At 48.6% G+C, this 133,465-nt stretch overlaps 5 protein-coding genes across 5 annotated transcripts; 1 reads left to right on the top strand and 4 right to left on the bottom strand.

Moving 5' to 3' along the window:
- Positions 1–32,336: 32,336 nt before the first annotated feature.
- Positions 32,337–32,879, bottom strand: LOC113987806 (neurogenin-3). The gene has a single exon (XM_027720900.2). It carries the CDS (start codon positions 32,877–32,879, stop codon positions 32,337–32,339), a length of 543 nt encoding a protein of 180 aa, XP_027576701.2.
- An 11,670-nt stretch (positions 32,880–44,549) lies between these two features.
- On the bottom strand, positions 44,550–61,069 carry TSPAN15 (tetraspanin 15). The gene is made up of 8 exons (XM_027720968.2): positions 60,962–61,069; positions 56,165–56,350; positions 54,176–54,250; positions 52,111–52,206; positions 50,401–50,517; positions 47,068–47,115; positions 45,562–45,678; positions 44,550–45,111 (listed from the first exon to the last, which is right to left on the bottom strand). Exons 1-8 carry the CDS (start codon positions 61,055–61,057, stop codon positions 44,959–44,961), a joined length of 888 nt encoding a protein of 295 aa, XP_027576769.1. The 5' UTR covers positions 61,058–61,069; the 3' UTR covers positions 44,550–44,958.
- Positions 61,070–65,727: 4,658 nt separating this feature from the next.
- TACR2 (tachykinin receptor 2) lies at positions 65,728–75,402 on the top strand. The gene is made up of 5 exons (XM_027720946.2): positions 65,728–66,125; positions 69,738–69,932; positions 72,974–73,130; positions 73,746–73,942; positions 75,114–75,402. The coding sequence occupies exons 1-5, from the start codon at positions 65,728–65,730 to the stop codon at positions 75,307–75,309; spliced, it is 1,143 nt and encodes a 380-aa protein (XP_027576747.2). The 3' UTR covers positions 75,310–75,402.
- Positions 75,403–79,092: 3,690 nt separating this feature from the next.
- LOC113987812 (hexokinase-1) lies at positions 79,093–114,263 on the bottom strand. Its single transcript, XM_027720912.2, has 18 exons — positions 114,092–114,263; positions 107,297–107,459; positions 102,524–102,672; positions 97,686–97,805; positions 94,965–95,060; positions 93,697–93,796; positions 93,405–93,588; positions 93,034–93,189; positions 91,282–91,515; positions 89,565–89,869; positions 88,817–88,965; positions 88,597–88,716; positions 87,717–87,812; positions 86,812–86,911; positions 84,708–84,891; positions 82,555–82,710; positions 81,644–81,877; positions 79,093–80,921 (listed from the first exon to the last, which is right to left on the bottom strand). Exons 1-18 carry the CDS (start codon positions 114,152–114,154, stop codon positions 80,777–80,779), a joined length of 2,754 nt encoding a protein of 917 aa, XP_027576713.1. The 5' UTR covers positions 114,155–114,263; the 3' UTR covers positions 79,093–80,776.
- A 13,185-nt stretch (positions 114,264–127,448) lies between these two features.
- Positions 127,449–133,434, bottom strand: LOC113987813 (hexokinase HKDC1-like). Its single transcript, XM_027720913.2, has 6 exons — positions 132,982–133,434; positions 132,791–132,890; positions 131,774–131,957; positions 130,927–131,082; positions 130,074–130,307; positions 127,449–129,753 (listed from the first exon to the last, which is right to left on the bottom strand). The coding sequence occupies exons 1-6, from the start codon at positions 133,009–133,011 to the stop codon at positions 129,609–129,611; spliced, it is 849 nt and encodes a 282-aa protein (XP_027576714.1). The 5' UTR covers positions 133,012–133,434; the 3' UTR covers positions 127,449–129,608.
- Between the last annotated feature and the right edge of the window lie 31 nt (positions 133,435–133,465).

The following is a 133,465-nucleotide window of genomic DNA, read 5'->3' as shown; positions in this document are numbered from 1 at the left end:
TTTTTCTGCTGAGTGATTATGCCAAAACTTCTGCTCAAAGGATTTTGGCCAAATTTTGCCCTCAGATATGCACATTCAACTGGCAGTGAAATTAGTGGCTTGTTTGCATGCAAGTTGGAGGAAGGAATTTGGCTCCATCGGCAGCATTTTCTGAGCAGCCACAGAGTGCATGCACACCAATTTTTTAGACCCCTGTTTCAGACACCATGGCCCAGAGGCAGCCGAATTCCCAGACCACTTCAAGTTGCATACCAAAATGTTTGCAGTGGTGAGTGTTGCAGGATGGTTACCACAGCCCCCAGTGCTGGAGGGGATGTAATGCATCCCCATGACATGCCAGCATGGGAGCTGGGTGCTGGCTTTGCTCTCCAGGACCTCACTACCTTCTTGGTCACGACTCAGCTCAGCTGCAGGTAGGGTCAGCAGGGGTGAAAGTTGGTGTTACACATAAAAAATGTGACTTATCCACACACTGAGGATCTCTCTAAGGTTCTGGTGGGCTCATGAGTGATTCATCTCATGCAGGAGCAGCTCCCTTGCTTGCTCCCTCTGCTTGATGGCAGAGGGAGATGGTTGTCTCCATACACTGCCTGGAGTTATGTCACCAGACACCCACAGGCTCAGATGTGACATCCCATCTGCCACCCCACACAAAGGCAGAGTGCTCCCTGCCAGCAGATACCAGTGGAACTCTGACATGGGTCTAACACCTATGGGACAGCAAGTGGGACACTCAGGACAGGCTGGATCCTCTGTAGCACTTCCAGGGAATTTAGCTGCTTTCTGGTGGAAGAAGGTTTGCTTTCATCCTTCCTGGCATCTGGAAATGTACAGCTACTCTTCCATGATCTGCTCTCATTCAGGCTGGTACCTCCAATGTGTGGTGGCAGGAGAGAGGACCCTCAGGGGTGGCTTCTCCAGTTGACTCTGGAAGGAAGGAGAAAAGGTCACAGGAAGGTCGTTTTCAGGACTGTAGGAGACTCTGGTTATAACTCAACTGACATTGTGCCCAGAAGTGGGACAAGGCCAAGCTCAAACCTTTCCCATAGACATATGTGCATTTAAATGTGTGCACACGCACACCTTTAAATACATACAGGCAAAGATAAAATTAACATCCCTCAGCCCTTATTGATTCTAGTAAAAAGGAATCAGGACGGATGCTAGCCTTGTGTTTTGGGATCCTGGCATGACCAAGCTGTTTTGGGGAAGTCTGACTCCTTCTTTCCCTTGCCCTTGCGTGCCTGGTGGTCTCCAAGGACAAGCCTGCCGCTGTGGGGAAATTGGGACACAGGAAGCTGCGCTGTGCACGGCTGGTCCCCATGTTATTTCGGTTAGTGGCAATGAATGGTAATGAATTCCAAAATGGGTGGAGGGTGGGAGAACGAACCAGCCCAACATTAATCCCTTTTGTTCGTTCAGCTAACAGCATAATCTCCAAATGTCCACAGACAGTTCTTAAAAAAAAAAAAAAAAGAGGATAAAGAGCAAACGATGTAACGTGTACGACTCATTTCCAGGCTGAAGGCCTTCCTGGTATTTCTGTCTGTGTTCCAAACTCATCAACCCCTCCTCCATGCTGAGACACAGGAGAAAACAGCATCCCTGACCCAGGACCCAGCCAACATCCTTTTCAAACCTGATTTTTCCCCACTCTTAGGTTTTGAGAAAAAACCTGAACATCCCCTGAACCAAGCTATTAGTAGAGACCCCCCAAGTTAGCTGCTGAACTATGAATGAGGCATTTCCAGTCTACAGAAGTTACTTTTTTGTCAACAGGGTTTCTTAACACCTCTGGACCAGCACGTTCTTCCAGAAATACTCAAACAACTCAGTAGTTAAAGACTGCTGAATCTTTCAGTCATTCAGTTGACTTTCTTGGTCCTTATCCTGCATCTCTTGTTCTGCAACCTCCATGAAGCTGATCATTGAACAAACATTCCATGCCATCAACTAGAGCACCAGAAGGTGACTTTGTAGGAACACACAGGACTTACAGACCTATTTTAATAGTGCAAGAGTTTCAGACCTTCTGCCCAGACAGCGCCCACAAGTGAACTTCAACAGCTTCACTTTTATTTTTGATCTGGAAATATTCCTGTCCTTCAGAAGTCTCTGTACCTCAGTAAATGTGAGAGGGTTTTTTTGTACTGAACCTGTTCTCTGGCATCCAAGTAGTCCCAGTGGAGCTGAACCAAAAAAAACTCAATAAGCTGCTCAACTAAAAGAAACAAATAATTGCCCCCAAAAGCAAGAACCTCTCTAGTGTCATGGCTACACAACACAATGATAAAACTGAGTAACACTGGTCTCAGTCTCTGTTGACTCTTGAGACCTGGATGGATTTTTTTGCCATCACTTTGAACTGAAGGACAAAAAAGACCTCATTTATTCTTCCTTCTTCATTCTCTGCCATAAAAGCCAGGAAATGCAGTAATATGGCATTTCCAGTGCCATTTCATTCACTTTGTGCCTGAATTATTTTTATTTCCCAAGGCAAATGGAGAAGCGTGAGACAAGCGTCCGTTCTTAATTCCAAATTTCCTGCCATTGCCCAATTTAAACCATAGATTTAATGTTGTTAGGACAACATTTTCTTCTATATGTCTTACTGTTGATGTTAACCACTTGCTGTTTATTTCCTACACCAGCTGGGAACATGGAAGCGTGTATCAAAAAGGACTGAGTCACCTCCCTGTTGTCTAATGTTAGCCTTGAAACCTGGACATAGCTCAGTAAGGACATTCTTGCCTCCAAAACCAGAAGAAACGAGTAGCAAGGAGCCCTGCCAAATTGGGGAGGGCCAGACAAACAGGGGCGGACGGTCAGACCTTAATCCCACTAAATGGAAAGTGGATAGCCCTGGAGGGAGGGGGGCTCCTGCTACTCAGGATTTCAGCCCTTTGTGGAGAACAAGAGCTGGCAAGGATGGGGGAGAGCCACTGCCTTTATCTCCTCCCCAGTTTACACTGCCGGCTGGAGGCGAGCCCCCCTGCAGCAGCCCCTGGCACCAGCCTGGGGACCCCTCCATGGACTCAGCTTGGGTTAATAACATCCATCTTCCCTGGGAGCTAGAGATTTGTTGTGGAAATGCTGCCAAAAGAGCCTAACTTTGGCTTCTCTTCCCAAACATTTGTGGAAAGTCTGCAAAGCATCTGCTAGGACCTGAAGCTGAAGAGAAGCCCAAGGCAAGCAGAGAGAGGTGTCCTGTTAGGACTGTGGTTCCTGTCAGAGATGTGGTGCAGCATCAGACCCTGGGATGGGTAGAAGGTCCTCTCTTTCGTTCCCTCCTTTTTTCCCCCCAAAATCTTCCTCCAGAAAAAAAAAGGGTAAAGGCTAGATCTAAGGGGCCCGTAGGCATGAGAGGTGAGAGCTCTAGGATTCCTTGCTGCCCTCCACTTTTGCACCCCTCCCTTGGTAAGGAGAGATAAGCAAGGGTGCAAGAAAAAAAATAATTACCTTCCTATTTTTTTAGGGAAATAAAAGAAAACAAAGATGGAGGATATGAGGCTGCCAGCAGGAAACCAGGTCTTGGCAAAGTGAGGTGTAATGAACAGAAAACACCAGTCCATAGGGCTCTCCACGGGGGATGGTCACAACCGTAATGGAGCCATCAAAAAATTATTGTTTTCCTTACAGTAACACCTCAAGCCCAATTTACTACAAAGAAGAGAGAGCTGTAAAAGACTGGGAAGTCTCTTCATCCACTGCTGCTTCCTAGGGACTGCATGAGGCCAGTTCAATTTGCACCTTTTATCACCCCCCGCCTGTGTTTCACTTGTTTGCAGGAATCCTCTCCCTGAGGCAATAAAACCAAAATTACTGCAGAAAGCAGAATGTGGAAACTGCTTGCCTGGAATCCAAAGGGGCTTTACTGAGGCAAGAGCTGCCAAAAAGCACTGTTGGACCCCTCTGCCCCAAGCACACAACAGCCCCTGATCCCACTAGCACCCTTCACACAGCTCTGGGTGTCCATTCTCTGCACTGGAGCAGTATAAGCTGAGCTCCCCCGTTTCCATAAGTGCCCTCCCACCCATACGTTTCTTTCTACCTCCACTTGAAAGCCCCTGCCCAACAGGAACCTGGAGGCTGAGCACACCGACACAGAGAACTTACCAGTTCTACTTGATTTTTCAGCTTGAAAGCTTTTTCCCAGCTTTGCTGCTTGCTCTTGTCCTGGAATTATAGACCAACCCACCAAATTACAGTCCATTTTAGGGCCCAGTTGCTAACCCAGAGAGCAGTAAGCCCCTCTATAAACTTTTCCCATCATTTTTCTTCTCCATTTCTGGGAAATAAGGGTCCACACACTCCCTGCCTCTCTCCCACCGCAGCACTGCCGAAGATGAGAACTGCCTCAAGGAGCTGGTGCAGTCATCAGCTAGGGCACATAGCACCTGCGTGGAAAGGCAGCAATAGGGAAAAAATCAAGATTTTCCCAGGTGGGTTGATCAGGGAGGATTTTTAGGTGTTTGTGTTTAGATCCACAGGCAGCCAGAAGTGACCCCCAGCTCACTCCAGCATGCCAAGGGCATCTTTGCCCATCACCTGCATGCTCCCGTATAGGCAAGAAATTAGACATACAGGCAGCCCTGCTTCTGTGGGCTGATAATTGCTGTGAGCTGATAAACTGCAGCTCTTCAGGCAGCTGTGACCTGCCAAGCACCCCCTCCCTGACCCAGCACTCCTCTCCCACTCAGCTTTGCTTTCAGGAAAAATTAGGCTGAGTTTCAAGCAGACCTGGGCTGAGCTTCAAGTGAGCCTGAGCCAACTCCTAATTTATGCCGTCAGCGTATTGTTTGGGGTCAAAGCCATAAGACACATGGAGGCCTTGCCTTGTTTCTGCTCCAACCTGCAAGCACACCTGAGACACCCTGGCTGTGGTTCTCTACCAGAAGGGGCCTGGATCACAGCACAGGGCAGGACTCAGCTGGGAGCAAGAGGCAGCAGGTCCCAGGGGCCAGGCTGGAGCAAAGCGTTAATGCACAGGATCCCAAGTCCGGCCCAGGCATTTATTTCAGGGTCACGCTCTGGAATGATGAATTCTCCAAAAAAACAAATCTCACTGCACGGAAAGATGCTGTTACTCTTAATTAGGCAGAGCTGCACCTTAGCAAGTAACCCTTTGCCTGCAAGGGCACTGCACAGGTTTAGTTTGCAAAATAGGTTTCTGGAAGCTGTAGAGGCAGCGAGGCTGGACATCACCCAGGGCATGAAAGGTAAAGCTCAGCTAAGAGAATACTTCTTCATTTAGGGACACTTCTGAGAATAATTGTATTTTACAGGTGCTGGAGGGTCATCGTACATGTCTGTCACTCCGCAGGTTTAAGACACTAATGATATTTAACTTTGCCCCTTTCTGTCTCCTCCCAGCTCCTTTTGAAACATGAAAAGTGACCCCTTTCTCCATGTCACTTTTTGCAAGGCATGACAGAGGAAGCTTGCACTGGGCACAAGGGCCAGAAAAGCCACTGACATGCTTCCACAGCAAGGAAAAGGGTGCACATGCAGAGTCCCCTCTGTTCCTCATGCCCTGACTGAGACTACTTGTACCACATCGCTGCTGCCAGAAAGGCAGTTCATAAGGCAGGAAAAGATGTCTCACCTCATAGCAGATCTCCTAGGTGAACTGAAGTGTAGGAAGACAGACTTTCTCCTCTGGAAACCTCTATTCCTCTCCTATAAAATTCACAGAGAAAGGATTTGGCAACACAAAACCCTGAAACAGTTTGAATTTAGCATGGGGAATGGTAAACTGAACAAGTATCAGGGCACTAAGATGGGAACTCCCCCCATTCTCATGAATTTTAGCAACAGCACAGGTGGGAAAATTGGCCAAGCTTCACCAAGAGCATCCATGCAAAAATTCGCATATATAGGTGGCATACTGGTGTGATAAACAAAGTGCATACAAGCCACAGCACCAACACAAGGGGCAAACCATTGTCTGCAGTGGCAAGCAAGGGGTCTGTATCTGCTCTTTCATGGCAAACACTGGCCTGAAAGTGGCCACCAAGAAGATGTCATGGAGGCTGCCACCTCAGTGGAGGAGGACAGAGGAGAACAGCTCTTCTCCTCTGAGAATTTTGCTCATTTCTGTGAGAAAGTTTAGTCTTGCTGGGAGGTTGCATTTATATTGTGGCTGAAGGACTTGCTCCAAACTGGAGACCAGTAAGTTAAACAATCTCCCCAGCTTGTCTTTGTGCTGCAAACATCTTCCACAGCGCTTCAGTAGTTTGGGCAACAGTGGGGGTGTGTGTCATGTATTATTTCTGTCCATCTGGAACACACATTAACCACAAATAAGCAAATTTGCTTGTTCTTTACTGCAAAGAAAGAAGAGCCTTGCCAGAACAATGCTCATTTCCACCGATGACAGATGTTTTGGGCATGCTTGGGTACAGACAGCTGCATGTAAACCAGGAGTCACCCTTCCTCCATCCTGAGGAACCTCCGAGGTTTATGGGCTGAGATTCTGAAAAATTAGAGAGGGGGGGAATATTTTTTAAAATTGACCTTTATGATGACTCAGACTTTCTGGGTTTCTGACCCAGTGTCCCTGTGGAGTGAAGCTTACCCAGTGGCTCTCTGTTCCTCCTTCCCCTGCCAGTTTTTGCAGCTCTGGGCAGCTTGCAGGCGAGGTGGAACGAGCTGCCCAGGACGGCTGTGTAGTTGAGGATGGAAGCACAGGCACATAGAGGCCAGGCCCCCTGTGGACCATCCGAACTGGTGCTTGGAAAAATCCCCAAATCTGGGGAATTGCAAACTTCCTCAGGTGCCAGCCCTACATTCTGTGTATCCATACACACTTTCTCCCCCTCCTTCTCACACACACACAGGCGGCTGCTCTCTCACTTCCAACCTCCCACATGAGCCAGGGGGACAAAATGAAATCAATAAATAATCACTGTTAGCTCCTGCATTTTCAAAGTGGCGCACGGGGATTTGAGTGCATGCAACTTTCATTAACCTCATTTAGAGTCAAAAACGTAACACCTTGGCCACCGCTCTGCAAACCCTGAGACTTTGCTGCAAGCCACTGGTGCTGGCAAGCCCTTGCTGTTTCTTTGCCCCAGACCAAGGCTGGGGATTTGGGACTTTTTCTGTTGTTTCAGGTTTTGTTTTTTCAAAAGAGGAGCTGTTGCCTTCCTGAATTTCTCATTCCCCCCATTATTGTTTTTGATGGCTGGCATTATTCTGAGGGGATCTGCAGTCCAGGACCATCACATCCCCATATGTCAAGGCTTCATCACCAGGCTGACAAAGTGCTCTGTGCTTTACTGCTAACCTGCGGCTGCTTGGAAGGGGCACCCAGGCAGCCCTGTTTTTCACAGAAGTTGCCTCAAAAACTCATGAGCCAGGAGCTCCTGGCTCAGTGTAGGAGAGGTTTTAGGTACAGACCCTGCTTCCTCTTCCCAGGCTTGTACATATGTGTATGTTTATTCCAGGATAGGGGCAGAAGTCTGTAAGAACATAAAACTGACAGGAGTTTGAGGCTTTGGAGCCTCTGAGACATTGCCCCTTTGGAGAGCACATCCTCTCTATCATTCCACAAATCCAGAGGATTCCCACGAAGAGCTGTAACACAGCAGAGTGCTGACATCAAGTGCTGCCACCAGAGCAGGAGAGCAGGGAGCTGTATCCCACCGGGGTCTGGCAATCCAAACACCACTGCATCCCAGCACTACAGGCATTTGTCACTCCTGTTATAAACAAACTGTTACACCAGGTAAAAACCAAAGCTTCACTTGCTGCAGCAATTACGGCAGTTTAAGAGCGGAGGATTTCCTATTTTTGTATTTTTCCAGCCTCAATAGGTGATGGATGCAATTAGCAAAATAAAGCAACCATAGTCTTCCTTGCTTTTGCTCCTGCTGACACCAAGCACCTCTTCAAGCCCCACCTCAATAGCATGTTGCTGGACATTTACACCCTGATCACCCCAGACCTTTGATTGTGTATTTTTAGAGAAGCTTTAGATGATATGGCAATTGTCTTCCTTTTTAGGAAATCTTTTTCAAGAATACTAAATTTCTAATCAGGGCTGGGTGTAGAAGAAAGGATCCTTCCACAGGAAAGGGCCTTCAAAAAGGCATCCAGAATGTCCAGCAACAAGCTTGGGAGGCAGGTGAATTGTTCATAGAATCCTGGAAGGGTTTGGGCTGGAAGGGACCTTAAAGCCCATCTCATTCCACTCCCCTGCCACAGGCAGGGACACTTTCCACTAGATCAGGTTGCTCCAAGCCCTGTCCAACATGGTTTGAACACTTCCAGAGACAGGGCAGCCACAGATTCTCTGGACAACCTGAGCCAGGGCCTCACAGTAAAGAATTTCTTCCGAATATCTAATCTAAACCTATACTCCTTCAGCTTAAAACCATTCCCCTCTCTCTGAGGGATTGTTGCAGGGTTTTCCTTTGTACTTATTTTCTCTTATTATCTACTAGAAAGAGGACCAAAAAAAACCCAAACCCAATCCAGAGAAAATATTTCTTTCTTTAAAATAACAAAACAAACGTAAACGTTTTTGTAAGAAAAATAACAAAGGAATGTGTACGTGTAAATTTCATGTAACTGAAAACGCCACTTCAGGTAAAGACACTTACATAAACGTTCACTTCCTATGGAAAAAAAAACACAACACAAAACATTTGTAACACTTTCGTCAAAATGTTTTTAAACAAATGCCTATTGTTTAGAGAAATTCAGCTGCACCTCGAGCAGTTTAGCACATGTGAAGAAAGTGTGCAGGTTGTTGGCAGAGAGGTTTCTCTGTCAGAGAACTTGCAAGGATTTAGTATTAAAAAAGAGCAGCTATGGGCTCTTTTCCCTCTCCCTCAGCATCACTAGTGTGGATGATGAATCCATGGGGCGAGCCGGTGGAAAAAACTTTGTTATGCTATATGTTAGATTAAAAAAAAGTTACACAGACTGGTTTTGCTCAATGAATGACTTGTCCTCAAGTGAAAGCAAAGCTTTCAGATCATGCCTGGAGATGAGTGAACACCCAAATCTGTATTTGTACACATGGATGCACTTCCATACACCTGGACATAAAAGAACAAGTCCATCTACGCAGAACAGAGCAACTGGCACAGGAAGATACATGGTGTTGTACACAGCTGTGGAGCAGTGGAGTTTATAAAACCCCATTTACTACATCCTCAGACACCTGGCTTGGCCTCTCTGGTGTCTGATACAAGTTGTACTCACACAGTGTTCCCCTCAAGCACAACATGGAAAGGTTACCTTTTTTTTTTAACCTTTTTCCGAGGTCACCCATTTTCCCCAAACCCTGAGAGAAAGTGAAAAGGCCCAGAGATTTCTCCGTCCCTGCCCTTAGCTTAGGCTGAAGCCAGCCAGTGGGGAAGACACATCAGACACCTGCACACAGAAGTGCTGCTGTCATATCCCACTTCATTTCTGCAAGTAGACCAAACCCATCACCAGACATGACTGTGTGTAAATACTGAGTCTCTGCTCAGTTATACACCTCCATCCAGACACAGAGTGGGATAAATGACAGTACAGGAGGACAGGTGAGGTCTGCCTAGAGGCACCAGCATCCCCACACACCTCTCTCACCATCAGCCTTCCCCTTGCATAGCACGGGATCTGCCATCCTAAAAATAGGCAGCCGTCCGACAGCTGATCCCCACACAAAGGACCCTCCGTATCCCAGGAATTTCACATGGCTGACAGACAGGGGAGCAGCCCTGCTTTGTGCCCCAAATTCCGCTGTCAGCCTGTCTGTCCCTGCCCAGCACTGCAGCGTCCCCACAGCTGAGCTCGCTGCAAGCCCCGGCAGCCCCACACGCCCCCACAGACGCCTCTGCCCATGCCCTGCTACCGAGAAAGCCGGCACGGATTTACACCGGCATACACAAACCTGGGCTCCTATGCTCACAGGCTGGGCTGGTTTTCCATCACACACGTCTTTCCATTCATTTTCCTTCTTCAGCCTAAATCTGCTCTTTTCACCAAGTCACTGTAGTCTTTATAGTGGTGCTTTGCAACTTTACATCCGTGCAAACTACTCGGGGCAGGACGTGCTTATCGTGGGAGCCAAAACCTGCCTGGTGCAACAGCAAGCTAGGAAACAAATCCAGACCCCAAAAGGCACAAAGCTGCCTAAAAGGCATCAAAGTGCCGCCACGGGCAATGCTGTGAAAATTATGGTGGTTTTGGAAGTAGTCAGCAAGCTTGGAAAGGACTTGCTGCCTGCTGGTGCACCATTCTTACTCTTTTAGTACTTAAGTATCCCTGTACTGCTGGTGCTGCTATGACAAAATATTGTTGCAACACCTCATCGTGGCCACAGTATCTTTACGCTGGTGGTTTTGTTCCTACGCTGAGAGAAGGTAGGAAACGGGGTAGAAACTGAGCATCTGGGCACAGCAGCACCTGAGGGGGAAGCACAGCCCAGCCAGGGAGGGAAATAGGGCACGAAAAGCCTAGGTGAGGCTGACCAGAGGGCACGGGGACAAGCCAGGACCTCACACAGAGCCCAATTCCCTTGCAGGAGCGGTGGTTAGGGCTGGATAAGCCTCGATCTCGGGCAGCACATGGCAAGTATCACCATAAATTACCAGGGATAGAGTTGGGACAAGCAGGACACCATTTTATGACAGCAACAGCCTTGTGTAAGAGCTGTCTGGGCAGGCAAGGCAGGAGCCAGCGGCTCCGGGCTCTGGCTGAGGGGTGAGCAGATACCAGGTCCATCCAAGTGCCACCTGCCATGACCAGTCAGCACTGCAGAGCAAGCCCACTGCAGATGGACAGAGGTCCACAACAGGCTGATAAATGCCTTATCTCATCATTACGTTATCCATATGCCCTTAAATCCCAGGGCAGATTTCGCCGGCTCCCCAGCTGCATTTCCCTGTTCACGCCTGCCAGGCTGGGCAGCAGAAAGGTGCGAGAGCTGCTCTGACACCAAATCTCTTTGTTGTCTATTTATACCCTGCCCTCTGGAAGCAGCTCACTAGCGGCTGTCACTTGGCGTCTTATCTCCCCTCGCTTTGCAAACTGTCTCCTGGCAGCCCCACCGCACCCCTGCTGCCGCCGGGGAGGCTGCTCCCTTCCCACTCACTGGGGTTTTGTTAAAAAAAAAAAAAAAGGCATCATAAGGCACACAGATTGCACTGTTTGGTTAAAAGGCAGGGCTTGACTCTTCTTTATCAAAGGCATAAGGATTTGCCAGTGATCTCAAGATCCAAGCCGTGGCCTTCATTTCGTTCCTGGCACGCAGAAGTTGATGCCTCCTGCTGCAAAAGTGGCAGGGCACTGAATAATACTCATCACAGGAAACTCTAGGAGTCCCTGCTTACATAGCCTTAGATCTCAAAGCCCTTTTAAAAGCATTTCCATATAATTATCCTCATTTTATAAAAGGGAAAACAAAGTGCACATGTACACTCAAAAGCCATGATCCTAAAGCCTTTGAGCTGGTAAGACCTCAAGAGCACCAGGGCAGCAGTGACTAACCCATGGATGCACATAGCACCTACGTCTCTTCATGTCCCTCTCTGTCAGCATTTGAGGCCTGTTGTATTCTGCAGGGACTTCCAACAAAACCAAACCACATTCACCAAGCATGAAACAGCACTTGACTCAGTCCAGAGAAATTTCCCATTAAACCATCTCACCAGCAGTGGCTGGTGATACAATGTGCCTCACACAGGAGTCCCACAGCGGTATTGGAGCCCAGCACCACATGGGGACGTGTCTCAGAGAAGGACTATGGTGCACTCTGCTGGGAACCAGCCCTCTGTTAACCCCATCTTTCCCCAGTTCAGGCAGCAGACAGGCACCGAGGCACCAGGACTGAGAGACAGGGGGTTTTATGAGCAGCCCATGTCTCTGCACCCCCACGAGCCTCCAGCTGTCTCTGGAGCCACTTGCAAAGCCACAAGGCCAGAAAGTGTCAGCTGGGGCTGGAGGAGCCCTCCCTCCACGGGTCTTGTTGCACAGTCAACTGGTGGGGACAGAGTAGGGTGAGGAGGGCAGCCATGGGAAGCAACAGGGCTGCTGGCAGCTGTTTGTCACAGAAAAGCAAAACGGCCAAGGCAAAGAGTGGGCAGGAGCAAAGCAAAACTGGGTGCTCTGGCCTAGGTGAAGGGAAGGCAATGGGGTGGTGGAAACAAATGACCCACCACAGCAGCAGGGATGAGTGTAGGAAGAGTGGCCACCCCCCAGGAGCAGAGAATCATCACAGAATGGTTTGAGTTGGCAGAGACCTTAAGTATCATCTGTTTCCACCCTCCTGCTGTGGGCAGGGACACCTTCTACTAGACCAGCTCACAGCCCCATCCAGCCTGGCCTTGAACACTTCCAGGGATGGGGTGGCCTGTGCCAGCGTCTCACCACCCTCACAGAGAACAATTTCTTCTTAACATTCAATCTATATCTCTCTGCTTTCAAACTGTTCCCCACTTGTTCTATCACTATTTGCCCATGTAAAAAGTCGCTCTTCCCTCTTTTTTTATAACCCCTTTAAGTACCAAGAGGCAGCACTGAGCATCACTGGCGACAGGCCATCAACCCAGGCACAACAGCCACTACTGCAACTCCCCCAGCATCCTCTTCCTCTCACCCAGCTGGGTCTTCTCTCCCCACTATTCATTCCTCCTGCCTCCCAGCTGCCTGTCCCCAGAAACAGACTGGAAATGTGGTCCCAGCTCCGAAAAGCTGCTGCCATCTCCTGGAAAGAGGCTCCTTCCCTAGAGAGTGGTGAGAGCACGCTGGGGCTACCGGGACATTTGACAGAGGGGGCCTGTGGCCACGGGCACCTGCTGCTCTGGGGATGGGCTGATCCTCCCACACCTCTCACCCCAATGACCGAGGATGATGGCAGAGAACAGGATTACAGGCTTGTGCTGCAGAGAGAGCAGGGGACAAGGGCAGGGGCCACCCTTCAGGAGTAGGAACACCCTCCTTCCCAATAACTTTTAACCAGCACAAATAACACCTGGGCACCAGGGTTTCCTTCTCCATCTCCGAACTGCAAAATCAGAGCCTTTGAGGGAAGGAAATAGTGCAGGATGGTTCTCCCACACCAGGCACCAGGACCCCATCATCATCAGGAGGCTGAGGGGGAAATCATTGCAACTCCCTGGGTCTAGTTTCCTCTGCAGTGCCCCTTGGGCTATGCACAGCTACCCACCAAAGTTCAACCTGCCACTTCCACAACTCCACACAGAGATAACTGGCAGTCCCAGAAGCCTTCCTCTGGCACTGATATACATTTTCATAAACACATCTGTCAAACATGGTTGGGATGGCTTTTCTTTTTCCCATTTCAAAAAAAAAAAACCACCAAACAAAATCTAAACCATCCCTTCCTGAAGCCACCAGTCCGAGGGGTTCAAATTGCCCTCCCCGAAGAGCGGCGCCTGCCACAGCACAGCTGAAGGCCCAGGAGCTCCAAGCTGGCCCCAGCCAGCGTCACCAAAGTATTTATATCCTTTTATTGTGCTTTAAACCAGTGGGGAGAAACAGGTGCAGAGTTGTCCGTGAAACAGTGGCCAGCAACACTCCCCCCAGGCCTCAAGCTGTTATATACACCAGCACAGACACACGCATGAGGGAGGACAGAGTCAGGCCTTTTAAATCCCTATCATGGATAAAATCAGGGAGGAGGACACAGACCAACATACAGTAAAGATCTGATGGGTAGATTAAACCCTCACAAGCAATACGTCTGACAAAGACACCCTGCTTCAGCCCATGCAGCCATTCAGAGGGGTCACAGCCAGCTGGGGACACCCCCACATGCCCAAGGGGGTCCTTCCTGGCTACTTCAGCAAATAAATCACTGCTGCCCTTCCACTGCCACCCCAGGAATGCAGCCTTAGTGGGACCTGCTCTCTCAGAGATGCTCAGGACAGGATGCAAAGGCCATTTGCGGTGTACATGGGGCTTGGACAGCAGCTCTTACCTCGTTTCTCAGCCTGCAGTCCCATGGGGGTTTGCTGGGGTGCATCTGTCATTCCTCTGCAGAGAGGTGGAGATGTCTCCTTCAGGATAAAACAACTCTTCTGGACACAGATCAGCACTGCCCACTTGAGATTCTCTGAAAACTCCCCATTTTTTTTTCCCCTTAGGAGGAGGTTGGTTGGCACCTATCCTTAGGGAATCCCCAAAGAAATCTCCTTTTAAAAAACAATTGTGGAGCTGCAGCATCCTCCAGGAAACTGGAAGAGAAGCATGGGTGGGTAGTTTATTGCCCTCATCCCAGGCAGGGTGTCACCATCTAACCCTATACAAACCTGACCCAGACTTTCCCAAGGCAAAATTAAGGGACAACTGGAAGACAACAGTAGCTTTTCAGCCTGAAGTTGACTTGAACAAGAGTCGAATGCCCTCACTGAGCAGACCAGTGGTGCCACTGCTCAGGTTGTGTTTGGGGACACCTCCTAGCCCTGTCCACCCAAAAACACATCAGGGGAAGAACCAGGTGACATCATCAGGTTCACAGCTGTCTGGCCACCCCTCACTTTTCTTTAGTACAGGTGGAGGGTGATATTAAGACTAGCAATGTAATAGCCCAGTGCCTCAAGCCTGCCTGGCCTGGGGCAGCAGAGTTCAATGGAAGCACAAGGATGCAGCTTGCCTGGTTTTCATGAGAAGCACACAGGAAGCCTTGGATTAATTGACCCAGCATTAATACTTCACTGCTAGAAATCAAAGCTGAGTTTAGCTTTGAAACCCACCTTTTATGGGCAGAGACATTACCCAGTGCTGCACTGTTCTGTATTACTCCAGAGCAGGATAAAGCCAGGTGCCACTGTGACAAATACTATTCAGCCTTTACTGAAAATGAGCCCTTTTCCTTCCCTTTCTTCTCGAGCAGGGGAGATCAGTGTCAGTGTCCCCTGCAGTCGAACACCTCATAAATCTCCCCTTTGGGAAGCAGGGCAGCCCCGCTCGGCTCCCAGGGAAGAAAGCAGGTATTGTTCAGGCCAGGCTCAGGTGCACCGCGGGGAGTGTCTGCGCCAAACCCAGCCGTGTGTGCCGCGGGACAGGCTGCTGTGACAGCCGGGGCTGACACAGGACTGCAGGTTTCCTCCCCAGAGAATAGCGCTTCCAGTTTTTACATCAATTCCAAGAATAACGATGCACTTTGTAATGTGTGAAATGGAAATACCGGGATCAGGTTCACCTCCACCGCTCCTCCTGCACACACGACAGGGATACATGTTGCTGGGCGAAGCCATTTCCCCCACTACCATCCCCAGCAGGACAGAGCAAAGCTTTCATAGCCCACTTGCCAGCATCCTTCTCCTAGACTTCAAGGCAGAGCTCCAGGCACCTTTCTTCCCCAGGTCCGCAGATCTATGTAACATCTGGTTCAGCAAGGGGAGACTCCAGTCCCCTGTGTCACTGCCATGGGGAAAATGCTTCCTCTCCCACCACACGCCTCCCCTGGGAAACAAAAGGTCGGGGGAGCCAGAGGGAAATTTATGGGCTTCCCCTCCTAAAAGACTTCTCCAGATGGGTCTCCGATGGTGGATTTTTTTCCCAGGTGAAGGGAAAGAGAAGGAGGGAAGGAGAGAAGGGGAGATGGATAAGGGCAAGACAGCAGGTCACATTTTTCTGCTCGCAGCAAGCCCATCAGGCAGTGGGGCCAGTGAGTGGCCAGGCTGCTACTCCCACTCAAACAGTGATGGCATTGGTTGTTGAGCTCTACAGGGTTCATGAAGCCTGCTCGGGCTCTGCACTCTCAGCTCATACCAAACCAACAGCAGAAATCCCCAACACAGCAGCCAGCAGCTAGAGTTGCCCCTTGGAAAAGCACCTTGTGCAAACAGCAATATTTTGGGGATTTGAAGCAATAACCCAACCGGGAATAAGCAGTGTCTTCAAGGGAAGAGGCACAGCACCACGGAACACTCCGTGTCGGCCAGACCCACAAGCATCAGCCTTGCCAAAGCCCAGCACCTTCCTGGGCAGCAGGGTCAGGGGTGACATTTCAGTGCCCCTGCTTTTCAAACCAGTCACCTGCAGGCAGCCGGCACAGCAGGACTTCAGGCATCGTCCAGCCTCCCCCGGATCGCCTGTCAGGAAGAGGAAATGCCATGCATTTTGCAGCTGCTTGTACCTGCGCCAAATCTAAATGCCACCCCTAAAAATACCCGCGGGAAGGAGAGACATGCCCCTGGCCGCTCACCCCTGCAGCCAGGCCACTGCAGCCACGCGGTTGCTTTCAAATGAGGCAGCAAATTGAAGCAGCTGAGTGAGACCCACCCTGGGCTTTCGCTCCTCCCCACGCGGGTCAGACGGCGACAGCCCAGCGTCACCCACCACAAGGCAGCAGCAGAGCCACGGTAACACACTCGCACTGGTCGTGGGCAGGAGTCAACATCCAGGAGCTGCTCTGCATCCACGGGACACGCCTGGGGCTTTGACTGGTGTTCCGAATGAAAATAAGCTCCTGCGATGCTTCTGTCTGATCAGTGGCCAGCCCTGTGTTGCTTTAGCCCAAACGACTTTGATCCCTCTGGCAAAATACCCCAGGCACCCTACTGGCTCCCCTGAAGTCCACAGCCTCCACTCCTCACTAGAGATAGGGCAGCAGCACCTCCCACGGGAGCACTTCTCTCATGCAAAGCAAAGCTGCTCAGTTTGCAGGTGACATCCAGGCACAAAAAGCATCCCTCAGCCCCAGACAAGTGCACTCAGCAAACCACAGCCTGGCTGGAGAAGCTCTCCTGATTAACATTTTTTTTTAACTGGACAGTGCCTTATTTCCAGTTCTGACTTATTCTGGATAAATCAGGATGAAACCATCCAGTCACTAAGAATTGCCTTCCCATTTCCAGCTGCTTTCCTGCCCCCTAAGAGGGGCAGGAAGAGGTGGTTGGGACAGTGTAGTGAAGCATTAGACACCCCAAAGCCCCATGACACTGGGGGGGACAAATGGAAGTGCTGAGCTGGGTGTCATCTCCCTGCAGCCTGAGCCATTCCTCAGGGGGATTTACACCTCTCAAAAACTGGCGCAGTCCAAGGGCTGTTGCGTTGCTGGCACTGGGCAGGGAGAGCTCAGCAGTGTCTCTCACCTTCCCTCCAAAACACATCCCTGCAGCTGGTGGTACCCACACAACTCTCCCTGACATCATGCTGAAACCAGGGGGAGTTTTGCCATTTGCTGTTGAAGCACTGCCACCTCCCACCCCAGCTCCTCACACATGTCAGGGTGCGACACTTCAAGAGCACCCACACTCAGAGTGATGGGCAAAACACCCTGGGAGTCTTGCCAGGGGCAAGAAAGGCAACAGCTTCAGCTCCGCAGCCCCTTTGAGGACATCATCTGCAAAGGCAGCAAAACCCACCTCTGCCTGCACCCAAGATACAGAATATGAACAACTTTCCTGCACAATTAGTATAGGGAATTTAAGAGTTTAAATGTCAGGCTGACTAAGCAGGATTCCACAGTGTTATTTAGAGCAAAATAATGTACTTTTTTCTGTGCAATGCAATCCTGTCACCTCCTTGAAGCCACCCCAAGCCCTGCTTGGACATCTGTACTGAGCAGGCCCACCGGATGCCTGTGAGCATCCCAGGACAAAAGGCTTCTGTGAGGAGGAAGCGGGTGTCCAGGGGTGGGAGTGCAGAGGCCTCCTGGAGCACATGTACAGCTGCCCCAGATCCAAAGGGATGCACCAGCACAACGGGGAAAATTGATGATGATGAGGGAAGTCCATCAGGCTGCGTGTTGGCCCCGCAGATTGATGGCCTCTGCAACGAGCCACACATAATGGCCAAGTTCAGGCTGCAGTGGCCGGGAGCTGAAAGGCAACAGCCATAAATAAGATGGGGAAAAGAGGGAAGACAGAAAGCTGGCAGGGATAAATAAATACTCATGCTGCAGCAGGGCTGGGGGTAGGTGTGAGGGGAAGGGCGAAGCACCGGGATTGGGATGCAGCCCACATTAGGATGGAGATGCTGCCACAGAAGTGACTTTGAGGTGAGATCTCCCCACACAATAACACTGAGTTATTTCCTCCCCAAACCATCTTTCCACCCAGAACCACAGCCAGCTGCCAAGGGGGCCATGTCACACATTCTCCCCCAAAATACAGTGGGGAAAGGACAAGAGTGACCAAAGTGTCTTTGGACAGGGGATTTGAGGGTTATAATCTCACCATTACCTAAGCTCCAACTCAGCCTGATGCTTCCCCCCAAGACCTTTACATCTCAGCAAGTTTCTCCATGACTGACTTGACCAGCCTGGCTTCCCTCATCGCCTTCCTCAGCCAAAAGTACCTCAGACTTTTCCCCCTTTCAGTTATAGCCCACTAATGAATAGGGGAGGAGGGGGGAGTGGAGGGAACAGAGATGTACTTCTCCCTCATTGTCTCCCATCTGCTTCGTTCAGGACAGTTACTCTTCTCCGGCATAAATAAGCCCTTTGCATTTTGTTGTGCTCTCTTCTCTCTTTCTCCCGTCTCCGCCGTTTTGTCAGGAAAAACCTTGCCCAAAGAGCGGCTGTGATTTACTGCTGCGTTAACAAATGTCAGAGCTCGGGAGCCTTGTAGGAACCGCTCGCTGGCAGCCTGCCTGGACAAACATACTAAAAGTCAACCCTGGCGTGGATACTTGAGGAATTAGTGTCCATACAAAGATGCATTAAATACAGGGAGAAAGATGGGGGATTTTTACAACGGAGGCTTGAAAGCTTCCTCTGGGCTGTTTAACATATGGTGCTTCTTCTCTGCACCTGCCCCTCACAAGAGCAGCTCCTGGATTCCCATCCTTGTCACCAGACCCCAATGCCACTCAAGTTACAGTTCCCAATGGGTGCTGCTGGTCTGGCAGGGGCTGAGCCCACCTGCAAGGTAGAGGTTTGTACAGTTTTGTGTTGACAGGTAAATTTGCCCCCAACCCTCTCTGCCAGATGGGCTTTGCTGGTGGTGGGCACATCACAGAGCAGCCCCTGCTGGGCCAGGAAAGGTTCCCCACTTGCTACCAAAGGTATATTTTTAAATGCAATACATAGAGGGACAATAATTTTAAAAAAAAATAGTCCATAAATCTAACATTTTGCTCATGAAATCCTTACATCCAGCACAACCATAGGGGAACATATCAGACGCGGGGTAACCAGGCAGAGAGAACCATTAGGAAAACAGACTCATTGGCAAAAATAATGATGTTTAAAAACTCTCAGCATTTCCTCCATGGCTGCCAGCAGCTCCTCAGCCCTGCCTGTGTTGGCTGGACCATTGCTGCCCTCAGGCCAGGCGGGCCGTGCATCCCACACAGCCCCACCACTGTTATTGTCATTTGCCCAAATCCCAGGTGCTGCATTAGGGAGGAATATTTTGCATGCATGCTGTGTGTGTGTTTTAAAAGTTAATTCCTCCTCTACCACCTTCTGCTCGACAGATTTGTCCAGCATTGCTGTAGCAAGCAGCCCCATGCCAGGAGAGACACACACAGCCTTGCAAAGCGTGGCCGGGCAATGTTCCTTGGTCGATGCCAAATTTGAAAAAAAAAAAAACAAAAACAAAAACAAAAAAACAAACCACCAAAGACAGAATATAGAAAAATATCATGTCCTAAAATTAAAAACTGAAGTAAAATAAATACCCCCTGGGGCTCTCAAGTGCACAGAACATTTTTTCCAAGCAAATCCATTCCCATATATGTACTGCCTGGGGTGTGGCAGTGCATATATGGGAATGGATTTGCTTGGGAAGGAGAGGTAGATGGAGAAGGCTCTGGAAAGACAGTTATATGAACTGATGTGTTGTAAATCTCCTGCATTAAGTGAGATATCATAACCTGCAGTAATTTAGCAACTTCAGAATCATCACACTGACCCAGCTTATACAATGTTACCTTAGTTTACCTCTACGTCCTGCCTCCAGAGCACAGCTCCTCACCCACGAGGCAAGACCCAGAGGAGCACACCGGAAAGGGAAGGATAACTTGGAAACCACTCCTGGGTATTTATGCGGATGGCAGGGAATGGATAAAAGAGCTATTTCCCATCCTCCCTGCACTATATCCTCACAGAGCAGGGCCAGCAGAGGTGAGGCCACTCTGCTTCAAGCCTGGACCTTGTGTCCTCACCACAGAGGTTTGCATGCACAGGCAGAGCTGGGAGTTGGAAAAGAAAGATCCAGCCAGTCCCACCTGCTCACACCCCCACACCGCTGGCCTCACATAGGGCACAGCTCACCATTCCCAAAAACACATTTGCTGGATGAAACCCTCTCCTTCCCACACCATGATGACTTTTCCCCACCCAGCCTCTTCCTACCAGAAAGCTGCTTCTCCATCAGGTGGATGCCAACAACTCAGGAAGGGGCTTTAATCTCCAAAACAGCTGGGATGTAGGAGGCAGAGGGAGTTGTGAAACAGCCCTTCAGCATAGCAGGTGACCCATCTCTATGGAGCAGGAGCTCAACACTCTCCCCAAACTTGCACCCTTCCACACCAAGCTGCAGGAAGGAATAATGCTCCCAGGCTGGGCTTAAATAGAGCCAGCCCATGGGTGTGGACAGGCTCCAGGTGAGGCTGCCAGGGTCATTAATGCCAATTAGTGCCCTCAAGACCTGACACAACTAATTACTATCCCAGGGGTCTTGTCCCTGCTGGGGCTCATCCTTGGGGGCCTCAGAGAGTTGCCTTCGCTGTGCTGCACATACCCCTTGCATTGTGTTTCACTGTGCCTTGGTTAATCCTGCACCCAGCCCCTCTGGGCAGTTGGATCCAGTGCAGGATTAGTGCACACAGACTTTGCCCATCCCCAAAGCCTTGGCCAAACTCATCTGAGCATTTGCTGGCAGGCTGAGCTGTAGCAGTAACTCTAGGGCAGGGACTCAGGGCAACAAGCCTCTTTATTTGCCCTGCCAGGCCAATAAAGCTTAACTCAGGTATGAGCCGAGTCCTGAAGCGCAGGGAAAGCAGCTGCTCTGGCTGCACTTCCTGCCGCAGGAAGCCCCGGCACCTCTGCGGGGCCGTCGGTCCCAGCCAGGCCGGCACATCCCGGCGTCACCAAAGCCACCTCTCCGCCCAGCCCGGGCTGCGGCACCTCCGACAAAGCCCAGCCTGTTCCTTGCCTTCCCACCATGCCATGTATATCACCAGGCTCCCCTCTCGGCTTTCCCAAAGGAGATGGCTCCTCCATGAATGGGACCCTGTTCCTCCCTCGCTGTGGGACAAGCGGGAGGGTTTCAGCCCCCGCCACACTTCGTAACTCGGGATTTTATTAGCCCCCAGCCTCTCTGATTCCGAGAAGCTCTAAAAAGAGACTTTGATTTCCATGGTCTGTTTTTTCTTTGGGAATTAAAATACCTTTCATCATTGCACGCAGCAGAGCAGAGTTACGGAAAAGGGGAGGGGATGGAAATTAAAGTAATTGGGGGGAATTACTGGAATGCACAAGGCCTCTCCAGGCGCATCCCTGCCACAGCAAAGGAGCTTCCATGCCATCTCACTGTGGCAGGAAAAGCTCTGTCTGGCCAATAAGCATTTCTCAGCCTTTTGGGGACACAGAGAAGCCCCTCCACACAGACCCAAGGCAGAAATGCAGCAGGGAGCCCTTGGCTTCTTGCCCCCAAAACCCAGCTCGCTGGTTCGTCAGAGCCTTTACAAGTCCCCAGGCTCCCACAGAGCAAGGAGCAGAGCCATTTAGTCCAGGTGAAAAAATTTTTCTGCTGAAAAATAAGGAAAAAACTACTTATGAATGCTGACTGGAGTTAATAAAATCATGAAAGCCATATAAAGAATAATAAGTGTTGAGAAAGGGCTTCTTAACTTCTATTTTAATACAAATACTAGAACAAAAGCGCATTACTGTGCATAAATGGCTGAAATACACCCATCTTACTGATTTCTTTTTTCCAAACCAGGAAGGCTTTAACCCTGCTCAGCTGGCCTGGGAGCTCTGCCATGGTAGGAACCCATCTCAGGTTGTTCTGACGGAGGCCATGTGGTTTGGCCCCAGAGAGAGCTGAACCCCATGGCCAAGACTTTTTTTAGCCTAAATTTTTAAAAAATCTTTTTATGTGTGTATAAAGACATAAAAAGAATTGGGAAAACAATCTGGCTTCTAGAAATATGAAAATACTGAGGCAGTCCCTGCCTGGCTGATGCCCCTCCAAGGTGTCCTAGAGGTGTCCTGGAGGTGTCCTGGAGGAGCACGGGGCTCTGAGGGTGAAAGCAAGGCTTTACTCCAAAATGCCCTATGGCAAAAACACTGCTTCCCAACCCCACCTCCAGCCTAGCCAAACTCTGTTTCCACTGGTGAGATTATCCTGGGAGGGGTTACACCAAGAGTAATCAAGAAGCCACAGGGTTCCCCCGTCTGTGTTTTACAGGGCTGACCTCTCCAAGGTGAAAAGTACAGCAGCCCCTTCCCCTCCCAGCTGCTCGGATTTTTAATTTGCTTTCTGCAAATCCCTCCCTCTGCAGCAAGGCCGGGTCACTGCCGTGGCCCTACCTGAGCCAGCGGTTTGGGTGCAACAGCAAGAGAGGAGTTGGCGAAGAGCAGCAAGCAGGAGCAGAGCTGGCAGCAGAGGGGACAAACACGCTGCCCTCCCATGGCAAAACCCACATCAAAGCCAGGACGGGTGGAAAGAGAGGTGGCAAACATCACAGGACAAGCTCAGGCCATGGGAGGCATATTTTGCCTGTGCTAGAAGCAATGTGTATTCTTCCCCCCTCAGACACCTCTCCCAGGTTTCCCCACACACCCAGGCTGCCTGCACCAGCCTGCTTGGGAATAGTGCAAATGCAAAAACTGAGCAACTTGCCGAAGTAATAAATAACTGGCTTAAAGTAAAGCTAAATAAGTAGCTTAAGGGAGCATGAAGGGAGCTGCAAACTGTCTCATTCAGTCCCTCCAGCGATGGGTCCTGACAGGACAGCCATAGCCATGCCATGGCATGGACCTTCAGGAAATGGTCTAAATCAGGCTTCTTCCCTGCAGTATCCTGGGCTGCTTCCTGAGATATTATTGTTTCCCTTCACCCTCTTGATGTATTGTCCTGTAGCAGATTCGGGGTTCCCCAGCGTGTGCCAAGAAACCGCTGGCCGTGACGCACCAGCCTGCGTTTAGGCGGCTCCTTCCTGCGGGAGTTGGGAAGCGCAGCCTCCGCCAGGGCTCCCCAGGGTTCCCCCGCCTTCTGGTCCAGGGAACCTGATGCATGCATTTCTCACACAAAGGGTGTGAAAAAAGACAATTTGAGGGAAAGGCGAGGATTAGCAGCATCTCCGTGGCCCTGTGAATGGTAGAGAGCCGTCTGCAGAGCAGAGCCCGTTGTGCTGTTCTGAAATGTAAGCCATCCCCTGCATTTTCCTGGATTTGGCCAAATAAAGATAGGGAAGGGGGGGGAAATAAAAACAAGCCACACCTTTCCTCACCCTGGTTCCCAGGCAATAAAAATATCTCAGAGCAGGAGGCCTGGTTTCTCAGCTCGGCCAGTGACGGAATCATGTGGTGAGCCAAGGCAGCAGGGAGCTCACCTGCATTGCTTGGCTTTTCTTTCCCACAGGGTGGATTTTGAGGATCCCAGTTCCAAGGCAGCACTGGCAAAAGCCATTTGAGTAAGGCTTCCCTTACTCAAATTTGAGTAGTCTTCCCTTCCCAATGCTCCCATGGACCCCTTCTCCTCCTCCCCCCCGTCCATCGCCTGCTTGCAGAGCTAATGAACCCCTGCAAACTCCCAAAGCCCTCTTGGGGATCCTACACCCAGGGGCACATTTTTCCAAGCATCTCTCCAAATATGTATGTCAGCAGCAGACAGGGGAGGAGAGCAAGGGAAAAAAACCATTTTGTGAGTATCCATCTGTTTGCAGATCATTAATTCTCCCTGGGGAGCCCCAGAGCTCTTTCATCTGCTTTTTGCTAAGTTTAGGTCAGGGAGGTTTTCGGGTGCAAGTGTAGTTCAGGGAAAGGCAAAGGCGCCCTGGGCTTTAGCAGATCACTGAGGAGGAATTTGGGTAGGCAACAGGAAAGCTCTTTCCCCGGCTGGGAGGCATCCAGTCAGGGCAGAAACAATCCCGGCTGCTGGAGGCTTTTATAAAAGTAAGAATAGATGTTTACTCACAGGAAAGCGAGGAACGGAAAAAAGTTATCAACACCATTGTTTGCTGCAAATAATTTCACCTTCTCCAGTCATATGGTGCATTCAAAAAAACCCTGCTCTTTCTTAGGTAACATCACATACAGGAGTCAACTATGTAGCACCTATGTAGCTGAGCTCACTCCTGGCCGGCCCCGAGGGCTCGGCTTGAGCCCACCCCACGGCAGAGCCCGTTTCCCATCACCTCTTCGGCTCTTTCTCGCTCCCGGCACCTTGTGGCCAAGACAACCTGACCTGAGATCCGCTTTTCCAGACGGGATATCCCTCTGCGGCTGCATTTAGGGGCTGACAGCTCTTTAATTGCCATTTATGAAACACCCTGCCACAGCCCGGAGTGCAAAAAACTTCTCAGTGCTCAGCTAAGAAACCGTTTCTAACGCTTGCTGGCTGCAGCATCGTTTGCCTGGGGTCCCTCCCCCGGACTATAGTGGGGTTTGGGGGTTCATGAGCAAGCTTAGGCAATCTCAGAGCAGCACGGGACCGAAAACCCCCACAAAATACTGCTGTCTAGACAGAAATTGTGGTATGTCCTTCTCTGCGACTTCTCTGGCATGTTGCTCCCGGGGAAGGGTCCTTCCCGGTCTGAACCATGCTATTCCACCGGAACGTTGTGGAGGGCTCCTTCCTCTCCACCTGTGACCCAGCATCGCCTCCCCTCTCCCCTTGCAGCCCCCTACAACCGATGGCTCCCTGGAAAAGGCAGCACGCCCAAAGCCCGGCGTTCTGGCCCGTGTCCGGCCAAGGCCAAGGGCGCAGGATCCCAGCACCACCTCCTGGTAACGCGCCGCCATGCACGGCCCGCAAATCCCCCAGCAAGCCACGGGGACCATCTGGGGAGAGAACCCGGGGCTGCCCAGACCCCAGACTTTCACGTGTCTGGCCAAGTACGGGCATCTTTCCCTTCCCCCGGCAGCACGGGGCGGCTGCGGGCGCAGGACCCCCCATTGCATCCCCCAGTGAGCGGCAGCTGCCTGCTGTGGGGTGAATAGCGGCGCGGCTCGGCCGAGAGGCGACCGAGTTTAATTGGAGATGAATGGGCACCTCCCTGCAACCCGTGACATTTTCATTGCAGGCTAACAAGGGGAGAAAAATCCAATTAGGTAACAAAGGGGGTCCCTAATCGGCCGCGCAGCCCGGCGCGGGGCAGCCAGGACAGCACAGCATCCCACAGGAGAGCAGGGACAGACCATGGGAAAACAAGAAAACCGTCCAAAAGATTCCTCTTCTGGTATTGCAGAGGCCATACTGCAGGATGCCAAGTGCACCCAAAAAATGTAGTTATAGAGTTGCTATTTGCACCCCCAGGGTCCCATCCATAAGTCTCCCAGGTCACTGAAATAAAGCTAAAATGCCCCAATGTGAGCTGAGCAGGGTAGGGCAGGGGCATTTCCCACATACAGAGTCTGAGAGCAGGGGTAAGTAACCTGCAGCCAGGAGCACGCTGCCCCTCAAAGAAAATAGTAATAAAATTTGGCAGACTCCTCCCGTGGCACCCACCCAACACCGAATTTTCAAGAAAACCAAGTTCCAGGAGCAGGTAAGGAATGAACCACATCAGAGTTCATTACCAGAACAGCTTTTTCAAACCACAAAAAGTTTTGGATAACTCTGGGTTGCAGTTTTTCCAGCAACAGGTGCCTTTTCACGGTTTTAATGTGTGCAGTCAGAAGTACCATTTATCTCCAAGCTCTGGTGCCTAAAGTGGGGGTGGGGGGAATTATGGTGGCACTCACACACATGCAAAACCCCCAAAATGCAGGGATATTGGGGCATCACGGGCTGTGGCAAGGGCATAGCAGCGCACTGGGAAAGGCAAGGGGGGCAGGCACATAAATAACAGCTGGGGTTTAAAGGAAGGGTGATAAATGGGAACGTCGCACTCCCTCGGGAATTATTAACGGTGGGGGAGGCTGGAACCTTGGCTTTGCCCCAGGAGCTGGGCTGTGTGGAGAAAGCCAATGGGTGGGAGCGGGCAGGGGGAACAGATGGCTGGGGGAGGCCGGGGGTCCGGCCGGGAGCAGGGGCTCTCCACCAGCACAGCACAAGGAGCTGTGGTGGAGTACAGCAGCTGCATCTCCCACAGGACACAGCTGGGCTGCGTGGAGGGAAGGACCCCTGTGCCCTCTCCTCCCTGGAGCCCCTCAGGTGCTCCAGCCACAGCTCCAGGTGGCCACCGTTGAGTATTGACCCAGCGCTATCTCAGCTCCCACCTTATCAGGGCAAGAGCCAGCTCTGGGCACCAGCACCTGCCCCATTAATCTTCCCCCTGTCCCGCAGGCATGAGGTCTCTGTGCCTGAAACAGCCTGCCCAGGGAGGGAGCGGGAGGGCTTGGGCCCTGGTGCCCAGCGTGTGGGGATGATGGATTGGTACCTGGGAGGTGACAGAGAGAGCACTTTTTCTTTTTCCCTTAAACTCCTGCCATCGCCTCTGCCCTGGCAAGGGGGCTGTGGGCAGGACAGGTGCCTTTATACCTGGGCATACTCATGGCAACTTTTTCCGCTGGAAATTTGAATACTGAAGACTGCGGATGTGGTGCCTTGAGGAAGAGAGAAAGTGAGCTCCACTCGCAAACACAGGGTAGGAAGGGAGGAGGAAATAATTTCCCTACAGTTTCTCTCTGAAATAATGAGCTGACCCTGGGCGAGCAACCCACGTTCTGCTCACAGCTTTTAGGCTGAAGATGGAGATGTGATTCCCCTTGCCAGGGCCAGCTCCAGACAGAGCTGCACAAAGTCCAGGCAAGATCACATCTGAGGCCCCAGGAAAATGAAGTAAAGCATCATAGCTCTGGTTTAAATGAAAACAAAAGGCAGCGATTCTTCATGGCTGCAGCTGCACAACTCCTGGCTGCAAGGGTTAAATGCGGTCAGAAACATCTGTGGGGGCCATTAAGCACAAAACCTCTGTGTGCTCCTCAGGGAGGGAAGCCCCGTGTTTTGACCGAGCAGGAGCCCCACGATGAAGGGGTCACTGAGGTGGTTCCAAATGCCTCACCCCCAGCACCCTGCTCTTACCTGTACCCCAGCAAACTCCATTCTGGAGGTGCATGGAGCTTAGAGGGGCCAGAAAGCTCCCAGCAGAAAAGTTCACAGCCCTGCAGGTGAGAGAATAACCAGGGAGGCAGGGCAACCCAAGCAAAGGAAACACTGAGCTTTTGCCATAAAACCCACCCAAGCACACTGTGTGTCCAGGAATGAAGAAAGATGCTGGGGGTGTTATCATGCACCTCCTCCTCCTCTGGGAAGGGAGAGCATCACTAAACAGTCAAAGCTGGGAAGAGTCTAACTTGCCAGCCAAGGACTTGGATTCACAAGCAGATAGGACCTGCTCAGAGGTTAGTTAGCACAGTCTAGCCCAGTTCCAAATAGAAATACACATTGATTTCTGCACTTTTCCTCTGCACTGTGAAGTCCACAGCTCCAAAAGGGCAATGTGCAGTGGGTCGGTCTCGTTAGAAAGCAGTGCTGTCCCATCAGCCCTGTGCTGAAAAGCCTCTGAGCAGAGGAGAGGACACTGTGGGACATGCCAGTGGCTGCTCCTCAGGGAGCTCACTGCTTGGTTGATGCTTTTGCCCTCTCCTTAAAAGCCCCTTAAACCCTCAGGTTATGTTTCCTCTGACAGAGAAAGGCCCAGCTCTTTTGGTGAGGGCACCACATGAACCACAGGCAAGGCTTGAAGGTGGCTTGGGGGTGCTGGGACACGGTGCCATACCCCCTCCTGCCCTCCCCATCTAGGCAGTGCAGATGCGATGGAGTTTCCCCCTTCCTTACACAAACTTGGGATCTCCTTTCAGCCATTGCTTTTTTTTCTTGTATTGATTTTTAAAAGAGGGCACTGCAGCTTTAAAGAGCTTCCCAGACTTGCCTTTGTGACCGGAGGAGAGGGTGGGGTGGTGGCGGAGGTGGGGACCCAGAAGAATGAAATAAAGAGAAGTACAACAAAAAGAAGTTAAAAGTGTGAGTGACAAGTTTTCGGCAACAGGCTTCAGCCCCTGTGGGGTCGTTTGGGCGAAGAATGGCAACAAATGAACAAATGAGCTGGATTTTCATGCTTGGTGGACGGTGAATGAATAAGCATCTTTTAAAACCCTATCAGGAACTCTTTGGATTGTCATTATAGCTGGGAGGAGGGGGGGAAAGGCAGACTTTTGAAGGCTGATCATGTGAAAGAATCCCAATTCTTCGCCTTTTCTCTGCCGGCAAGCACGGCTACACAGAAACATGCGGCCAGTGCAGCCACAACCAGGCATCCTGCCATGGCCCAGCACAGGAGCACTGCTGGGGGACACTGGGGTGCCCCGATGCCCTTTGGAAGAGGTGAGAGGGTCTGCTCTGCTTGGAGAAGCCCCCTCTGGTTCCCAGTGGCATGGAGGGGACAGGCAGTGGTTTGCAGCCTCCTCCTCCGGGAAACCTGACTGCAATGTCAGAGGCAGACAATGTGAGAGGGCAGAAAGCAACTCACTTAAAGCCGTATTTAGAGCACAGAGTGGAGGCCTGAGGTCAAAGGAATTGCCCTGGGATTATGGGAATCACCCTCATTTTCTTGCCAGCCTTTAGACACAAGGGAGCCAGCCAGGAGCAAGGAGGAGGGGGATGAGTCTGTCTCTGAGGAAAGGACCTGGGTGTTTCCCCTTTCCTGGCCCTGACAATGAGCCTGGCCTCTCTGAGCCACTCAAATAATTTACAGCGTCTATTTTCAACTGTTTTTTGTCCTCGATCCCCCATTTTAACCTTGAGCAGAACAGAGCATTGGTGAGGAAGTTGCAGGAGACTCTGTGGCCAGAGTTTGCTGAGTATCCCTACAGATGGAGTTCAGCAGTAAAGTGCAGCCATGGAGGAGAGAGAAGGTCCAGAGGGAGACAGGTATATAAAGTCTCCTTATTTCTGTAATAAATGATTCTATTACATACTGAAAAAAATCATAGAATTGTAGAATTGTTAAGGTTGGAAAAGACCTTTAAGATCATCAAGTCCAACCGATGTTTAGACGATCTTTTTCTCTAAACAGAGACCTAAAGCTGAATATTGGAGGCATGAAGACATCAGCTTGTAGTAAAAAGGGTTTCCCATGGCTGCAAAAATAAGAGTTGAGTTCACCTGGTGTGAGATTTCAGCAACCAAACCTGCCAGGGCCCGGGCTAAGTTGGTTTTCAACCTGTTGCCTGCAAGTATGTGAGGGCACAAGCCTGTGTCTCTGAAACGGTCGAGGTCCAGCAGCCACCTGTTTCTTCCACATCAAAAAGTCCAGAGGCCATTACAGCAGCCGTGGTTATAAAAGCCAGGCACTGGCGCTGGGACAGCCCCGTCAAGAGAAATGAGACCATCATGCACTAAACATAGAGAAAAGATAAATGGAAAAGGAGTCTTTCAGTCTTCATTATCAAGTTTCCATGGGTTTGCCAAAACCATAGCAACCAGTTCAAGCAATGATTAACCTAATAATGTGGAGGCAAAGAAAAAAAAGTGCATTCAAGCCCCTAAAGAAGTCACTAGTTCTCTAGAGGTAGTAAATCTGCCTGCCCCCCCCCCCCCCACATCCACCCCCAACACACAGCCCTACGGCTGGAAGACCAGAAGCATCCTAAGTCTCCAGAGAAAAGAATCAGCAATGCAGTAAACCCCACTAAAGTGACCACTTTCTGAAAATCAGCTGTATAGACATCTTTGTGGAGTTCTGTAATACCTGCTCTTCACTGAGCCCTCGTGCTATTCTTACTCCTTTTCTTGCCCATACCGACCCTGAGCTATCCTTTGCGATTTTTTGCAAAAATGCTACTTTTGCAGGTAAGTGAGTGTGTTGTGATCCACTTTGGTCCCACGGCATATGCAGATAGAGAGGGCAATATGATACCTCCTGCAGGGAGATATCAGAGGGGAACTGGACTAGCAGGGAAAACATTAAATGATTTTATCACCCAAATAATGACGGTGTTTCGCCTGTGGCCACACACAGAGACCTTGGGGCTCTTTGCAGACTGTTAGAGTACGAAAACAATACACAATTCAGCCAGAAATGGGGGAAGGGGGAGGAATACTATTAGGTCTTTCATTCTGCCTATCTGATCTACGACACAGATAGATCACGTTCAGGACTATAACAGTACACACAGAGATAGGCATACACAGCCTTTTCTTAGTCCTCAACCTTGCCCCATGGCCTATGTTTCTCCGGCAAAGTGGGCACAGCTTCTCAAAGCAGTGAATAGGCAAGGCAAGGGGGCTCTGCATGGACGGACGGGTCCCAGGAGGCAGCAGAAAGAGCAGATCTCCAAAAAGCTGAAGTAAAAAGTGAGATCTGCTCACCTTGCTTGTCAGCACTGGCTGCCCTTGCTCCCTCCTCCCGGGTGCGTGAGGCACCTGCAGCTCCTCCCCGTGGGACAGTTTGTTGACCGAGGCTGGATCAAGTGCACAAGTACAGGTCACTGCTTCTCCAAAATGCACCACGCTTCTGAGCTGCAAAGTGTCCTGTTAGCACTAGGGCCATGCCCTTTGCCGCAGGACTGGGCGATGTCCCCCAGAGCCCACCCGAATGCGCAGCACCCCACCGCCGGCCTGCCCCCAGGCTGACTCCAGCAGCTCCCAGGGGAGAGGCACCGAGAGGGGCTCCCCATCACGCCGTGCCGGGAAGGGCAGACCGCGAAGGCCGAGCCCCGTCGAGGGGAGCACAGCGCCGCGCCCCCGGCCCGGCCCGTGCCCGCCGCCGCCTTCAGCACCATGGCCAGAGCCCGGTGCGGGCCGGGGCGCCGGGACCGCTCCGCGCATCGCTCTGCGCACCCACCACCACCCAGCCCTCCCCGAGCCGGGGGTCTCCCCCACTCCAGCCCCGCTCCCGAGGAGGGGGATAGCTCGGAGGAAGGGGAAGGGGGGAAGGAGGGGGCGCCCCGCGATTGCCGCCCCATCGGCGGGGCGGGAGGTGGAGGAGCGGCGGGACAAGACCCCCGGGATGCCGGACCCGGTCAGGTTTCACTCTCGCCTCTTTTATTGCTGTACGGGAGGGGGCGGTTGTTGTTGAAGGGGGGGGGGGGGGGGGGGGGGGGGACACGGACTGTTTGTGCGTGCGTCGTTGTTTCCAGTAACCAAATTTCTTTTGTTCTACAAATTGCCTCAATAGCGTCTCTCTGCCGCGGGCAAACGGGCTCAGCGAAGAACAATTAGCATCACAATGGGCTTTTGGCCTCGCGGGCCGCTTTGTCTAGCGACGGCCGCCCCGCCGGGGCAGCGCAGAGAGGGGAGGCGGCCCGGCCGTAAATCTACCAGCTACAAATTGAGTCCCGGCAGGAGAGGGCCAGGAAGGGCTCGGGGGATTCATGCGGCTTCTCTTCTCGTCGTGCCGTGGGAGGTAGTGCCTTTCCCACCTCTGAGCTTTTAAGAGGCCTGAAGCAGCCCCCCCCTCCCCGCTCCAGCCCCCTCTCAGGGTTGCAGGTTCCGTCGGCTGCCCCCGATCCCGCGCCTGCCCTGGCTAAACTCACCCCCCGGCAGGATGAGGTCGGCCTGTGAAGGCGCTGCCCCGGGCACCCGCACCGCTCCAGGCGTTGGAGCTCTGTGCCCCGGGGACGTGCTCCAAACAGCCTCGCAGCCGGGAACGCCTCACCTGGAGGCGATGGGACAGGACCGGCCGCAGCCCTGTGGGAAAGGGCACCTGCAAAGAGAGGCTGGGTTTAAATCCGCGCTGGGCCCCGACGGGCACACGCTGGAGTGTACACAGGCACGCAGGGCCCCGCCGCGCCGCTCTCCATCACCGCTGCTCCGGGCACACCGCCCAGGGCCCCGAGGAAGCCCCCGCAGGGCCGGCCCTGCCCTCCCTGGCGCGGGCTGCGCTCGATTGGGAAATCCCCAGAGAGCCCTCGGTGGAAAAAACACAGCGTTGCACAGGTCTGACCGCGACACGCTTTATTTTTCCTCTTCTTCTTCTTCTTCAGAAAACCCAAAATACAGCCGCGGCTACGGACAGCTGGACCACCGCTGCTAAAAATACTCTTATATACAAAATACATATTTGTCACGAAATATAATCAATAAATACCGATAGCGACAAATTAATATAATTTACCGTTAACGAGTACAAAACCGTGATTTGTTTTTGTCCGCCCGCTCCCGCTGCGCTTTTCAGCCGAGCGGGACGGGACGGGGCGGGGGGAAGCGGGGCCACCGCCGCCCCCCGGCGCGCAGCGCGGGGAGCCCCCGCCCCGCCGGCCCTTTGAAGGCCACAAGCGGGGGGACAGCGGCCGGGCGGGGGGCTCACAGGAAGGCAGGGAAGGCGGCGGGGCCGCGGCGCAGGGCGGCGGGCGGTGGCGCGGCGGGGCAGGGCGAGTCCCAGGGCCCGGGGGAAGCGGTGACGGGGGGTGGCGGCGGCGGGGTGGGCTCGGGCAGGCTCTGTTCGGCCAGACGGAGGCTCTGCGTGAGCGCCCAAATGTAGTTGTGGGCGAAGCGGAGCGTCTCGATCTTGGTGAGCTTGGCGTCGTCGGGGAAGGTGGGCAGGACGCTGCGGAGAGCGTCCAGGGCGGAGTTGAGGTGGTGCATGCGGTTCCTCTCCCGGTCGTTGGCCTTCATGCGCCGGCTCCTCTTCTGCTTGCTGAGCAGCCCCTCGTTCCGCGCCTTGCCGCGGCCCCGCCGCGCCTTCCCCTTCCTGCGGGCCGCGGCCTCCCGCGGGGCCAGGGCGGTGCGGGCCGGCGAGGCGTCCCGGCTGCCCGCGGAGCCCCCACCGGCCGCTGGGGTGGGGTCCTCCGCGCCGCCGAAATAGGGCTGCCCTTCGTCCGGCGAGCGGTCGCTCTGCGGGGCCATCCTGCGAAGCCAAACCTGCGCTGGCCGGCCCGGGAGAGCCCTCTCCCCCGCGGCTGTGCCTGCTGAGCCCGGCCGAGGCTGCGGGGCCAGGAGAGTGGCTCTGGCTGCGCGCCCCGCGCCGCTCCCCCCTTCCCGCGGTCCCTCGAGTGCGGGCAGGAGAAGTTGCGCCGTCGGCACACGACTGCCGTTAAGCCCCTATATATAGGGCCAGCAGACAATGGGGATTTCCCGGCCGGGCGGCGTGTGCGCCCCCCCGCCCGCACCCACCCTTTGGCACGCTTTTATCTTATCAGCTCGACGGGAGCGTGCCGGGCTCGGCACCGCCCGCCGGCCCGGCCCCGCCACGCGAGACCCCGCCGGCTCCCACGCCGCGTAGTGCCGCGTCGGGGCCCCCCGCCCCTGCCCACCCCCTCTCCCCCAGGCCGGCCCCCGCCCCCCAGACCTCCCCCAGACCTCCCCCGGGCCGAGCCGCCGACCCCGCGCAGAGGGGCTGCACCGCAGCCGGGGCGGCCGCACGCTCCGGGTTCCGCAGGGATGTGGTGGGGGTCGGGGCGAGGTACAGGGCCCCGGCGCTGACAGGGCGCAACCCAGCACCCAACACTGCCCCGGGGTGGCCGGGGACGCACGGCCGGGCCAGGCAGGGTCCCCGCCGGTGCCGGCCGTGAGGGCCCCCTGGCCCCGTTCCGGCTCCGCTCCCCTCGGCACAGCCACAACCACTTCCCGCGGCTCTGGCCCCGCGGCGCGCTCCCGAGACACCCCCTCTGACCCCTTACGGGAGCGAGTGGACCTCGCCGCCTCCCGTCACTCCTCTCCTCGCCCCTGCAGCGCCGGGAACATCCCCGCTCCCCTCGCGCATCGACCGGCAGAGCTGCGGGCGCTGCCCTACGGGCGGCGAGCGCCGGCACCGGAGGGGACGGGACGCCGTTCTCCAGCCCCCACCCGCTTCATGACTTTGCTCCCCCAGGGGAAACGAGGGCTGGGTCCCGTAGAGGAAGGGCCCTCCCGAGGCCTGAGGGCCCCCCCGCGCCTCCGGCCCCGCGCTGGGCCCGGGGGGAGCCGCGCTGGCCACGGGGCTCGGTGCGCAAACGTGCCGGGGACTTTTGCGCACCGGCTGAGGCCGGCGGCGGGGAGCGGCCCGGGGCCGGGGCACCTTTTCCCGGAGGAGGGCGAGGGGCCGGGAGCAGTGGGGCCGGGCTCCCCCTGCACGGCACGGCGCTCCCGGGGGTGCGGGCAGGGCAGCCGGGAGGGAGCAGCCCCGCTGGGGCGGGAGTCCCCCCGCTCCTTCACCAAAGCGGTGCGGCGGATCCCGGCCGGGGATCCTGGGGCCGGGAGCGGCCGGAGCGGCCCCATTGGGCCTCGGCGGGGCGGAGGACAGCTTCCCCAGCCCGGGCCGGTCCTCGGCCCCGCGGGGTGGCCTTGGCCGGCGCGGTGCGAGGCCGTGCGGGGCTGTGCGCGCTGCCTTTCCAGGAGCGCGGTGCGGCGGCGAGCAGCCTCGCTGGGAGGGCGGGGGAGCGGTGCCGAGGGGGGCCGGGCGCCCCTTCTCGAGGGGCGGCTCGGAGGGCAGCGGAGGATGAATAGGAAGGGCCCGGAGGGTCTGGGGGGGTTTTTTTGTGCCTGTGCAATTGGATGACAAAAAAATCTGGCGAGCGAGTTTCCAAGCCTCAGACTACCCACTTCAAACGTCCTTCAAACAAAAGCTGAAGAGGAAAAGAAAGCCCCACCTGGTACCGCTGTTTGCTAAAATAATAATAAATAGATTTCGTTTAATAAATAATTACAAGAGATTGTAAAGTGGAGTGCTTTGGGAAGCATTAATCATGGGGCTGGGGGCAGACATCACCTGCTGGCAAACAAGACAACTTTATTGTTAAATCACCTTCCCACCGCCACTTTCCGATAACTCCCTCCCGTTGCCACAAAGCCCGATCGGGGATGTTTACTCATAGTTAGCATAACAAGCACCATAATGCCACGAACCTGATAAAAACCTGCGGGGGCACCGCGGCGGGCTCCCGCTCACACCTGGCCGGGCCGCCCGGCGCAGAGCTGGCACCCAACGGCCCTTCCAGGAGGGGCCCTACTGCCGTTTACATTGGCCTGGTTTATGCTGCTTTATAACAGGTTTACTGCAATCCCTATCTCCCGGCCCTATTTGTCTTATTTTATTGAAAACATATGGTAACCAGAGCGGCCCCGGCGCATCCCTCGCCTGCCAGGCGTCGGGGACGTTTGGCGAGCCGGGGCTCGGCCGCAGCCCGCCCGCCCGCCCGCCGGGGGCTGTTTGCTCTGGAGAGGGGAGGGCAGATAAGGCTGGGCCCGCTTCCGATCCTGGAGGTGACTGTAGGGTCGGGGGGCCGCCGGCCGCTCCGCGCTCTCCACCCACCCGGGGCCAGCGGTGCGCGCCCGCGGGGCCGGTGATGCGGAGGAGGCAGCGGCGAGCGCACGGTGGAGGCACCTGCCCCGGGGCCGCCCCGTCCGTCCCCCGCTGCCCCCGTCCGGGGCTGCTCAGGAGGTACCGTGATTTGCGGTGCCATATGTCGGGCGGGTCGGCGGAGCAGCTGCTGCCCCGGCCCTACCTACCCGGCGCATAATACCTGGGAGCCGCAGCCCCGCGTCCCCCTCTGAGAGGGCAGCGCGGCGGGGCCGGGCCCGCGCCGCTGTTTTGTGACTTTATTGTGGCGCCCAACAGATGCACGCCGGCCCCTCCTGCCCCTCGCCCCGGTGCGAGCGCGCTGCTCGGGACACAAGGAGCACAGATGCCAGGCGCAAGGTGCACCAGATGCCCCCCTTTGTGAATTCAAACAATATTTCTCCCTTCTCCACCCCACCCCCCCCGCCCCCGCCTCTTCCTATAAGAGCGAGAGGAGAAGGGGCGCAAAAATATATAAAGCACCAAACCAAGCAGGAGAGGGAAGGGGAGCCCTGGCAAGCGGCGGCTGGTGCGCGTCCCCAGGAGCCGCCTGACGGTGCGCACGACCGGGCGCGGCCCCGGGGAGGGAGGCGGCCACGGGCGGGGGCCAGGAGTGCCCGCAGAGGCGCAAAGAGCCTCCTCGGGAAGTCGTCCCTTACGTGGTGAGCGTTGAGCTGTGCACAACTGAGCACCGTCTGTCCCTTCGATGGGCAGCTGAGGGGTGAGAAGTTCCAGATCGAGCCAGTGGGACAAGTCCTCAGCACTTGTAACCTCATCGTGCATCAAAATGTTCCTTGGGGCCACGATGATGCTCCAAAGGCTGGAGTACCTCTGTTGTGGAGACAGGCTGAGAGAGTTGGGGTTGTTCAACCTGGAGAAGAGGAGGCTCTGGGGAACCTTCCAGTGCCTTAAGGGGCTCCAAGAGAGCTGGAGAGGGACTTGTGAGAAGGGTGTGGAATGACATGACAAGAGGGAATGGGTTCACACTGGCAGAGGGCAGGGTTAGATGGGATATTGGGAAGGAATTCTTCCCTGTGAGGTTGGGGAGGCCCTAGCACAGGTTGCTCAGAGAAGCTGTGGCTGCCCCATCCCTGGAAGTGTTCAAAGGTTGGATGGGGCTGTGAGCAACCTGGTTGAGCGAGTGGCATCTCTGTCCATGGCAGGGGAGGTTGGAACTAGATGATCTTTAGCATTTCAATCCAGTCCAAACCATTCTGTGATTCTGTGCAAGGAGAAATAAGCCCTGGAGTCAGGGATGCTGTCACTGCACCAGAGGAGGAGAAGCCCTGATAGAAAGCCCAAGAGTTTTCAGTGTGCAATCCCACTCTACAGTAAACCTCTCTCCACGCTTATGTGTCCTTAAAACAGCCTGACAGGAAATGGCCTCATAAGGCTGAAAGAGCAGACAGCTGTTCTGACACTGAGACATTTTGGGTCAGAATCAACAATATTTAGCAATGCAAAAACCTGGGTTACCACCGGATAGAAGAGAGGAAAGGAACAGAAATACCATGGAGAGTAAAGGCAGGGAACAAATGCCAAGTAGAAAAGGGTCAGTTGGATACTGGGTTGTGATGCCAACAGGTGGGTGCTGTGAAACCTGTACATTAAAGTATTTACTCAACTCTCCAAGCACCTGCCCAGGCAGAGAAAGACAGTCCTCACTTCTCTGGGAGCCAGCCTCTTCCCATCATTCCCAGCTCTGCCAGACTTGCTCTCCTCCCCATTTATGGCAATAGTTCCTTGCCCCAGCATGTCTCTCCTGCCAGAAAAAAAGGTTTCTCTTCTGCCCTGATGACAGCCTGGGCAGATAGGATGGGTTACACATCTCCCTCACTTGGGTTTTCCAAGTGCTTTAATCTTTACACCAAGTTTCTGGTAAGATCTGGCTGAATCACCACCACCACTACATTCCTCTGATGGCTGAATGAAACACATGCATTCAAGCCCAGAGGCCCATCAGCAGCTCCAGAGGCCCAAAGCAAGCCCGTAGCTGTGTATCTGCCTGCATGGAAATCTCAAAGAAGAATTGTAATCAGACGCTTACTGTCTCCACAGCTACAGTTGGACAGGAGGTAGTTTTCTTGACAGGATTTCCCCAGCACTCAGACTTCATCAGCTGGCAGTGGTTGTCTTCAGCTACCAGTTGGACAACACAGACTCAAGGCTTCATTATTCATTTGCACCAACTCTCCTTCAGCCACCAATGAATAGTTACAGACTATGGATATGCTGAGCTCAGGCTGCCACCTTCCTGATCAGTGCTTCATTCCCATAAGGATAAAAATCTAACTTCTGGCATTTTGATGCAAGATGAGCTTATAAGCACTGGTCGTATTGGCTCTCTCTGAAACTCGTCAATCCCCAGTTGCTCATCAAACAGACAGATGGTGCTTCCTGACCTCCAAAAATGCTTTTCTCTCTGATTTAGAGGTTCCACCAGTCAGCCTTCAAACACAGCAGAATGCACCAGAGAGTTGGCTTTTGAGAAGCAAAAAAAGTTGCTAAAAGCCAGGAGTTTGGAAGGAAATCCCCCCATCTGATCTGGAAAAAAGGGCAGAGGTGCCCTGATGGATTCACACAAAACTAACCCCTCTCCAGAGCTTCACTGAAGCCTTCAACATGAGACAGAGCAAGATGGGGGGGCTTAGACCCTTTCTTTGCCAGCTGAAGTTGGTGCCAGGTCGCTGCCACCACTGGGAGATGTGCCCAGCGTGGTGCAGGGGTCACGGCTCAAGCCAAACTGCTGCTGCCAGGAGGGATGTGACTCAAAGCTGTGGGGTGGGTATTTTGCCCGCTGGCCTCATGTACTTGCCAGTAACCAGTTCCTGATCCTCCTGTCGCCATTCTCAGCTGTGCCATCCACACCTCGCAGCCTACAGTGCTGTGCTGACCATCCCACAGGGTTCAATGTGGTTGCAGCCCCCACACCAATCCCAGCAACACTCCATCCCCTCCCTGACCAGTCCTGTGCCAGCCTGGTCTCTTCTCATCTCCTCCCTTCTTTCAGCCTCAGGAAGCATCATCCCTTCCTCTGTCCCAGTCTTGCCATGCCCTCGCTCCCCTCCCCACATTTTTGTGCCCCTCTCCTGGCACACCTTGCACTGGTGTCCCTTCTAGGCAGCCTTGGTTCCTCATCCCAGATTTCCCCAGCTATCCCTGCCTATCTGCACAAACCCTCTCCCAGCTCTTCATCTAGCACGTGGCTTAATCTGCCAAATTCCTCACCTTTGAATTGGAGCTTTCTCCTGCCCTGCACTGCTGCAGTGGTGAGGAGAAGACAAGTTTATATCCATACAGGACCATTTTCTTCCTTGAGTCCAGGTGTATAATGAACCTGGGAAGCCCACAAACAGCACAGCCCCTCCTGCCAGCTCATGCCAGGACCCCTGCAAAGGTGAGCAGCCAGCCTGACTTCTGTATCTCAATAAGAAATTATGTATTTGCAAAAAAAAAAAAAATCGATGTATTTTCACACAAAGCACTGCAGTTGTGACCCAGAATTTTAGCTGCAGCCCAGCTCTGCAAGACAAGCTACCATCAACCTGTACATGTGATTTTGGTGAACCACAATCTAAACTCATGCCAAAAGGTTTCAGTGGGAGAAAGGCAACAATCCCAAGGCAGGTAACAGCAGGAAAACCTCCAAGCACTCACTGCCCATGTGTAGCCAGAGCCTTGGAGCCATCTGGATGGCTCTGCCAGCCCCAGCTGCAGGGAGGGGAGCTCAGGACCATCCCTGCCCACAAAGCTGGTCTTGAGCACGAGCTGAGGGGGATGCTCCAGCCAATGTCACGAAGGGTCCCAGCAGCTTCCTGAGTTTAATCAGCAGCCTAATCATTTTCCTTCATTACTACACTTCTTCAATCCTATTATGGCTCCTCCAGGACCCAGCCCCAGCTATGCTTAGGAGCTCCAGGGTACCGGCATTTCTGGGGGGTCTCTGGCTCCAGCAAGGCCCCCGTGTTCAGGGACATGTTATCTGACATCCTCTCATCATCTGACATCCCTTCCCTCCGAGCGCTACACCTCCCTCCCCCAGCTCTTCACCACAATACCCACCATTTTCCACCATCATTTAAGTTTCTGAAGTAATTTCTTTTTTCTTTTTTTGTCCTTTTTTTTTTTTTTAAAAAAAAGCAAACCATCTACCATATGTTCTCCCCTGAAAGGGGTAATTGTTAACAGATCATTAAAACACCGTGGCGAGTGCTCTGAGATTCCTTCCCTCAGTCTTACGCATTATCCCGTCTCTGTCACCCTTTCAATGCGGCTTTGAGGGCTCTGCTTTTCTAACTTCCTCCTCGGGGAGGGGGGGGGGAAGAAGAGAGAAAGAGCCACTAAAATGACCCTCTTCACAGCTCTTCTCCTTGCTTTTCAATGTCTTTTTCGACACCCAGCAATAATTGGGGTGGGGGGCTGGCGTGCCGCCGCTGCTGTCACCAGGCTGGGGGTGGACCACATCCTGCCCTGTTCACAAGGTGCCAGGGTCGGGATGGCAGGATGAGGCGTGACAGGGGTGCTGCAGGCACCCCGTGGGCACTGACAGCCTCTCCTTCCACTGCCGGGCAATGAGGCTGCTTCCCGTGGGATGCTCAAACAGCACATCCCACCCATCCTGGTCCCTTTGTCCCTGCTCCTGGGATGGGGGCTGTGCAATGACCCCATGACACACACACGTATCCTGGGCTGAGACAGAGAGTATTCCTGACAGAGCTCATTTCCTCAGGTGGATCAGATGCTTTCTGCAGCACAAATACATTTTATATGGAAATAACCTAACAGCTGGCTGGGAACAGAATGAAGCCCAGACATGGAGCTGTCTTGGGGGCTTTGGATATTTCACCTCCCTTTTCTGAAGAACCAACACTATTTTAGGAAACGCCAAATTATGGGAAGCTGGGGACCACTTCTACCTGAGCCATGGTCTCAGCTGAGGGAAGCACAAGCACAGCCCCAGCATCTGTCCCCTTTGCTGGGACAGGGACCTTCCCAGAGCTGTGCCCACATGCTTCCCAGCCCCATGTGCAGGGAGAGGGACCCTGGGAGGGCTCCTTGGATGAGCCAAGAGGACTTGCAGCTGCACAGTGCCTCACCACCAAGAGAAGGGCAAGGAGAAGACCCAAGAGAGGCAAAGGCACATCCCAACAGCAGCACTGCACGTGCCTGATTCCAGTGTGAGGGCTGCCAAACTCACCATGAGCACCAGCAGCAGCGGTCTGGGGTTGAGGGTCACCTCCTACAGGCTTGTGATAGGAAAGATCAAGGCTTTCAGAACTCACACTGAAGTTCCTTACCTGCATCTTCTCCCCTTCTGCCGTGGATTTGGCCATCCCTCCAGAGGACCATGTTCCCTGACTCATCACAGCCTGGAGCCAAGCTTCAGGCACGGTTTGCACTGCTCCTGTGGCATAGCCACTTTTCCCAGCCCCAGCATGAGGCCCTTTGAATTTGTACTTACCCATCCCAGCCAAGGAGTGTGCTGCACAGCACCCAAGAGCACACAATACCCACCCTGGGAGAGATGGGGAGCAGTCAGCTGTCCCAGCCAGCAAAACCCAGTTATGTTTGAAAAAACACAGAAACTTCCGAGTCCTGCACACAGATGTCTCCAAGAACCAATAGTCCACAGCAGCTCAGCAGCTCTGCCAGTGCCTGCACGTAGCTCCAGGGACCTCAGAGAACTCCTTCCTCATCTGACACCCCATTCTGTTTGCCCAGCACCCTCCAAACCCCTCTGGGAGTTGCTATGCTTATTTTCACCCAGGAAGCTGTAGCCTCTAGCTGGAATTGATGGTGCTGCTCCTGCTTTGCTCCAGCCAAGGGATCAGCCCTGCACGGATCCCACTGCACAGTCCCTGAGCATCCCTGGGAGCACTGTGGCAAGAGATGCTCAGCCGGTGCCAGGAGCTCCTTGTGCTTCCCCAGGCAAAACCTCCCATCCCAGAGGCCGTGGGACTGACCCACAGAAAATGTCCAAGCAGGGCTGAGCACTGGGATGAGGCTGGGATCAGCAAACCAGTACCCAATGCCCAGGGGGATGAGGTGGCGTTGCCCTGGTGTGCACATCCCAGGCAGATCAGCTCTTTTCCAGGACGGCGGCTTTCACCTCTTCATCAAGGACAAAACTTTCCATGGAAAAAAAGTACCTCCTTCAAAGAGCATCTTGGAAACAGGTTGGAAACGGCTCTCACTTTCTCGAGTGGATTTAACAGTTGCCTTTGCCAAGGGCTCTTCCTGCTGCTGTGGGGCCAGATGTAATCCCTTAGAGCTGCAGAGACACCCATCAGGCCAGGAGCTGAACTTCCCAAGCAGTACTTCTATCCCAAGTGCAAAAAGAGATGGAGCTGCATCAGTTTTAAGCAGCACAATGGACTGAAAGTCAATTTGACATCATAAACAGTAGCACTGCCCTCCCTCTCCAAAAAGGCACAGTCATCAAATGAGGATGTCAACCCAAAGCAACTTCACATGCCACTCATGTCCTTGGGGTCAGGCTGATCTCCCTGGCCCAGCAGAGCCCACAGGATCCCCATGAGTGGGAGCACCTGCTCCCTGTGGTGGAACACCCACAGTATTTCTTATCAAAAAACAATTCCTGAACCCATACAAGAACCTTTGAATGATCAGCTGGTGCAGAAATGTCAGGAACTCTGGGAGGTCCTAGTGAACAAAAGGGCTTTAGGAACACAAATCTGCAAATCAACTTTTAGCTAAATGTTTTTTAGACCTTAAACACTGGGTTTTTTTCCCCATCGAGAGGAAATTAGCTCATCCCACCTCCAAGGCTGGTTTTCCAGGTGAAGCTGTAACCAGCAGCCGTATCCCGAGTGTCCCTCACAAACAGATGATAATCTCTGCAGAGATTCAGGGCTATGGAGGGATTCCCATGGAAGCTGTGCCGGCACAAAGGGGCTTCTTGAAGGAGGGCAGGGGAAAGGGCCAATGGAGGAAGCCTTGTGCTGTATGGATGCACTGAGCAGAGATTTAATTCCAGCGAGCAGGGACTTAACTCGTGTCTTGCGATATGACACATCCGCACCAGCAGAGGGAGAGCTGCTCGGCATTTCTCCTCCGGATCCGTGCTAATTAAAGGGTTTTATCATGTTCCAGCAGCAGCATATACAGCACATACTGTGCACGATGCTCCAGCCAGGCACCCCAAGTCTGTGCCTCTATGGCCTCTAGTTATTTGAAATATAGAGGCAAACCTCTGTTTCTAGCTGAATGGTGATGGAAAGCAGGAGCACATGGATGATGAACCCCGGGAAGCTCACAGTTGTCAAGGTGCTTTAAAATTACACACACACAAAAAAATCCATAGCTCTGGAATTTTGCATTGTTGCCTCAGTCTTTTCAACAGCAGGCAAGGAGCATTTTTTTAAAATCAAGTTAAGGATGCATCTGTGAGGAGCAGCCCAGCCAGGAGGACAGGGATTGAATTAGATCAGCATTCTTCACCCATTTAAAGCCAACTTTCACGTCAGCTGTCTGGAAAAGGCAGCTGAGCAGAGAACTGCTGTATCTCCCACCAGCCACCTCCTTCATCCTTCCCTCTGGTCACTATGGGCCTGTGAAGCCAAGAGTTAATTTCCTCAAATCTGAGGGAATGGGAAAGGTCAAGCTTTTGAATCAACTTACTAAACTTCTTTGAATCAATTTATTAAACAAAACCATCCAGGTTGACTTCGTGATTGTCAGGTAGACACCATTCCCATGCAAACACTGTGTATGAAAACTGGGGATGGCTGAAAATTCAGTGCAGCCCACAAATTTCCTTGCTAAAGGAGAATTGCTCTCTGGTATTCCCAAAGACTCTCTCGGTTTCATTTAAACCACCCAAAGTTTAACCATGCTTCTGTTCTGCTTTCCTGGACAGCTCATATTTCAAGCCACCACAACATTTACAAGACACTAATAGTAAAGAAAAAAAAAATTACTTCTGTTATCAAAGGAGAATTCCCACCTTCCCAGCTCACTCTCTACAACAAAGCAGTTTCAGCTTTAATTTTCCCATGCTTCTCCAGCAGTCTGCTCCGTCCTCCCAAGCTGCCCCTCCTTTTCCTCTTCCTCTCTTTGTACACAAACCTACCCCTTAAAACACACCTCATTTCCTAACTTACCAAAGCACGTTATTCAAGACAGACCCCAGGAAGATTTAGGCAACAACGATATGGAGTAATTGAAATATGTAACAACCACGTGCAGGACCCGACGCTAGAGTGTGCTGTGTAGGAAATAACGCCGTGAGATCTCTCTCCCTAGAAACCAGCAGGAACACCAAAGAACTGGATGAGTCCCTTCTGGCTCCTGGAAATGCAGAAAGCTTCCTCAGAAATTCTTGGTGAAGGCAGAGAGCTAAACAGAAAACACTGAGTTTTGAAAAAAAGCAGAAAAAATAACCAGGACAAGGAAATTAAAAAAAAAAAAAAAAAAAAAAAAAAAAGAAACAACAAACCACCACCAAAACAAACAACAACAACAAAACCAAAAACTAGCAAGGAGCATAATATCAGATATTGCTTTGTTTGTCTTAGCGGACTGTTCAGAAAAGCAGAGATTTAGATTGAGGATCTAAACCTGCTTTATTCTCTTCCTGTCTTTGGTTTATTTGAAGTATTGTGATAATTAGGTTCTGCATTCTGCCTGCAAGCCTTGCTGGGGCTGGAGAGACTGCAGAGAAATGCTCAGGACAAAGGAACACCAACAAAAACCCCAGAGCTCTTGGTGACTCCCAAGTATTGTCCCCAATTCACTAAGAGAAGCAAGCGAGGCACAGATGTTCAGCGCCTCTCCAAAAGCCCAGGCAGGCAGCACCCAAGCCAGAATCACAGCTCCACCTATTTCTACCTTTGGATTCAGCATTTGAGGGACAGGCTTAACTTACATAAGAAAATGAAAAGCATATTAGACAAAATCTTTGTGGTTTTTTTGTTTTGTTTTCTTTTTTTTTTTTTTAAGAAAAACAACTTACTGCTTTTATTTTGACAATAAAATTTAGAAACATCTTGACACACAGAACTCCAAAAAAACAGAAAGTCATAAATCACCTAGTTAATTTACTAAAGAGGAAAGATATATCCAAAACTCAAACATCCTGTAAGTTTATACAAAAGCCAGACAGTAATAAATTGCATTAAAAAAATATATCAAGCATTTCCTGACTAATTCCACGTTGGCATTTGCCCCATTATTAAAAGGCACAGAAAACTGAGCAATGAAAGCGATCAGCATCACATCCATTATTGTCAGTAAAGTCATCAAGATTAGCAAAAAACGTTTATTAAACGTATGTTTAATAATCACCACGTAGATCGGTAAGAAATCTCTCTTGGAAGGAGTAAGAAAATAAGGCTGGAAACGACACACGTTTAAATACGACATCCCAAGACGCGAAGACGCTTCCCAGAAATCGACGTTCCGATCTTCCCAGAATAGTTGCTCTGGCTTTGCATCACTCAGCAATCACTCAAAAAAGAAGATTTAATGATCCACGAACCCACCTTCCGGCAGCGCCGCGATCCCGCGGCAGCAGCGCGGGGCCCTTCTGGGGCGTCCGTGGGCGCAGACACACCGAGGGCACTGTGGCACCGCCGCCGGTCTGTGACAGCAGCACACGCCAGACCAGGAGGGCTCGCCCGGCTTCCACTGCTCTCGGGGTCCCCGCAGTCACCCCGGGTAGCACATGCAGCAGCCGGCCCCGCCGAGCTCGGGCGCGGGTCTGTGCCGCGCGTCCTCGAACAGCCGCTCGCCCAGCTTGTGCTCCGTGATGATGTCCTCCACGCGGGTGATGTACAGCAGGGACAGCAGCACGCCCAGGAACTGCAAAAGGAGGAGATCTCTACTCAGAGCTCGCAGGCAGCGGCTTGTCTCGTGCTTCTTGCAGCAGGCTTTACAAACTGTGTATACACACGTCAGATATATGGGCAGTGGTGTGTGTAAATATACACATATATATATATAAATTCACTTTTCATATAGCGGTATAAATGGATTTTTTTGTGAAGAACTAAAACAGCAGAAGAATTAGCACCCCTGTCCTTTGGAGCATTAGAAAATCTCAGTGGATGCAGCTTGAGGAGGAGAGGACTCAAAAAACCCCAAGCAAGAGCAAATTACCCCACCAAATCCTGCAACATATCGCAGCAATGCTACTAAATTACCAGAATGCCGCCTCAGCTTATCAGTTACATTACATCAAATGGGATTTCACATACTGTAGCAACAAATCAGATGCTCCCTTCAGTGGATAAGGCAGTGCCCCCTCCCTACCTGGGGTAGCAATATGCCGAGCAGCACTCCAGCCATGATGGTGTAGTTGTCCAAAAACCAGATAAGCACTGCATTCGTGCACCCTCGGACGTAGATAATATTCTGAACACTCAAGCGCTGCAAAATAAGGGAGTGAGCGTTCAACAGGCAGTTCCACTGCTGTGTGACACTCAAAATTCAGGGAGGCAAATCTGGTTTGCCTTCCCACCTCTTTAAACCCACTGCATTTAACAGAGACCTCACTGCTAATCCTTCCATCTGTTTTTAAGTTGTTCCACACCTGCACAAGTTATTTTTTTAAACGTTTCTTTTTTTAAGTTGTTCCACACTTAAATAAGTTATTTTATTGCTTTAAACCTGGTTTTGCAGACACTTTTCTACAAGAAATGCATCCAATTCTGATTTGAGACCACTTTGAAAGAAGAGAAGTCTCCCTTTGGCTTTCATCTCTTCTTCCAAGTTGAAAGTACAGCAGTGGAAAAATATAAATTGTGGACCAAGTGCTTTGCAAGAGGCTCTAAAAAGGGCAGGAACAAGAGGGTTTGAGATTCAGTCCTGCAAGCTGTGCTGCTCCGTGACCCCAACCCATAATATAGAAAGCACTTGAGGCTGCAGAGGGTCCTAAGCAGATGAATGGGGTGAAGTTAAGCATATGCTTAAGTGCTTGGGGCATTGGAGCCAGGCTGGAGCGTTCAGGTGATTAAGCAGTAAATCAATTAACCTAAATGAAGACAAGTCGTGTGTAAAGATAACCAGTAATCCCAAAACCCAACAACCGAGGCTGGCATTGTGCTCCAAGTGCCTCAAATGAGCTGGGGAGAGGGGCTTTCCTGGAGCAGCCCCCACACCAGCACTCCAGAGCCAGGAGTGGAGAACTCAGGGCAGATCCAATTACTGATTTCCCTTCTTAATCACTCTGCAATTACTGCCTTGAGCTGGCAGTCTCTCCTCTGGAGTCACCAGGGCTATTCCCAAAAGGGAAGGCTGAAGGAGGAGGCCCCATCCCGCTCCTGGAGGGAGGAGAGGGCTGCCAACACAACCTGGGAAGTCCCGCTCTTCTTCCAGGAATAACTATTACAGGCCTAAAAATAAAAAACCCACTACAGGGATACAAAATACTTTGAAACAGCTAAGTTGGCTTTACTAACACCAATTTTACTCAGTGAGAAACTTCGGCTTTTAAGTATTAAAAGCTTTCCCCAACTCAAGTCACTGCTTAAAAGTATGAAAGCAGCTTCTTGTACATTAATTGTGCAATTAGCTTGGGGAAGTTGTCATGAAACAAGAAATCATGGAAAATACAAAGAAGGGAAGATACCACAATCAAACAAGATTAGCTGTTTTAATATATGGAAGCTATTCCAGAAAAAAACCCACAAACATTTTAATTGCTGATTTAACTGTCTGGCAGACTGAAGCATGCAGAAGACAACTTTACAACTGACCAAAAACAATGCAGAGAAGCAGCACCCTCTGCCATGGCAGGGTGGACACTGGTTACGTTACCTCTTTGTCAATGGTTTTGTATCCACACATAGTGTTGATAATGTCTGTCTGAAAAGAAAACAACAAATACAAACTGAAGCAGAAAATAAAAATTACAAAAACATGATTTTTACTCTTTCAGCCCATACAAAACCAGCGACAGGGTTATTTCCCAGTCCAACACCAGTTTCTTCCAGTAGGCCCAGGGTCAGATTTAGTAGCTGATTTCAGAGAAATGAGTATTGTCAGTGTGTCACGACACATTTGAGCCATATCTATCCAGCAAAACCAGCGTGGCATCAGCAACCAAAGCGAGCTACAACACATCACAGAACAAACAGCTGGGTTTCATTTTAAAGCCTTAATAACTTAACACATCTTATTAAGAAAACCAGTGGTTAACATAAAATGGCCTTCATGCCATCATGATGACAAATTTAAGCTCAGAAATATCTAAGCTTCAAATAATGTCCAGTACTATGAACGCTTGTATGAACATTTTACAAGACTAAATTTATTACAGAATCATTTTATATACCATTATATATATGAATATAAAATCTATATATTTTAAAAAGACTGAGTGCTTGCATTCACCACAAATTACTAACACATTTTCTGTAGTCATGTAATATTCTCTGTGGGTTCCACAGTTCTACCTGGCCTGGCAAAGCTAACCTGAAAACAACTCTCCCTCCCTCACAAATCATCCAACATAAAGCCCACCAGCATCAAAGAAAGCAGCGAACAAAGCCAAAGACGTGGAAGAAAATGAGAATATGTAAATGACAAAAATAAGGCAGAACAAACTGCGTTACTGATAGAGAATCACAGAATGGTTTGGGTTGGACCATCCAGTCCCACCCCCTGCCATGGGCAGGGACACCTTCCACTATTCCAGGTTGCTCCAAGCCCCGTCCAACCTGGCCTTGGACACTTCCAGGGAAGGGGCAGCTACTCTGTTGCCACAGCTACTCTGGGCAACTGAATACCCCTTCATCAAAATTAAAACAAGATGTAGGAATGAAGATTTCTAAATGCTGGTGGTCTCTGAGTGGTAGCCTGGGATTCCCAGGTCACCTTCCCAAGAAGGAAGAGGGATGTTTGCAAAAGACAGATGTTACGAAGCGGCAGAAACACCAGCCAGGGTCAAAGTTCTTAAGCCCCCAAAATCTGGGCTCCCACCTTGAACACACAACTGTCTGACAAACAAGGTTCAGCACATTCCTAGAAGAAAAAGCTCCAACTATTTCACAGGGCTGTTGGGAAACCGTGAGGAGCACCCATCTGCCGACCACAGGGAATAAATACACTTGGAAGTCAGCGTTTGCACCAGCGTGTTGTTGTGTTGGCTGTGAGTGATTTCACATTCCCAAACCACTCGAGCACCCTGGGACCATCCCCAAAACATGTAACCACCCCCAAAATACGTGACCACAAGGAATGCAGTTGCATCATTTCATTTGAAACAGCATTTGCAAACAGCACATCGTGGCACAAGTAAATACACACAGCAGAGATAAATGCATTAGAAACAGAGGATTATAGGCATTTGGGACTAAATTTTATCTGCTACACTAGTGTAAGTCTTTAATAAATACTTTGACTTAAACATAGTTCCTTCAGAGCCCCCCCAGTGTGAGCCTGGCTCATGTTAGCAAAGGCTTTTTTAGAGGATCAGAATCCAACCTCCAACATTAGCAGGAGTTTTCCATGACTACAAAGTCAATGAGTAATCACAAACCATATCTGTGGCTTTCCAGGAGAGAAACCAGCCTGTATTTGGAAGCATTTGTCAAACATACAAGATTTATGCATCCTCTGGTTGGCTTTTCCCCGAGGCAGCCATCCTTGCAGCCCTGTGTTGGTGTTACCCTGACGAGCAGCATCCGCGCCGCTCGGACTCCACAAGGCCCAGCAACACCATGAGTGTGGCAAAGCCATGAGCCCTAACGCACTGCAGCATCCTGATCAACAGCCTGTGCTTAAATATGAAGCTTGTTTATGATTTGGGGGCTTCTCCTTGCCTTTCAACTAACCTCCCTGAGCTTACCACTTTACAAGTAGCCTCACCCTCCCATCTCCAGCTGTCAGTAAAGCACATGGAGAGTATATTTTCCCTTGGAGAAGTTTTTATTTTAGTGCTTTCCCTTTCTTGAGGGCAAAATCCTGAGTTCTTCTGCTCCATGCAGTTCTGTCTGCAGATCAGCAGACACCATCTTCATATACACAAATTTCTTACTCTCAAACACCCAAGACTCAAAGCATAACTGTTTAGCTTTAGTTCCTGAGAACAAAACTGTTTAGCTTTGGTTCCTGAGAAGCTCACCACGGATTTAAACAGACCCTTTCTCACGCACCAAAAATGTGTAAGCACATGTAATAAACACCTTCATATGATACACATTTCTCAGGAACACCTACTGATGCAGCTATTGCGTTTATTTTCCCTGTTTGTAATTAAACAGCCGTGCTCAAGGCAGATGTTGAGAGGGCAGCCCAAAGCAGGCAGCAGCAGGCTCTCCACCACGAGCTCTGCTGTGTCTCCTCTTACACACGCTCAATTTTTCTGCCTCAATTTCTATTTCTTCTGTGTTCAGAACAAAGACAAAAACCCAGCGAGGCAGGGATTGCCTGGACTGGTTTTAAACTGAGGAATAATTCTTTATCAAATTCAGCATTGTACATCCCTCAAAGACCAATGAATTATAAGATTGAAACATATTTATATGAAACTCAATGCCTGCTCCTCCTGCTGTCAGCACCAGTTAATACCAGTTCATCACAGATGGAGAAACTGGTCCAGACCCCAGTCCTTCCAGGATTTTAGAGAGTGGGAAGGCAGGTAGTTTTCAAGGACAGGTTAGGGCCGAGCAGCAGCTCCAGTCTAGACCTGTGTCCACAAGCATGCCCTGACCCTGAGGTCAGTTGCCCACATTTCTGGAATAATCTGGATGACGAGGTCACTCTGGGTTTTAACTCACACAGCAGCTGGTGCACATCACTCCAACCCCCACCCACGGAAGCAATCAGGGCCCAGGCTTCCTGGCAAAGCTGGAACAGCAAACCCTGGGGAAAACACCAGCAAAACTTAACTTTAAGCAGCTCTCGTTCAGGCTCGCCATGAGATTAGAGGAGCTCCCAAGATCCCTTCTGGGGCTGCATGGTGGGTCAGTACAATGGAGCAGAGCCAACACATCTAACTCATTTTATTTTCTCCTTTTCAAGCTGTCAAGACCCACAGATCCATTAGGGGAGGGAAGGACCCATTTTCCTTCACTTCTCACCCCAGAATTCCTAAAGTAAGGTACCTTTCTAAGCAAACCCCAGTGATGCTGAGGGGCCAGGACTTACCTTATTTCTGATGCAGCAAGTGTAGGGCACCCCACAGGCCAGCGGGCCCGGCGCCCCACAGTTGTGGTACGCATTTTGGGACCAATCCTTGTAATCTTCCCCACCACAGCACTTAAACTGGGAAAAAAACCAACACAAAATTCAATGATCTTAAAGGTCTTTTCCAACCTAAATGGTTCTATGATTCTAAAAGGTAAAAGGGGGGGGAAAAATCGTATCTTGAACTCTTTGAATAAGTAGAAAACGAAGGTAGAATAAAACAATTTAAAAAGCCCTGAGCCACCCAAAAAATCTGTCCTTTTGTCAGCAAGGCACATATGAATGTATATGATAGAGAGAATTAAAAAGAATTATGGATATAGGTGGCACTCCTCCATCACTCATTGAGCTGTAACCCGGGGTGCCAGAGCAAAGTACTGGTGTAAGTTCCACTTCCCATCTTTTCCAAGTTGAAAAATTATCTTTGCAGGTCTGGACATCACTAAGCAATGTTTTTAAATTCATTCTATCTTGACCTGTAATAAATTTCTACAGCTGCTTGAAGGATTATGACTACATTTCCAACTGGGTCTAAAAGACTAAAGCATTGCTATAAGGCATAAATCAATCTCACCAAAACATTGTGAGTGTAATTTAGAAGAACTGAAATCTGACAAACAAATACTGTAAGTTTATGCTGACTTCATACAAATATTCACTTTATAATTTAAACAAAGGGAAAAGCAGCAGTTCATTTAATCAGTAAGATGTATACTGGCTGTATGTATCCATAACTTTGGGCAGTGCATGGAAACTTTAAAGCATTATGAAGTCTAACGACAAAATTTCCTCGGGATGGTTTGCTTTTGACAGACTTTCCATGCTAACTTTGTTTTTCAAAGCAGGCTGCCATCTCCATAACGATGTCCTAAAACACATGTAACACTTCCTAAGTTAATTTTTTTTTTTTAATCATTATTTGGCACAGTCACGGACATCACATGGGCCCTGACATCACATTTCTGAACATTTTCTGCTTCTTCTATAGTCTCTGAACTGCATGGCAGAACTCTTCAATAACCCAATAAACATTTCAACAGACCAGCTTATTAAAAAAAAAAAAGGCTATGAGTCAACTTCACATGCCATTAAGTAATGCTCAGCTGGGCTCAACAGCATTTCTGAAGTTTAATCGCAGGTATATACACTTCCACGGGCATTTCCTTCCAATAACCACCTTGTTGGAGAGCTCTTTGGGTGCCCTCAAGTGACAACACAACATGTTGTGTTCTAACAGCCTAAATGCCACCTCATTCTCTTTATCCAGTGCCTCCTGTTAACGAGATGCTTCTGCATCTCTTGGACCAGCAGAAACACTGAGTGCAAGGCCTTGGGTGGAATTTAGGCTGAGCTTGTCTGAATCCAGCTGTGGGGCCTCCATAAGCCCACGTCTTTGTAGGATCTGACCTTGAGCATCTGAATTGCACCTGCCAAGGCAAAAGCTGCACTTTGGCCCCCTGTTTTTGCAGTGATGTAGAGGGTTTTAAATGCCAGCTGGAATGCTGGATGAGCCCTGATCTCAGCGACACCAGAACAGAGACACACAAGATCCCACCCCCCTCATCAGTGAGAACTTGATTATCACGTCACTGGAAAAACTCAAAGCTGTCGCCGAGGACCTGCTGCATCTCGGCACCAAGTTAGTCCCAGGGGAAAAACCCAACAACAAACCTGCTTTTGAACAGAATCCATGATGTTCTTGAAGTCTAAATCATCGTAGTAATTCTCAATTCCTCTTCTAATGTTATTGTTCAAAAACTTGATTGTCTGAAAAGCAAAAGGAGAACAAGATTCGTGGGTTGCACACACAGAAACAAAATTAGAAGAGCGGGTTAAAGTGACAGGTGTAACTGATGGGCACAAAAGAAAAGGCTTTTTTCTTTAAGGAAAAACAAACCCTAGTTAAAAACAAATCTTAGCTCAGCCCTGCAGGGACCAACCATCTGTTCTTTCTTATGGAAGCAGCCACACTGCTGGGTTTCTGATGGGAAGTGCCAACATTGCAACACTTCTCTTCTCTGAGACTCTCCAAGCATCTCCCAGACATGGTCCCGTTATACCCAGGCAGGATCCCTCCCTCTGGGCACTTGGGATCCTCACCACCACTTGGGTGACAGAACAGTGGATCTTGGGTCTGCACCACACCCCGAGCAACACCACCACCTTCCATAAATTTTATTTTCTGTGAATTTTCCACTAATTTGATTTTCCGAGGAGTCCAAAACTGCCAGATAAGGAGCTTTATTTCACCTTAAGCAGGAAAAAAAGTGTATCTGTACATTTTACAGTGGTTTTTTTGAGAAATATGGCAGCAGGTTGGCAGATATAAGATGGTATCTCCTCAGCATGGCAAATTAGAAATTAAAGCAATAAAACATCTTTAGAGTTCAGAAGATGAGGACAAAGAAAAAAGTATTTGGTTTTCAAGACCCAGCACAATCACAGCACAGCAAAAACAGGGACTAATCATAACCAGAATGTAACGACTTCCCTTTCAATCCAGCTGCTAAAATGCCCAAATCCTAAAAATCCTTATAGGTCAGAAAACCTGAAATACACCTACTCGTCTTCTCAGTATTACAAACTGCAACACTTACAGACAAACCAGAACAAAAAGCATTAGCACATTGGTGATGAGAAATAACAACTTGCAGGACCATCCTAACTGGCCAAGAACCTCATTTAGACCCTACAGATCTGAGAAGGCAGTAGAGAAAGAACTGGGGAAAAAATCAGTGAGATATGCAAGACAAACAGCACCTCAATAAAGGCTGCTACCCTAAGCTTTTATAAATACTTCCTTGTCCTCCCCATACTGACCCAAACATCTCCATTAACTCTGAAAAACAACGAAAGAAACCTGTCTCTAAGCACAGCTGTCCTGCTTTGGTCCAGCATGGAGTAAGAAGAAAGCACCAGCCAGAGAGAACACAGTACTACCTCAAAATACAAAGTTATTACTTTTTTAAAAAAAAATCTTTTTTTAAGTTTGGTGGGGTTTTTTTTTAACATCACATGTACACATGTGGTAAAGCCACATGGCTTTTGTGGAAAATGAGCGTGGTAGGATTGGGCTGGGGAGGGAACATGTCTTACTATTCAGCATCTCCTTTTAATGCTCATATTTTGCCAGATTAGAAAAATAAGTCAAATCACAGCAATCTAGTACTTGCCATAGCAAATACATTTATGTTTTAAAGCATTTCTAACTGAAAAGAATAGTATGCTGCTTTCTGTCTAGAAAAATCAAGGTTTTAATATAGTAATAGCATGCTTGTGAATGATGGAGTCTCCTATATAAATTAGTTACGTTGCTTATGGATGTGGGCAGAGAAAAGCTGTCCTTTAGGTAAGGTAAAACATTTTGGCCACTAAAAAATAAAGTCTCCAAATCCATCTGGAAACTTCCCAAATCAGCAGTCAGACCCAGATGGCAAAACAGAAGAAAGCACTTTGTAATACATGAGGAGCTGGAAACACGTTTTGCCTGTATTGCACACTCATAGTTACCAGATTTTCTTCAAATTCTTTAATCTGGAATTCATCTCCAGAGCAGATGAATGGCAAATCCCACCATTGCTGAACCCTGAAGGCCCTGAAAAGCCTGGACCTTTCTTCGGATCTCCATCAATTACTGCCCAGTGACAATTTTAACACCTTTTATATTGCACACCTGTAACTTCATGGATCTTAAGTCACGTTCTCCGTGATCAAAACCTAAACACAAGGAGCTCACCTGGTTTCTGAAGATCAGGGCCACCACTCCACCGGTCAGCTCGATCAGCAAGCAGATACCAAGGATGTACATGAACTGCAGAAAAACAAGCGCAAGTGAGTCATCAGACAGAACAAACCTCAATTATTCTTTCAATTAGTGCCCCTAAGTCTAACATTCAGTTGCCAAGAGATTTGGCTTTCAGCAAAGAAGATGGCATTTTAAAAGAAGATATGAAATTATGGGTCTGTTCTTACAAAACTCTACATGACATGAGAAAGCCTTTTTTCCATGCTTGAGTTATTCTGGGTTTTGCCCAATTGGCAAACACGTTATTTGTCTGCTTTGAAAGGACTCAAAACCATTAGACGTATTTATCATGCCAAGACACTTCTTTCCACAACAGCCTCGCAGAGAAGCACACTGATGGACTGCTACAAACCACACCAAACTTCATGTTTTTATGTCTCCTACAAAACCAGTGCTTACCTGTTTGCTTTCAATTAGTGGGTGAAACAGCACCTTAAGATAATCCGAATCACCTTCTACTAAATTGCCAGTGCTAAATCAAAGCAAAGTTCCAGGCTCAGTACCTTTTAGTGTGTTGCTGTACACATTTATTTGTGTGTGTACCTACACATGCTCACGGATGCACTCACACCACATGTGCACCCGTGGCTGCTCATCAAAGCACGTGCAAAATACGAATAACATGAAGAAATCCACAGCACCATGAGATGGCTGCAAGGTACCAGCACTTGAAATGTTTTTCCAACGCTTCAGGCATAAAAGATGGCTGTTATGTGAATTTGGGTCTGCTGTGGAACAATGAACTTCATCGGGAGCAGAGTTTTATGATCCCTCGTCTGAAAATAACCCCTGATGCTCACCTCTGAAAGCTGGTTTAACTTCTGTGCACTCTGTGCCCAGTATCAGTGTCACGAATTCACCAGACAGTATCTTTTCTCCTGCTAAATCTGGAATCAGCCTGAGAAGCAGGAATCGGGGACTGGCTTTGTTAAATACACATCTGGGTTTGCTACCAGAATGGGAACGGAAAATGTTCTCGGCATCAGACACACCACCACACTCAGTGTGAGAGAAGCCTAAGGATGGGATCTCAGCAAAATTCCAGCATAATTTCAGAATCCACCGTTACTCCTGGCTTTGTATGTTGTGGTCCCCCACAACACACCATGTATTCAGCATTTCATTAGACTGAACTGGCGTGACAAGGCCAGGCTGGGTTGGGTTTTAAACAACCTGGTCTAGTGCAAGGTGTCCCTACTCATTCCAAGGGAGTTGGACTAGATGGCCTTTAAAAGGTCCCTTCCAAACCAAACTATCTATGATTCTATGGAGGTGAAAAAGATGTTTTCACACTTTATTTTTAATTAGTCGCATGTGCAACTTCCATCTGCAACCACAGCATTATCCAGGAATTCCCCTAAAATTTACTCTTTCAGAGGCACTGGAGAGAAAAATCTTGTCCCTTTCTTTTCACCCTCAGGGCCCTTCTCTCAAAGCCCCAAGCTACTCAGGTAACCTTGTACCATGCATTTCCACATCTACCCCTACATTCTGCTTCTCAGGGAGGACAGACAGACTGCAGCCACCACCAGACATCAGCCTGAGCCAGGGTTTCCTTCTTGAGCTCCTTCCTCCAGGTCCAAATGAGAAGCCAGTGTCAAATGGTATGTCAACAGCTGAGTTTGCACAACATACACACTGACTGACAGTAATAAACATTCCTGGGTATTTTCCATAAAAACCTTAACTACTGGGAAGTTGGTTTTCTCAGCACAGGGGTCAGACCCTCGCCGGTCCTGTCACCGGCTACTGCTCCCTGATGGAGGGATCACTGCCATTAAATTCAGATTTAATTAAAATAAAGCAACTTCGTTAAAATATTTTTCAATGCAGACATAGTTATGGGGTGTGAATTCAGAGGGCGCTGAAGAGCGGAAGCAACAAGCACTGGAAATTAGGAATAAAAATCGCAGCACTTACTGCTTGCAGAAGGCATAAGTTGTCTCTTAAGGAAGCCAGCACACCCACAAAGGATACCAGGAACATTATAACGCCCAAAAGTATTAAAATAATTGCTGGGGCTAGAAAGGCACTTTCTAGAGTTTTGTACTTTTGTCTTTCGATTTCTGCATAAATCCCCACGGCGAGGACGAGGGCTCCGATGAGCTGGAACAGAAACAGAGGAGAGCACGGATGTTACTCCTTCTCCCAGTAAACACTGACGTGACATGTTGTGAGTACACAGGAGCCTGGGACTGCTCACTTCAGGATACATTATAAACAGCGAAACACACAAAGCAGAAGTTTGGATAAAGAAAGGAAAAAAAACCAACTCAAAGACAAAGGCAGAAAAAGAGCTGTGGTAGAAAAAAAACAAATCAAACTTGTTTATTTCAAAAATATATTTCAAAATGTTTTAGCATGCTAGAAGTTAAACAAACTGAAACACTGGTTGAAATGTAATTTATTACTCATCTGAGATCACATGTATGACATATATGAGCAACATTAATGCGTGTCTGTCTGTCCTTCTCTCTGTGTATGAATACATATCTATAAATAGATATATATTTAATATAACACAGTTTTTAAGCCCATCTGCAAACAGCTTATCCATCCCTTCATACCAGCTCCTATTGTATTTAGGCTCAGTAAACACAGCCAGGTATGTCCTGTACCTCCACTCCTGCCATCAGGAGAGAGGCACTGGATTAAAAGCAAACAAAAAAAATCCAAGTCTGAAGTTACGTCACGTTCTTGAGCAAGTACCTGATAAAGCCAGAAGTGAAATAAGAAGAAACATATTTAGTTTAAAAAGGTAAAGATATTTCAATCAAAATAATTAGTTAAGTCATTAAATCACTTGGTACTAAGCCTATGGCAGGTTGCAAATCACTTTGAATTATGCTGAATAAAATAAATAAAATAAAATAAAAAATAGCCCACAATACTTAATCATGAAAATTGCAGTGGAAAAACTTTCCTGCTGACTCCAAGAGCCAGACACATCCTCAGGGAAGAGACCAGATACAAATCATTTTGGCAATGTGATAAACAACATTCCCCTTTTCTGACCTGACATTTCCACGGGTCTGCTCCCTGCACACCAATGCTTCTTAATTATACTTCTTCATTTTTAATTTCACTTCTTAATTTTGGATATGACATGGTATATCCTGGGCAAAGGGCTAGGTGAACACACAACATGATTTACCAGAACACGAGCCAAACAGTTGAAATACTTTTTTAATTATGGGATATCTTAAAATAATTAACAACATACTGGAAATTCTTGACTTTCTAAGGGAATGAATAATATCCCCAAAGGACAATATGTGGGGCATGCCACCAAGTTGTCATTTAAAAAGAAAATTCTCAGAAGGGCTCAGCCATAAAAATAAATATACTGAAGCTATTTTAAAAGCACCTTAAAATTTGACAGGAGCAAATCGAGAGTAACTCCCCCTCTGACAAATGCAGAAATTGTGCTGTAATGATGAGGGAAGAGAAAACATGCTGGACAAATAACAGGTAATAAAATTACCACTTATATGCTTCTACTGTAAAACTGTAATTGGGGTTTTTTTTATTACTAAATGGTCCATTTGTAGTGTCAGCTTCATGCTTTTAAAAAAATGTAGTGATTTGGGTAATAAATTATTGATTTCTTTTCAAGCAGATGACAAAATAAATCAGTTAGAAACTTTTAAATGCAGCTCTAACAGTTGAGGAAGAAGTCTCAGCACCATACAAACCTAATACAGATTATAAAACTGGGGACTGTACTTGTACACATGACTCGGGAGTTCTATTATTATTATTGTTATTTTTTTAAAAATTATTTTAAAAAACCAAAACCTGATTCTCCTGCAAACCTGAAATACCATTAACAGAATCAACACTAACTGTTGCCTAGAAAAGTAAAAATAACCCAAACACTGGACATAAACCACAGCTATTAAAGCTTGAAGAGGATTATCAGAATTTCAGAAGAGCACTGTTTCAAGACTAGAACTTCTTATCGAACTTTCTTTTTCTTAACCATAGTTTTCTCATCAAAACACTAAATTTCAGAGTTTTTTGGTTGTTTTAGAGATTCAAAGGTGCCTGTGAGTAAAATACAAGACACATTCCCACTTTAAGAGTTTAAGATGTATAGACACATATAACATCTTCTTGGACACATATATGCTCACCCCTTTTCACTTGCACTTTTGCTCACACAGCCTCCAAGATCTATGCTTTTATTATCTTTTACTTTTTTTTATGCATTTAATAAAAATCTTTTGAGCCTTTAATATGGTCAAGCCAACAGCAGCAATTATTTATGACGAGCAGATGTGGTAACTCAGCAGTCATCACACCCGAGTCTCCTCTCGGACCTGTGCTCTCCCTTCCTGTGACTGGGGCTGGAAACACAACTCTTACGTAGGGAACCCACCGATACAGGGGCTGTTTACATCCTGCATCCTTCCTAACAGCTCCCAGTTTGGCAATTCCAGCTGTGTACGCAGGAAAATTAACTGGCCTTGACTCACATTAAATGAGCATCCACCAGCAAATACCAGGGGATTTCTCTGGGGCTTTTGCATGCACAGAAGCTGCTTTCCCAAGAGAAAGCAAAAGCATTTATTTATTTATAAGCAGAGGTTTTAACCCTGTATATACAGTACTTATTCTTAAGTAAAGCAGCCGCTCAACAACAGCACCTTCTGTTTAAAATGCTGGATTTTCTTTCAGCTGGGCAAGAAAAATTACATTACAGCGTCATGCACCAGCAGAAGAGTTACCTGGAAAAGTTACAGGGACAATCAGTTTTTAAAAAAGTGCTGGGTAAGACCTACGAGACGACACAGGGCCCTTAGCAAATATCCCCTCCAACACTCCCAGTGATGTTTTAATTTCCTCTCTGCTTTGGATAAGGCTGATTATTTCGTTCCTGGTGGTTTAAAACCATCCTGGGGATTCGAATCTGGGCGTTCATCGCTCGTAATGTACCAGAGAAACAGCTACAGCAGGGAGGGAATCGAATGAACTCAGCATCCAGCAGGTCAAAGCCCCAGACAGCAGCAGAACATCACAAACCACCCAAAATTTAAGCAAGCCAATACTCCACAGCCAAACTTTACTTCCACTTACACCAATTTAAAAAAAAACCTGAAAACAAAAAACCGAAACAAACAAAAAAACCCAACGAACACCCAAACTCAGCAAGAATAACACAGCTGAAAAGAGAACCAGGCGAGTGGCATTTACAGCTGATGAGATCTGCCTGGCTAAGCTGGAATAAAAGGGAATTTCGCGAGCGGAGCCCACAGGCTGCCCCTTACACAATGCGGGGTGTGTTCGGCTCCAGCACCGGGATGATGCCCAGCGCCAGCCTTCCTTCCCCCGAGCAAAGGCCAGCATTCCCATCCTTCCTTCCCCCTCCTCCAGCCCCCATCCCTCCCCTCCCTCTCTCCCTCCCGGAGCAAACCATCTCCCCGGCAGAGCCAACAAATGGAAGCTCTTGGTTATAAACAAGGGCAGAGCATTGAAAATCCACAGCGAGCAACTACAAAGAGTAAATAAAATCCTCGGGCTGTCTGAAAGAGGCTTTGTCCTCCGCGGACGCCCCGAGAATCGCTTCAGAAGGGCCCTTTCTCTGCCACCAGATGAATGTTCACATCCCACCACCCAGGGCCCTTGGTGCCCGTGGAAAACGCGGAGCAGACAACGCGCACGGCCCTTCGCGAAGGACTCGCTGCAAAAACACGGGTGGGAAAATAACACACCAAATTTCTCTCTCCTGAAACTCTCTCCACCTGCGGAATAGCCGCTGTGGAGGAACGCAGGAAAGTGTCAGAAGCCTAAACCCAAGGGTTGGCTTGTCTGCTAAGACAGACAAAAGATATTCAATATCCCCAAAAGCCTGAACTGCACCCAAACGCTTCGTGTTTCAATCATTTTTTATTAAATCATATCTCTAATCAGACATCTACCATCAAACCTGATGGATCTAAAGGTCTCCTCCCACGCAGTGCACTAAAAGCTTTACCATCCCACTTGGCAAATACCGTGTCAGACAGAAACAGACCAGCCAAACAAGAGCTTAAGCAGCGTTTAAACTGAAAGGGCCAGAAAGAAACCCCGCCTGAGCACCTCCGACATCAGTACAGCCTGGAGCCGGCATCACCCCAGTATCCCAGAGCCCGAAAAGGCACCTTTTAAAATCATGGTGCTTACAAAGAGTACTTTAAAAGAGCCCCAAGGGCTCCTTCCAGCCCGGAGGGTGCCTGGTCTGGGTGGATTTGCCACATGTCAGAAGTCAGTGGTCGTAGCCTGGCCTCTGCGACTTGATGGCTTTATCCAGCAACTGGATGAGGACAGCAAGTGCCACACACCCGTAATTCTACAGCCTCGCAGCCTCATCCTGCCAAGGCTCGGGAGAGGGCTTATCCCATACACAGGTGAGTGACGTTGTAGGGCAAAGGCTCTATCTGCCCATCTCTCCTGGAGGAAAGAGCCGCATTTTAATGCGCGCACGGACGATTTTTACCTGCCCAACTTCCAACTCCTGCAGCTCCCCATCCGCCAAAACCAGTTCGTCAGTCCCTAGGGAAGGTCGGGGCGCTGCCACGGGCGTGACACCCGCCACCTCAGCCGCGGAAACATCCACCGACTGCCAAAGCCCGGGGCCTGGCGCGGGGGGATCCCGCTGCCCGGGGGTTCGCGGGACCGCGGTCCGGGATTCCCCGCTCCGAGCCCAGACCCCGCACAGCCCCGCCCGCCGCTCACCCAGAAGAAGGTGGAGTAGGTGATGAGGGTGAGCTTGAGGCAGAGGTAGGAGAGCCGCCCGCAGTACCGCGCCTGCTCCGGGTCCCCCGCCGCCATCCTCCCTCCCGCCCCGCGGCACCTGCCGCCGCTCCCGCCGCTCCCGCCCCTTCCCGGCTGGAGCGGGGCGGGCCCGGGGGCGCCGCCGCTTCCGGAGCGGGACCGGCGGGGACACACGGGCAGCGCCGGGGAGGGAGCGGGGATCTCCGGCTGCTGCTTTCTTCTTCTTTTTTTTTTTTCGCTTTTTTTTCTTCTCCATTCCCCCGGCAAACACGCCTGGCCGCTCGGCCGGGGTTAACCCCGCAGCTGGAGACGGCAGGAAAAGCAGATCCGGCTGCTCCAGCGCTGCCAGAGCCACGCGCGCACCCCCAAAACCTCCGCGGTCGCCACTGAAACAGCCCGGACAAAAACACTTCGGTGGGAAGCTCCTGCTGCCCGTGGGTGCCGGGATTTTGGGTCGAGCATCCGTAAACACTGCAAAGCAGGCTCCCTGGGCGCTACGCCGGCACGGTGGAGCGATACCAGGGCATTTACCTTTCGTTGTAAAACTCGCGGTTGTCCAGCACGTCCTGCAAATAACAACAGTTAATGGGCGTATTGCACTGGCCACGTTTTCTGCCTGCACCGAGGTTTATCCACGTCCCGCTGCTGTGACAGTGGGACAGCGCTGGGTCTGACGCAGCGATCATGAACTGCAAACGCCATTCATGCCTCCGAGATGAAATAAGCCTTTTCAAGCCCGCAGCGCTGCACTCCTGTCCCACAAAGGGCTATTTTTCCCCCGGGGAAAAAAGTCTCATTCAAAGTGGCAGACAACTGTCACAGAGTTGGTTGTTGCATCCTGGCCCGGAGCAGAGACAGATGGCGTTGAAAATCAGCGTCTGGTGTCAGAGGAGATGAAGTGAGGCAGCATTTGTCCTTAAGTTACCTAGGAAAGCGACTGGAAAACCTCCGAGCTGTGTACGTAAAACTGTGTAAGCAGTCAGTCACACATCATTTCGTTAGGTCATACAATATACCAAAACCTTGTTTATAAAGGCTAAAAAGTATCCCTGGAAAATTCTATTATAAAAAGCACCATTGCTTTTCCATGCAGTGCTACATTCTGCTTCTGGAAAACAAATAATCCAGCCCAGGACCCAACCGGTAGCTCTTCACCTGTAACGTTTCTGACGATAATTCAATGCCCCAGAGCATTCATCCTCTAAAATATCACAACTTCAATCTTCAGACAGATTTGCAAATATCCCTGACACTTACAGCGGTGTGCAGGCTGGAAATCACATCACATACCGTGTAGGTGCTGGGAATTAGAGTCTGCCACAGGTTCTTCATGTCTCATGAGTGTCATTCACATCCCAACATGTTCCTGTCACTTAGACATCTTCCTTGTTTGAGTATTTAATTAAATTAATAGTTTTGGTGTGACTTTCTTAATGCCTTGCCTGTTCATTTGTGCTGATTTCTGCAAATAAAATTTCAGGGCACGTCCAGCTGGATGGGGAAGCTGATTAAAAGGAGTGTCCGTTTTCCTGTTGTTTTCACTCTGAACAGAGCCAATGCATCAAAACAGGTTCCTGTTATGAAACTGTACGAAAATAATTGACTAATCCCTTTCTTTGCTGAATCCCAGACCTCGTCTGTATATTGAAATGACAAGATTTCTGGACACAATTAGTACAGTTCAGCAGCAAACAGTGGTTAAAAGTAAGATGTTATGAACTGCCTGTGGTGCTGAGGGTCCTTCTTGGTTGCATTCTCTCCCCCTCAGCCCAAGGCAGCACAGAACTGCAGTTTTCCAACGAGGAGTCTGGCATCTCTGCCAGCATCGAGGCAGATCCTGCATTACAGCGTCTGCTCCCGGGGCCATCCAATAGCTCAGCTAGTGGTGGTTTTGTTCATGTTACGGATCAGTATCTTCCACATGTCCTCACTCATCTCCAGGGCTACCAGGGTTGTCCTAGGGACAGTCATAAAAAGCCATAGACTGCAGAACATTTGACTCAGGGAATTAGGAGCACTGCAGAAGAGGAAGTGAACCCACACTTAGCCCTGCATGAAAGTGTGTCAGAAAGACCCAAAGCTTTTCAGAGCTACCAAGAGGCATTTTTCTGCTTCCTTCCAGCCCATGCCTGGCTGATAAAGCTGCAGGCCAGCTGCACTTTCCCCCACCCAAAGTGGATGCTCATGGTCCTGCTCTCAGACCTGTTCCCTGGACAAAGGTTCTTCCTCCCAAAACAGAGTTCAACTTGCAATACAATTAAAGCCTCTACTGCCTGTATTACCTTGTATTATGTTTCCAAAACACAAAACATCCCTCAATCACCCTTCCTGACCTTGCAGACCTGCATCTTTTCTTTGCACCTCTCACCCTTTGCTCAGACCTGGGATCAGTGACTCAGCACAGGAACGTTCGGCCTTGAACAATCCTGCCCATAATAAAAACAACTGTGAAAACAGCCAAACCCAAAAACCTTTCTCCCAGATAGTTTCCTTCTCTGGTACAACTCCAAAATCATTGGAGTTACAGGTTTTACCCACAGTCCCAGGCACATGCAACTTCCCTGAGGAATTTGGAGCCCACCTCTATCAAAAATCACTCCAGTTTTCAAGTCAAAAGGCCAATAGTACACACTAAGTCACTGGCAGGGCTCCAGGATGATAACCTTGTCAATGCACAACCAGCAAAGGAATAAAAGGTGTGGGTGTGGATAAAGGAAAGCAAATCCCTGAAGACCTGTACAATGAAATACTGACCAAAGGGTGACTGCTCTCCGATTATCACCTGAGTAACAGATCAGGAAGCAGGGCAGATAGTTCAGAAGAAGGTTCCTAGGAAACCTGGGCACTCTGACTGTCTTCAAAGTCAGCCGAGAAAGGTTATGGTTTCACCATTGAAAGGTCAATAAGTACAGCCCTTTTTCCAAGTGCTTGCTTATGTTTTGCTTTCCTTGACTGATAAAGCACTTAAGCTGTGCTCCCAGCTAAACATATGGAGGGTTTTGCTCAGATTCTCCTTTGAATTTGCAGAGATTTGAGAGATGAAGAAAAAAAAATAATCTGAAGAACACTATTAGCTGTTGAATTCATGCTGCAAATCAGGAAGAGCCCTCCTGGACTGTGTACAGAAAGTGAAAGGTCCATAAGCTGCTTAATGAGGTGTCAGCGGAAGACTCTGAAGAAGAGCCTGGAACAGCCTTGCAATGCATGCTGGAAGATATGGACAAGTGTGGTTTTGTAGTTTCTGGGTGGGGAAGTGAGTGGAATTGCCTGCAGGGAAGTGAGTGGGATTGCCTGCAAGGAAGTCTATTGTGAAGAGAAGGAGATATTATATGTAGTACTACAGGTATTGGTTTCTTAAAAAAACAACATTTGGGCAATACCATATCTGCTTTAAAGAGTTGCAGGTATTAGGTGATGGGTAATCTCAAGGTTGCCTCCAGAAATTAATGAAGGAAGGAAAGAGTCCAGGCTGAGCTGGTTGAGAGGATCCTGAATGGATAAATACTGCCCTGTTACAGGAGAGGCTGGCACAAGCTGCAGCTCCAGGAGCTCGAAAACTACTGCTCTTCCAGCACCCTGCATGCTTCCTGAATCCTGAAAGCAGGTTTTCATACCTGAAGCACTTTCAGCTTCCAGGAGAGCAGGCACGAGCCAGTGCCAAGTACTCTTGGAATTCTCAACCTCAGTGTGTTGCTTATGTTTCTGCTCTGAACTTTAGAGCTGGCAGCGAGCAAGAGTGTGTGCTCCGAGCAGAGTCAGGGGTTCCTCTTCCCTGTGAGGACCTGAAACTTCTGCTTGTGTGAGGGCACTACATTTCTAGAGCATACCCTGGGAAAGGAGATGCAGCCATCCAAAGAGAAGGACCTTGCTAAATCGCATTAAATGTAGCTTCTCTCTTGCTGTGAGAGCTCGTGGGAAAACAAGGGAGGGTCCTGGAAACTCAAGGATTGCAGGACTGGTAAACCTGGCAAAGTCACTACCCTTGCACTTACGCCTGTAAAATCCTGATACAGCAGCGTGACCATTTCAGAGGTTATTCAAAACTGGGCGGGGGGGTAAAACTTCAAGTACCACTTTGCCACATTTCATTTGATGTCAAATTGGTTGTTTAGTTTTTCCCCAGAAGAGACTCCACCTCCTTTCAAAGTCCCCTTAAAACCTGTAGAAATTTTATCCCAGCGCGACTCCTGCCTCGCGTTTAGTAGTTACGCAGGGAAAGAAAAGCAAATGTCCTCAGTCCCGCTGCAGAGGATTCAGACACCTGGTTCTTTGGAAAATCCCTGCCCTGGAAAAGGATTTCCACTTGGATTGAAGTGTTTTATGGCTTGATACTTCTACTTGTATTTTCTTGACCCTAAAAGTAATCTAAAGGAAGACACCGCTTGTCACCGACCTGGAAAAGACCTTCCTTCCCTCCATCTTTTTTCTTCCTTTTTAGAGGAAAAATAAACTTAAGGGAGAGAGTTGTTTGTTAGGTTTTACTCGTCAAGTGGAGGTTAAAATGCCAGGGAAGAAGGAGGACGCCCTTGGCATCGCTCATCTCCTCCTGGAACTGCATTGCATCACTTGGAAAACAGGATGAGAGGATGAGACACCTCAGCCTGATGTCTTCTTAACAGCCCTTAGTTACATGCATGGAAATTCATACCACCAGCATCTACTGCAAGAAAATGAGCAGATGCCAGAAGATTTTCCTTTACACTTAGACAAAGAAGAAAACCACGGGCATGTTGTCTGTTTTTAATGCCAGCAACGTTTCACAGGCTGACTCCCTCGAGGACAGTGGCAACTGGACGTGGGTGACCCAGTTCACTCAGCCAGGGTGGAGAATTGCTTTGTGGGCTATCACCTATTCCTTCATCGTTATCACATCCATCGTTGGCAACGTCACCATTATCTGGATTATCCTTGCACACAGGAGAATGAGGACCACTACCAACTACTTCATCGTGAATCTGGCTCTTTCGGATCTGCTGATGTCTGCTTTCAACACCATCTTCAATTTTATTTATGCCAGTCACAACGTCTGGTATTTTGGCGAGGAATTCTGCAGGTTTCAGAACTGGTTCCCCATCACTGCAATGTTTGTGAGCATTTACTCCATGACAGCCGTGGCTGCAGAGAGGTAAGAGGAGAATGGAGAAGATAAGGTCCAAAAAATCTCCTGTATGTCATAAAAAATCACTGCAATGTTTTGTGCAATTGGCCCCCACGTACCGTGTCAGATGCCTTATCAGCAAAGTGGGACAAGTGCCAAACTATGGGGTTTGATGCTAATTATGATGTGATCTTCTGTTTTATCCCTGGCCTGAATCACACACAAATCTGTAACAAGTGGAAGTGGCTGGAATTCTGTTGTTCCCACATTATTGACCATAAATTGTTTCCCAGCCATCCTGCAAAATCTTCTGTGGGTTTGGGGTGGGGTTTTTTTGTTGTCTGTTTTTTTAAACCATCAGAAGGATATTTCCAGAGAAATGAGGATACGCTGTGGGATGCCGAAAGTATTAGCATCCTCAGTCCTGCTGTGAGCCCAGCAAAACACCAGAAATAATGGGAATTAGATCAGAAATGGCAGAGTCTGCTCCCATAGTTCACTAGAATGACTTATTCCAAGAGGGAGGGAAGTAATAACAGTGATTTTGTTTGACTTCTGGGGTAATTTGGTACTTCCATAATATTCTCTTCCATCTGCCAAGTCACTTTTACTTGAGCTTAAATTTGTGGAGTCTGACTGTGTTTACAGCTCATTGTTAAACAACATGGAGCTGTTTTTCTTCTAAATAGAAAGTGGCCAAAAGTTCGTGGGAATTTCCTCCCTTACAGGCAATGGTGTGTACAAGAAGTAGAGGAGGTTAAGCTCCCTTCTAGGCTTTCTACCCTCCTTCCTTCCATCCTTCCTGTCTTCCCTCCGTTACTTCCACTCTCTGCCTGGCGCCAGGAATATTTCTGTCTTTTCCATACTGTGTCCCTGCCACAACCCCACGGTGAAGGTCTTCCCTGGGACAGCCAAGAGAAACACCGGCAGTCCTTTATCAAGCCCTGCTGTTGACTTTGCAGTTTCCTTCAGGTTTCCTCTGTTCCTTATCAAGCAGGGCCCTTCCAGCTCCCTCGGGAGGGGAGCCAGTGTCCCTGTGGAGCCATCCAAGCAGCGCTGCTCTCTGAGTTACCGGGGTCGCTTCCCTAACTCCCGCCCTGCTCGCAGCTCGTTCACACCGGCACACCCAGCCTCGGGGAAAAAATCAATACACAAAAAATTTAGTAAACGAACTAGGAGAGGAATGAGGGCTTTCCCCTTTGGTTAATTCCTGCTGAAACCCGCGCCGGAGCTGGGGACACGGCACGGGACAGGACAGTGGCCCCTGCGGCCGCTGGAAGGAGCGCTCACGAGCACAGGGATAGGGATGAGTGACGTGTTTGTCAGTCTGCAGCTGTCCAGATGAAAGCAAATCCCTATTTGGAATCAATGGCAATTCGCTTTTAGACTCAAATACACTTTTGCTGCTCCTGGCTTTAAATCAAGGGTTGTTGGTAACTGCTGCTTTTTATACATGTTGTCTGCTAAAGGATATTATTTTTCAAAAGCCATTTCAACCTGTCCTCACGCCTCCCTGCTCTTGTTCCTTGGGGATATTTAGTGAAAGCACCTATACAGCCAAAATCTCTTTAGTGACGTGGCACAGACCAGAAAGAAAACTTGGCACCTCACTGCAAACCATATTTAGCTATTCTTTCCTTAGCCTTAAAATAGACCCTGACACTGTCTCCTGGAAACTCGCCACTTCCATTTATTGTTATGAGAACTTGCCCACTCAGGCTCCAGTGTTTAACTTCGATAAAACAATGTCTTTTGAAGCAGTTTATTGTAAGGAAGAAGGCTAAGAAGTGACAGCTCTAAGTCATCTTTGTCTCTGTGGAAAAGTCCCTGGTGATACTGCTCACCACTAGGTTTAGGATCGCTCTGTTTCCCCATTCCAAGCTGTTTAGGGTTTAGGATCATTGTTTCCCCGTCCTGGAGCAGGTCTTTCCACTGCAGTGCTCCAGGCACAAAAGTAGTCTATTGGTTTCCCACTCCAGTTAGCAAAGTCTCCTAGGATCTGTCTGGAAAGTGTGCAAGCATGCCCAAAATTGTGTTTTGTCTATATGGGATGAGGGCCAGAGAAAGGGTGCCACGACTGCGGTCCCAGCATCCTGGGATGTCACATGGAGCAGGGCACAGAGAGAGAGCACAGGGAGCAGGGGGGCAAAGGCAGTGCTGCCACACAGCAAAAGCAGCCAGGAGATCTCAGCAGGTTTGGTAAATCTCCCAACTTGCAGGACCTCGCCTAAAATCCCAGGTCACCTCAGAGGTGCACCCCTGGCTGAGTTTAAAGCCTCCACCCAGCAGCCCTGTAACACCTCTGATGTGGGCTATGACAGCACAGGGACTGGCATCATTTATTCCCAGGACTTGCCGTTCACCGAGAGCCACAGATCATCATTTCAGGCGCTTCTGTGGGCAAATACTCTGGAGAATATTCACCACTTCCTGACCAGAGCCTACAGCAAGCTAATGAAAAGCAAGGTGACATGAAAATTTTATAGCTAAATAAGGCTCTGCTGCCGTGTGGCCCTGGATCACTCCCTGTTCTGCAGAGCTCCCTCCCACTGGCCTGGCCAAGGGACAGCACAATTTGTTATGATTTTTGCTATGAAAACTAGGAGGCAATAGGCATTTGCCACTCTATTTTGCCTTTGTAACAACCATGACAAAGAACAGGGGAAGCATGACAAGAAATGCATAATTGATTATGTACTTGTTACGACACAGTGTGTTTCCACACAGGGAACTTAAAACCAGAGAGTGCCCTGGGCTCGTGAGTAATCCAAGAGTCAGAAGTGCTGTGAGGGCTCTGAGCAGGTGTGGGAAGGAGGGGTCAGCACTTCCCTTCCACTGCAAGCACAAATGCTGAGACTTTTACAGACAGAGGTGATAACACAAGTTTTCCACAGCTAAAAATCAGTGGGAAAAAATTCAGGGTAAAGGATACTCAAGACCCCTGTCTGCTCTTGTGATAATATGAGGCATCAGAGATCGGCATACTTAGGAGGAAACAGCATAACAGGCTGTGCTTTTTTTGGTAAAGAATTTGAAAAATTAATTAAAAAAAAAAAGAGAGAGAATACTTTTTACAAGGGCCTGGCATGACAGGACAAGGGGGAATGGTTTCACACTGACAGAGGGCAGGGTTACATTGGATATTAGGAAGACATTCTTCCCCTATGAGGGTGGTGAAGCCCTGGCACAGGTTGCCCAGAGAAGCTGTGGATGCCCCACCCCTGGAAGTGTTCAAGGCCAGGTTGGACAGCACTTGGAGCCCAGCTCAGGTGTCCCTGACCATGGCAGGGGGATTGGAACTAGGTAGTCATTAAGGTCCCTTCCAACCCAAACCATTCTGGGGTTCTATGAAAAATTCTGTAAGGGGAATATTTGCAAAGACCATATGCAGAAGATATAGATGACTGCTTCCTCCTCAGACCAGAAGCATCCATCCCCACGGGTTTAATATATCCTGCCCTAAGACTTGCAGTCATTCTCTTCAGAAAGGATTCAGTTCCATGATTTATGGCCGGGAACCTATCAAAATATCTCTATTAATAAAGCCCCCTATACAGTCCCGCTGAGTTTTTACAGTTGCTCTATGTGCTGTACAGATTACCAATGTAACTGTAAAAGCCTTACCTATGTTTCTTGCAGGTATGTGGCAATAATTCACCCCTTCAAGCCCAGGCTCTCTGCTGCAAGCACCAGAGTCATCATTGGGATAATCTGGCTGGTGGCATTTGGGTTGGCCTTCCCACAGTGCTTCTATGCCGAGATCCTGATGGACAACGGAACCACGAAATGCATCGTGGTCTGGCCTGACGACGCTGGATCCAAGCACCAGCTCACGTAAGAGAAACAATAAAACCCCCAGTTCAGGTAGAAGTTAACTAAGGAAATTAATTTCATCTTAAACTGTTGGTTATGGGGAGTGCTGGGAGAGAGGGCAGGGGAATAGAGGGCTGGGCAGCCAATCTATGCTCAGTTTAAGCCAACTGTGGAAAAAGCTCCTAGGTGATCGTGGTTCAGGATAAAGAAAGGCCGTGTGCCATCCTGCCCTGCTTTGAAAACTGGTCATAAGGTCTAGAAACTCTAAATACAGAGCTTGGTGGATTTACGAGAAAGGAGCATGAAAAGTCTCTAAACAAGCAATAAATGCTGTTTTGCAAAAATTTTGGATTTTCTTCCTCCCTGGGGTAGGAGGAAACTGGGTATCTTTAATGCTGATAAGCCATGTAATTAGTTAAAAATTATGCTGCTCTTTTTGGGGGGAACAGGAAAATAAAACCTGAGAGGAGCGTGCTTCAAACATCCTGAGGTTTTATAGCCTGATTTATCTGAGCACACATCTGCACCCCCAGAAGTTCCTAAGCCTCACAGAGATTTCCTCCTGCTTTTAAACAAGATTGTTCAAACAGATGAAACAACCCATACCCCACATGTAGGGGATCTGCTGTGATTACTCATTATTCAAAGCATGTGATACACAGAGCAGTTTGAGAAATTTATCAAGCAAAACATATTTATGCAAAGTACTAATGGAAGAACTGCGGAAAAGGAACAAATCGATTAATAAAGTGGAAACAATTTTTCAAACCAAAACCACATGCTAAACTCCCTGAGTTCACTCTGCACTCTGAATCCTTTTGCCCAGCTCCATGCACATTTTTTCTTGCTCGGTCTTAATCTCTGGCAGACAGCTGGATGCCTTCTAAGGTTAAGTTATTACCAAACAGGTTTTCACACTAATATGTGCCAAGTTCCAGGAGCTTCACATAATTTTGGCCAAGCTGCAGCATATTCAATCACCGATAGCCAGTTGTCCCCAGTCTCCAGAGTCACAGAAGAGCAAAGAGTAAAATCAGGCTCACATCATGTTGGGTGATGCTCCTCCTGGTTGGTACCCCTTGGCACATGGTGTGGAGCACAGTGTGCCAGGCTCCAGCCAACTGAGAAGGTGGGAGAGCAGATAATCACTAATAGATGAGTCACTGATGACTATTTCATTCAGATGAACAGTGTGAGGTTTATTTCTCCCACATCCGTGGTTTGGGAAGGATTGAAACAAGTTTCCCAGCATGCCAACGAAATCTCTGTGGGCTGGAAAGTCTGGTCCTGAACATGGCAAATAGCAGGGGCAGGTTCTTTCTGGGATCCCCAGCTGAAGAGCAGCAGTTCCTGACCACAACACATCATTCACTCACTCACTCTCCCTGAACAGCCTCATGTCTGCGGGTTTCAGCATCTCTCCTAGAAAGGAAGTTGGAAGCACTGCTCCCCAGAAATCATACTGAGGGATGGATTTGCTGGGACAGATGCCTGCAACACAGACCATGGAGAAAAAGCCATGTGCAGCCATTCATGTGCTAGTCCAAATAATGAGGGACAGAAATACTAAAAAACCCAAAGAAAACCCAAAAGAATGGAGAACTGGGTTCCACTGTTGACTGTGGGTCTTCCAAATCCTTTGCAATTGAGTAAAATCAGCCTTCAGGATTTCTAGATAACAGAGCAAAGGAAAATCCTTTTCTGTGGGAAAAATGTGTATAATTATGATTAGAAACAAGTAAGAAAAACCCCAAACAATGCACTGTGACTGCCAGTGCCTGAGAAATATTGGCTATGAAGGGAATGAATCCACAGAAGTTTAACCAGAATAAAGAACCTTGACAACAGAGGATTTTTTTTTCTGGTGACAGGTTAACTTTGCAGTGAAGCAGTAAAGCTACAAGACTAAAAGTTCCTTTTTGCATGCGCTCAAGCTTAGCAATAGGATGTATGCTTAGTTTATATCCTCTCTTCCTCCCTGGATGGGAACCCTAAAAGGGCTTTGCTGCACTCCACACACATCATTAGACCTTCAAAACCGGCACTGCTCTGAGGACAACTGGAAAAGGTGGAAGACAGGCAGGGACAAACTTGCCACATTTCACAAATACAATATTTTTCTATATGCAGCCAGTGCTGTGGTATTTGCAGCCACCCCAAGGAGCAAACACCGCCGAGGGCCCCAACACCCATTTCAACAGCACTCTCAAAGCAGCTGACGTGGGAGTAACCCCAGAGCCTTGTCATACTGAGAAAGACCATTTCCACCCACCCAACCTTTTGGGGTCACTGCCAGCAGCGTGTGCCAGAGCCCTCCTGCCTAATCCTGGTTTTCATGCTGTTTATGTTAATTTGACAGCTGCTGTAACTGAGTGAGCAGGTTGTTCCCTTCCCATAAATGGTGCTTGCTTAAAATAATCAACCCCCAGCACGAGGGAACCAGCAGAAGTTTGTGGGGTAACGTGGAAAGCTGGGAAGGGCTGAGGTAAAATACAGCTGCAGGAAATGCCAGTGCTTTCAGCTGGAGCAGTAACCATTAGCCTGTTGGTGATATGTAACTGCACACACAAATAAAACCCGCCAGCTACACAAAGAGAGGCAATATTCCTTCCTCACTCTCTGCATCTTTGTGCACACTGTCAGCAGCCTTTTGCTGTCCCCGATACAGGTTTTTCCACTGTTGCCACTATTGCATTCATCAAATTACTGTATAATTTTTGGACTATTCCTTTTCCATTCCTGTGATTTAAAGGCTGAGAGTCTCCGCCATCTCTCTCCTCACTGCAGTGGGATAGCAAAGATCAGTGCACGTGACCACGGACTGTAACCTTCTGATAAAAGATAAATTATGTTACTCTGTCTTGAAAGAGCAGTGAATCACCCCACAAGAGAGATGAGGTTTTGCTGTTTACAGAAGTCTCTATTACAACGATTGTAGGCAAAATTTCTGCTTTGTGGTTGAAGTTGATGGAAGCCACTCATACATGTCCAAAAGACAATTTCTGAAAGAGCCCTCCGAGAGCTATACCGACTGTGAAAACCTGCTTGTTCTTCTCTTTCAGGTACCACATTGCCGTGATCGTGTTGATTTATTTGCTGCCTTTAATGGTGATGTTTGTTGCATACAGCATTATAGGAATCACTCTGTGGAGAAGTGCAGTTCCAGGCAACCACCTCCACCGAGTCCGCTACGAACACCAAGTTAATGCCAAAAAAAAGGTCAGAAGTGAAACTTAAAAATCATTCCCCTCAGCACACCAGCCCTGCTGGCTCCAATTCCAAAATGGAGCTTGCGGCGGGTACAAAATCTTGTGGGATTGGGCATGAAAAGTTAACAAAATATTTTGGGCCAGGGGTAAAGAGCATCCCCCAGCAAGTTTGAAAAAAAACGGTGATTAGATGCACCAGCCAGCCTGCAAGGAACAAAGGCTCACAGGAGCAGTCCAGTTCCCAGCAGTCCTTAGAGAGTAAAGCCTGGTGCCCAGTGAGTCCACACGTTGCAGGAAAAACCAGAGTAAAACTCTTGACAGGCTGAAGAGGTTTCAATGTAACAGCAGTGTTCTCATTTCCCTGCACATCTCCCTGATGCAGAAGCAAGCAATTCCTCTGCAGGACTTGGTGCACCAGGAAACATTTGCTCTAACTCCCTCCCTGTTCCCAGTTTCTAACGCCACAGCTAGTTTCTTTGCCATAGCAGCCCAGCTCTACATTCCATACATTGCACTTCGTGAGGGCAAACCAGACCCAAAACAAAAGCAGCACTTCCCATTGCCCCAGAAAGCTCAGACAACCACCCAGAGGCCCCGGAATAAACCCCTGGTTTTGTTTTCCTAGTTTGTGAAGACCATGGTGGTAGTGGTGATCATTTTTGCTGTCTGCTGGCTGCCCTACCACATATACTTCATCCTGGGGAGCTTTAAGGAAGACATCTACCAGCAAAAGTACATTCAGCAGGTGTATCTTGCAGTCTTCCTCCTTGCCATGAGCTCTACCATGTACAACCCCATCATATACTGCTGCCTTAACCAGAGGTGAGTAGTGTGCTCGTGTGTGCACGGAGAAAACAAAAATCTCAGTCTGAAAAAGCATAAATCTCTGGAGGAGAGAACAGCTGTGATTTTCAACTGCAGTCCATAGGCTGAGTGGACAACTTAATTTACACTTTGCTGATAATGTGAGATGGGGCACCCTCTGAGTGAGATTTTAAGTCGGCCCTTAAGATTTTCTGCCTCGGAATAAAATGCAGGTAAGCACATGTAAAATCAGTGCAGCCACATTTGCACCCAGTTCCACACGCAGACCATCCTACTTCCAAGGGAGGAATCTGTAATCCCTGCAATGCATCTGCTGAGCTAATGCTGGGCTGGCTCAGCCACCTGCTCCTCCCAGGCCATCCCCCCAGCACAGCCCTGAGCCCCCCACAGTCCTGGGGAAGCAGGAGCAGCCCAGGGGCGTCCTGCTGCAGGTCCCATCCCGGCATGCACGAGGGAGTCCCCACGAGGGAGCAGCTGGGAGAGCACAACCCCATCATGCCAAGAGATGTCCCTCTTGCTCTGTGCTGGTGTGTCGGGATGCAGAGCATGGGAGCTGCTCCAGCTGCCCGTGGATCTCCATGCCAAATCCTGCATCTGTAGCCCGCCTCTCCCTTCAACCTGGCTGCACGCAGTTCGAGGGTAACCAAATGCTTAACTCCAGAGGGACGCTGAGAGGCTCGTTTCAAACAGCACCCTGCCTGTAAGCTTGCGAAGGAAGACAGTTTTGCAGCCCATCTAGCAAACCTGCATTTAACATGTAACACTCAAACACGCTCTCTCCCTCCTTTCTCAGAAAGCAGACAGCTTCCTCATTTAACAATTCATGTTTTTTTAAAAAAGCTTCCAGTGGGTAAACACATATTTTCCTCAGATGCTCTCAAATGCTGTTACCAGCATGGTCAGCATCATCTACTGAGCACATCAAACAGCCTGCCATTTCGCCGATCTTATATATTTACTTAAAATATATGGAAATCTGATCATAAACTCCTATTGCACCTCCCTCTGTGGTTTTATACATTTAGCTCTTCACCTCTCTCCTTTGATTTCAATAGAAATTTTTTATTTCCATGGTCATCCACAGGTAGAACCAAGTCATGAATTTGTTCATTCTCTGTGCAATTAAAAAGATCATTTCACCACTTAATTTCTTTTCTCACATTGACAGGTTTCGTTCCGGTTTCAAGTTGGCCTTCCGGTGGTGTCCGTGCATAAAAGCAACTGAAAAAGACAAACTTAAACTTACGTCCCCATCTCTTTACCAGACAACCCACAGGAAGTCAAGAACAAGCAGTTTTGACACAGGAACTCAGCTGAATGAGAAAGAAAAGACATCATTTACCCTCGCCCAACTAAAGCTCTGATTTCCTCCTCCTGGTTCTAGTTCTATCCTCACACACCATGTAAGGGCAGCAGATTTGTAGAAGCCTAAGGTAGATTTTTTTTCTGGAGCAACTGTTTCCTACAAGACTTCTTTAGATGCCATCAGCATTAAAAGCAGCCTGCTGGTAATACTTGTGTCCATGTAGGTCCAAATATCACCCAGCTATGGATGTAAGTTTAGCTCTCCCATACATCAACAACTGCAACACAGAACAGAGATCATGCCCGTGAGGTCAGAAGAGCAGTGCCCATCAGTGGAATAGCAATTATTCTCTTCCACATAGTGATCATCTGCCTTCTCTTCCACCAAGACACTTAAATCTGGAAAAGAGGTGCTGGAGCAGCAGCAGAGGTGCTGGGGCTCATCTGGCCCAGTTTGGATGGACCGCCAGGGCTGTGTGGGCAGCTAAGTCCCATGGCTCAGCAGCCCCAAGGCGGGTAAGACTGTGGATCAAAGCTTGTTTGTATCAAAGGCAAATACTAACACCTCGAGACTGAAAAATCAGGCCTGCCCTGAAAATTTTCTGAGTTCTGGAATTTTCATGCCTGCAATTTCCCCAGCACTACCTCTCATGAGTTAAAAGAGAGAAACAGTTCCTTAAGACATCATCATTGCATGGATTTCTATAACCTTGTACCAAAATACGATGTCATTTTCCTATTAAACTATTAAACTCCTATTAACAAGTGATTCCTCCTTCACATAGTTAATTGTGGAGCCTAATTTGGAGAGTGAGGCTCTCTGGAGAGTCAGCAGCCAGGTGTGGGCTGCCCACTGGTTTGGTCAGTGCTCATGGATGCATTCTGAATCCTTCCCCTCCTTTTAGTCCTAACAGCAGCCTGACCCATCACTGTCTTTTCCCAGATAGTCCCTTCATCTTCTCTTTCCAGACTTACCCCATATTTATCCTCACTGCTCTTCTCTTCTCAGATATGAAAATAAAGGCTGAAACATGTAATCTTCCAAGCCTGAGGCATTATGTGCAGGCATGCAAAACAGGGGGAGCTGAAATCTAAACATTATATAAAAGTAATACAGCATTTAATACTGGTGTGATAAGTAGCACCTCACAATCACCTTCACCTCTCATAAATGATTTGTAAAGAATATCACAGAGCCAAACCTTAGTGATTAAAAAGCTCCCATAATGTCAACAAGACCATTATCTGAAATATTCCCCTTTGCTCTGTGAAAGTAAAACTACAAAGTGCTTCCAGGCTTAAATTCTGCAGTAAATCCAGAGAAATGATTTGCGGCTTGAACTGAAAGAGTACTCAGGGATATGATCTTCCCAAGACTGTTTCAGTACAGGAACCAGTAGATATATCTTCCTTGTCCACTTCTCCACCTCTCTGGCTGCTGTGGAGAACAATTATGTTATGCAGAGGCCCAACGAACTTGTTCCACTAATGGGACAATAGAGCCCAGGGCTGTATGCCCTTCTGGAAAAGTTCACAATTGTATGTCATTCCAGCAGGTAGTTTTTAGTCCAGGTGTTACCTGGCCAGCCCTCCTACCTGGCCAGCCTGCTCCTCCCAAGGCTGTGCTGCTGGTGTGTGCAGGGGGCAGAGGGGGAGCAGGAAGAGGCATTTACAGGCAGCCACCAACTGAAAACCATCTGGGAGGGATGCTCTGCCAGGCACACATCTCTGGGATCAGGCTAGAGGTGGGCAAAGACTTCTGCTCTGTGGAACTGCAGGACACCTACAGAGTTCACTATAAGATATACATAAACTGTACCTCCCCCTGCCCAGCTGATGTGATTCTAAGGCAGTTTTCTAATGCAGAGCTTTTCAGACCAAACAGGCCTACCTTCAGCATCCCCCCCTTCCCCTCCACCTTCCATCACACCTGAACAGAGGCCAGAGCCTATTTCAGATGTCACACGTGTGCTGCCAGTGCAGCCCCTGTGCAGTCCCTGACAGGCACCAATGTCTGCTGACAGCTCAAGGCATCTTTCTCTTGTTTGGTGCAGAAAGCAGGGGGTGATTTCTTCAGGTTGCAAAAGGAATTCCCCATGCGCTGGTAGACTCCCACGGCAGATCCTGAGGTTTCATCCCACAGAAACAGCAACAGTTAAGGGAGCAGAGACGCTCTGAGCCCCTGTTACACTGGAAGAAAAGGCATGCCAAGGCAGGCTACATTATTCCTGTGATACATGAGGTAACAGGAACACCATGCTCCACAGTAAATACATGCAATTCTTCATATAAATATAGACAGGATTAAATACCACGCAGCAGTAAAGACCTCCAGGGCAGCACTAAATCCCTCCTCTGCATGGTTTCTTGTGCTCTAAGCAGCAAAGCAGTCCCTGCAGTCAGTAAAGAAAATACTTGAAGAATCTCATTTTTAAGGCAAAGGAATGAACAAAAAGCACAGAACGGGGTTCAGAAGTTCAGAAACACTTTATTTTGCCTTCTGCTATTTTCTTAAGAAAACAAAACAAAACAAGGTCTGCTTGTTTTAAAACTCATTCAAAAGGCTTCTGAGAGAACCCTCAGAGGAGGAAGGAGGAGATGACATTACAACAGTGGTATGCAAATGGTCTTTTCCCCAGGAAATATAAGATTTTTGTGTTCATATTGCAGTAACTACAGCTTAACAATTAAGAGGACTGTGATTTTATTCACCAAGCCTAAAAGCTTTAAGAAAGACATCTCAGTCATTGCTTGGATAACATTGGAGACATTTCTTCAGACAGTTATAGCGTGTGATTCACTTGGAACAGTTTCCTAGGGGTAAGAAGTAGTCTGGAAATGAAAATCCCACCAGGTGTCCCTTTGGAAAAGAACTGCTGTGTCTTATCAAGCACATCAACTATGGTCCACGGTAGGAAAAGCTGCGCTGTTAGAAACACAAACTCACTCCCTATTTGTTATGAGCTGGATCCAATAAACAAAATGACCTATGCCAGCACCTCCAAAATTCACAGTCACCCTGAGACCGAGTTTAACTTCCACTTCTCATTCCCCTCTACCCTGCACTGAGCCTAGCTCTCAGATGCCAAAGAGCTCCAAACCCAGGTCCCCAGGCACGGCTCACACCACCCCTACAGCACTGCCGACTACGGGCAAGCACAAGATTTGCAAACCTTCAAGCAATTCAAATGCAACATGTCCCCTGTGCCCAAAAAGTTTCTCACCTTCTTCTGTCTCCTGTTTGGGGTCATAGCTGCACATCAAGGGTGTCAGAGACTATTCAAGCTGTAACGTAAAATGGGCTATTGGAGAAGCACAGCTCTAGTGTATGCAAAAGGGGCTTTCATCTACAACAACTCCAACACAGGCTGTGCCAACCAGTGGTGTAGAGCACCTGACACCAGGATTCTGCAAACGTTAACCCTTTGCACACAGGGAGCTCACCGACTGTGACATGATGTATCCATCACTGAGTATCTGGCAAAGCCTAGTATAATCACACTGCTCTCGGTGCAGTGGGCTGAGGTTTTCCTGCACTGCAGATCCCCCTGCACAAGACAGGGCACGAGGTGCCCCCAGACAAGCTACGTGCCCCCTAAGATTTGGGCGTTGTCAGCGCTGTGCCTCTGCTGAACTACATTAGGAAACACGAGGCATGGGGACCTGGGTGAAATCCACCCTGTTTGAATCTGACCCCGAATGCCCGGGAATAAAAACACACACACAAAACACAGGCACCACTGGGATTAGGTTGCAGCTCTCCCTACACAATAGCTCTTCCCAAAGCACTAAGCCACCAGCCAACAGCACCTCTTCCAGAAAGAACCACTAAACACCAGTTAACGCACATCAAAAAAGTTTAATATTTTCACAAGTATCACGTAACACTAGTACCAGAGCTACTAGTGTGCAAAGTAAAAAGACTCTCTACCTTTGCAAAACCAGTTAGGCATGCAATTTTTCAGGTAGACACACACTTAAAGCTGCAATGACTGTTTGTGACTCACATGTTACTTTACAACATTCACTCACAGTGCACCATAATGCATATTGAAATGTTATCGATAGGTAGGGCAATCCAAATCTTAGAGGAGTGGAATGAGGAAAAAGAGGAGTAGCCTGCAAATTTCCATCTACTTTCTGCAGGAAAAGGCAGCAGGGAAAACCATGCAGATATCTCAAATTCATTTTTGGTAGAAGAGTGGGAATTAAGGACTACTGTGTGGTCTCCCTCTTTGCAGAAAGTGGTGTGACTTGCAAATGTTACTCGACATTTACCTTCCTAACTGCTTTTCAATTTCAGTAATGCAACTGGTATGCAAGTATAATAATGGCATCGACTCGACAGAGGACAGGGGACACCAAGTGTGTATGATCTTTGCTGTTGCTTTCATCCTTGGAATAAGCTGCGTCCAATTTTGGCTTGGTGGGTTGTCTATACGCCCAGGTCCTCAAAGGCAAGATCAAAATCAAACCCTCCTATTCCTTTCTGAGCACTAACTCTAGCTGAGTGTTTGTGTTCTGAGTGATTGCTGAACAGTATTAAAGATTAAAGCTCTGTGTGGAAGCAAATACCCATTTAAGGCGAGAGACGGAAGTGCCGCATCCGAGGGACACAGGCGAGCTGCAGGTTCCGGGGAAGGGCAGCAGCAGTGCCCTGATCCAGACTAACAAGAAGAGATAGGAAGTACTTTTTATAAGAACTCTTAAACAGAAGAGCACAGCACAGCCGTGCAGGGACCATGAATCTGCCGATCTCGCAGGTCTGGAGGTTTGGATTACCCCAATCACCAACCACTTCATTTTACTCTTTGGGGATTTCTTGCCGAAACGTGGCGGATTTCGCCCAGTAACACAACACTGCTCACAGAAGCAATGGGAAATACCAGTGGAACCAGATCTGTGGGACAAGGGCGTTTACTTTTACCATGACAGAACAGGCATCAAGGAAGCGAGTAAGTCGCGGTGTCAAGTCCCACTATAGAGTTACGTGCGTGCACGGTGCTGACACACCATAATGTTTTCACAATCGCTTTAGACGGAACAACAGCAGGTAGATATGCAGGAGGGAACTGTTGCTTCCCCTTCACTAAAAGCATCAACACCCAAGTCTGGTGGTCAGTGTGCTGGCAGTGCGCTCACAGGGATGCTGCAAAGGACACACTCGGTACGATGCAACGGTAGCTCTCAATGCACATCACTTGGGGGCAATTTCGTCTCAGACAACAACCGAATTTTGACAACTGCAGAAATTATAGACTGATTTTTTTTCCATGACCTACAGATGGGGAAGGTACCAACAAGGTGAGTAAGAAACATGCAGATTGGGGTCCAGAAACAGGAGATATTATTAACAGCACACATTCTATCTTGTATCCTATTTTTTTTCTTTTATGCCATTAGTTGTAATTTTTTTTTTTCCCCCGATAAAGCAGTGAGTTCTGGGTTTTTACCAGTTCTGACTATGCAGTCGCTGCTTTATGAGAAAGTGCTCACAAGACAGAATCGGGGCCAGGGCTGTGGAGTTCAGTTCTGCTCGGCCTCGCGCAGCCGGCATCCCACCGCTGTGATGAGCGCGGCCCCCTTCCCGCTGCCGTCCTCCGACAGCAGGAAGGTCACGTCGCAGTTGGGTGCCAGGTCCTTGACTGTTTGGTGCATGATCCTTGAAAAGCTGTGAAAGGAAACACGGGCAGTGGGTGAGGGAGGCCTTGCACCATCCGCAGAGCAGAGCGCTGCCATGGGCCTCTGCGCTGCATCCCCCTTCACCAGGGAAAGAACTGAAATGTTGGAAACTAGGGTGGATTTGAAGACTGGGCGCAGTAGGAGTTAAAGGAAAGAAGCACTGGCATCCCAGCCCTGCCTCTCTGTCTGTGTGGGGTTAACTCAGATCACTACTACCACAGCAAAGGGAAGAGAAGAGATCACATACGTCATCTCCTTCCCACCCATCTCCCTCCATGCACACTGGAGGTGGGCACTAGTCCTCTCCTCCTGCCCCTGCTCTTTTAGACTCCTGCCCTCACCTGCATTGCTCCTCAGCAGCCCATCTCCGCTGTGCCCAGAACAGAAACATCCTCCACAGAGGCACCAAGCATTTCAGCACTGCTCTGTCATTGCCTGTGCACAGCCAAGAGATCCCTCCCTCGCTGTACAGCTTCCAACTCATCCAGCAAAGGCTGTGTCCCCTTCAGTTTGTCACCGCCCCAAGAATCTTTCACAAGTCCTTCTTGACCCTTTTGTTGCCCTTCAGAAAGCCCTGAATCCCCTGACTAAGACTTCTTCTTCCGTGGCTCTTATCCTGGCAAGTAGGAGAGCCCAGTTTGGCATGTCAAGAGAAGGGATGTACACGCAACGCGCTACAGGCAAAAAACTGCTGAGAAGGCAGATACTCACTGAGGATGTAGTTTGTAGAGAGTGCCATCCACACCGACCGTTATCTCCAGGCGCTCCAACCCTCTGTTCTCCCTAATTTTATCTACGACGGCAGCCATTCCAGCGCCACACAGCTGAGCTGCCCGCCTTGACACCGCCCCGCAGACCGTCTTGACAATGATACTGTCGTCGCAGGTGCTGTTGAGCCCCAGCTGCTGCAGGATGGTTCGCACCTGCAGCAAGGCCAACCTGTCACTGCAGAAGGAGAGCACAGTGGTAAAACTAAAGGTTCCCCTCGCACAGGCCGGTGCCACAAACCCCACTGCACCCATGGCAGCAGCCTTTCCTGACAGCACTAGAGACCTCAGGGAATGCAAATTCATTCGCCCCAGCACCATGGCTGCAGTGTAGGAGAGGGGTGCAAGCAGCCACAGAGGCTCCAAGTCCAGCTCTGCATTGCTTCCCCTTCTCTTTTCTTACCATGAGGCGTTTCAGGAAAATATTTTTCATTATGAACTTGGGGTTTTTTTCCCCATAAAGACTCAGAGATTGATTTAAAATACAGAGCCCAAGCAATAAAAACACAAAAACACCCAGTAAAAAGTGCCCACTCAGCTAGTGTTCATTCTATCCCACAACTATACCTACACACACACAAGGGGCCCAGGAAAATGGCCTGATTTCCAAACAAGCAAATAAAACAATATAGTGAGGGAATCCTTAACGGCCCTTTCCAGGATTTAGCAGTGAGCATTGATAGAAATTCAGATGATGCTGTAAAGAGTCCTTCTGCACACACAGAGGCTCTTACTGAAACCAAAATAATCTCTGGAGGAGTAAGCAATGCTCTCCAGCTGTCCCTCCCCTTCAGGAGTGTCACCAGCCGAGCACCACCACAGTATTTCACACTGAGCAGCCTCCCATGCTCTTACCTCTCAATCTGAGAAAGGAACTTGGTTTCAAAGATATGCCTGGTCTTCAGCGTCTCTGAAATCTGGCCTCGGAACAGGAATCCCCGTTTGGTGAAGTCGATCAAAATATTGCGGACTATTTCCCCCAGGTACATCCCACTGATCATTTTCTCATACCTGCAAGGAAAGACAGCGATGCAGCTCGGAGGGAACCTGCTCACGTTTGCAAAGGCAGCATCACAGGTCTGTCACTCACCAGCCAGGTGTCCTGCCCCCACACTTTGGGGACATAAGATACGCAACCCCATTCACACAGAGAGGCCATTTACTAGAAAAAGTAGGCAAGAAAAAGCATGAAGACTTGGTGGGAAGCCTCATGAGCCCATCTACAGACACTTCCTTTAATTTCTCACTGCCATGTTCCCCTGGCCAGGCATGTTAATGACGGCTGGTATTTCTCCCAGATGAAAGAAATGAAAACCTGTCACCAGAGAGCAGAATGGTGCCCAGTCAAAAGGCACATTAGCCACGCATTCCCCAAGGACAGCCCTGAGTGGACCCCAGGACCCCCTTGTCTCCACATTTGGGAGCCCTCTTGAAGCAAGGCTTCAAACAGAAAAAGTTCAGTGGTTCCATGCAGCAAAATTACAGGGAAACTAACAAGGTACAGTCACTGCAAGTGCAGTGTTTTTAAGGGAGTCCTGTGCTGCAAAACTAACCCTGTGGAAGATAAAGGATGTGGAAAGGTACATCTGGCATGTTCACAGGACCACTGACCCATAAACCAGCAAGCTGGAGGTCCAGGGTTGGCTTATGCTCTTCACTTAATTCCAGCACCTGGTTTCCAGTAGGAAACCAGTAGTCCCAAAACCACAGGGAGGAACCAAGCTGTCTTGAACCCCTCTCACACCCCACTCTGCACACAGGACCCAAGTTTGCCCCCAGGCTAGAGAGAGGGAATATCTTCCACCTGCAGACCTCCTCCCAGCACACGACAAGGAGTGGCCCCTGCACATGGCACAGGGCAGCCCTGCTTTGCATTCCCGCCCCTCCAGCACCATCCTGGTTTGAATGGAGCTTTCTGAGGTCTGCGAGTTGTGTCCCTACCAACAAACTGAATGCTCTTCCATTTCCTGAGCAGGGCCATTCAGTGATGCCTCCTTTATTTCACCTCCTGAAGCTCTACAGCAGTGTCAGTGCCCTGGATTGAGCGGAGCCCAGCACACCACCCTGCTGGAAGCGGGCCACGCAGTCCATTTAATACTGTGAACTCTCTCAGGCTTGTACCCAGCAAGAGTCCTCCCTCTTGAGTGCCTAACTATCTCAGGAATAAATTATTCCCCCTGGCAGTCTCCATGACTGGCTTTGGCTGCTTACTCCATGCCAACTTTGCTGCTGCATCAGGCTCACCCAGCATCTGCCTCTCTGGGTCTGTTTGAGCCTCAGCTTCTAAAGAGCTTCCCATGGGACCTGCCAACTTGTCTGTATTCCCCAGGTTTTTGGGCAGATTTACTCTAATCACAAAATCTTTTTAAAAGCTCCTGGCATCAAAGCATTGCTGCAGAGAAATGATGAAAAAGTGTAGTCCCAGCATGCAGCAGTTTCAGTCCAGTTCTATCAGTGCTGGGTACACCTCCCACCAGCCCTTTCTTGAAGGGGACAGGGAAGCACTTGCCCAAACAGGAGCTGAACCCCCAGAAGAGGACCAAACTCCAGGACCAAGAAAGGTAGGTCCTCTAACATGACACATTTCATCCAGAAAATGGCCTGAAATAAGAGCCTGCAACTGGCTGCAACTGCTAGAAAGCTCCTGACTGCTTTACAGCAAGCAGCTCCAAGCTCCAACCACACCAGCTGGTACAGGCTCAGGATTTCTACAGGCACAAAAAGAGAGTTCAGCTAAAAGAGATTAACCTGAGATCAAGAGCAAAAGTATGACAAGACATCTTAACCCCCTCAGTATAGCACAGGATAAGAAAAAGGGTTTCTTTGTAATTTCAAGACTTTTGAAGCAGGGACCAGGAAAAGCACAGGAAGGGAAGATCCCACAGGATAGCAAGGCTGCAGTCATTTTCCACCTCTCCCTTCTCCGACTACAATTCTCTCTTAAAAGCATTTAAGACAGCCTGGTTTATATCCACAGCACACAATTCACAGAATTTATAGCAAAGTACCTTTGCTTTCCAGCATTCAGTGAATAGTCATCAACTGCTTTGTCATATATTGTCCTGATGTCGTCCAGGCATCCGTTATCCCCGAACGCTCCCCACTCCGTGTTCACGCACATCCGCCCTTGCTCACCATCCACCATCTCTATGTTCCTCATCTCTTCCATGTAACAGGCATTGCTGCCCGTTCCTGGAGGAAGAAAATACTGACATTGCTCTTTGTTTGGAACAAAGCAACACTAGGACCAGCACCACAGCCCTGAAAAGCCTTCTGGGGGATCCCGATCGTGCTTCCTTCTGAATGACGAAGTCAAATCATCATTTGAAAATATCAGGGAAAAACCAAAACCTCACACTTCAGTAATCCTAAACTGAAGGATAACATTTCTGCTGTGCTGCACAGCTCAAGATGACTCAGAGAAGAGGCTCACCCTGGCCACCCATGAGGGTCCCATGCTGCAGGGAGGGGCAGCAGGGCAGCACTTTTGGTCCACCAACCCTCATGGTGTTTCTGAACCCAAAACCACAGCAAGCAACCAGCTGGATTTTGCAGTTAGGAACCACCCTTTCACAAAGCCCACAGACCCAGAGAATCCAGGGAAAATGTGCTGAACTGAAAACCTCAGCAAGTTCTGAGGTATCAGGGCTTTTACCAGCTGATTGCTTGGGGTTTTTTTCTGATTTAAATTGCTTATTTTCTCTGGTAGGAAGGTTACTTCCATGTTGAAATGACACAATATCTGATTCTGCTTAAAGGAGATCCTAAGGAGTATGGCAAGTGCTCCATGTACACAGAGGTCTTGGGGAGCAAAGCTTTATTAGCAATGAGAGGCAGCTTTAGCTGCTACTCAGGGCAAAAGTTTTCTTGAAGTTACCTAAGGAACTCCATTTAACCCTGCACCACAGATTCTGCATCAGTTATGGCAGCAAGTCTGTTTTCCTTTGCCGTTTTTGTAGGGAAATATATCAATACAGTCTGAGCTAAAATAGATCCTCCCACAGTACTCCCTGCTGCAGGAGAGATGAGCCACAGCACAGGGTGTGGGGGGGACGTCTGGGCTTGCAGACTGAGACTCAGGATTGCAGGACCAAACCAGACCAAACCCAGCTGTGGGCCACCACCAGTGTCCAACCTGCCCCACCAGGTGCCACCAGCCCGGCCCAGGCGATCCAGGCAGGGCAGAGGGAGCCTGTCAGAGCCCAGGGCTCTCACTCCCATCATCCCAGAAGTACCCAGGCCACCTCTGACCCCCTGCTCTGCACACAGACACGCTGCTGCAGAGCATGCCTGGCAGGGCTGCAGCAGGCAGTCCTGAGAGGATGCTCCCAGTGCCCCAAGGACACGCTGTCCTTCCCGTAGGGAACTCTGGTTCCTGAAAACACGCCACCGATGGAGCTGCGCAGACACGACTTCCTACCCACACTGCACTGTGCTGACTCATCCTGGACACCTTCCAACTGCCTGGAGGAGAAATTGGTGGCGTTTTATTTTCCTACAAGCCACCTCACAACTTAAAGCTTGCGGGTGCTTTGTCCCCTTCTCTCCCACAGAACACTCATTTCTCTGGATAGCTTTGGGAATTCACACCGCCCCACGTCTCAGGCTCCCCGGGTGTGTGGCATTTGCATGTCACCCATGGAATTACTTCAGCTGTCTCGCTGCTGGGAAGGCAGCTCTCAGTCACTGCACTCTGTCTATCAGAGCTCTCCATCACATGCCATTTGGGAACTGTGGCTGTGCTTCGCAAGTTTATTCTGAGAGACCACATGCTTGAGGGAAGTTGTGGGCTACTGGAACACCCTGGCAGGGAAACTCTGACAGGCTGAACTAACAGAAACTCCAGGAGCTGGTGAGGCTGCCCGAGCCCACCTCTGCTCTCTTCTCAAGCAGCACAGTGCCTTTACTAGATAAAACAGGCAGGATTTGTTTGGCACCACAGCCTCTGCTTATCTCAACTGACTGCAGGCAGAACTAAGCTGGCTGTTGAATTTTGCTCTTTCACTCCTGAACACCCTGGCTTTATTTTCAGTTAACCACAGGGATGCCTCCATGAGAATACACACAGATGTGTTGACGTGCTGTTCAATAAAAAGCAGCTCTAACACATACCCACAATGAGCCCGATTTCACAGTTTGGGTCTTCGTAAGCACAGGTCATCATTGTGCCCACTGTATCATTCACCACAGCCACCACATCCAAGTCAAATTCCTTTGGGAGAGAGAAATACAACAGTGAGAACTCCGGGCTTGGGGCAACCATCACACCAAAGGGGACACGAAAGGAGCATACTATAGGGGATGCTGTTGAAGCACACTGGAAACAACTAAAATTATCATCCTGATTTCACACACACAGAAATAGGAACTTAATCTACCAGCAGGCAGCTAAGGCTCCTCACATGTTGTACCTGTGATAGACCTGTCTCCAGACGAAAGAATATTCCTGACTGTTCTCTTTGGCTTAGGTATGTTATGTACAGATCTTGTTCAGAGGCACATGGTAGAGGACTATCAGCATTCTCTATTACAGCAATAAGGTAGCAAATCCAGTAACAAAGGTTTTAAGACCTCCTTTTCACTGGCTGACAAAACCTCTGCAAAAGTAATGTCCTCCTCAGGCTATTTTTCTTCCCTTCCTAGAAAGTTTTGGCTAAGCTGGTTGAGGCATTTTAAAGATCAAGGAGGGGAGGGGGGAAAACTGTCCTTTAGGGTGCACTGAGGTGCATTCCTACAAGCACCATTTTGAAAACTCCTGCTTTCTCCATGCTCTGATGCATGTGAAATTGCCACATGGGTTGAAAGAAGTCTTGAAAGTTTGGGCAAATTTGGAAAGTTAGAAGCCTCTGGGGGGAAAAAATAATCAACCTTCTGTGCAGGACAGGAGATACAGCTCATGTCCACAAGGCACACAAACCTTGTGAGAGGGAGTCAGCCTGACCCACGAGGTCTGTCAAGTCTGGAGGGGACGGAGGAGCAGGAGGAGAAAAAGAAAACAAAACCAAAAGAAAAATCACCTCTCTTCTTTTAATTCCTTCTCTAAGCAAATATACCACATCTTCTCCCTCGCAGTCCGTAGCTTTGAAGCCTTTTGTCCAGTTGAGAAGGATACCCTAAAAAGCAAGAAAATAAGTTACCAAGTTGCTAAGACTCAGATGTTGCACTTCATACTTCAAATGATTTAGTTTGAGGTCTTACAGAAGAGCCTCTGTGAATTTGCATCTAAAACGACTAATCGTGTTTGGTCTCTGAATTTCCAGAGCAACGTATGAAACTCACAAAAAAAAAAAAAGTGACAGGAACAACAAACTCAAAAAAAAACAAGCGTGTAACAGAAAAAATGTCTTTCTTCAAAACAAACAGCTAAGTAGACAGGAAAGTATTAAGAGCTGCACAGGTGGGGTTGGTGTAAATCTGTGGCAGCGAAGAAGTTAAACACTAAGAGAAAAGAACAAGGGCACACTTGTCAGGGACATGCTGCAGGCCACACTGTCACCTCAGGGTGACACAGCCCACAGGCCCTGGTCCATCTGCTCCATCCCATGAGACAAGATGAACTAGGAATAGGTGCGGGGATGGACTTTTGCTTACTGCTTGCAAAACTAGGGAAGTAGAGCAGCAGGTTTATATGGTGGGAAAAAAAATAACACCTTAAAAAGTGGTATCAGCACCACGGAAAATTTAAATGCTCTTATCTTCGCAGCCATGGGCTGAGCAGCATTTGCATTACTACCCTTAAAGGAACTATTTATAGGAGCAGCTCTACTGATGAGGGTCAGAGCATAAACCTTCTCCTTGTACAACCTTCCTGTAAGTGTCACGTGGATGATATGAAGACAGAGAAACCAGGCCTGGCACAGGCACAAAAGCAGATTCAAAAGACACTAAGGAACTTACAGCATCCAGACTGGTCTGCTTGCAAGGGAAGGAAAAGGTGAAGCCAAGAGGAAGACGTGCACCTTTTATCCCCATATAATCCAGGAAGTCAGAAATGCAGGTAACGATGTGATCAAACAGCTTTAAAGAGAAAAGTCATATTATTTTAAGGTGTACATGTTACTTGCTCTTAAGAAGTTATTTAAAAAGCAGCACTGCAGCCAGAGAGAAACACAAATACCTCTTCTCCTGTTCCCTGCATCACCTCTATAGGAATGGCATAGATCTTGTTGTGCATCTCAACTGTTCTCCTTTTACCACTGCGGATTTTCACCAGCAAAACTCTAAAGTTTGTCCCTCCAAGGTCAAGTGCCAGAAAGTCTCCGTTTTCTGTAAAAGAACATGTGTGTATATTTAAAGAACCATAAGCAAAATATGAAAAAGTGCTTTCTCCAGAAAGTACTTTGACAGAAAATCTCTGAGAAACTCAGTTGGGAAGATCTTCATCAAAGGAGGATTTTAGATGCTGTTCTGATTATTCTATCTCCTATTTTTGTGTGTGTTTTTGTTTTATTTTTGGTTTTGTTTTGCTTTAAACTGACAAGGAAAAAAGGACCCATACAACCGTTCCCTGAGAGAAAGCAGAAATTTGGCCGCGCTGATGGGCAAAGAACTGCCCACTTAGCGCGAACAGGGCTCGTGTGGGTTTGGGTTTATGAGCCCAGCCGTGGCTTTATGAGCCCGACTGTGGTTTTATCCCCTCAAGCTTTGGCTTTGCTTGCACCACGGGGTAAGAACATGGGGCCAGCAACCAGCCCAGGGCAGTGCAGGCTGAGATCTCCTCCTCTGCACGGCCCAGATTCCTCTTTGATCGCACCAGTTCTGCTCCCCCTCCATCAAACTCAAACCCAAACCCCACGGCCGGGAGCCGGTTTTGGGCACCCCATATCCGAGCCAGTGTCCTCCCTCCAGCGAGGCCATGCCTCTACCTGTCCCATCCGGCGTGCTGCGGACGAAGGTGGGCAGCATTTTCACTTTGGCCGTCTCGTGAGTCTTCTTCTTCAGCCCCGCTTCCATCTCCGCCCTCATCCTCTTCTTGACCTGCAGCAGCTGCTCGTGGGTGAGCTTGAACTCGGCCAGGGTCTCGTCGATGAGCCGGTGCTGCTCCGACAGCCGGTAGGCCACGGCCGTCACCATGGCCGCCCCCTTCCCGCTGCCGCTCTCCGACAGCAGGAACCGCACCTCCGAGTCGGGCACCAGGCGCCGCGTGGTTTTGTGCAGGCGCCGGGCGTACCTGGGGGAGAGGAGGCTGCGAGCCCCACGTCTGCACGGGCTCCCCCCGAAACCTGCGCTGCCAGCACGGACCGACTGCAGGCAGTGAGGACACTCGTCGTGCCCAAAATACCTACAGCCTCCCAGGCAGGAAAACTGCCAGGGAAGAGCAGTTCTTCCCTATGGCCTCTTTGCTCTGGAATTTCTAAGCAAAGCCAGTAAAAAGCAGAGAAGAGCATCAGAGTCCCATCCCCTGACCACGAGCCCAGATAGAAGAAATCCCCTGGTTCCCCTGCTGCTCTGATCCCCTCTCCTGAGGTCATCTCCTGAACTCACTGGTTTAGATGGTGTGGGGAAACAGTTCAGAAACCAAAATTGCCCATGTATGTTATCTTCACAGAATCACAGAATATGCTGAGCTGGAAGGGACCCACAAGGATCACGGAGTCCAACCCTCAGCCCTGCACAGGACCATCCCCAACAGTCACACCATGGGCCTGAGAGGATCATCCAAACACTCCTTGAGCTCTGCCAGCCTTGCTTTGACCACTGCCCTGGGGAGCCTGTTCAGTGCCCAGTCACCCTCTGGGGGAAGAACCTTTCTCTAAAATCCAACCTAAAATTCCCCTGACACAACCAGGCCATTTCCTCAGGTCCTGTCACTCCCTAGACCTGCCCATCTGGAAAAACTAGGCAAAACAGGATTCTTGGAAATTCTTTCGTTTGCCAAAATTTTATGGTTTTCTTTAACTGAGGGAAACACTGTTTTCAACAAAATAATGCGAAACTGAAAATGAAACACTAACCATATTTCTCTCCTTTCAGAAGTTTCCTCATAAATTACACCTTCTGATTTCTACATAACTCTAAGCAGCTTAAAAATTAAAAATATTATTTGATTTAAATATTATTTGATTAAAAATATTGTTTGCTTTAAAATGTTGTTTGCTTTAAAATATTCACTTTCAAGATGCAGAAAAAAAAGACAAAGCCAGTTTTTTAAAGGCCACGGAAATGTAAGCACAATTTTTTTCCCCTGGTTTCCAAGAATATCTTCAGAAAAGACCAGAAAAAATAGGGTTCAGCACGGGCATTTTAAAACCAATTGAGTTTAAACTGGAAATGGATATGAAGGTGAATTTATGTGGGTCTCTTCATAGCCCAAACTAAGGGCATGAAGTAAGATTTCATACAAAGAAACTCTCCTTCTGAGAGGTCTACTGAGATCCCTTAAAGTATCTTGTCAGACCACTGTAGCTTTCCCTGATGCTGCAGTACCCAGTTACTCAGAGGTCTAGTTCTTTTCTATGTGGTTTTTAAAATCTCACACTGCTCCTTCACTTAAAGACATCTCTGCTTTCCCCTGAGCTCCCCAGCTCAGCCCAGACGCCCACATTTCGAGTTCCTCATTTCCCACCCAACCCGGGGACTCACTGTGGGTGCATCTTGTAGAGGGAGCCATCCACGCCCACGGTGGTGCGGAGGCGGCCGACCCCCTTGTTGTCCCGCAGCTGGTTGAGGATGGCACCCAGGGTGGAGGCCACCAGGTTGGCGGAGCGGAAGGACACGATGGTGCAGACGTGCTGGACGGCGATGCAGTCCTCGTGGGACGGCTCCACCCCCAGCCGCGTCAGGATCTCTTTGGCTTTGTTCAAACCTTCTTTGCTCCTACAAAGAGACAGCAGCAGAGGGGACTCCTCAGCGGGGATGTACTGAGGACTGAGGTGCATCCAACCACGGGTGTCCTTGCCTGGGGCTTGACAAGGTTAGGAAGAGAATTTCTTAGAGATCTGGACTGGGAAGCTCTGTGAGGCCTGAAACAAAATGTTCTAAACATGCATTCATTCACAGATGGAAACAGCCTTCCATTAAAGCCTGGTGCAAATATGCCACCTACAAATGGACCTGGAGGAATTAAATGCTTTTTCATCATGCTGATGCTTTAAACTTGAAACAGCTTCTCTCAAGCATGAAGCACCAGCCCCATATTTCAGCACAGGCCTGAGCACACACCTAATCCCATGCTCGTTCGCTCCTATGTCTCAGTAAATTAAACCCAGTGTGAAAAACAAAACCCTGAGCGAAGGTTGCCTAAGCAATTTCATGCTAACGGGTCTCTTTTCAGGCTTTTACAACCTCACTGAATCTCTGCCTCTTGCACTGCTTTTTCCCTCATTAGCATCCAGCCTGAGAGGAAAGTTTCTGGTAAAACTTCTCCACGTCCAGCTCGGTCATTTCCCAGACAAAAACGCAAGGAGTACATCTTGTCATCACTAACTGCACTCCATACATCTTTTTAAGGACTCCTGCATTTTCCTAGCACCAGCTAGAAATTTGAAGTTGCACAGGGATGTGCTTTCTACTTATAACCAAAGTGTTCCTCAGGAAGTGAGGTAGGATTTCAGGGCAAATTTTACTCTTAATAACTGTTTTTCTCACTGCTGTGCAAAGTTACCTTGGTCCATGACACAGACCTCTGTGGTTAAGACAAATGAACACACACATTTAATGGAAAACTATTTGGAAAAGACGGTCTGCAGGGACAGGAGTAAAATGTGGCAGGAGGAACAGGCACTGTAAAAGTTACTGGCTGTTTTCAAAAACAAAAGCCAGACCAGTGACTACAGCACAAACTATCCCAGTGATGTGAATTTTAAAAACACCAGGGAAAGAGCCTGTGAGTAATGACCAAAGGGGTGATGACACCCTAAGAAACCAACTGGCACATAGCCCAGAGGTCACCGTGCAGCACCCGGCACTGCCTACGAGACTGAATGCTCTGCCTTGTCATGCTTGTTTTCCTTCTGCCCAGCAATCCCAGGGATACAGCAAGGAGCAACACAAGTATTTGCTAGGAGGCACTAAGCCAATTCACTCCTATGTTTAGCTGTGGGGTGGCAACTTTGGAGATTCTGTGAGCAGGGTGAGAGGTAGTACAGCTCATACCCTGAAGCTGTGCAGACTGGCAGACTTTACAGTTCCTCTCATCACCGAAAAAGGGAGAAATCTTGGGGAGGAGGGCACAGACAGTCTGCTGGGGGTCCCCACATGCCAGCTCTGCACCTGCACTGGAGGATGGCAGCCACCCCCAATGCAGCACATCTCCCCACAAAGCAAAAAGAGGTGCTGGAAAATTAACATTCAGTGTCACTGTGAAGCCCAGGGGAAAACGGATAGATTACTCACTTTTCTATGGCAGAAACATGCTTTGTCTCAAACTTCCCTTTGGTGAGAAGCTCAGGGGTGATCCTCCCCTCAAAGAGCAGCCCCTCCTTGGCCATCTTCACCAGGATGAGCCTTACCAGCTCCCCCATGTACAGCCCGCTGACCATCTTCTCAAACCTGCAGGAGAGGACAGCAGTCACTCACGAATCCATGGCCAACACCACAAGGCAGAGCCCAGCTGTGCCACTGCAACACCCAGCCCAGCCAGAGGTTTGCCTCACCACAGGCATGGTCAAGCTTTCTTGAACTGCAGAATTCATAACACAGGTGGAAAAGGGAGCACAGAGCAGAAAAGAACAGAAGCAAAGTTCCCAAATAACTGCCTCACTCACAGTTGCTTCCCTGGGTTAAGAGATCCACGGTCGATCTCCCGATCAAACTCAGTCCTGATGTCTTCTAGTGAGCCGTCATCTCCAAAGGCCCCCCACTCCGTGTTAATGCACATCCTGCCCTCGTCCCCTTCCACCAGGTCGATGTGCCGCATCTCCTCCATGTAACAGGCGTTGGTGCCGGTGCCTTTGGGGAAAGCACATCAGAAGGTGCTGACCGAGCCGGCCAGGCAAAGGGAGAAAAGCCACGTGCAGCAGCAGCAGCAGCAGCAGCAGCAGCAGCAATGTGTGTTACCAATGATCAGGCCAACTTCGCAGCGCTGGTCGTCAAAGCCACAGGTCATCATCGTCCCGACGGTGTCGTTCACAACAGCCATGATATCCGCATCGTAGTCCTGAGGGAGCAACAGACATCACTGGGGCCCTGTGGGAAACACTGCTCCTGTTCATCACTGGTTTGCTTTCACAAGGAACAGGAGACAAATACCACTCACTGCTCAACTTCCTAAACATCCCCTGCTCCATCTGCCAGTTCCCTATCCCACATACCCAAGAAGGCAACAAGAGCAGACTGATGCACCAGGCAAACAGTAAAACAGCACTAGCATCATTCTAGACAGCAGAGACCTGCTCTCACATCAGCACCCTTAGGCAGGAAAGAAAAGGGCTATACATGAAGGAGGAGGAACTCTGCATGGAGTGATTTGAAGCAGTTGCTTGAGGAGCCAGTCTGGAAAATATTTCTCCTAGGATTCACTTAAACCAGGAGTTTTATTTCAAGTGAAGATTTTAATACAGAAATAATGCGATTAAATAAGTTAACCACATGACATGCACCCATTGCTTTCCAGATTCCTCAGTGTGTGATTCCACCAACTATAATGATAGTAACTGACTACAGTAAGGTTGTTTGGTGACAGCAAAACTCAGGTGTGCTTAAGAGTTCATGACTGCCCAAAGAAAGCAAATACTCTCAGCTCCTGATGAATATAGATGTTGAGTAATCAACATATCACCTGGCTGCAAGCATTATGCAAACCCAAATTCATGCTATCTCACGCTCAGTGCCTTCTTATTTGTTTAAATCAGCAACCCGGTCACCTTCACTCTCTATGAAGTCAGCAGTGAGAAACTGCAGGGAACAACACAGTTCACTGAGCCTGAAATCCCGCTTCCCTCTGCTCCTGTTCTGCTCCCAGGCACAGCAGGTGCACAACTGAGCTGAGCCCAGTACGTGAGACAAAGTTTCTCAGGAATGGGATGCATTGGTATCACTGAAAAGCCACTGCACTTTCTCAGTTTTTGGAGACTGATAGGTTTGCTGAAGGTTGCCAGCGAAAAGACATGTCATAACAACTCAGACCTGTGCTGTGAGGAAAATCACAGCTTCCACACAACAACTCTGACGTCACTTCATTTTTCCAGCAAACGGCAAAACCACACCTTTTCATGCAGGAAAGCAGAGCTCCACCATCACTCAGACCACGCACCCAAGTGAGTGACATGAGTGGTGGTCCCTGACAAAGCTGAGATCCAGTTAAAAAGAAATTAAGTACAATTTACCCCACGTTTCTTGATGGCCTTGTTAAGCAGCCTCACAACATCTGCTCCCTCCACTCCACTTGCTTTGAAGCGCTTCGTCCAGGTTATCAGAATACCCTGATAAAACAAGACAGCAACATTCAACATAATACAATAATAAGACACACACTGATTACTTTTTTTCCTTCAAAACAAGATTTGATACTGCAAATGAATCTTCATGTCTCTTTTCTTATATGGCCTAACAACCCAACGTGAGACAACTGGTGGTCTTTGAGTCTAGTCACAGTTTGCTGAAAGATGGAAAACTGTTTTCCCCTCCCATGCTAGAAAGTGGTGTGTCTGCATTTTGTATTTTCAGCCTACTCTTCTCCCTGTTACTCCTCGACAGTTTTTCTTGGAAAACCATTTAATCCTTTTGGACCATGGAAATAGACTGCTTTCAGAAAAAGCTGACTGTGCGGGACCGACCACAGAGCAGGGATGTGCTGTTGGTATGTCCAGGACTCAGGGCAGTGGGGATCAGGCTACTGCACAGCTCCTGCCCGGCTTGTTTAACTGTGGGATCACGTTTATGGGCTGAGGCAAATGGAAATACTGGAAATGTAGCAATGTGTGTCCCCAGTTTACAGCACAGATCAAAAAGGAAATCCTGGCATTGAATTCTTTGTCTGCAAACTGTCATGAAGAGCCTGCAAATCCCCCAAGGTAAGGACTTTTGCTATTTACATAATGACTGGTTGAATCAGAGCATTCAGTATACAAGCAAATAGTAATAAAAGAAAGAAAAGAGCATTGACAGTAGTCAACAGGAAAGACAACTCAAACCAGCTCAGCCTTCCATACCCACAATATTCACATCTGTCACAACAGAAGCCCAGGAAGCTAAAAACCAGAAAAGCTGAAGCCTGTAGGCACAAGCAGCCATTGCCCAGGTGTATGTTTGCCCATATCTCAGCTTAAAAATCAAATTTGCCCTCCAAACTGGGATAGCTACAGGAGACAGAGGGTCGGGGCAGCTCTTTACAGACCAGGAGGTATTCTCCTACCACTAGACCACAAACTCAGGTTATTAAAGTTTTGTCACTATGCTGCCCTCATTTAGAAACCTCATTTGACATCATTTAGAAACCCAGCAAAGCCCTGTTCTGCTGTGCAGGGAAACCACAGGCAAAGCCCTCTCTGCTGGCACAGCTTTAACAGGCTAAAGGGCACCTTGTTCCACATAACTTTTATAAGAAACTGGTCAAACCACACTGGCAACGAGCAGCTCCTCTCAGCTGTCTGTGACACTGTGCTGGAAGGAGTTTTTGCTCTACCAGCAAGGCCTTGGCAGCAGGAAGGAGCCCTTGGAGTGCAGCAGGGTTGAGTGGGACCCAACCATGCAGTGTCCACCTTGTCACCCGTGGAGAAACTACGGACCACCCTGCCTCCTTCTGCCCACCAAGCACAATGAAACAGCACCCAGGCAAGCACAGCCTCACAGAAGCAGCAACTCAGGAACAAAGCTGGCCCACAGAATCCAGAAAAATGTATTTTTCGAACAGCCAAAACATCACAAAAACTCTCAGAAAGAGAGGTGAGGGGTTTTGTTGGATTTGTTTGTTTGTTTTTAATTAAGAGACACCCTCCCTTGTCTCTTACTACCCCCACTGCACTCTGCCCCTGCACCCCACATGCTGCCTGCCTGCCCCTGCCCCACACAAGCATCATTCCATCCCAGGCGGCTTCAGCAAACCAGCCCACAAACAAGTGCCTTCCATCGTGCAGCTGAACAAACCTCCCAAGGGCAACTCAACTCCACAGCCACACCCCCAGTACGGCTGGTCAGGAGCCTGAGCCTTACCATGCACCATGGCCAGACAGGAGAGCTGCACCAAGGTCAGCTCATCTCTCCTGATCCAAGCAGGGAAAGGCAGTTCCCTGTTGTGAGACCCTGAGGTAGTCAGCACCCTTGGGCTCAGCTCTCAGCACCGCTCAACAAGTATGAAATGTAATAAAAATCGTGCCTCACCTGGCCCTCAGCACCAGCATCTGGGGGGCTGTTGCACCAGGCTAACCTAGAGACCTGCAAGCTGGAAAAGCAGGTCGGGCTTTAACAGGGCAACCTCTGTGTTTGGTGAAGGTTTAACTTTCCTGCACTCACTTGCTACTCTGTTGCCATGGCAATGCTGTGCCAGGAGGCTGCTGAGTCACTTGTGATACAGTGAGCAAAAGTAGGAAAATCCCACAGCATCCTTGCGGTGGGGATCCAGTCAGTCGCTTCACAAGGCGGTTCATTCCCACCCTTTTTAAAGCAGGCTGGCCCCAGGCGACCTGCCCGATTGCCCTCAGTGCACCCAGCCTGTGACATGGCTCATGCTCCGGAGGGACACCTGGATCCGGATCCGTGGGTACACTTGTGAGGGTCAGCAAAACCTGAGCAAACCCTGCTGGGCTGGGTCCCTCCCAGTCACACCCCACGGAGAGGTGAAAAAGGCTGCACAGGAGGCAGGAAAAACCGCCACCGTGTTTATGGGGTAACGCTGAGCTCATCCAGGGACAGCACAAAACATCAGATGCCTCTTCCTCATGTTACCTAGCTGTTTCAAGTAGAAGCATAAACACAAACACAGTCTGCCAGTGAAATATAACACTCATTTATCCCCAAAATGAGCCCTGTCTGGGATGCTGCTTTCATCGCAGTGTTTTAATAACACAGCAGCTCTTCTACATATTAAGAGAATTGTGAAATCTTCTTACCTCATCTAGCTTGGACTGTCGACAGGGGAAAGAAAACGTAAACCCGACTGGCAATTTCTTGTCTTTGATCTGTTGTTTCTCCATGAAGTCTCCCAGGCACTCAGCAACGTGATCAAAAAGCTATAAGAAAGGTATAAAACCACCATGATTAGATATACAGCTTCAGAGAGAAAATGTTTCAAGTTCCATAATGAAAACTGCACGGGGTGAGGGGAAAGGGGAAAATAGCTGCTGCTCCAGGCTTTAAAAGATATATAAATGGCATAGCTATGAAAATACTCTCAGGCAGTGCACATTAACATTGTAATAATTAATAAACTATAAAATACATTGTCCTTTTACACACCTAATTCTGCAGGCATCTATTACACCCACATAAGAACACTTCTCATGAAACAAGGGGTTCTTGGCTCTCAAGCCTGCTGCAACCCTTCCACTTAATATTTGATGAGATCAAAAATGTTCTTTTAACCTTTCGACAACAGGAAGGAGAATCTCAAAAGAACACTTGGGATCCAGACCCACGGGAGGTTAAGCACTTTTATAATGATGCAGAGAAGATAACATCTGCTTCACTCAAGCATTGCTGAGACCAGAGAACCCAGCACTCTGCAGGAACCACCCAAAAGAACATCCTCTCTCAAGTCTATTCCTAAAGCACACAACAAACAAACAAAAAGAACACCCAAGGGATTCGTCTAAATATTTTACATGCTCTGAGAAACAACCCAAAATGGGGACATTTTCTGCATTTTTCGAACTGCTGAACTATGCAGGCAGCCTGCACCGGGCTTGTGGGTACCAATTCCCACCCAGTGCCTTGATGGCACCTGTGACCACTGCATGATGTGTCCCTGCCAGCCAGGTCTGGAACCAGTTGGGCACAAAGGCCTCTCACACCAAGCCTTTTGGAAAGCCCCTCAACACTCAAAGCTGAAATCAAGTCCAAGCAATTGAAGCAACAAACATACACATTTGTATTTACCAGTACCAGAAAGCCAGACATGCCTTCAACTGACCCATACCACAAATGGATGGTAAACTATTAACAAGTCGCTGCCTGCCCCAGGAGATAACTGGGCTTCACATTTTAACTCCCTGGAAAAACAAACAAACAAACAAACAAACAAACAAAACCCCCCAACCCTATCTGCAGCAGCATTGGTGGGACAAGACCAGGTAAACTGCCCAGGAGACTGGGGCTAACTTGGAAGGAGTACAAAAAGCCATCTGTTGTTGTTCCAATTAGCCCACACGGCCTTATTAAGAACAATTTAGAATCTTGGAGAGGTGGGAATGCACTATAGACAGGCTGCAGCAATTACAAATGATGAATAGGAATATTTTGCCCTTCGAGGCAGGTCAAGAATCGGTGTGTGTAATGTTACAATTAAACTGAACACCTTAAACCCATTCTTTAATTGAGGTCAGATTTGATTAAGCAGAAGAACAGTAGTTTCCCAGAGAGAATGTTGCCATTCACTGTCCTGGGCAAATCAAAGACATTTTGCTGAGCCCACGCAGTGAAACAACATGGGAAAGAATGTACACTGCTGTACTTCTGGAAGACTACTTTCAGCTATTCAGATTAATGAGAGAGGAAGAGGAGTTATGAAAAGAACTATAGTTAAGTAACAAAATATGAGAACTTCTCCAGGAGGAACACAGAAAGAGCTGGAGTGTGTGTTTTGATTATGCTTTTCATCTGAAAGTATCTTGCTGAATACTCAATACTACTGAACTTTCAGCTGCTTCCAGGATTACAAACAAAAGCCAGGGGCCAATGTCAAACCCCTGGGGAGTTCAGAGAGCAGGAAGCAGAAACGTTGACTATGTACGTTGCTACAAAAATCCCTCTCATGCAACGAACCACAACTGCACAGAGAAGAGATAAGTCCAAAGGCAAAAAATCCCTGGGCGTTCCCCATGGACTCCAAAGAGTCCGTGCACCTGCTGTGTTTGCCCAGGCAGCCCTGGCAGGACCTGCTGAGGCTGAGCTCTGAGCTGGCAGTGCTCTGGGAGTCGCTCGGGTTCTGGGTTGGCAGCGGGCACACGAGCGTAACGCGGGCAGGAGGTGCAGTTAAATATCAGCCACAACCTGGGCACCGCAGGAGCTGTGTCTGCTCAGTGAGGCACAGCCTGGCTGGGCTACTGTTCTTCACACAGCACAGAGGGAAGGCACCACCCAAAAGCAGAAAACAGACAGGCACTTATTCATTTTGTACCATGGATGTTCGTAAGACTTTCCCTAAGGAGACTCAAAGAAGTGTCTGTATGTGCCCGTGCCCACGCTAACATCCAAACCTTCCCAGTGCCAAAGGACTCTGACAGAAATCTGAGGGAACATTACAATGTTCCTGTGGATTTCACTAAAGCAGGGCAGGTGGACTGAGATAAAATCCAAATCCCCATTCACCTACAGGTGTGTGGTAGGGGACAGTGCAAGCCAAGTATTTTATCAAATGTCCGAGACGGACAGAGCGAATGCCGCAGCCAAGAGGGAAGGACCAGTCTAATTTCACACATTTATAGAATTGAAGCAATACAACCATGAGATGCTGAGCAATAGATCAGGCTTCATTAATTCCTCTGGCCATGAAGTTGCCTGCTCAGGCTGGGCTCCAAGAGGGCTCCACAAGGACACATTTAGCTGGCAGACAGGAGATTTTGGCAAGCAACTGAAGATCCGAACTCAGGCTCAAGCTCCCAAATGGGGATGTTTTAAGGAGCAAGGAAACCACAGTTTCAGATCAGAACAGCCACAAATCCATAACCTATCACCAGTGGCAGTAGAACACAAAAAGCAAAGGCAAAATCAAGCCTCAGGTACGCTCCTCTTTGCTGAGCTGACATAGGAGACAGGTTTCTTACAAATTTTACACCTGTTATTTCACCACTGAAATCAATGAGAGTTTTGCCCTTGATTTTGACAAGGAATAGACTCTGATTGGCAAAGCTGTCAGCCCATGCCTAACAGATGGGGGAAAAAAAAGAGGTTTGAATGCCATGAAGTAGAAAATATCAAAATGAACCATGCTAGTGAGCCATGAAGCCATAAATCACAATCCTGCAATAAGCTGATTATGTACTAAGCTTTAAGAGTATAACTCACCCAAGTTAATGACACAGCTTGCTGGAAATCATTAGTAGCCTACCCCAGACAGGCAGTTCAGTCCAAGTATTCCACAAACCTGGCTCAGAGGTTTCAGGAAACCTCCACCATATCCATGAGTCAGAAGCAACAAACCATCACCTGTCTGTGCCTCCTGGGCATGCCCCATGCTGCCCTGTGAAGTCACACAGCAAGCACTGGATATTGTCATGGGACAACTTCAAACCTGGTTGTAATTCTGATGATGCTTCCAGTTCTTCTTCTTCTGGTTCTCAAATACCAGGAGTGACTGTGCCCACGGGGTCAGTGGAAGCCTTGCTTGCCTCTCTTTCAGCTTAAAAGCCATGACAAAGCCTATCAGCCTGAGCTCCACACTGCTGCTTCCCGACAGCCAAATGGTCTTTAGGTATTTAAAAATTAAAACACAAGCATGACACAGCCATGGAAAGAAAGCAGACCTGATGTCTCCTTTCTTGGCTTCTCCTGATCACCCTTATCATGTCTCCAACAAGTCTCCCCACACCCATCCATGGACACACAGTCCCCTGGCTCCCAACCTGCCCCCAAGCAGCCCACCCAACTTCCCCCCCTCCACCAGCACCAGGCAGCTCAGCTCAGCTCCCCTCCAAAACCACTCTGTGGGAAAGCCACTGCATGACCTCTTGGCCCAGAAATAAAGCAGTAAGGTAGGAAAAGTCTTTACAAGAAGGTTATTTTACTGCTGTGGTTCAGATATCACAGTAATGCTGTCACCAGTTCTACTGACAGGCCATGATTGCCACCTTACACTCACTACTGCATAAGAATGCAGCAGGTACATACATTAAGGGTATTGAGGTGACTACAGAAAATATATTAAAGGTAGAAATGCTGTTCCCAGAATTTTTCTTTTTCTCCTCCTTTGTTTATTCTTCTGAAACAAGCTTTAAGTTACCTGCAGGTCTCATACTCCTAAGCAGCACCTCATTCTAGTAAAAAGTGTAAAAACCTTGCTGCTTCCAACAATGAAAATTATTTGTTTTGCCTTATGCTGACATGGAGACAAATCTGTCAGTAAAATATTCATTGTAATCCACTTCCTGATCATAAAAAGAAAATAAATTCCTCCAAAGAACCCAGTTTGAAATCCAAGTGAATGGATCCAAACATTTTCTACTCTTGGAACAGGGGAAAATTAAAAAAAAAAAAAAAAAAAAAAAAAACAACCAAAAAACTTTCAATTATTCAGCAAAACTGAAGTTGAAGCTGTGCCAAAACATTCTATGAGCTTCCTGTAATTTTTCTAACGTACTTGTACTTTTCATGAGTGCTGAGTTGCTCAGACTGCCAGCACAGATATTTGGCTGTCATGGGGATTTCTATCCCTCACTGAACACTACAATTGCAGGGCTGGTCATGCTCATTGCTTACAAAGACTAAGTTGTTTTCCTGCTCTCCATTCGTGCTCATGGAAAGTAACTTTACTATAAAAGCCAGAATTTTTATTTCCTGGTCATTTTTTCCCTAACTCATCCAAAAGTCTCCCACAGGATGACAGCAGGTCTGCAGCAGCCATGCATGCTCTGTCACACTAAACACTGCTTATTTATGTTCAGTACCAACACAGAAGTCGAGTCCATGCACGCTACAGGTGCAACTGTTAAGATGCTAAGGTCATTCCTGGGGGGTTTTCCTAAAATCTAAGTAGCTAATCTTTCCAGACACCTCCGAGGGAAGAGGAGCTTACCCGTGTCCCGCTGCCGTGCATGATATCTTCAGGGGTGTTATAAATTTCACTTTCCATCTGCACCGTCTGCTTCTTTTCATGCGATACCTTCACCCGCAGAATTCGGAAATAAGAACCACCAAGGTCCAGTGCAATGAAATCTCCTTTCTCTATGTGGAAAACAAGATACAGGTGATTAAAAACCGTATGCAGCACAAATCTGGAAAGTTAAGTGCAACACAGAAGCGAAAGTCCAGTGCCTACAGCAAGGAAGTTCTACCCACAGGGCATCCATGCGAACATCAACCTGATTCCCTGCAATTTAACGTGAAGTCGGTGGAATGGCAAAACCAACCACCACAGGCAACTGCAATGAGGGTTTATCCAAAAACATTGGACTAACAGTGGACAGTGTGTATCCAGATCTCATGATGAAGCTGCCAGATCAAAGATCTCAGGAGAAAGGCAAAAAAGACAGTAAAATGAAGGGATGCCAGACCACTGATGAGCAGCCTTTTGCTGTGTCATTTTGGCAAATAACCCTGAATAGTGGCTGGATTGTGCTTACTCCAAAATCAACAAATTATACACAGATGTAATTAAAGTAGGAACCACTTACTTTGCACCCAGAAAAGCTGAGATTCACTGCAAACTGCAGTCAGATAACACAAGTCAGAGAAATGACAGCCTGAAAAAACAGCCCTGTACTGCTGCAGGAGTTATTCACAAGTTGTGATGCCTTGCCCAGAGCTCCTAAATACCTCCCCAGGAGCCAGGGAAATACTTAGAATACCTCCATCTCCCTCTGTGGTGGAGAAGTCTGAAGGCAAATCCACTACCCTCCAACCTCCACAGACTTCAGGGTGCAGTTCAGGCCTGGCTATCTGAGGAATGACACTTTCAGCACCCCCGGGAGAGCAAGGCAAATACATCTGACTAAACAACTCACCTTATCAATGTTATCTCACCTTATCAATGAGAGAGCAAAGGCAGTGATCGTTAAAGTCCTCGAAAAGATAATATTTACGGAGGCAGAGTGCACAGTTTATCCCCCAGGAGTGTGTGCCCAGGCTGCAGGGAATCCCCAGGGCTCTCTGCAGGCATTCCTGTCTGTGCACGGCATCCACCAAAGGCACACAGAGTTTTCTCATCCTACTTCCTCGTCAGCTGTGACTTTAGGAAGGCCACTCCTAACACTTTTTCCACTTCTACCTAAATTCAACGTGGAAAGACCTTTGGCAGCTGGGAAGGCAGTTTGGACGTGTTACCTCGAACAAACTCCACAAGGATTTCCAGAGCCAGACCTGCCTCTGAGATTACTCTGTCTAATCTCAGATCAAAACTCCTGAAGTCTGGCTTAGTGAGCTGTTCCTCTTCCTCATTGCTCCATGCACCTCTGGGAGCCTGGTCCCGCTCAGCAAAGCTGATGAGCTGGACAAGGTGTGCCTCAGGGCAGGATCTTTAACAGAAACAGACCAAGAGAGGCAAAAGCACTGCAAATGCCCTTAAGGTTTTCTAAGGATGCAATACAGAAACAAAACACTGTCACATGAGAAACCACAAAGAACAATAAGCTCCGTACAGAAAAATGTAGCAAAATGACAGTGGGAGCCCCCGACCTCTAATAATCCTCCCAGTTTTACTGTGCTGCAATGCAACTTCTTCTTCTTCTTGCTGTTTAAGACACAGGCAAACTCAGTTTGCCAAAACACAGATCTTGCAGTGCTTCCCTACCTGTTCCTGAATAGTGTGGCTTTAAACATCATGTTTTTTACCAGTACAAATGTCATTTAAAACGTGAACATACCCAAACACATCCAAAAGGAGATGCAGTTCCCTTTACTGGGCTCAGCATAACAAATTCAGCAACTCATAACCCCTTCACCACAGCAAGTCCACCAGTCAAACATTGACCACAAGTGTCTCATTAAGCCAAATACTCATAAGATAAAGCTTATTTGGGTATCATCTGTTGAGTGCAAGCCACTACCTCCACTAATGAGAAAATCAACAGTGGAGCAGATGGCCCTTTTTCAAGCCTAAACGCACATCAGTACATACCTCAAACAAATACTGCACTTCAGAAATATCTCCCCTGTAAAAAAATTAATGGGTTAGCATGCTTGATTTCCAGCACCATCAAGCTCATTGCAAGGTAAAATATATTAAGAATTATCCTTGTCACTCAAAAACATCTCTGAACTAGATGTAAAGCTTTTTTTATTGCAAAGTAGTGGTTTTCTTTTAGTGTATTTCAGGAATTAAGCCCAAGTAGCAGCATTTAATCTGTGCTTTGCAACACCTAGGTGCAATCAAACCTGCCATGAATTTATTTAGGAAGAGCCTCTGAGAGCATTTTGAATTAGCTTAAGGTACCATTCTGGGCACTCTGCACAAAAAAACCTTGTGGCTTTTGTAAACAAAACCAAGTCTGAATGAAGCAAAAAAACCCCTGCTAACACCAACACCTCCAGGGTCTCCAGAATTATTGCTCACAAACTCCTTGTTAGAAAAGTACACAAGCAAAGATCTGAAACCAAACAACAGTATTTTTTTGAATAGTCAGCTCCCATAATAATAATTGGACTCAGAGGAAAGAGCTTACAAGGCAGTAATGAGAGACAGGCCAGAGAAAAGGGCAGGCTTTCAGCCTCTGGCTTTCATGGAGGGACAGCTGAAGGCACAAATTGCCATCTTTGGGCACAGCAACACGGTCACATCCGTGAGGGCCCCCCAGAACCTTCTGGAGGAAGAGGGCAGGGGGCTCCATGTCTGCCCTGGCTGCACCCATGCGGTGGCTGAGCCAGGCGTGACAGGCACAAGCGGGAGAGTCAGGGAAAGAAACGCCACACCCACCCACAGCAAATATTGCTCATACCTGGGCTTGGAATATGCCCTGCCAGGGAAAGAAGGGAATGGTTGTGCCTGCATCACTAACAGCTATCCAAAGATACCCTCGCTGCCCGCATGTATGGATCACTGTTGTGTTCTACAGAAATTGCCTGGCCAAAGCCCTGCCTTGCCATAATCCCTGCTGCAAAGCCCTGCCCACAGCCTGCCCATCCTGGAGAGGCTGGCAGGAGCCAAGTGGGCACAGGATCAAGAACTGAGCACCCTGTACACAACACACAAGGCTGCTTTTTTAAGTAGGTGTGTCATACGTGATCTGAAATTAATGTCTTGGCATACACACATGCCCATGCTCAGCCAGGGCTACCCACTGCTCTGCCTTGTCCTCAGTCCCAGCAACATTCAGCAATCTCTCAAACCTCTCCTGGCCAGGTGCACATCCCCTTTTTCCTGTGCCATATGGCATCTCAAAGTCTTCCCAGTTCGTACCACAGAACAATTCACAGAATTATCTGACGTGCCACCAGCAGCTCAGACCTGGTGCCCTGCAATGGCTGATGGAGCAGGATAGGGGGACAGGTCACTGCTCAGTTAAACTCAAACACACACGGAGGAAAACACAGGGATTTCTGAGCCAGTTAAATTGCTGGGATTCCATGCAAAAGTCCTCAAGTCACCTCACCTCACCTGCAAATCCTCAGTGCAACCCCTGCCCGTGACCCAGCTGTACGTGGCAGCTTTTGGCTTTCTCGGCAGGCTGCAAATTTCAACACAGTATTTCAACATAACAGCCAGCAATGCTGAATTAAGGGGAACACAGCATTCATATTCATTCTCCCTTTGCTTTTTTTTTTTAGACAGAGACTCAATTCTCAACTAAAATGCTTAAGGTGGCAGAAAGCAACAGCAAAGCAGAACTATCAAAGATTTCCACCTGCCAGACAGCAGCAAGAAGTTACGCAAAGCACCAGGTCTCATGTTCTTTCACCAATAAATTCTTGATTTTAACTTAAAAAAAAAGAAGAAGGCCTCAAAACAGATAACTCTGTTATGCAGTTCTTGCAACCTTGCGATTTCTGCACACAGGGACATAATCTGTGGTAGGCACCAAACTAGTTAACCTCCTCACACTAAGTGAGAAGGAAACCCAGTGTCACTACTAAATAATAAACACTATTATATAATGTTTATAAATATATTTATGTACTCTACATATGGTATTTATTTTTTACAGACATCAAGTAATTTAGAAGTAACAACAATAATTAATAGAGGTAATCTTGGTCTCAAATACCAACACAACATCTTTCTGGTTTCTGATAGCTCTTTGTGCCACTTTTATCAGTACAGTGAGCACAGAAAAACCAAGTCCTACATCTGGATGGAAAAAGCTCAGTGCACCAGAGCAGCAGCTTTGGAGCCACATGCTGCAACCTCCTTGAGTTCTGTGACTTTTCCCCCAAGACAGTCTGCAAGGGACAGCTACAAAATGCAAAATGAATGCCAGGAAACTCAAATTCAGACTTCCACTGGGGAAAAAATAAGGAGAAGGAGATGTTGAGTGAAGCAGCAAATGACTAAAAGCCACTGTATTTGTTAAGATCTAGATGACACCGGTGTAAACTGCAGAAATCAAAAATCATCCAATCTGAAGTATTGATTGTTGGCAGACAAGTCTCAGAGTACATGTATTGACTGATAGTGAACTGTTTGCTAGGAAGGCCTCTTCCATTGGCATCAAAATGGCTTTGACACAGGAATCACTAAATCTTCCAGCATCTGCGGGAACAGACCTGCACACAGAGGGGGAGCTGCCTTCAAAATGCTGCCTGGGCTTGCCAGGAAGCAAATCCCTCTTGTTCTTGGTGGCAACTGGTGTATTTCTAACAGGTTTCCATGAAGCACATCATGTTTAACACGGAAAACAAACACTAAGCTTCTTACCTGAACCATCAGGAATGGACCTGACAAACGTGGGAAGCATCTTGACTGCAGCCGTGGGGTTAAAATCCCTGGAGAGGCCGTTCTTCATCTCCCTCCTGAAGCGAGCCATGACATCCAGCAGTGTTTCGTCGGAGAGCCGCATGGCGTAGAGGTATTTATCAATCTGGGGACAAACACACACCGCCACGGAGTGGAAGACTGCCCTGAGGCACCCAGGTGGGGCTACACCTCTCCCTAATTGCAAGGAGAGTGTATAGCCCCAGCTCACCCTCAGGGCTCTGGCCAAGTTCACAACACAGCCACACGCTTTGTGCCTTGTCTTTTGACTCCAAGTCATGGAAAACGGGAAAGCTGCACACGAGCTGAAGCCCACCCCATCCTACTGCTACCCAAGGCACAACCCAGTCCCACACCACTGCCTCCTCTTTTCCACTCAAAATGGTCTGCCCACAGCCTCTCGCTACCTCCAGCCCTTGCTCCACTTCTCAGCTCTCCTGACTATCCACGAGCTGAGCTAAAAATCCCTCTTTTGGCACCCTGTCCCAGCCGGGGTGATGCGGATGTCAGAGGTGCTTTGTATTTAAAGCCTTACATTGGGAAGGACTTGCCACACCAGTTTCAGGGCTACATCCCAGGCTGAGAAATTATTTCAGTGCAGCAGACCAAAGCTATCACAGCCAGAGGGTCAGGAGAGGCAGAATTTGTCTGTGGGCAGGTGGCATCTTCCTCCATCAAATTAAAAGTCGTTGATTTTTCCCTTGTGGCTTCCAATGACAGGAACTTTCTTTACCTCCCTGGAAAAAGGAGGCGGTTCTAGTTTTCCAACAGTATTGCTTTCCATAGTATTACAACCACCTTCACCGTCAGGAAGACAGAGATACTTTGATGCCCAAAAAATACAACTTGTCCTTGGGGGGTCTTGCCAAACACACCTCCCACCCCTTTCATCTCAGCTGCCAGTCTATTCTCGCCTTGTTTCTTTACTTGCCTTGGAAATTTGGTTCTGTAGATGGCTCAGACTGAAGCCACACCTTCAGGATCACTTTTGCTTTCAGCTTAGCAGGACCAAGAAAATAAAACCCTGCCCCTGTTTTCTGTCCTCAGCAAAACTGGAAAAGCCACCTCGTTTTAAACCCCAGGCCAGCTCTGTGCCAAGGGTGCTCTGGAAGCCTCGAGAGCAACTCATCTCCAAGCTGGCACTATGTCTTACAAGACCAAGGCCACAGTAAAACACCCCATGCAACACATACATATGCAAGTGCTCCATATTCCAGGGCCTTTGAGACGAGAAGTGATGATCAATGCCATTCACAAAAGAAATGCAATCAAAATGTAATTAAACTCTAAACTGACCATAAAACCAGTGCTGATTAATGGCTCGTGTAGAAAGTCCACCTGCCACGTGTAGTCAAGGCCTGTACCAAAGATAGTGTATCTCCCTGATCCAGGCACCCTCAGTGACCCAGCAGTTACGTACACAGCCAGGGAGGAAGGCATGGATGGTGCTGCTGGGCACAGCTACCCAGCCTGATCCCAAACCACAGGGCTGGTGCCAGGCAGGCCTGGGCCACAGGGGACACAGCCAGAGGCTGCACAAGCTATGAAGTTTTCCATGTCATTGATTGCAGAGGAAGAGCAGAAGGGGCTGTAACAGTGCAACAATACCATGATTGATAACACCACGACGAAATGAGACCGTGCATTTTCCCCACGAAGCGGTGACGTGACAGTGCAGGCGTACAGCTGAATGGCAGAAGAGCTGAGCTCAGGTTGTCTGCAACACAGGCCAAATGCAAGACCCTAGGGTAGCACCCCCACATCCCAGCTGTGTCCTGTGCCGCCCTGATGGGCTGACAGCCCCTTCACAGTGACAACCACAGCCAGTCACCAGTGTCATTTCACTCCAAGAATAAATTCCTGGATGGGATGTGCCCTTTCTACAGCCCCAAATGCTGTGGGGATGGATGCAGAGGCTGCTGTCAGGCTGAGTAGGAAAGTCTCTCCTCTGTGGCAAACCCTGACATGCTTTTTTTTAGCAGAGTGTGTAAAGCCATGATGTCAGAGGATGAGGCTATTTCTTTTTAAAGGAGGGGGGAACCAACTCTTTTTCAGGCTGAGCTTTCAGCAGCCCACGCTGCCGTTCAGAGGGGTGATCCCCCAAATCTTCCAGTGAAAGCTACACTAACACATCATTCACACAATCAGACCTCACCGTGCAATTAATACACCCCTCTACAAAGCCCCACTGCTGCAATCCTCCTCCCAGAAACAGGAAGGAAGGATTCCACCCCCCACCGAAAGTCCTGTTGTGAACACAGGTTTTGGCGTTTGCACAGTCAGGACTGACAGACCCATTCTCCCCACCTCTGCCCCTGTGCTGCCCTCAGCAGGGAGGGAAAATGGGAGGGAGGGCTCTTTTTGCTCCCGTGGAAGCCCAGTGAGCGTGTCAGCGACCTTGTGTAATTGGGCTGGACCCTCCTGCACTCGGGAGCATCGCGTAGCACCAAGGCCATCCATCTCCACCACTGAGACCCACAGGGAGGAAGGCAGGGGACACGGAGCCTCTGCTTGGAAAAAATCACTCCTGTGTGTTACAGCTTCCAAAACAAAACAAAAAAAAAGGCAGGGGGGTTTTTTTCTCCCAGGCAGGAAAAGGGTTAGTCATTCCAGCAGTGTGGCGGCAAGGGAATAAGCGCTGCTCTCCTGCGCTGGCAGTACATGCTCCTGTTTTCCCTCCGAGGGAGAACTCCCAGCAAATAGCCATAAATAACTTGGGGCAGGGGGAGCTGGAGGCTGGATTACGGGATGGAGATTTAATAACTCCCAGCTCTGTCTGCAATAAAAGCCGATCAGAGAGCAAATCTCAGCCTGATCCACAGGGAAGCTGTGGAGAGGCTGGCACGGACAGACGGGAGCTGCTGGCAGCACCCAGACACACCCACAGTCCCACTGAGGCTCCCATGGATGGGAGTCAGGTGCCAGCCCTTCCCAGGGGATGGCAAAGGGCAGGAACAATTTCAGGCAGGCAGTTGTGTGGGCAAGGAGCAGAAAACACTCCTTTATTTAGCTGCCACCTCAGAGACACCCCCCCAAGAAGGGCACCTTCCCAAAGTGCCATATAGGAGTACTCCAGAGTGCTATAGGAGTCCTCCAAGAGCTCTATCACTTCTTTTTTTTTCCTCATTTGCTTAAAAAAAAAAAAAAAGACAACCAGCCAGACAGAATCTATGAGTAATTTTTTAAAAACAGGATTTCATAATCTGAACCACATTCACGTAATTTTTCCTAGTCACATAGGAAAGACACTCTTTGTAATTGGGGAAAAGAAGTTTCTGAAAATCCAGGCATTTCAGCAGTTGTGAATAATTATAAGTGCATAATGAAACAGGCAGCACTTAACGAAACAGGCCATTGCTTAACGCCTCATTCCAGGGACAGTGACAACAGTCACTGGTATCCAAGAAGAGAGCAGTCCCACAACAATTTCAGAAATCATTAGCACTTATTTTACTGACATAGCCTTTGCACCAAAACCCTTCACCAATGTAAACATTTTTCTGCACAGCTAATCCTTTCAGCACGAATGAGATTCATCAGGAGCCAAGGCATGTTAAAACAAGTAGTTTAAGACATTCTGAAACTGTTTATGCTTACTTATGATTTATCTGATTGGTTCCTAAAAAGCCTTTATAGGGGCAGGTCACCAATAAGGACTCTTCTTGATGCCAGTTGTTACATTTTACACTCCATTCCATCATGGTTTTTTCAAAGTTAAACAACATTTAAATGTGACTCTTGGATTGCAAGATTTTTTTCTTCTCTCTTCAGGTAAGACAACAAAAACATATTGTTTCCCTGACAGGCAGAAACCCGGCAACACCCAGAGGCTCCCTTTGCTGGGCTCAGCTACTGCAGGTACAAACCTGTTGGAAACAAAGGGTACTCCAAGGCAGTTTTACAAAGCTCTCCTGCACATTGGCCAGGGGCACAGCTCCCAGGGATGCTCCATGACACCCTTGGCCCTGAGGATGGGAGTTGGCCCTTCAGAGAAATCAGGGCCTGGGTTCAGCTTGTGCAAAGTGCCCTGTCACAGTAAAGGTGCTGAGCTCCTGCCACTGTCCCCACAGTGCCACAAACATCCAGGGAACAGACGTTTTCAAAAACATCTGGATAATTTAAGCTGCTTGGAGCAAATCCACACACATCCTTATACAGTACAGGGCATCCCACATTGCCAGCTTGCTGCTGCACAGAGAGGTGACATGCAAGTGCCATTACAGGTGGATTCACTGGAAAATGCCCCCCTGCAGGAGCCACAGGGCTGCAAGCATCCAATGAACAAACCCCTCCTTCAACACTACACAGCCACCCTGCCTATTCCTCCTGCTTGCCATGATTCATCCTGGAAAATACTCTAGGAACTACAAATTTGAAAAAAATTACACTCAAATTTAAGGGGGTGCATAAAAATCCAGCAAAATCCAGCACAGAAACATTAGTTCTTAGATCCAGGGTACCCCAAGGGCCTGGAACCACCAGCCCTATCCATGTCCCTCAGCAGGGCTCCCACCGTGGAAAGGCAGCGTGGAGCACTAGAGCCACACAGGGATGGGAACACAAAAAAAAAAAGCAAGGATGGGAATTCCAAAAAAAAAAAAAAAAAAGAAGAAAACAGGGTCACAAGGGAAAAAGAATGCTCAACCTGGGCTTGCTGGTACTTTTAACCTGTTCACACCCCTCCTGTGACCCAGAGCAGCATCCTGAAGGTGACCTGCCACCTGTGTCACCAAACGCTGAGACGATGGCTGCGATGGACCAGCGAGGCAGAGGAGCTGCCACCATGGCCAGGACACCCAGGGTACAGCGTGGGGAGCAGGGACAATGCCTTGGGTGGTAGCCCTCGGCCCCAGGCACGTACCAGCAAAGTGCTGCCCTTCCGGAAGCAGAGAGGAGAGGGAGGGACCTGAAACGAAGCCATGCAGGCACGTATCCCTCAAAGCGGCACACTGATGGAGCACAGACCTCGGAAGCAACACGCTGAGACAGAGTGAAACCACTTTTGCCCCACGGGGAACCAAGGAGTGGAGCCCACCAGCTCCCAGCAGCTGTGGGGCAGCAGAGCCTCTGGCTGCCACTGACACCCTCCCTACAGAACAGCCAAAGGTGAGCGGCTCGATATCCGTTCCAAAAGCAAACAAACAGGAAAAGACGTCTTACATCCTCCAAAAACAGTAGCCTGCCTTTTTTTTTTTTTTAATTGGGCTTAATTTTTTTATTTCCTTTTCCAGACAAAACCAGATCGATCCATTAGAATGCTTTACAGCTCCCTGGCCAAACCATTTCCCGTGCTGTTAGACAATAGGAGCCCCACGGTGCCAAACCAGCCTGCAATAAATAACCCCCAGAACACCACAGTTTCCCTGTGCTCCCTCCATGCCTTCCCCACAGCCGTTCTACCACTGCTGGGCCGTCGTGCTCCCTTGTGCTTATCTTGGCTTTCTAAATATAACCCACAGAGCGAGACAGAGAAGGCCTTACCCAGGCATGCATGCCTGGCACAGCAGCAGCACTTACAAATCCTGCGGGAAAAGGAACATAATGGGCCTGGGGCACAGGGAGAGCCACGTCCCTGGGGCCAGAAGGTGCAGGACAGTGCAGGCTGAGCAGTCTCCGGCCCTCGCCAGAGCCACTGGGCGGAAAAGCAGAAGACCTAAACCACGGAAGGAGACGTGGAAAATATGGAGCGCTGCCTCGGGTTTTCTCCGAGGGAGGAGTGGGCACGGGTGAGCACATCTGGAGTGGGGCAGGATGGGTCACCCACACACGGGAGCTGAGGTATCCCCTGGCACAGCTGGAAGCCCGAAGGGAGGAGGTGCTCTCCTCCTCCTGGCTGGGGAGGTTCGCAAGCCCCGGGAACAGTACAAATCAGCGCTGCTCATGTTGCCATTGCGGCTTGCCCAAAATATTTTAGGGATGCCTGCAGCCATGCGCCCAGGTGGGTCACGCAGCACGGCCGGAGGAGGTGGCACAGGGGAAGCCTCCGCTTCCTGACGTCAGCCCGGCTCAGGGATGTCTGCAATTATTTTCCCAATTTGTGTCCCCACATCCCTCGCCCCAGGCTCCCCGCTTCCTACAGCTCTGCAATATGCTCAGCCGGGCCCTAACTGCCGTGTTTTTATTTATCCTGTGCTCCGCACCCTTTTCCTTGTGGTAGTGCTCAATTCCAGGGCTGCACCAACCACACAGGAGCAACCACCTAACGCTGAAGGAAAAGAAAAGAAGCCTATGGAAATGCTCCTTTTTAAGCACAAATGACAACCATTTCCTGTAAATTTTGAACCTGCAGTGGCACATAATTCAAAAACTACCTGCTCCTCGCCTGCTGGAGTGCCGATGCCCACAGATGCCCTTGGGAAGAAGGGGAAATACCCTCTCCAGGGATGCTGGTGCCCACCAAAAACCCGAGGAGCCACCATCCTCCGCTCAGTGCCAAAGCCCCCCAGCTCCTGCCTCGCCTTGCTGAGCTCAGTCCTGCGGCCTGAGCCGCCGCTGTGCATCCATCACCCACGCCCCACTCCCATCTCCAGCGGGGATGCTCGGGGCGGAGGGGGCTTAAAACCGGGGTTATCCCCCTTTCTCCCACAGCTGGATGGCTCTGGGAACAAAGCAACAAAACCAACGAGGGGGGAAATTTTAGAAAGTGAAAAAAAAAAAGAAAAAAAAAAGAATGAAAAAAAAAAAAAAAAAAGCGGTGCGGGCGGGGGGCAGCCTTGGGGCGGGGGATGTCCATCTAACCTTTTTGACCTGGTCCTCCTTCAGCTCCGTGAAGTAGTAGGCCAGGAGCTGGGCGGCGATCATCCTGCCGGCTGCACGGCGGCTCCGCGCACGCAGCGATGCGGGGCCGGGGGATGGCCGCGCCGAGCCGAGCCCAGCCGAGCGCCGCCCCTTCCTCCTCCTCCTCCTCCTCCTCCTCCTCCTGCCGCTCCTCGGGGCCGCCCCGGCCCCGCCCGGCGGGACGTGCCGGCGGAGGGCGCGGGGCAGCGTTCCCGGCCTGGAGGAGCAGCAGCAGGGCAGTGCCCTGCCGTACCCCGCAGGGTCTGTGCGGCAGCCGCGGAGACAGCCTGCTGAAGGCTGCCCCGAAAAACACCACACACACACACACACAAAAACCCTCCTTCTTGGTGGCCAAGGGCATCCTGGCCTGTATCAGCAAATAGTGTGGCCGGCAGGACCAGGGCAGTCACTCTCCCCCCGGACTCAGCACTGGTGAGGGGTCACACCTCGAGTGCTGTGTCCATTTCTGGGCCTCTCAATTCAAAAAGGACATGGAGAGGCTGGAGCACAAATCTGATGAGGAGCAGCTGAGGGGGCTGAGCCTGGAGAAAAGGAGGCTCGGGAGTGACCTTATCGCTTTCTACAACCACTGACAGGAGATTGTAGCCCAGGTGGGGTCAGTCTCCCAGGCAACCAGCGACAGGACAAGAGGACATGGCCTTAAGATGCGCCTGGGGAGGTTCAGGTTGGACATCAGGAGGAATTTCTTCACAGAAAGGGTGATCAGACGTTTGAATGGGCTGCCCAGGCAGGTGGTGGAGTCACTGTCCCTGGAGACATTTAAGGAAACACTGGACATGGCACTTAGTGCATGGTTTGGTTGATAGGGTGGTGTTAGGCATAGGTTGGACTCAATGACCTTCTGTCATTCTGTGAAAATACCCTAAACCAAAGACACAAATCTTTGAGAAAATAGGAAAACTTCAGGAATCTCCACTAAGCCCAAGTATCCCCTGCCTGGGTGTGATCCTGCAGCCCTGGACAGACGGCCGAGCTGCTGGAAACCCGTGGGGGGCCCCAGAGTCACTCTGACAGTTGTACTTTCAAGGACCCCACATTCATATTCCATCAGAAATTCCCTATATCAAAGGTGCTCTTGGGCACATGGTGTTGATTCTTGGGGTGTCCTGTGCAGGGCCAGAAGTCAGACTCGATGATCCTTGTGGGTCCCTTCCAACTCAGGATATTCTACGATAATACACTGATGGAGAGGGCCTCTCCTCCCTGCACGTGATGCCTACATTTTTGCCACACTGGAGCACGTTCCTCAGCACCCCGAGGAGGCATCCACCACCAGGAAGGATGTTAGGGCCCACACACACATAAGAGAAGCAACACAACACCCCTCTGAAAGCTGAGGCCAAGTGCAGATGCCAAGTGACACATGTCAGCAGCCCAAGGGGCTCTTGCCTGCCCTGTCCATCCGCAGGGACAGGAACACACACCCATGCATAGGGTGGTGATGCTGGAGGCGTGATTTGCATAGAGATTGTCTACCACAGTCTAAGTGATTAAAAACCTGCTTCTTGAGTTTCCGGCTTCCTTTTCAGTGCTACTTTAATTAAATGGTTTCACTGGCCAAAATCAAGAGCTGCTTTGGCAGACACATCCTCCTTCAGGCTGCCCTAGTCGCTGCAGGCAGGGTGGGCAGGATTTCCTTCTCCGCCTCCAAGCTCGGAGAGATTTTCATCAAGCGTTTCACTGCTCTGCACAGTGTTACTCCTGCTTGTTTGCTTGGCAAGCTAATGAGCAACATTCCCAAGCTCCCTGGCACAAGCAGGCTGCCTGTCTGCGGGCACAGTGGCATCGCCCTGCAACCAGGCACAGCAGGAGTTCACAGGCAGCACAGGAACGTGGGGCTGAGCTGAATCATCCCAGTGTCCAACGTCACCCAATCCCTTACACAGGCTGACCAAGCTCTTGCTCAGATGTAATTCACTGCTCAGTCACGCTCCGCCCCTTCTGCTGGTCAGAAACTATTTTTAATTCTCAGCCAGGCTCGCTCCTGTTTTCAATCCATCTGTCATCTGCTAAACCGTGTCTTTCATCTGAGATCGCTCTCCTCGCTCTTGAGCGTTCACTTTCTATAAACACACTGAAAGTAACCCTACACATCCCCAGCTTTTGCTTCACTAGGTGAGACAGACTTGGTTCTTTTTGGTCTGAACACTGCCTGACACTGCCCACTTCACACAGGTTCTCTGTTAGCGGAGCTGCCTCTACACAAGGTTTACAAACCCTACTATCTATCTGCTCCATCCCAGACACCTAACCACCACCTAAAATACACAATACTCCCCTCAGGTACCTTGCTGCAGGAAGGCTTACGCAATTAAAACAGTTGGACAATCACACAGGTAGACACTTGAGCGGGAGGTGGTTCATGTAAGAAAGTCAAAAGCAGTCAGGGGACGGCTAAACAAGTATTGCAAACAATTGGGTTTGTCTTCAGTTGCTGAGTGTGGCATTCAAGAAAAACGGACTGAGCACCCAAAAAGCCACTAGAGAAAACATAACAGTCCATCCAAGGTGAAACAGCTGCAATATTTAAATATGTGGTATTTTTAAACTCCGTGCAAGGATAAGAGAGCCTGACCAGTTTTGATGCTGTAACCAGTACTGGGATGAACAAGATGGAAGGGCAACTAAAGATCCCTGTGGACACCCCAACCCTTTGCAAGCCCTCTTTGCATTGCCAGGCCAGCAGTGAGCACCCAGGTGTTATTTTGAGGGGCCTAGGGGGAGCTGTGCACAGGCTGCCAGGCAGGAGCAACCAGCTCTCCATCTCGGGCTGCGGGAGTCTCGTACCATTGAGCCCTGGGTTTTCCCTTCTGCTTCACTGGAAGGGATCAATTCAGCAGCCAATTAATTACCGGCACCTCCCCTACTCTGCCAGGCATCCAGCAGGCTGTTTTGAAAGCCACTGTCCTTTAAGACAAATTACTGGAGGCTGAACGTGACACCTGATGACTTGCAGCTATTTTGATTGCGCTTTAATCTTATTGTCCCTATTTAACTGTAAAGCGCTTCAAGTGACTCAAGTAACTCTGTGCATCAGCCCTCCTGGATGTGTTTTGGGGTTTTTTTCCCCCTTTGCCTGTTTCTTCGTTAAGTGTTCACTCTCTATACAAGTCTGCATTCCAATCAGACTCCTATACAATGTGGGGATTTTTTTTTTAAATCATGTCCATCACGTAGTTTTGATGCACACAGCTGCTAGATGCTTTCTATTTTATAAGTAAACAATTAGGTTGTAGTTGTGTTTGTTGGCTTTTTTTAAGTGTCTGGAAAACGACTGATCCCCTTTTCCTCCCCATTACATTTTCTTTCACAGTTCTCAAAAGGAAGTGAAAGAAAGCACCCTCTCTAATAAATAGTAAGTTCCCAGTTTGTGACAGCATCTCTGATTAACAAGGGAATTTTTAGGTAGCCTTTGAAGCTCCCTTTCCAGGGCAGGAAACCACATATCTGCACTAAAGAAATCACTGTTCATTTGTGCTGAACTTAATGCAGAAGTTACGAAGAAAATCTAAAAGCAGCAGAGATATCGATTCGATGAGCAATTCGGCCAAACAAGGTTAAATACGTTATGCAGTTTCACCTTGCCAGGGGGCACAGCAAGCAGGCACTACCACACAGCCAGCCAGGATGCTTTAGCTCATGTTTCCCCTATGAGGAAACAAAATTAGCTAGGAATGCCTTGAGGGCAGCTCACCCCACGCACAGGAAAGGCCACTCCATGTGTGGACAGAGCGGCGCACGCTCTGAAAGGGGGTTTTGTGCTCCTGGTACAGCACACCAAGAGGATGTTTCCAAAAGATGTTTAAGGCACAAGGACTAGCAACGGGTTCTGGCATGGTTTTGGCTTGTTTTGTTGGAGATGCTCCAGGGAGAGGGTGAGCTACTTTTTAACGAAGTCCGGTTAGAAGGATTTTAGCACCATTTGCCACACTGAGCATTTGACGGCCAAACTGCAGGGCTACAGGTTTCAAGAGTTAAATCCCTCCAAAGACACGGCAGGATTTCTGTAAGCTGTGTACTAAGCAATTAAAGATCACAAACAGCCACGTCTAGATTCTAGACTGTGGCCATGGTGAGAGGACAGTGGAGGAGGAAGCAAATCCAGCAAAGGAGGAATGTTGTCTACTGGTTCACATGGGAACAGAGACTCCTGGGGCAGAGGGAGATGCTCTGTGTCTCAACTCCCCATACTTGAGCATCAGGCAGATGTGCTGGCTTTTATTTCTTTAAACTGGTTGCTGTTCTTCAGCATCAGAGGGATGCAGAGACCACGACCCCCACAAACCCAAGAAAACCAGAAAGCAGATAAATACAAGCCCCAAACCCGTGGCTTACAATAAAGCCCCCCTATTTGGAAGGCCTAGATGATAATTTCTTTTTAAACCTCTTAGTGACCGCAAGGTTCATTAAACTGGGGGCAATTATTCCATCTTTAGTTAAATGATACTTCCAAAAGCTATGGGCTGCGTGAGCTACATTGCAAAGGACTTCCCAAATCTGCACATAGGTGGGGAAAAGAGAAAACCGCTCCCTGGAGTCACACCACCACAAAAGTTAACATCTAGCTCCCGTGTTGCACAGCAGAGCTACTCTATGCTACTTTCCAACCCACTGAAGTTTTCTAACACATCCAGCCTGCTGACATCCCCTGGCACTTTGTATGCAAGTCCACTCAATTTGCTCTTCCTTTACACACTGAAAGGGAAACACAAGTGTAATCCATCCAAACTCGGCTCTTTCTTATTTCCCCTCCTGTCCTAGGTATTCACCACAGCACCTTCCCTCTCTCCAGTGCCAGAATTACAACTCATTTTACATCTCTGCATAGGAAAGCAATAACCATCCCAGTTTTCTGACTCAGCTGAGGGGTTCTGCATTAGTTAAACATTTTTTTCCATTGAGGTGAGAGCTGCTGCATCAAGCAAGCACTTTTTGTAGGGCATTAGTAGTAAGTCATTATTGCAGCTCATATACTCATAAAGCAGACCATAAACACACACACATCTACATGCACACAGAAGCAAATCAACAAAATCAGTTTGTAAGGCAATAGAAGGGCATCAGTCTTTGGGTGATGAACCCAATGTCAATGAGTTGCCTTTCTTGACCAGGAGATTAATCATTTATTTAATTTCATAAAACATCTCAACCTCAGCAAACTGAAATGAGCACAAATGAACATTTCTGATGCCTACTAAAACTCCAGTTCTAGTAAACAATATTAAAAGAAATTATATTGAAAAAAGGGCAAAACATAGAGTACAAACTGGTTTCAAATTTCAGAAGGGATAAGTTTAAAGTATTTTACTTTACTGATATCTTCAGAAGAGGCAGTTCAATACCAGCTAAAGAATGTCTGCATAACCAGCAATTCACTTAAGTGATGAGCCAGTTACAATGATTTAAACAAAGGAAAACATAGCCTAATTTATTGTACTATATAGAGACAGTTTTCCTAAATCTGCTTTCAGCTCCTCACAGATCACTGAGCTCGTTTGTCAAAGTTCAGCTCTAACACACTCACTGTGTTAGAGGACATACAAAACCAAAGGCAGTCCTTCAGCCCTGCAAGGACCAGTGAACCTCAGCAGCCAGCTGGTTTCTGTGCACTGGTGTGCACTATCCCAGGAAGGGTCGGATGGCAGGGTCCCAGTCGGTGCCCTTTAACGACAGTGCACCTTTGCTCTGTGAGCAGTAAATCCATAATGAAGAGCCTGGGTTTCCAGCACAGGGAACGAGACCTGCCCCTCTCTTTTGGCTTTCCACTAACACAAAACAAGGCAACAACTCTCAATCCAGAGATATCCACTCAGGATACACCTTTCCCCTTGACCCAGCGTTCGATGCTAGTGCAAATCAGCTTACATCACAAGCCCCAAACCCACGGGGTGCCAGCATTAATTGAAGAGGCTTTGGGTTTGTGCACCTTTTCCAGCAATCCCCAGCGCAAGAGACCCTCCTGCCAAGCCAGGTTAATACCCTCACAACATGGGGCTCTCCTGAGAAAGTGAAGGACCTCCACCCTTTAGCCCAGGAGGGGTGAGAAGCAGGTACTTACTTTGCACAACGGGGAGCAGCAGGAGCCAGGAACATCCACGGCATTCGGCTCCTCCTGCGTGGCCATAGCAGGAGCACCTCTTGCCACGTCACATGGTCAACACAGGGGGCTGTCAACAAGAAAAGAGGCAGAATTGTAGGTTTTCACATCTCTTTCCCCAGCCTCAAGATGCCTTTGAAAGCCACACTCCCCAAAGACAGGTGCTCTCTTAAAAACCCATCCAGTGGCTGGGATACAGCAGACACAGACTCACTGTTGCCATCACCCCAAGAGAGGGGAAACAGGGGACATACAGGTTGTGGACCACAAGTGGGACCTAGAAGAATGGTAGGAATGGGGAACATGTTGGCAAAGCACTGTCCCTTGCATAGCTCCCAGATGCAGCAGTGCCGTGGGATTCCTGCTGCACTCAGGGAAGGAGAGCTTAGCAAGCAAATGATGTGTGGTGAAACACCTGAGTCCTGCTACAGTTTGTTGTTCTAATTAAAAGAACCCACAAAGCCTTGAAAAAAACCAAAATATTCACATTAAAACTCAGTACAGGAAGACAGTCACAGATGCTGGACTTGCAGCTAAGCATCATCTAGGAGCAACTGCAGATTTTGAGCTGCTCTGTGATGATCTGGAGATACCTTTTTTTTTTTTTGGCCAAAGTCCAAAGCTGTCTCAACAGAGGCTGGAGGAAGATGCAGGCAACACCTCTGAGCAAAATTCTGGCTTCTTCAGCTTTACAGGCTCTCGTCATTAAACATTTTAAAGTGGGATCAGAAACCCAGTGAGGTCAGCCCTGGCCAGGTCCTGGGGCATCTATGCAGCCTATTCGGGGTTGTCCTCTCCCTCCACCCCAACATTTGTTCCCTCATGCCACTCTGGCTCTCTCAGGTCTTTCGGGGTGTCTGTGCCCAGAGGCAGCAATGGGACTGAAGGGTCTCTGTGAGGAAAAGTGGGAACTGCCCCAAGCTGGGCTCTCCTGCAGCGGGGCAGGTATCCATCCTGGTGGACACTGGTGCACACTGGTAACACTTTTACACTGGGGAAGGTGTTGCCTTAATTTTGTGTTTGTTTCTCACCATCCCAATCCACTTTAATTAATATTCCCCAAGTGGAAACATTTTTGCCCATGATGGTGATTGGTGAGCCATCTCCCATCCTTTTGTCCACCCATGAGCTTCTTCCTCCTATTTTCTTCCCTGTCTTGCTGAGGAGGAGACTGTAAGCGGGCTGAGTGGGCATCAGGCAGCCAGATACAGCCAGCCTGCCACACCAGGTCAAATACAAACCTAGAAGAGACTTGGACCCCTATTTTCATTCTCAGATTTTCACACACAAAAAACATAGAGGAAGAATAAAAATTTTCCAAAATTCATGTATGTGTCAGAAAGCAAGTTCTTGTTTTAATTAAGCAGGTATCTCCATCCCTCTGATACATTCCTGATAGGAAACCTGAGGGTCTGGCTTCACAGCATAGCTACAAAAGATGGTGATGGAGACTTTTTTAAAAAATATTTTTACAAGAAGTTTTTCTTGTCATCCCAGTGCTTTATAGGGAACCCAGCCCTCTGGGCTTCCTGGTCGGCAGCTCTGGCCCCAGATTTCAGCAATGGTCCCCAGAACTCACTGCAGCAACAGATAACCCCATCCTGTTTGTCTTTCCCTTTCTTCCCTGAAGAAGATACCATTTTTAGGAAAGCAAAAGTATCCTCACAAGGGCCCTGATATCTGGGGCCACTATGACTCATCCCCTGCTGGCCCTTTGACAGCTGCTGAGCTCACCAGCCCCGTCTGGGAGCAGGCCCATCATGGACAGACCCGTGCTCCCACTCCCTGTCTCCCAGCAGGGTTACGGGTGTTTCTACTCTGACATTTGACATTGAACAAACAAATGTTCTAATCACACAATTTATCTATAACCATGTTTTGGACACATTACTGCAACAACAGCCCGTGGCAATCAGTCAACATTCGAGACCCAGAAAATGCCCTCAGCTGTTTTATCACCTGCCCTCAGTGTCAGATGCTATGGATTCAGGTCGCAGCATAAAGCTGCAGGGATGGCACAGGTGAGCTCTCATGATTTTCAGTATCAGCCTGGTCACCTCCTTCCCTCCCCTCACAGCAGTGTCATTGCACGTGGTTCAACAGATGCTTCCCTGGGTGGTGGGATGAGCACCCTCCTTGCAGAGCTTTGTCAGCACCCGAAGTGCCCTGAAGGGATTTTTTCCTCTCTCTGCAGCACTGCATATTCAGAACAGCAGGGTTTGACTCGGGCTCCTTAAACTTTGACCAGAGCTGGGACAACAAATCCAAACGATTTCCAACTTCAAAAGAGGAATTTGCTTAAAAATAAAACTGAATTTTTCACATACCCTTGGCTTTATCTGGAGAGCAGTCTGGACAATAAGACACAACCACCAGCACAAACAGGATCCCAAATATATTTGAAGAGCAAAAGAGCCTCTTTGCAGTCGGGTGACAATGGTGCTTCATTTGGATCTGCTTTCCAAACACTTCCACAGCACCCCCTTCCAATCACAACATGCCACTTTGAAATGCCAGTACCACTTAGCTCCTGAGCCTATTAGACCATGAAGCAATAAACCCAGAGAAACAAAAATAACCCAGATACCTACTTTAGCACCCAGTTGAGTAGACAGGTGTTATCCCGAGGGCTCCATGTGCAAAAGCATCCTCAGAAATGCCACACCTTGACCTCTGCACAACGGGTGGCATGAAGCTGGTCTCCAAAAACCGTGGTGTCTTCCCAAAAGGTGCTAATATTAACTATAGCCCTTTGTTTCTTTGCACTCAAGGTTTCTCCCCGTCAGCTTTCTGGCATTTGCCAGCGTGGTACACGCTTTACTGGGCAGATATTGAGCTGCAAATTCCTTCATATTTCTCTATCCACAGCATTCTGCAGCTAAAGCTCTCGCCGGCCAGCAGATGAAAATGCCACTTACTGCTTATTCCTGCTGCAGTTTGTTGAATTAAAACCTCTTTGTTTCCGAGCTGTAAACAAATTCTTCTTAATCTTTCAATAAAAAAATGTCAATTATGCTCTCTAACAATGTAACTTCATTGTGATGAAAGAAGTCATTGCTATTGCTCTAATCGTGATAACATATCAGCTGCTTTTAGAGTCAATTCCTTTTTGTGCAAAATTTAATGACCATGCAATTATTCAAATTTCAGACTAACAGACTGGGCTTTAGACCTACAGCTCTGAAAACCCTTTGGATATTGCTCTGAAAACACACACTTGAAAGCAACAGAAAAGGCTCTGGAGCAGAGTTTCCGAGTTCAGAACGCAAAACCCCTTCACAATTCATTCAGCACAGCCGGCCTGGGGCCCACGTCAAGCACAGCTATTTCACTGGAGAGCCAAGGAAAGAGAGCCAAACTCTCAGCACGCTACAACAGGCACTTGCCAGGCCCATGGCTTTCATTTGGCTTCACTGGGAGTCGTGTTTATGTCCACTTTCCTCGCCTCTCCCTGGTTTCAGTGCATTTCCTGCAGAATCGCTGGCCGCAGCAGATGTGCCCTTCGGGCATTTCAATTTGTTTTTTGTTTTGTTGGTTTGTTTTTTTTTTTCTCATGCCAGTATTTATCACATTTGTTTCCAGAATCAGCTGTTGCTCCCAAATCAGCGTCCGTAACTTTCCGCTTTGAAGTGTTCAGGACGTGCCTGCTGGGAAAGCACCTTCCCCGTTTACCTGCTCGGACCCTCACAGACCTTCCCTCCATGCCTTTCCGCCATCCATTTTCTCCTCCTGCAGAGAGCTCCCCTCCACGACCAAGTTGTCCATCACCAGCCAGTCAGCTCCATTAACCACTTACATCCCAATTCCTGCCCTCGGCATCCCAATCATGCTTTATTTGTGAATCCAGGGACGGCTGCTGCCCCAGGACCTCAGCTCATCCCAGAAGGTGCCTTCCCTTGCACTGAGGGGAATGCCTGTGCTAAACTCAGCCCCAGACTCTCACCCCCTCCACCTTTCCCTGCTCTGACTCCCTGTGGCAACACAGAACAGCCTTTTTTTAGCTCCCGGGAGCGGACACAGCCTGCAAGGATGAGGACAAGGATGAGGACAGTCCTCTGCAGTAGCCTGGCAGGCAGCAGTCCCAGTCCCACAGCTACACAGATGGCCAAGGCAGCCCTACAGGAACAGGGGCTTCCCAGGGGCAGAAACCTTTGGCAAGCTGGACATCCAAGCAGCAAACTGAGAGCAACAAAAACAGACCTCAGCAAAGCAAATTGAATCGATAACACCGGTGGGTTTGAGAACAGAACCCCAGCATTTCTGCAATGCCTGGGGCTGGGAGCTACCTCTCACCTCCAAGTCCAAAGAAAATGGATACCAATAAGGTTGCAACCCCATTGCCTCCCTCCCGTTCTGTCCGGCCCAAAGAACAATAACAAAAATGCAGCAGTTAACTCAGTGAACATCCTTGAAGAGTCCTTGTAATTAATGGCTCCTAAGGTATCACACCTGGCATTGCTGTCAACCCTTTTCTCCACTGTTAAGACTTACCTTATAGTTGTTCTGATATGCAGTAATGAATTTATGGAGAAGCTTTCACTGTTGACTCTTCACACATCTCTCCCCTCTTCTCCAAACAGCCTTTATCCCTCCCAACAAAAGAAAGAAAATAAAATATAGTGGTAGTGAAACAGACTCAGTCTCCTCTTACCTCTTTTTTTTTATCACTTTGGTTTTCACCTGGTTTTAACTCAGGCTTTTCTAGATAAAAATAAGAATTTGGGATTCTTGGGGGGGTTGGGTTGTTTTGAGTTTGGTTGTTTGGTTTTTTTTTTTTTTTTATAACCAGTCAGGAAAGATCAAGGGTGCAAGGACCTTCTTCCACTCCTTCCAGCAAGCTCCTGCTTGCTGAGATTCCCCAGCATTTTGTTCTTCAACTTGTGCACAGGAATCCTCCCACATGGAGCCCTTTGTCCATTTTCCTGTAGCCAATTCCTTGTGCCAGTGGGGAGAGTTTTCTGGAGGAACCCGTGTTTCCTGGTTTTCTATCTGTTCTCTCTCCACAGAACACAGTTTTTACTAACTCTGGGGGTGCCGGGGCTGCACGAGGCCCTGGGACACAGAGTGCAGATGAAGGGTAAGGCTGGGGAGGGAAGGGCATTAAAAAAAGCACACAACAAGATCCAAATTATTTCGGCATTCCCCTCTCAGACAGACATGACCCATCACGTTTACAGAACCTTCAGTGTGCACCTGCAAGGTGATAGTATCAATGAGAGAAAGGAAAACATTAATTAAACTTCTGGTGGTTTTCTATCTTGCTTTACACATCAGCTTTACAGAGTGGATGCAGTGCTTGGACAAAGCAGATATCTACCTTATTTCCCTTCCCACTCCCACCCCAACAGGCCACCCATACTCATGTACAGGAATAGGTTTTTTTATTATGATTATTTTTTACATATATATATATATATATATATATCCCTTGCACTGAGGGGAACGCCTGTGCTAAACTCAGCCCCAGAGTCTCACCCCCTCCTGCAAGGATGATATATATATATATGTATGAGATATATATATATTGAGATATAGATAGATATATAGATATATATATATCAATATCACTTGACAAGCTAGAGACTTGACAAGCCTGAGAAATGCTCTGGATAAGCCCCCAGTGACAGTTCAAGGCAGTGGAATTCCTTTCTAAAGAAACTGGAAGCTTACCTGGAGCAGGACAACATTTACAAAGTCTCCTCCTGTCCCTGCCTCACTCCCTCTCCACCTGTTCCTATGGTGACCTTGCATCTGGGACCCCCAAACCAAAGCCAGCTCATTTCACCAAATGCAAAGAAACAAATCAAGAAAGATCAAAGAAGCAATGCTTTCATTTTGGTATTACCTACATTTCAGGCTCAAACTCCTTTACACTAATCTGCTAATCCTATATAATATTGACTGCCCAAGAAAGGAGATCACGCTAATCAGGATTTCTGAAGGATTTACACATGATCCCACACTTACTTTTGAACTTTGTCAGAGTGAAAACAGGAACATGTCACTACCAAGCTGCTACTGCATTTTCTCTGGATTACAAGTCAAGCACCAGCACTGTCCAAATCTAAAGCCACCCAAATGTGTCTCTAGCAGGCAAACCAACATGTTTATGACCCTCTGTTCCCCACAGATGAAAGGGTAACTGCAACCATCTGCTAGGAGCTTCTGAAAAGCACAAACCTCAGTTCCTCCACCCAGTAATACTTCTGTCACACCTGTGATTCAAAGATCTTTCAACTTTCCAAATCAAAAGCATGATCTATATCTGAAAAAAAGATGTTCATGTCTTAAAGAAGCATCAAAACAAAATCAATAAATTTGAGCATTAAATGTATTGACTGGAGGGAAAACAGGCAGAAATGAAGCATCACAGAGCTATCCAAAAAGCAGTAGAAAAGTAGAAAAAAAAGAATCTCAATTTATTTTAAATTGACTAACAATGTCATGTGATAAATTGCACCACATTTTTCAGTGTGTGATAGGCTGATTTAATAGAAGGCCTCTACTTTTATTTTAAGCAAGAGCTTTAAACTGAATCACCACATATGATGTGCAGAGAAGGGTTTTGCTTCAGCAGTTTAACATCTACACAAGGGAGGTGGCAAGTTTGCAACAGTCTGAGTTTCCACATGTCGACAGAATCAGGAACATGATGCTGCATCGTTATCCAGTCGGAGAATGTTCTGGTCTAGGGACAGCCAAAGCATCGGTGTGTCCATGGGATCCCTGGGAAACTGCAAGTGAAGTGTGTATCCCTGGTAAAATCCCGCAGGAGCCAATCCCGCCCTTCTCCAGGGTTGCCCAGCGAACCTTTGGTCGTTTCCCTTTCCAAAAGCCTCCCCAGCTCAGGTGCTGTGTCCCTGCCCAGCAGACGTGTGGGAGCTGCCTGACTCCAGAGCAAGTCAGCTGCCTGCAGGAAAAGCAGGAGCACGCGTGTCCTGGGCCTCGGGGACCTCAGGACAGCTGTCGGGCACTGAGCACTGTGAGCACTTCCAGGTTCATGGGATCAGATTCCACAACACCCACAGACTCACTGAAAAAAAACCCCAAAACACTGCACATGCAAAAAATTATTATTGTGTGGGCTGAATCTACTGCAGGAAAGGAACAGCTGCAGCTGAGGTGTAAACTGCCCCGTGAGAATATTTCCTTTCCCAAAGAGATTAAAAAGAAAAATCAAAGCAATACAGGACTCCTTTCTAAATGTGAAGGGTTTGCCTTCTTTTGTTACTGGTTTGCATTCCAGTTGTGTAGAACAGGCTTTGGAATAAAAGTACAAAAGGAACTCTTGCACCATACTCACGTGGCCATTCTGGGGCAAGTCTGCAACCCCTCCTTCCAGATATACAGGGATCAATGTCCACAGATGCACTTTTGCAGATTAGAACAATTCACTCCCCCAAAAGGGTCCAAACCCACCCAGATAGTACAAGATTTCAGGTGCTGAAGGGAGAAACAGTCAATGCAGAAGAGCTGTTCTAGGCCTCACATTGCCTCCATAGCTGATTTTTTTTTGCTTCTATACCCAGCCCCTCCAAATTTAACCTGTTCATCACCAGGAACAAACTTCCATTCCAAATAACTGCCCTTACTACACAGGAAGCTTTGGTTCCTGGGGCTCTGTGGATTCTGAAATATAAAGAAAAAGTAAAACACTAAGTTTCTTGACAAAAGGAGAAAAACATTAAATGTAATGAGTTCACAACTTGCCTCTTCCCAACTGCTTAGTACAGTGAGCTCAGCACCACACCTTCAGAAGTGAAAACTATTTCCAAGTATCATTTTTCACCCATCCAGTAACTTCAACACAGACACAGCTGCTGAGATGTTGGGGTTTTTTTGAAAAACTACAAAACAGGAAGGGTCTGTAGCTTCCAATTTTGAATCTGTGACTGCTAAATTTAAACCCAGCAGCAGCCTGGTTACAGATTATTACATAAACCCAACTGCTGATCCCCCCCTGCACGATGGTTACTTTTGACCTAACTAGGCTTAAAGCACATTTCTTGGCCCCACTTTCTGCTGCCAGCCTGGAAGGAAGCAAATATCCAAGAAGAGAGGATTAAGGGAGATAGAGGAATACTTGAGAACAGGAGCTAGGCAGGATGCAGATTTGCTGCCTCTCTGTGTCATATGATTGCTTTGGCTTGTTCTGGGTAAATCAGGTGAAGGACATTTGGTCACACAAGGCCATGGGCTCTATCCACAAACCACCTTCAGAATAACTGTAGTGCTGCTGAGCGCTGTTAGACATTTAGGTTTAAAGAAAGGTTTAGGTTTAAAGATTTATATTCTAAGAAAGCTCCCACTTGCCTGCATGTTCTTCCCACAACTCAGAAGAGGCATTAGACAGAGAGGCTCACGGCACCCCAGATTTACTTACAAACAGGCTACACACAGGCTGAGCAGGAGGCAACAGAAAATGAAAACCAGGGATAAACTCCTTTCCATACAATGGAAACAATTCTCTCAGGAACAGGCAAGGAGATAACAGAGGGAGAATAAAGAGAAGAATTTCAGAAATTCAGGTGATTTTTGTTTCTCTCTACACAGCTGTTTTGGTGGCCTGTTTGATACTCTGTACGTACCTTGACGTAGACATAGCAGACTCTGTAGCTGCTTGTTTCTACATTCTCTCTTTCCTCCAGTATCAAAAGAGTCAGTCACAGTCAAAATCCACCCAGCGCTAGTTTAGCTTTATGTGCACTCAAAATGCACTAACATATTTTGACACAAACTGATATTCTGTGGAATCATATTTTTATCTTTACGTTAATCTATTAAACATGCCTCTGTACTCAGGAAGTATTACATTACAACACACTTGCAACCAGAGTAGTGGCAGGGGGAGCATCACTGACCAAAGCCCATTGATTTATTTTACCTTCAATTTTATTTAAAACCTGTGAAGCATTGAACAAATATGTCCACTAGACAGATGCAGCATCAGGATCTCAACATTCCGTGAGCCAGGCCAAGCCAAAACTAAAGCACACAAATCCTAAGAAACTGGTGATAAACCCAGTTGTGGTGCAGTAGCTTAATTAAGACATTGTAAAAAGACACATTTGGGGTGGATTGCATTTGTTTGTTTGTTTTCTCCCATGTGCATTACAGATGCACTGCAGGAATTACAGAACCCAGGAGACTGTGGTGTGCCAAGAATAATGCCAGTGGGGAGTAGAAACACCTGATCCAAGCTAGCAAAGGACAAAAATCCACAGTCCTGGTCGGTCAAAAGCAGCTGCTCCCTGAAAACGGGTGCCTGAAACGGGTGCCTGGCACAGCTATCTGGAATCACCACTCAGTAGATCCCTATGCACACGCCTGACAGCGCTGGAATGACTTGACCACTCATTTCTACTTCTGCCCAACATTATGCAACCGTTTTGCCACTGCAGTGATGAGGGCAGCTCCCTTCCCACTGCCATCTTCAGAGAGCATGAAGGTCACATCACACTGAGGTGCCAGTTCCTTCACTGTTTCCTGCAGGACTCTGGAAAAACTGAAAGGAAAGGGAGAGAAGAACAGAGTATTTTAACAGCTGCTTTCTGTTCTCAAATCCACTCAAACACTGGTAAATAAATATCAGAAGAGTAAGTTCACTCAACACCCTGGAGAAAAGAGCCTCCCAGTGGTAACTGGACTTGACTTTGCAATTTTTGATCCTTTAACTAAGGCAAGGGAAAGGTCAAGATGCAGGGAAACGTGTAGGATGATCCCCTCTCACACTTTTTAATCATCTCAGTAGAAAGCTGGTACAGTTGGGGATGTTTCCACATGAAAATGAGCAAACAGCAAAGGGCAGTGGTACCAGGCACTCACTGTGGATGGAGCTTGTACAAAGTCCCGTCTACTCCAACGGTGATTTGCAAGCGCTCCACACCTCGGTTCTCCCTCTTCTTCTCCACAATGGCAGCCAGCCCTGCCCCACAGAGCTGGGCAGCTCTCTGTGACACAACTCCACACACCTCCTTCACGATGATGCTGTCCTCACACGTGCTGTCCAGGCCCAGCTGCTGCAGGATTCGCCGCACCTGGAGGAGGGCGAGCCGGTCACTGCGCAGAGGGAAGCACACGGAGCAGCAAGCCATTAGGGAAAGCCTCAATTCAGACTGAAAACTGCTCCTGCCATGCCCTTTGCCATGTCAGACTGTATTTCCAGGAGGCACACACAGTAATTCATCTAACTCCCAAAGCCATGAGGGAGCTGAGCCAGATCAGCCACCCACCCGTTATTTTTGATCTCAAGGCTGAGACACTACTTTCAAGGCTTTCCACAGCAGAAAGGGTTTCAAATGGCCTGAAGACCACTGCAAACATGCACAGATATGTAGGCAAGCATGTATTCATCTATCACTGACTTTTTACTTTCTTTGATAACTAATGTTTTAAGTCCCACAAGAAACACTCCAAGTATATAATCACGCGTGGTGGTTAAGGCACCCAAGGTAACCCAGTTGTGTGAAAGGGAAATGATAATTCATGTAATCACAGAAAAATTCTGGAACTCCCTCAGTTCTTCATTTTTGGCTTTTATTGTGGGGATGGGAAGGAGGGAGGTATGCAAAGAAGAAAATGGTAATTAACTTCTTGAAGGAAAGGGCTCCACACACTTGTTTTCTAGGGGTCCCAAAAGGCCCTAAGGATTTAAACCATGTAAATATAACAACTTCACCTCTCAATCTGAGACAGGAACTTTGTTTCAAATATGCCTCTCTTCATGAGTGACTCCGAAATGTGTCCTCTGAACAGCAGCCCTTGTTTGGTTAAGTCAATCAAAATTTGCCTTACTATTTCACCTAGGTACATTCCACTGGTCATTTTTTCATACCTGTCAAGTTATAAAAAAGGTGCATTTAAAGAGACAGCATGTTAGCTTTGTTCAGCATGAGTGGTACGTACATGCCCTATGAACTCCCAAAAAAGCAGCCCAAGTTTGCAGAGCAATAGCCATTGAAATCCATCTTTCAATCAGTAAAACTCTGTTGCAGTGACTTCAAGTGCAAACACTAATTATAATATATTTACCTAAGCCAAATGGTAACAGAAATAGAAAAAATCCCTTGCAATAATAAACAGAACACAGTGTTAAAGGCAGAGTCCACGCTGAGGTGAAATACTTCCCTGTCTCCCCACGCATTCCCCAGTGAGTCACACCTGATCAATACTGTCTTTACTGAACAAACAGTCAAGTTCAGCTTATCCTCTTGCTTGAGTTGTATTTTACCTTTGAAAAATCACCCTAAGGGAAGGAACAAAGCATGACCTAGACTTTGCAGGGAAATCTTAAAAGCTGCACTGTTTGGTAACTGCCCTAAGATAAGAACAGTGCTGTGATAACAGAAACAAGGTACTTCTTTGGTTTTTTCTGGATATTTAGGTTACTTACCACACAGCACAAGACATGCAATATTAACATTTCCTTTTTGATTATTCATTCATTAAGCGTGTTCTAAAAACCAGCCAGTGTCTCTTGAAGACTGACTTCATCGGGCTCTTGGCATCAGGACCATCACATTTACCTCTGTTTCCCTGGGTTTAGTGAGCCTTCATCTACTTCTTTATCATATTTTGTCCTGATGTTGTCAATGCAGCCGTTGTCACCAAACGCTCCCCATTCTGTATTAATGCACATTTTTCCTTCATTCCCTTCCACTATTTCTATGTTTTTCATGTCCTCCATGTAGCACACATTGCTGCCCGTTCCTAGAAGGGCAGAAATGACAAGGCTTCAGCCAGAAAAGTGAAGCAGCACCTGATACTCATGGAAGATGATTGCAGTGGTCATGTTAAAGTTCTCTGCGCCATACCCCAAATTTCAAAGTTTTCTCCTTTATCTTACAGAAGCAAGGGCTAGCCAGTGATGGGAAGAGTGCTTTAATTTATACCAACAGAATGTTACCAAGTAAGACAGGCCCTGCACAGAAAATCCACAGCATAGAAGCCCTTTGTTGCAGGTCAGAAATGGCTCTGGCAGTGAAGCACTGATCAGTCATTGCTGCCAGTCTGGTCATAATGCACCACAAATCATCTTGCTCATCATCATCAGTGTGCTTCCCAAGGGCAAGCCCTGCCAAGAACCCAGGCCATTCTATGATTCTATGCTTAGACACATTTCTGGATCAAAACTTGAAGGAACTTATTGGGAGAATCTTCTAGAAAACCTCAAAAGAGTTCATTCAGACTTTTAAGAACATTTGCTTGTTCCAAGGTCTATGACCTGGCTACACAGTAAATATCAGTAAATACATTTGTCAAAACAAGAATTCATGCTCTATCTGCTGTTCTCACCTTCTGTTACTCTGCATACACTTGTTAGGCACCATCAGAGATGTGATCAAAAGTCCAACAGATTCAGGATCCTACCTGCTACAGGTGTTATGTCTCCTACTGAATACCACACAAATCTGCCAGGAATCCCAAGTGACCAGTAACTCCATGTATCAAACTCAAATAAAAGATGCTGGTTTACAGACTCCAAAGCCTAGCACCTGCATATGTGCCCTTCTCTCATGGTGGTCACTTCAACATCACTGTACCTGCAATAAGGCCAATCTCACAGTTTGGATCCTCATAGCCACACGTCATCATGGTCCCAACGGTGTCATTCACCACTGCTACAATGTCCAAGTCAAACTCCTAAAACACAAGTCACAATCAGTAGTGGAATACCAGAGGAAGAGTGAGGGGGCATTAAATACACGAAAAAGAGCAGGAAAGAATAGCTCACATTTCTTCTCCTGATGGCCTCTCTCAGCATATCAACAACATCTTCTCCCTCACAGTCTGTTGCCTTGAATCCTTTTGTCCATCCCACAAGTGTTCCCTAAAACAGAACAGAAAGAAAATTCTAATTGAAGACAGAGAGCTGTACGTTCCAAGCATCAGTCTTTTCTTGCCTCCAATCCCAACCCTCTTTATTTTAAATAATGTGTTTTCCTGGACAGGTCACTGTGAGTGTCTAGTGCAGAGTGTGTGCATGTGTATCTTTGTTACTCAGCTGTTAGTGGCAGTGACTCCAGTTTACTCAGCTATTTATCAAGGCACTGCACTCAGTGCCTTCTAAGTTCCATTTGGAAAACCTCATCTCACCTCCTGTGCACAGAGCCATTGTATTATCTGTCAGGGAAAGACTGCAAAAAATACTTTTGCCCTAAATAATTAAGCACCCATCAAACATTAATGAACATCTACTGTTAATTTTTGGCTCGTGT

Source organism: Pipra filicauda, unplaced genomic scaffold (assembly GCF_003945595.2).
Source record: "Pipra filicauda isolate LSUMZ 115617 unplaced genomic scaffold, ASM394559v2 scaffold246_size1145428_pilon, whole genome shotgun sequence".
Classification (NCBI taxonomy): domain Eukaryota; kingdom Metazoa; phylum Chordata; class Aves; order Passeriformes; family Pipridae; genus Pipra; species Pipra filicauda.
This window is presented reverse-complemented; position numbering and strand designations above follow the sequence as displayed.

Bases quoted from the DNA above. Each gene is read 5' to 3' on its own strand.
- LOC113987806 (XM_027720900.2), bottom strand. From the start codon at position 32,879: ATGGCCCCGCAGAGCGACCGCTCGCCGGACGAAGGGCAGCCCTATTTC.
- TSPAN15 (XM_027720968.2), bottom strand. From the start codon at position 61,057: ATGGCGGCGGGGGACCCGGAGCAGGCGCGGTACTGCGGGCGGCTCTCC. The intron at 52,207-54,175 runs GTGAGCTCCTTG...TTTGCTTTTCAG, and splicing joins CCCTGATCTTCAGAAACCAG to ACAATCAAGTTTTTGAACAA. The intron at 50,518-52,110 runs GTTTGTTGTTGG...TTTTTTTCCCAG, and splicing joins TGGATTCTGTTCAAAAGCAG to TTTAAGTGCTGTGGTGGGGA.
- TACR2 (XM_027720946.2), top strand. From the start codon at position 65,728: ATGTTGTCTGTTTTTAATGCCAGCAACGTTTCACAGGCTGACTCCCTC. The intron at 69,933-72,973 runs GTAAGAGAAACA...CTTCTCTTTCAG, and splicing joins GGATCCAAGCACCAGCTCAC to GTACCACATTGCCGTGATCG. The intron at 73,943-75,113 runs GTGAGTAGTGTG...TCACATTGACAG, and splicing joins TACTGCTGCCTTAACCAGAG to GTTTCGTTCCGGTTTCAAGT.
- LOC113987812 (XM_027720912.2), bottom strand. From the start codon at position 114,154: ATGATCGCCGCCCAGCTCCTGGCCTACTACTTCACGGAGCTGAAGGAG. The intron at 93,190-93,404 runs GTGAGTGAGGCA...CCTCTCCTGCAG, and splicing joins CTTAACCCAGGGAAGCAACT to GTTTGAGAAGATGGTCAGCG. The intron at 89,870-91,281 runs GTGAGTCCCCGG...CCTCTCCCCCAG, and splicing joins CTCTACAAGATGCACCCACA to GTACGCCCGGCGCCTGCACA.
- LOC113987813 (XM_027720913.2), bottom strand. From the start codon at position 133,011: ATGCTGAGAGAGGCCATCAGGAGAAGAAAT. The intron at 132,891-132,981 runs GTGAGCTATTCT...CTTGTGTTTTAG, and splicing joins AGGCCATCAGGAGAAGAAAT to GAGTTTGACTTGGACATTGT. The intron at 131,958-132,790 runs GTACAGTGATGT...CTGCCCTTCTAG, and splicing joins TGAGATTGGCCTTATTGCAG to GAACGGGCAGCAATGTGTGC.